Source organism: Megalops cyprinoides, chromosome 8 (assembly GCF_013368585.1).
Source record: "Megalops cyprinoides isolate fMegCyp1 chromosome 8, fMegCyp1.pri, whole genome shotgun sequence".
Taxonomy (NCBI): domain Eukaryota; kingdom Metazoa; phylum Chordata; class Actinopteri; order Elopiformes; family Megalopidae; genus Megalops; species Megalops cyprinoides.
In genome coordinates this window covers 36,416,594-36,523,535 of record NC_050590.1, presented here as the reverse complement: position 1 = coordinate 36,523,535, position 106,942 = coordinate 36,416,594, and the positions used below count along the sequence as shown (strand labels likewise).

General features: G+C 40.7%; 2 protein-coding genes across 4 annotated transcripts; one reads left to right on the top strand and one right to left on the bottom strand.

Annotated features, from left to right (window-relative positions):
* Positions 1-903: 903 nt before the first annotated feature.
* Positions 904-55,175, bottom strand: LOC118781743 (high affinity cAMP-specific and IBMX-insensitive 3',5'-cyclic phosphodiesterase 8A-like). Of its 2 annotated transcripts, none has more exons than XM_036534769.1 (22): positions 53,970-55,175; positions 24,571-24,627; positions 22,208-22,398; positions 21,892-21,948; positions 21,674-21,728; positions 21,278-21,366; positions 20,629-20,707; positions 19,400-19,540; positions 18,363-18,451; positions 18,186-18,237; positions 18,059-18,101; positions 16,453-16,530; positions 16,164-16,234; positions 12,447-12,611; positions 10,488-10,536; positions 9,007-9,142; positions 5,849-6,047; positions 4,082-4,299; positions 3,009-3,141; positions 2,227-2,391; positions 1,997-2,126; positions 904-1,691 (listed from the first exon to the last, which is right to left on the bottom strand). In XM_036534769.1, exons 1-22 carry the CDS (start codon positions 54,129-54,131, stop codon positions 1,585-1,587), a joined length of 2,466 nt encoding a protein of 821 aa, XP_036390662.1. In that variant the 5' UTR covers positions 54,132-55,175; the 3' UTR covers positions 904-1,584. The 2 variants fall into 2 exon arrangements, with proteins under 2 accessions (XP_036390662.1, XP_036390663.1); XM_036534770.1 differs by lacking the exon at positions 53,970-55,175 and adding an exon at positions 30,492-30,526.
* A 21,731-nt stretch (positions 55,176-76,906) lies between these two features.
* On the top strand, positions 76,907-90,175 carry LOC118782042 (very long-chain acyl-CoA synthetase-like). 2 transcript variants are annotated; one of them, XM_036535259.1, is made up of 10 exons: positions 76,907-77,509; positions 78,211-78,420; positions 84,562-84,720; positions 85,031-85,155; positions 86,325-86,519; positions 86,631-86,721; positions 87,259-87,457; positions 87,599-87,696; positions 87,961-88,091; positions 89,433-90,175. In XM_036535259.1, exons 1-10 carry the CDS (start codon positions 77,035-77,037, stop codon positions 89,607-89,609), a joined length of 1,860 nt encoding a protein of 619 aa, XP_036391152.1. In that variant the 5' UTR covers positions 76,907-77,034; the 3' UTR covers positions 89,610-90,175. The 2 variants fall into 2 exon arrangements, with proteins under 2 accessions (XP_036391152.1, XP_036391153.1); XM_036535260.1 differs by lacking the exon at positions 84,562-84,720.
* Positions 90,176-106,942: the final 16,767 nt, after the last annotated feature.

Here is a 106,942-nt window from a genome sequence, read left to right as displayed (position 1 = left end):
CAGTCTTAACGAGGAACGCTCTTTCACACACCAGCATCTTCAATCAGAAACCAATGGTGGATAATGCATTTTCCCTGGGTATTCTAGGTTCTCGAACAAATGGCCATCATAATCTGCTCTTGATGAAAAGGACAAAGCACACTATACAGGAGAAGATTGACATTAGACAGTGATGGACACCTTTGCCTCTTGTGCCCCCAGAAAGCTGGTTCAATATGGTTCAGTATATATGGACAGTGAAATGCCCTTTCAACACCCTCACAAAATTCCACATTAGAGCTGTTTGTTTTCATCCCTCCAGTGTAAAATACATTGTCTACAAAAATAGCAAGATTTGTCTGAAAATTTTCGACTAGATTAAAAAAAACTCAGACATTCTTTGCAGTTACACAGTGGGGTGTATTATATAAATACTGTATAAAATAAGGCAGTCTTTCAGTAGGTCAAACCAGATACAAAATTTCTGGGAGGAACAACAAAACCTTCAAAGATTTGTTTCTGTTTCAAACAATCATTTGTTTCTGAAAGCCGTGTGCTTTACAGCATGACTCATCAGCCAGTCATAACCAAGAAAACACACTCTCACATCCATACAATCAACAACTGCACAGCTTATTCGCCAAAACAAAGCACCCAAGTTTGCAAATTGTTATGACATACATTTTCATTGTTCTTTACAGTGCAATATAAAAGTGTAATTCTAATTGGTATTTGCATTACGAAAATAAAAATGCCTTTACATTAATGAAATGTATGCTAAAGGGTATGACTCACATACATTCAGCTTTGGCTTTTTTGTGTTTTGTATGCAATTACTTATTCATTTTTATAGAATTGTTTAAAACTGAAAGAAAATAAACATACCAAAATATGTCTATTTGCAAATGCTTATGAGATTGATGAGTGATTTTCTGCACCTTTCCCCTGCCTTTTCCATGTATAACAGCCCACTCCACCATTTGAATGTGGAACAACAAATCTCAAAAATCCCTGGTTTATCAGATGTATGCTAATGGAGGTGGGTAAAACAAAACAAAGCAAAAAAAAAAAAAACAGTACAAAATGAAGAGAAGAATGTAGGAGGAGTGTGCGAGCAAGAGAAGCTGAAGCTCCCCCTTTTACAGTAAGTGTGAACTCTAGAGGGACACCCAGTGGTGTCTCACTGCACCGCACCACTCCACATACCCCAAGGCAGGGCATTCTCTCAGAGGGTAGCAGAACCACCTCACAATTTCAGTTTTTTTCTTTGTCCTGCAATCTGACAGGGACCTGAAACTGGCGTAAAGGTAGCAGAGTGAAATAGTTTTTTCTGACATGCTTTTTGCAGACAGAGTCTGTACCCACATCAAATGTGACCCGTAGGACCATCCCAGCAAAGCAGGTACCTGTCTATTCAGATTCTTGTATTTTCATTACACTTATGTTTATAAAGCTAGTGCCTTATGTTAATCTCTCTCTCTCTCTCTCTCTCTCTCTCTCTCTCTCTCTTTCTTTCTCATGAGTTATGGAATCTGCAAATAGAGTGACACTCCATTGGGGAACCAAGATGACTGCTCTGCAAATGGGCAATGCATCCTTGGACAATTACTCCACGGGTGGCCGCAGGCCACATAACTTCTGCTCATCCATGCTTTTCCAGTACTTGAAGTTATTGTTCAGGTGCTGCATGAGGTTTGGGAGATCTGCAAACACTGCAAGAGAGCCATGGCACACAAATACTTGTATCATGCAGAAATGACTATGGCATGGCATATGGAAGCACTATGAATCTAGGTGATGACTAAAGAAAAACTAACTAGTATGTAGCAAAGCAAATTACACCGGCTTTTAAAAGAGGCACTGCATGCAATGTGTATTAGTTGATTGAGTTTGCTTTTGGACAACTGGCTGCGTTACTTGAAGACTTACCATAACATGTTAACACAGTCACTTTCAAACATGAATATGGCATTGTGAGTGTGGTGCAGGCGCAGGCTGTAGATCTGAAGCCACTTACCATCCCAGGCATCAAACATGTCCGTGATGAAGTAGTCAATGAAGGATATCTGTGACCTGGGAATGCTGCAGGTAATCCTGTCAAAGACAGGCATCACCACAGGCAGGCCCTGTTTCTTCTCCTCATCGGTCTGTGCCACCAAGAGTGGAGACACAACCAGATTGGCCTACTCAATGTCCACAGTTTCATTAACAAACCATGTATATCTACAATCCGATGCATGCATTTACCTGCGCAAAATACTCCTCTGAGATGCGTCCGGCCCACTCAATGCACACCTCCAGCGGCCTGCATGGGTTCGAGATATCCGCACACTTGATTAACATGCGCTTGATGAGGATGCGATTCTCCAGAGATGTCAAAATGCTTTTGGTGGCATCTTCCTCTCCGTTGCCCTGAAATCAGCATCAAAAAAACCATGAAATTCCATATCACTGTCAGAACACCAGGTGCATCTTCACTGCACTCATGCAATATCAAAAAACAAGCGGGGCTAAAATATATCTATAAACTTGACAATGAAGCAAATTTTGCAAACTGGCTGCACCAGGTGCTTTATCATACAAAATGGGTAAACCAAAGCTTCACCTCAGCACAAAAGCCAAATTAAAATCTATGTTTCTGAGTTGCAGTTAGTGCTCTGTGTCAGTGGAGGGAAACTGGGGAAACTAGTTCTGAGGGCAGGTTTTCCTTTAAAACCACCCTGTGATGCATTCCACACTAAGCTGGGAAAGCTGCTGCCAGCTTGTAAAATTCCCACTCTACATGGCCTTCTGTGAGGCCCAGTGAGTCCCAGCACTTGTCAGCCAGGAGTCCCTCCTCTACACCAAAATCAACATTCTCACATTTCACTGAACATGCAAAATCCATGCCCACAACTAACAAGTCACTTCACCGAATGAAGAGCAATGTCATTCAACATCATCGTGCCGGAGAAGGTCTGCATCTTGCTGGAGCTTCAGTGTCTTCCCCCTCATGTTTCCCTCCACCTTAAATTTAAAGTCCATCTCACCCCTTTCTCCTCCAAAGCAGCCAGGGGCTTGTTGATGCTGTTCACAAACTTGTTGACGTGCTCGAAGTGCTTGGTCATCTCGGTTGCCAGGACCATATCAATTATGGCCTGCCGCAAGGAGCGGTACTCATTTCTGGTCACAAAGGAGAGAGGTAGAAACAGGAAATGCAATACAATTCCCAGACGTCTTTGGGTTTGGCTCACTGCTCTGATGCCGTGGGGTTGGTGGGTGAAAGGCAGCACAGACATGTGCACAGATGGCTCTCTGACATAAAAACCTCAAATCTCATTGGGGTCTATGCAGTCATGACAGATGCCAACAGCATTAAATTTGTTCATTTTTAATGCACTAAGTACATCTTGTTCCTATTCTTGTAGATTCTGAATCTGAAATTCTTTTACCATTTCCTGAGATAATTTCTTCACTAGTACTGCCAGCAACTGAAATCTATATCAAGTTCAGAATTGTGAATAGAGTAAGTACGTTATACTGAAATGACTGAAATATTGATGGTAAGAACTGTGTGTATTCTTGCCTGCTAATTAACAGTGATTAATGAAGCAATAAAGCTCAGTAATGGGCTTTCAAATGAAGGACAGGTCCAAAAAGTGCATTTTCCCACTAATGACTAATTTTTCCCATCCACTGACTTTTCATTTTTGCAAAACTTTTTTTTTTACAGAAAGCGACATTCCTCTCATTCCAACAAATCCTATTCTTTGTGTGTGGGTGAATATGTGTAGACTTCACCTGAAGCTATGGGATACCATAGCCCCATAGAAGAGATTTATGTAGTTGGGATAAATGCAATTTGGCCATCTCTCAGGGAGCTTATTTCAATTAGCAAGCATGCTAAAAGCACAGCTGTTTCATCCCCTTCAAGGTACAGTTTCTACCATCCATAGGGTGATCAGTGATCAGTTAGGACAAGCAATTACCCAATGGAGCAATCAGTAAAGGTACACAAAAGTACTCAGATGCTTGAAGGTCTTTACATAAACTGAACTCTCTCTGTCTGCGTCCAAATGGAGGAGCTGTGGCCTCACCCCACCTGGGTCCCTGGGGACCTCACCTCTCCATGTTCTTGAAGATGTTGCATTTGTCGTCACGGGTAGTGATTTGGAAGGCCAGAGCGACATGGTGGCTCTCCAGCACAGCAGTGTCATTGTAGAGGACGGCCAGCTCACTGCCCGCATTGCACAGATAGGAGTTTGTGCGGCCTGGGTGGTCAACATCGTGCACCGCGGCAGCAATAAGCGCAGCTACCTCATCGATGGGGTCCAGGCTTTGCTGCGGACAGATGCGATATAGATGACAGTCAGAAGCTCAGTCTACATTTACTTGTGCGTGCGGGTACCCCCTCCTCCCCCCTCCCAACTCCCACTGCCAGCCACCAGACAAACCTCTTGAAAATAAGCCTAGTGAAAATTAGCTAACTTTTTATTAACTTACAATAACCACATTCAAGTCATACAATCCATTACCAGCCACATCACCAATGTAATAAGGTAACTATCCAGTCAGGCAAGTGAGAACAGAATATAACAGGCAAGTGAGAACAGAATATAACTGTTTTATATTGGTTTATAAAATAGAATTGGTTTCACCTTTAAAACATAGGGGAGTTGTTGCTGTAAACAGTTGCTTTAAACACAGCTCAACAGAAAGAGCCTTGTTATTGTTTATGTTAAGTTACTGTATCCGTATCACTTAAAAGCACAATATGTACCTTGCTGAGCTTGCATATTACAATAAAAATAATGGGGTGGTAATAGTTTTGACCAAACTAGCAGAAATTTCAGTCTACTGGCCAGAGTGGCTAGCGTCCATGCAGACATCTGATTTTCACAATACAAATGGGGGAAATGTAGTCGGTCAGTTTGGCAAAATGTGGTTTAATGATTAATACAATTAAACAATGTCACGGACATACATGTAGAGTCTGACTAAATCTGTCAGAATGATAAAACTAATCTGAGTCTTCCACAGGGTCCCCCCAAATCCACGGCCATGGGACAACATTCCTGGTTGTCCCCTCAGCATGCTTCTGCCTCAAATTAACGGATACTTCAACACTTCTCCTCAATGTAAGACCTACTGGCATATGTTACACACACTTGCATTCTTACAAATGTGTGCACATGCACAGGCAGACACACCCTGAGGCACATGCACACCTTCTGGCCATGACTGCTGCCTGTGAATCAAACATCACAAAAAAGATCATAGCACAAATTCTTCGCTCAAGAGAGCCTAAAACAAACGACCATAAAGGATAACAGCATGATCTGGGTTACCCAAGCTAAGAGCCACAGTTTACTTAGCAGTCAGTCTAGCAGTATATAACAAAGCCAAGAAAACTGCAAATCAATATCAATGGTTCAACAATCACTTCATAAACAGTGGTTTAACATAAACACTAACTCAGCAGTAACAGACTTGAGGAGATTTAAATCTCATGAAAAAACAAAAACATTTTATTACAAAGGTATCTTGTCCAGCTCATACTGAGGGTGCCTGACATTTGCAAACATTCCTTTTTGTCTGCTCTGGCTCTCTAATTCAATCCAGGTGTTTTTGCCAACTATACAGCTAAGCATGTCTCTTTAAGTGAACTCTAACAGGCTATAGCCAAAGCATTATAACAGCAGTCACTTCAAAACCACATGAAAGGACACTGGTAACACACCATAACTGATGTGACAGCTGACTGTAAAAATTCTACGTAAGATTGAGCTGTCATGCGAGAGCATCAGGAGGTCAGGGCCAAGCAGAGGGTGGTGGAGCTCATTAGTATGGGGGGGGGGGGGGGGGGGGTGAGCATGGTGGTGGCTCGCACCTTTACCCTCTCCTTGCAGAGGAAGTAGGCGGTGGCCTGTAACACATCAGCAGCATGGCTGGAGTTGTGGTAAGCGTTGCTGGCATGGTAATTGGCTTCGATCACTTGTAGCCATGCCCTCAATGTGGCTTCGGGGCAGTTGAGGAATTCACCCACTCCAAAGCGTGAAAAGATTTTCAGACCCAAATACACCAGCGGCCTGAGAAAGAGAGAAATAATGGCACATAACCTTTACTGTGCAACTTTAAAATGTCACACTTACACTTACAGAACACAAATTATTATAACTGCAAACATAATATTATAACTACTACTACTAATAATATTATTTATTATGTAATATATACAGTGGATATAAAAAGTCTACACACCCTTATGAAATTGCAGGTTTTTGAAATGTAAAGACAGAAATAATGTAAATGTCAGACTTTTTCCATCTGTGATGTGATCTTCCAAGCACCTTTTGCATTTATTACAGCAGCAAGTCTTTGTGAATAAGTCTCTATTAACTTTGCACATCTAGACTTTGGAATTTGGGCCATTCCAAGACTTTAATTTTCCTTTTCTAAAGCTATGCCTTGGTCAACTTGGATGTATGCTTTGGGTCATTGTCATGTTGGAATGTGAAATTCCTCTTCATCTTCAGCTTTCTGACAGAGGCCAGCAGGTTTTGTGCCAAAATATCTTGATATTTGGAGCTATTCATTATCCCATCTACCTTGACAAGATTCCCTGACCCAGCTGAAGAGAAGCAGCCCCAAAGCATGATGCTACCACCACCATGCTTCAAAGTTGATATGATGTTCCTTGGATGCTGAGCTTTATTGGCTTTGCGCCAAACATATCTTTTATGATTTATGTCAAAACATTCAGCCTTTGTCTCGTCAGAGCATCACACATTTTCCCACATGGTTTGGTTTGACTGAATGAATCTTTTGGCATAATTTAGACAGGTCTGGATGTTCCTTTTTGTAAGAGAGGGTTTCCGTCTTGCCACCCTACCCCATAGCCCAGCCATGTGCAGAAAACGAGAGATGGTGGTCACATGCAAGGAGTGACCGGTACCTGCCAGAAGTTCCTGTAGCTCCTTCAGTGTTGCTGTTGGCCTCTTGGAAGCCTCCCTGATAAGTTTTCTCCTCGTCCTCTCATCAACTTTGGAGGGTCGTCCTGATCTCTGCAATGTCTCTGTGGTGCCACATTTTCTCCACTTATTGATGATAGTTTTTTTACACCCAGTGCCTTCGATATTTTTTTATATCCCTCTCCTGATTGGTACTTTTCAACAATTAGCTCTCACAGTTTCTTTGGCAATTTTTTACGGACCATGGCTCTCCCAGTAGGATGCAACCCCAAACATTCAAGCAAATCCTACAGCAACAGCTGACTTTAATCTGGGTTTAATCAGAATCACTTTCATTGATGGCAGGTGTATGCTATTTACCTACAGGCATGATTTTGACTGTGATTGGTTAACTCTGAACACAGCTAGAGCCCCCATTTGGAAAGGGTGTGCAGACTAAGGCAATCAGGGTGTTGTAGTTTTTTCATTTAAAATGTTCCTAATAATTAACTATTTGTTTTTTCTCTGGATTTTTGTTTGTTGGATGATCACATTACAGATGGAAAAAGTCTGACATTTACATTGTTGTTATTTTCTGTTTTTACTTTTCAAAAACCTGCAATTTCATAAGGGTGTGTTGATGTTTTACATCCACTGTAACTATAATACTACATATATGCAATAATATGAACAATATAAGATCACTATAACACTATAAGATGAGAACAGGCCACTGATCCTTGCTGTTTTGCTCTATATACTAGAGGCCGACCGATAAATCGGCGTGCCGATATTATTGGCCGATATAAGCTAATTGCAGATAAATCGGTATTGGCATTTATAACGGCCGATAAATGACAATTAAAAAAGAAACGGAGAGACGGAAGATGGATCCTTCAACCATGTTATGAGTGTTGTCATTGCGTAGTCTGTCCAGCAGAGGGCACACTTCAACTCCACTGTTGGCAACACACGTGTTTGGAACGCCACAAATCACAACAATCAGCTAACAAGCAGAGTCGAGCAGGGTAGCCCACGATGGAGATCTTCTGTGTTCATGGTAAATTGATCATTGTCACATGAAATACATTACTTAAATAATAATAAATATCCCCCATCACTTCGTGTCAGCCATGCCTGGTTTTGTTGCAGTAACGTGAAAGCCGGTACCGTCAGTCAAACATCAAAATTACGTTTAACGTTACGGTGGTTGAGTGGTGTAGGCTAAGCTGTTGACAGACTTGATTGTAGGTTTATTTATGAAACAGTGTAGCAGTACTAGCAAGTAAACAAACAACGGTCCTATCATTTCTTCCATGTCACTTCTAAAAATTCTCTGGCAACATCGCTTACAGCAGCTTATAACGCTGTCCATTGCTAAATGAGGTTACCCACAAAGCTAGCTAATGCCATGTTTATCAGTGGAAGACCGCTAACATTAGTGAGTGGTTAAACTATAACTTTTAACTTTTTCTGCCTAAATGAAGCAATGGTAACTATATCTGCGTCTCACATGTCTGTAGTTACAGTCGGTGCATTGGAAATGAAACCCTTTCATGCATACGGTCACAGCGGTGTGATTAGCCGTTTAGCGCGTATGCTAAAACTGGTGTACACACTCTAAAACTCATGTACACACACTGTCTCAATCTCACACAAACTCATGATCACACATACTCACATTCATGCTGAATGCTCACCCTAACACACATAAACATGCTCGGAGGTTGTGGCAAAGGCCTAAGAGCCGAATGTCACATAATAACTCAAACACTGCCCTTATACAGCACAGCACATAGCAAACACTGCACAGCACATAAACCCTGCACATAACAAACACTGCACTTCAATTGAACTGCACTGCACATGATAAAGACTGCACTTAAGAGCATGTTTGACACTTGAGCTTCAGTCACAGGTCCACTCTAACACATTGACAGCACTAGATCTACTTTCACATACTCTCTACTACACTCATCACACTAGACAACCTTCCCTGATTTAACATGAGTTACATCATCATGGATGGTTAAGTGTCACTAAGTATCCAGGGCCTGTTCCTGAGTTGGGTTAACGGTAGCCTCTGCCCAGTCCTCACCTTTTAAAGGTGGCGGCCTCCAAGCTGAAGATGTCAAAATCCCAGGACTCTTCATTCTCCATGATCTGGGCTACCTGTGGGGGGATATCGCTGAGCGATAGTGGCGTGATCAGGTAGTTGGGAATATGATGGGGGTCTGAGAACACAGACAAAGCACAGAGGAAGTCAGTACTCATCACAGGCAACACACAGACACAGAGAGGATTGAACACAGGCAATCTACAGACATGGTGAGATCTGAACAAAGGCAAAGCAAAAATACAGTGAAATTTGAACATAGGTAAACTGCAAACATAGTGATATCTAAACACAGTGAACACAGAAACAGTGAGAGCTGAACAGGGCACACTGTAGCATCTGGACAGCATTTAAAAACAGCATCAAAGAAACCAGCTGTGCATATATTTAATGCATTTCACCTTGTTTAACCATTAAAATTGCTTTCATATCATTTCAAAGAATTTACTTTCAAGTACTGAATTCATATGTGACCGTGTAGATATCTGAATAGTATTGAAAAGGGACATGCAAGTAATGAATTAAAAACAACAAAATACATATCCCTTCTAAACAGGAGCCTTTCTTTTTTAAATTCTGGAATCAACACCCACACACACACACACACACACACACACACACACACACACACACACACACACACTCTGTTACGTCCTAGGACGTATTAGTGTGTGTCTCTCTCTCTCTCCTCCTCTTGCTCCCCGTCCAGGTTACGGCGCGATCGTCGGAGCATGGTGATTGGCTGGAAGACAGGCAGGGAGATTTGAAAAGCGGCCTCTGGGCAGGACCGGGACCTCACTCTCCCTTTTCCTCCCTTTTGCTTTCTTTTCGGTAGGTTAGCTAGCTTCCCTATTCCCCAGTTAGTTGTGTTTTTGGTCATTATTTTGGCCTGGCTCACCCCTGAAGTATTTTTCGTTCAAGAACAAAAAAAAAAAAGATTAAAAAGGCTGACGTGAAGTACGCAGAGTGTGCGTGTGTTGTTCCGGTAGCAGGTGTTGGAGGATGTCGAGTTTATGTTCACCCCACCCTAGACGAGGTCGTAACACACACACACACACACACAAATAATTCAGTACTGTACTGGAATTAGCTCATGGGCCAATTGCATTTTCTACTCAGATTGTAAGCACTGGCTTCCAGGTGCCTGGTGCTATAAATAATATTGCTCTTGATTCATATCTGGAACATATTATCAATGAGTTTGTGCAACAGAGCGTTACGTTCCACTCTCTCCATAACCCCTCAGTACTGCAGGCTCAACTACCCAGTCCAAATTGGCAGAAGGGCAGCACTTCGACAGACATCAGAGGCACAAATAATGTCAGAGGTCAAAGTGGCAATTTCTGACACGGACCTCTCTCCATGGTGTACACTTCAATGCACACACACATAGATACACACAAACACACCTGGCCTTTCTTCAAAATTTAAAAACAACAAAAAACGTTTTTCTGGGTCCTTACGTTTTGTGGCAAACATGTTCTCATATCCAGATAACCTCCTCATGCCGTCCTGCGAGGAGAGGGAGAGTGATTGTGTGAATGTGATGTTGGCAGATTAAGGACTATGCTGCGTCACATGCAAACCCACGGTCATTTTTACATCATTTGTTTGCTCATTGGACAGACACCCTAACCCAGGGTAATTTCTAGCACTTTACATGCTTCATCATATCTTTTAATATAGCTGTCGCAGTGGAAACATTCAGATGAAATACTTTCCACTACAGTCTGACTGCAGTGTCCCATTTGGGAATCAAACCTGCAAACCCTCTTGTTCAAAGCCCCATTCTTTAACCTCTGTCACATTTGACAATGTCAGAGATATGACTTAAATAAAATTTGTTATCAGACATTCAACATCTAAAACAGATAACACTGGGACAATGCATACATTATACCTCTCTTGAAAGCATCAGCTTTTGCAATGCTGTTATCTTTACGAGGCCCCACTGTAAACATTTGGGATATTGAAAACGGTCACAACATTTCCGTGTCTGCTTGTTTAAATAGTAAAGTACGCACACTGCCAAAAATGCCTATATTTTATGTCCATATGCCTTCCTCCCTTGCACTCATATATGTACCTTAAAACTCAGACTCGTGCAACCACCTGCAAACTCCTGTGCATGTGCCCACAAACAAACACACACACAAACTGAGACCCCCAACTAATGTCCTGACATTGCCTATGTGTTGGTGTGTGGAAGAGGAAGCAAAACTGTGTTCATCTTTGAAACTGAAGACATTAAAACTATCACTTCAGTTCTTCTTAAACACAGTAAAACCAGACAATTAAAGAACCATAACAAAACACTCCACATGCTACTTATGACACACACTATAAACACACACATACAGAAGGAATCTGTCATTCCTACTCCAGTCTCTTTGCAAGTACTCCTCCTCAGTATTCCTGTAAACGACTTATCCTCAGTGTTCCTGCGTATGATGTCATGCTTACTGACAAGTCAAGTACAGAGCCATGTGTTTCCATGCTGCTGGGATTGAAGGAAAGAGGTTCATCTGAGTGTTAGGCTCTTCCTCCCTCAGTGCACAGGAGGACAATTAAACACTTCCTCCAGGATGGCGGACAAGCTGCCAACGGAGCACAGAGCACAGACTATCAGATTGAACCCTCTAACACACATACACACGCATGTGCACATGCACTCACAAACACATCCATACACACACACATATAAATGCATGCATGCACACACATTTAGACACACACTCATAATACACAAACATACAAACTCACACTCACAGATACTCACACATACACACTCACACATACTCATACACACCATGTCTCCACATGTTTCTGTGAGGGAAATGGTAGGCAAAGGCCAAGAGAAGAAGTGCTGCAGGGTCCTGAAATCCCACAGAAACAAGTTCCAAAATCTGCACTGAACTCACCTTTCATAGGAAGTAGCCTCTGGGCCCCACATGGGTAGTATCCCCCTCCCCCACACAGCAGGAATGATGCTGTGAGTCCCACAGCCTGGGACCACAGACCCATCATGTTCACAAAAGGAATAAGCTACCCCCACAGAGTTCCATGTGGGGAGACCAAAGGGGGAAAATGTTAATGGGCTCACCTCTGTCTGCCTGGTCACCACTTATTCCATCTACAGGTATATTCAACTCTGTGTGGCTCACCTTCATTCTGTCTGCCTTAGTTAAACATGAAAGTGTTAATAGTATGTTGTCTCATTGTGGATATGCATAAAGTTACATGGCTTAAGACAGGATACTCTAACTGATGTAGTAACGTGGACAGCAACAAGAACCTGCTGTTGAACCCTCCTAAATATGAGAATGCAATGCTGACAATGTTTAGTAAACAGAAGATCCATGGTTTTGCTTCCCTGGGAACACACACACACACACACACACACATACAGAGCACGGGCTCACCATCATCAGTCCCCCCACCAGGTCGTTGGTGTGGGGGTCTTCCTCCTTGGTGGCCAGCTGCGGGGAGTATAGCTCGGTAGTGCGCAGGATCTCCAGCACGCGGTCCAAAGCCTCCGACACCGGCATGGGGCTGTTCTCCTGCGCAGTGTTAATGATGTTTATCACCTGGGGGAGAAGTCAAAGGTAAGAGATCAGGGGTGAGGAAGCTGCCTTCAGTGGGAGACACTGAAACAGACAGGTCTGAGTACTACTTAAGTAAAAGAAGTGGAAAGAAGTGAAAGTAGTTTATAATGTAATATGCAAATATAAGGCAGAAGTATGCTGCCTAACCTTTCCCCTTGTTTGTACATGTTGCACTACAGATGATGTGCATGCATTATTCCTCTTCCATTTCAACAACATTCTAAACATGCTATGAGACAGAGCGCATTTAGGCCATGCCCATGCCATGGGGGAAAACAATGCTGCACTTTCCATCGATTTGAATTGCATAGTTTTCTTTATTGTCTTAAAACTAAAATCACAACCATGCCAAAAAGCCGTTGCATGGTGGGTGACACAGCAAATAAGACAATGAACCCTGATTTAAGCTTTTACAAGATTCCAAGATGCAAAACGGAGCCAAAAAGACATCATAGTTGGCTTAAAGCTATTAACAGACAGGAGGGCTCCCTAGCCATGGGGATCTTATGGGATCTCAACACTGTTCACCTCTGTGTGTGCATCAAAAAAAGTTAATTACTTCTCTATCTGAGAATATGTTGTTAAAAATTTGTATATGATTGATTCCAATTCTCCAGATATATTAGTTTAGCTAGTTAGTTAGCTAGCTATCTACATTTACATTTATTCATTTAGCAGACGCTTTTATCCAAAGCGACTTACATAGGTTACAGCTCTGTACAATGTTATCCATTTATACAGCTGGATATATTTACTGAGGCAATCATGGGTTAAGTACCTTGCCCAAGGGTACAGCAGCAGTGTCCCAGCGGGGATCGAACCTGCAACCTTTCAGTTACGAGTCCTGCTCCTTAACCACTATGCCACACTGCCGCCCACTCTAGCTCTATCTAGCTACGGTAGCTTGCTCTAGGTTAGCTAGCTAGCTAGCTACCAAAGCACTCAATCTATGGTCGAGCTTCCTGTTTACAGGTACTAAATGGCTTATCATCACCCGTTAGTCACTTTTAATAAAGCCTTCTAGGAAGTGCATGTGGAGAATAACATTGTAATCAGGGTTTGACATTAACATTTAGCTACCAGCCACTGTGGCTAGTTGATTTTCAAAGTTAACATTAGTCGCCAGCCATCATTTTCACCAGTCAAAGTTTTTATATCTCAAGTGTAACTGCAATTTATATTTTAAACAGTGCCATTAATATGTAATACTAGGCCTACAGTTAGACTTGAGCATTTGATCTTACATGACAATATGGCAAGTTCATACGACATTGATTGAGATTGATACAGAACAACAAGGGTAATGGTAATAGTAGTGCTAATAATACATAGCCTAATAGCAGGCTATATAGACTTGAGCATTTTGATCACAACGTTAGCTAACGTTAGCTATCTATATGACAGTATTGACTAGCTTAGCCTACCTGGTGATTCAAGTTTCAAGTTTCAAAGTTTTATTGTCATATGCACAGTAAAGTTTCCTGTACAATGAAATTCTTCCTTTGCCTTCCACTTATGAGTGCCGTTAGGAGTAGAACACAAGAAAACACAAGAATTTAAGAAAGGAAATATATAAAAAAGGTCAGAGAGTGTAAGGAAAAAATAAATAAATAAATAAACGATATATACATTAAATGTGCAAAAAAGAGGACATCAGTGCAGTGTAGGATGTGCAATGTTGATGCAATGCCAGTTCCATTCCATTGCACAGTTGGTTGCAGTGTGGGTGTGTACGTGTGAATGTATGCATGGGCTAGGCCGGGGAGGTGTGTATTTGTGTATTTGACCCATTCAAGAGTCTGATGGCTGTTGGATAGAAGCTGTTCCTGAGTCTGGATGTTCTGCATTTCACACTTCTGTACCTCTTGCCAGAGGGTAGAAGTGTGAACAGTTCGCACTGGGGTGGGTGTAGTCCCTGACAATGGAGCAGGCTCTTTTGTGGACTCTATGATGATAGATGTCCTGCAGAGAGGGTAGCTGTGTCCTAACAATCCTTTCAGCAGTTTTTACCACTCTCTGCAGACGCTTACGGTCCATTTCAGTGGTACTCCCATACCACACCGTGATGCAGCTGGTCAAGATGCTTTCAATGATGCAGCTGTAGAAGTTGCTGAGGATCTGTGGTGACATGCCAAATTTCCTCACCCTCCTCAGGAAATACAGCCACTGTTGTGCCTTTTTGACCAGTTGGGTGGTGTTAAGTGTCCAAATGAGGTCATCACATATGTAGACGCCCAGTAATTTGAAACTGCTCACCCTTTCCACCTCAAGCCTATGGATGATCAGTGGCTGATGAGTTTTCTCCTTTCTCATGTCCACGATCATTTCCCTGGTCTTGTCTGTGTTGAGGGTGAGATTGTTCTCCTCACACCATGTCACCAGATTTGCCACCTCATCCCTGTATGCTGTCTCGTCACCGCCAGTAATGAGTCCGATGACAGTGGTGTCTTCAGCAAATTTCAGGATGGTGTTGTCCTTGTGATAGGCGACACAGTCGTGTGTAAACAGTGTGTAGAGCATGGGGCTGAGGACGCATCCTTGTGGGGTGCCGGTGTTCATCACGATGCTACGACATGTTGTATTTCCTATTCTGACAGCCTGTGGCCTGCCAGTGAGGAAATCTAACATCCAGTCACAGAGTGTGGGGCTGAGACCAAGGTGCAGAAGTTTGCTGGTGAGCTTGTAGGGTATGACTGTATTAAAAGCAGAGCTTTAGTCAATGAAGAGCATCCTGACATAGGCATCTTTGTTTTCCAGATGGGAAAGTGCTATGTGAATGGCTGCAGAGATGGTGTCCGAGGTAGATCTGTTAGAGCGGTAGGCGTACTGCAGGGGGTCCAGTGTTCCAGGTATGCTGCTCTGGATGTGGGCCAGAACCATTCTCTCGAAACACTTTGTGATGATTGGAGTGAGTGCAACTGGCCTGTAGTCATTCAGGCAAGACACTGGGCTCCTCTTGGGAACTGGGATGATGGTGGTGGTTTTGAAACACGTGGGGACAGTGGCTTGTGAGAGGGACAGGTTGAAGATGGAGGCCAGAACATCAGCCAGCTCTGTGGCACATGCTTTGAGAGCCCTCCCAGGTATGTTATCTGGGCCTGCTGCCTTGCGGGGTTTATGGTTATGGTACAAGTCAAAATAAGAGACGGCTGGCCATGCTGTGGGGTCACTTTTCCACACTGATTTTGGGATAGAAAAGGGACAATCAGACTTGGTTTCTCTATATATCTGGCCCTTTCTTTGGGCAGAAGGGTGTTGAAATAGGCTCGTGTTGACATTTTATGTTAAAGCTGTTTCAAGACACGGTATCCCGCAATTTCCCATTCACTCCCTTTCAACTTCGCGGAATATTTTCCCCCACAGGGGGCATGGTTTTCCCTCCAATGACATGTTGCACTCTGTCTCTATTGCTGTTGCCAGCAAGTCCCCATCTGATTGGCTAAGGTATCAACTGTCCTCCACTTGCTCATGTGATGTCCTCAAGCGTGTGTGAATGAATGCACTGGTCATGTGAAAAATTCCAAATGAACCTGCCTTGGTTATGGGAGCTTCTATGGTCATGGAGTGGATCCTGGCCATGGAGGAATGTCTCTTCTGTGAGCTTCCTGTAGACAGACAAAAAAGAAAAAATTCCACTCTTCTCTAGGTAAAGTTTAGTCTGTCTTAACACGATTGGGAAAGTACATGTCCAACTATGAATGAACAGCTGGCCACAAATGTAGCTGACAGAACACCCTTTAAGAGTTTCAGCAGGGGTTTGAGAGCCATCGAAAAGCAGTCAGGCATTCCCATGATGCTCTTTGGGGTTGGCAGTACCACTCACCATCGCTGCCACGGGATGTGGTGGACCGGACGTCAAATGAGCCTTTCCTGCGGTCTCTGTGCTTGCTGACAGGGACATCTGCAGATAGAGGCTGAGGAAGTAAACCTTATGGCACAGGTAGTACTGGAGATGGCAGTGTCAGGAGGCTAACTACAGCATCCACACACTCTCACACATTTCTATCAGATGCAGGATGGGGTTCTCCTGTATTTTAATTATCATTTTGAGACAAACACTATGGAAATAACAGTGCACATACAGGTAACTGCCAAAATAAAGGAAACACTTGAGTAAATGAGGGATACAAAGTACATGGAAAGCAGGTGCTTCCACACAGGTGTGGTTCCTGAGTTAATCAAGCAATTAACATCCCATCATGCTTTGGGTAATGTAGATATCATCAACTAGGGGTAAATGTGGTCAAAAGTGTGTACTCTTCAACCGTGATGTATGTGCATTCTTTCAAGATGCAAGGCAAAACAGACCAGCAACTCTGAATCACTTGACTGCAAATATCAACCTAGAATGTGAGCAGACAGTCTCATCAACAACGGTCTAGAACTTCACAGAGAGGGATACTGTGATTGGGTTGCAGTTCATAAACTCCTTATTACAGTTAAAAATGCATGTAATGCAAGTAAGGTGATTCAAACAACACAGGTAGTGGTCTATTGAGCAGTGGAAAAACGTTATATGATCAAATGAGCCATCCTTCACCCTGTTTTCAACAAACAGATGAGTGCATGTGTGGTGCACACCGAAAGAAACCTACAGGCCCGAGTCCTTGTTTCCCACGGTGAAGGGTTCTGGTGGCTCTGTTATGGTGTGGGGCACATTCTCCTGGCATGGTGCGGATCCACTCAACTTCTCAGAGGGCATAGTAAACACCAACAAACACAAAGCCATTCTGAGGGATCACCCTCATCCTCATCCTACATTTTTATCCTGATGGGGTGGTCTCTGAATGGATGGATAAGCATGAAAATGATGTAAACTATTTGCTGTGGCCATCCCAGATACCAAATCTCATCCTAACTGAACACTTAGGGGACATTCTGGAGAGGTGAGTGGTACATTTTCTACCACCGTCAACAAAACAACATATGAGGGAATTTCTCATTGAAGAATGGTGTCAGATCCCTCCAACAGAGTTCCACAAACTTGTAGAAGGTGCTCAGGTGCACTGAATCTGTTCTGGAGGCTCATGGTGGCATAACACAATATTAAAATGCTTTATGTTGGCATTTCCTTCATTTTGGCAGCATGTTCCTGTATGTGCTCTCATTGTCAAGTTTAAATGTATAACGAGACATTATAACTACAAGAATATCAGTAGTTATAAAACTGCAGACCGCATATTACCAGGAAGGATGTGTGTGTTTGCTTTTTATAGATGTAATCATGAACGAAGCACAGAATAAAATCTCACTTTCCACATATTACACCAAGCACTTCCTGAAAATCTGCAAAGATCCTTTCAAGGTAGTCCAACCCCAGTGTGGGAGCTGTGAAGCACATGGTGGCCAACCAAAGATCAGCCTGTGTGCACTATGCTACTAGATGAGGTAAGCTATCCGCTCTATTAGCTGACCTGTGGATGTCATACCTGTCTGAGATTCTGCTTGCACGCGTTCAGTGAACTTGTCAGTCTAGGATGAGGAAAAGAATATCTTGTCATATTTAAGATGTCCAACTGGCCAACAAACACACAAGAGATTAAAATATTCTCTTACCTTGTTATTGTCATCTAAAGGCCTGTTAACAGACACATAGTGTCTGACTTTTCTGAAAAATAAACAGGTGAAAAGTTAAGCTGTTTTTAAAGTGAATTGAATATCACACCATTCCAAAGCAGACCTTGCAGTCTCATGCTCTATCTGATGAAATCACACATTCCTATGGCTGCTCACCCTCCTTGTCCTATCACAGGAGTTATCTTCACATTCTGCTGTACGCTGTCCCCATTCTTCTTTTTGGTATAGTAAAGCCCTTGCCATTCCTTGAATGAAAGGTTAGACAAGGCAGGAGAAAAGGAAAAACATTAATATCACAGCATTTGACAACACCAGGCAACATAGAGCATATCCACTGTAATCATCATCGTTGATACAATCAAACAATTGTGAGAGGCTAGGTTGTGCTAAATTATTGCAACAAAAGTGAGCCTCTAATTCCCTGTCCAGCTCTGGTACACATCCTATGAGCTTTGTGTTCTCTGAAGTAACCACACACCATGACACCAGTCCTGTCTTATTTGTCCACCTGCATTGTCTCAATAAGCACTTCTCCAGGGAGGTCCGAAAGCCTTCCTTATGCCCCCAATTGTCCCCACATGCCCAGTAACTGACACACCCAGTGAGACAACATGAGCAACATCTCTGCTTAAAGCAAGGGATGCAGACTCCTGTGGGGTTGGTGCATATTAAGACTATTCATCCTGCCAATTGCCTTAGCTTAATTAGTCCAACTGGTTAATTAGCTACATCCATGGATTTTCTGAAACATACTGTTATGAAGTCTTTTAAAATAGGGTGAACAAAGAGTTTTCAATTACAATGTGTCTTTTATCCACACAAGATAAGGAAAATAGTGATACCAAAGAAATGACTGAGCCAACAGAGGAAAAAATACCAAAGGCTTAACCCAGTGCTCAAACCGGCCCTCAAAAGAACAGAGTATGATGCCACTGCCTTAAAAAGAGTTAGGATGGCTAAAAAGCTTTGTTTACTCTGCCCTGTGTAGGGCAGAGTAAACAAAGAAACTCAAATGAATCACAGACCAAACTCCCAACCCAACTCCGACTGTGTGAAGAAGTCAAACTTGGACTATAGCAGCTGGTTGGGAACCACCTCAGAGGCAAATTCATGTTGCAATTACACCTACCGTTTGAAACATTTCTGAGTGCTGTGGCCAACCACTCTGAATGCTTGCTGACCCAAATGCTCACCTGTCCTTTCTGCATACAGGCATTGATGGTCTCCAGAAGTTCAGGGTTGTTCTTCTCACTTCTCAACACTTCCACTGCTCCTTTCCCTATCAGCTCCCCGTGTTGGTATCCCATAATCATCTCGTACGTGGGGTTTACATACTGGTCAGGGGAGAGTAGGAATTAATCCGAGGGCTTTGCCATAGAAATGGTCTTAACAAGTAGGAGAGCCCTCTTTTTTACATCACTGGTTTAAGTCCCAAAGGGAACACAAATACAGTTGACTCTCCCACATCATGGGGGTTAGGGGCCCAGCCCCCCCGCGATGTAGAAAAACTGCTTAAAATTATGTGTATATATATATATATATATATATATATATATATATATATATATATATATATATATATGTATATTTATAGTATTAAATGATAAAATACATTATTACACATATATTTCATGCATTTATGACTTACTAAACTTTTTTACGTTTTCTTTGCTTTTTGTCTGTTACACAAATCGTCTGAAGTGCTACATGGTTTCCCGCACAAGGCATCAAAGCTCCCAAAAAAATCCCATTTAATTGTTTGTTGCCAACCCGTGAAAAATCGAAGCCACAATGTGGAAAGCCGTGATGTGGGAGGGTCAACTGTAGTCCTTTTAAATGAAATGGAAAAGAGTTAAAAGAACATGCTAATACACTTTAAGCACCATGATTATGCCTGACAAAAGGAGCTTTTCATCCAAAAAGAAAACAGATACGATCATTGACACATGACCTCAATCCAAGTCTTTAAAAATAAGAGAAAAAAATCTTACTACCCTTTAAGAGACAAGTAGTATTGGATCATAATGCATTGTTGAAAACCATATAGTACAAATGCCCCTACTTCTTAAAAAGAACATTTTTAAACAATAAACAATAAAAGGATGGTAGCCAATTAGTAAACCAGTACTTAAGGGTCACTTTGGTGGTTGGTATACCACTCCCTTCCGCAAGTAAGTAAATTCACAAAGCAATTAAACTTTAACTCCAGACATTATTTCCAAAACCTGACACCAATTCTGAAAATATGCAGGATATTGTAATTATTTCTACAGTGTAAAATTGGAAGTTTTGTGCCTACAGTAGCATACTTGGTTCCTTGAAATAAAGTGTGGCCAAACAATGTAAGGTTCTTGTTTCAACAGAGTTTGTTTAATCAATGAAATGGCTCACTGCATGAAAGAAAAATCCTACCATGGCATACCTGGATCACATGGTCCTTGCCTGAGATCTCAATGGCTTCTTGACTTTGTTCCAGTGCAGTGAAAATAGCATTGCAGGCTCTAAGGTGTTAAAAAAGGGATTATCTGATCATTAGCTTACCTTACAAATATCATTTCACTCATGCATCTAACTGCGTCTCAAATTTAAATCTGTATTCGTACTTAGTACTTGAATGGTAGTGGAAAGGTTAAGATGAACCCAGTCCACAAGCCATTCTTACAGAGCTCATTCATAAATACTACCCATCTAAAGTGGCAAAACACATTCAGCAGAAGTCTGCTGTTCACAGCATCTCTGAAGCTGTCAGCAAAAAAACTTTTATTACTCTTTATTTACAGTGTGCTTACCCGAGACTATTAAAAAGAGTACACAGATTAAGGCTATCTGACCGGTGTCTTTCAATTGACGCGTACAAAACAACACAGACATACATTGCAGCACCTTGAAATTCCTGTATCGCACTCTTCCTCAAAATCACCACACAGGGTTTTTCATGAGGGGTGGAGGTAGGAAACCAAACAGTGCTGCAGTTGTGTTTTGCACATGGTACGCCACTGTAACCTGTCCGATAAGAGGTGAGGAGGGCGTGTTTTTGGAGGATGATGAACTTTTCTCCTGGCTTGGCTCACCTCAGTTTGAACTGTGCCTGCACCTCTGCATACTCCAGCTGTAGCAGCTCATTGTAGCAGCTTATCATATTAACGTTTTCCACGTATCTCTGATCGAGTGGGGAAAAAAGGAAGTAAAATACACTGACCGACAATGTCAAGGTGGTTTTCATCACAGCAATGTGAGGGTGAAGCCTTAAATACCTCAACCTTCTCAATTAATATGAAAATCTGCATTTGATATTTGAAATACTTTGAAATACTTAAATGGTTTGATGCCATGATTTATCCCCCATATACCCAGCACCAGTAGTTCTGAAACTTCACCCCATGTGTGCTTCTATGTGGCAGCTGGCATTGCTCATAGTACTAACTCAGCCCACCACGACACACCCACCCACCCCTCTCAACACTCACTCTGTTGAATCCAGCAGAGATCAATGGCATCACAGACACTTCCTCCCGATCAGACCTTAAAACACACAGCACAGATCAGACATACAGTCACAAGTGATACATTACTCCTGCTTAACACTGCATGTCTCTCCACATTACATTGATTTTAGGCTCATTATTGATATTACTAACACAGGACCTGTTGTGGTGACGGATTGGTATGAAAACAAGGTTCATACCTTTTTACCACGGCAACAATCACAGTGTTTTCTGATGATCTTGCTGCCCTAATTGACCTGAACACAAAAAGAGGGAGGGGTTTAGTGAGCCCACAAGTGGAGGGGATGGCACACTGTCCAACTAGTTACAATGTCCAATTAGTTCCAGTTAATCCCCTGTGCAGTGCTGTCCACTGCTCTGAACTGCATGCTAAAAGAGCACAGAGTGCAGGGTCCATCTTTATGCAGTTACGCAAACACCTGATCAGGTAATGCCAGGAGCACTGTCTAGCACTACAGAGTTAGACATAAACGCCTAATCAGGTAATCCACATACCGACAGACTGCTTCTGCATCAAAGTGTCTAGAGTGCCTGTGGTCAATGATGACGATATCATGGTGGTTTTTGAGGAAGCACTCCAGTGCAGATTCAGGTGTTCGGGCAATGGTACACCTGAAGTTGGCCTTTTCACAGGCCCACCTGAAACCACTGCTCTGGCTGTCATCTTTGGCAAAAACTAACAGCACCTGGGAGATGGACGACAACAAACCAAACAGAGAAAGGGATTTACGAGCAGGAAAACAGACAATAACAAGAGACACTACTGCAGCATTCATATGGTCGAACCGCATACCTGAGGTAAACCACAGAGTAATGAGTAAAGTAAAGATTTACAAATCCTTCCAGGTTTATGGTTTTCATGCCTGTGATGGCATTCCAAATGGTGAGATGCATTTTAAATGTCACTCCTAAATATTTCTGCACAATTTCACAAGATGTTACGACTGGCCAATCGGGCCACCCACCATCACAGACCACAGTGTTTCAGTCAAATCTGTCGTCTACATGCACACTCCTTCAAACACTGGCTGTGATTGACAAACATGGCCATCCACTGCTCTCCCCGGGTCAGAAAGGTTGTGGATGCAAGGTGTGAGGGGACGGAGTCAAGTCAGCCATTCCGAGCATGGGACCTGCCAAACTACCTCTCTGCAGCTCCCTGACTCATGCAGCCTAATGCCTAATGTTTGGGAACATGGCCAGAATTCTGAGGGCCACAAACAGATTCATGAGTCATTCAGAAATAAACAGACATTATAGTGACATGGTTGGCAGCACTAGGGACACTTTCAGAGATGGACGGTTTGTTCAGTGGCAGCTCGGGATTGCAAGAGCCCTGGGATTCACTCCTTGGCACAGAGCAAAGGAGCTTCTCACAGCTGATCTGCAAACCATGCCTCTTAACACGTGGTGGTGCATTACCAGAGGACAGACAGCTGTCATTCAATTCATGAGATGACCTAGAAATTGCAGACAGAGAACTGAACTGGATTATGTCCAACTGTCATTAGATGACCCACTCTATAAATACCTATATCAGGATTCTGTTTCCAAAAATGTATGGTAAAGGGAACAGTTTATCCTTGCAGACAAACAAACACACAGCATGAATTCCTACTGCTGTGAACAATTAATTGCAGCATACTATATTAGCATACTACATGTATGCTACATATATGCTATTAACTACACCTGTTAATAAGTAAAAACATTATCAACTGTATGTGGGTCTCCAGCCAACCTAATCTGTTCTTAAAGTTCACTTGCCATGCTCACTGTAACTGTGGGAAACAAAGGCATACTGCACATGTGTAAAGGACTATTCATCCCCTAAAAATACGTCTGTTGCAAATTTGGTCTCTCTTCAAGGTGCACCACTATCTGTCCCCATGCTAGGCCTACTTTCGCACCTGTTAACTGTCCCTTACTAAGAACTCCCACAGTACCCATTAAAGCTCCCGCTGAGGTCCAAAAGCTGGGTGAGCTATACAGGCTCCCAAAAAAAGGTTCTTTTCCTTTACACATACATCTCACCTGCCAACCACATGCCCCAAGATAGAGGAGCAGGGCAAGTATTTGAGAAATGGGACATAATGAGCCATTGAGCAGCTGTGACCAATGGCCTCCTGATGACACCACCGGTCCCTGGGCCCTCTATGTGCCTCTCAAATAACGTGCCAGTCCTCATGGCATGCCAATGTTTGGAGGTCAGTTGCCAGGGCGATGCCAGCATAGGGTTTGCACAATGCAGCCATTCATAACATATACGTAAATCTGTTTTTAAAAAGATGATTGTTTGCTGGTGTCTTCAAATTCTCAGGGTGACAATTCTGATGGTGAATTAAGCAGCTGCAAAGGTATTGCTAACATGCAACAAATCCTAGCATGGTTGTGAGATACTCCTCTTAGTTTTTCCAAATCATAACAGTGAAAAAAGTTATCAAAACCTGGAGCTTCAACGATTCTAAACAGTTTTGCTCAGTGTTTGCTCAGTTTTGATATTGATATTATCTTGAAACAGAATGCAACAACAGGGCACAAGAACTAATGATGGTTAAGCCCAAAACACCACCTTCAATGTGAGTTCCTGCAGAATTCCAAATCCCAAGCCTGATATCTACTTGCTTTTCCCATTCTTAATGATAATTCACTCATTAGCTTACAGAATATTTTTTTCTACAATAACATTGTGTGCTGCTGATTTTCTTTATTGTCCTTTTATGTAGTTATCTGGTCATTACACATGTACAGAAACACAGTTGTGTGAAACAGCATTGATCGCCTGTTTCCCTAATAAACTTGTAAACTAAAAATTCATAAACTGCCCACTTCTGATCCAAGTAGAATGCATACTTTACCTGAAGAGGATCTTTGTACAGCTTCATTGCTCCAAACTGCACCTCTGTAACTGTGGCCTGCAAAAAATGATCAAGGCAGGAGACATTAAAAACATTAATGTATGAATCAATGATCGATTGCGATCATCAACCTTGTATTTTACTAATCAACAATGAGAGCAATCAAGGCACTTTGTCACTTTCTAACTCAAACATAAACATAACATGCTTATGTTAGGGTTAGGGTGAGTTATGTTCAACATAAGCATGAACATATAGATGTACCAGCTTTATACTGTCCTATAACATCTACTATGCACCACTGGATGGACAAAACTTTTTTTTGAACAATGCCTTTATTGACTTTTTTTTTAAATTTTTGAAAACATGCCTCCATCCCTTCTAGGGTTTACCACTACATTGATGCTTCCAAGTATCCTGTCCTGAGTTTTCCTCCTGTAGAAGCCCTCCCATATCTCTACATTTTATAAAATCATTAAATGGTTTCCAGATTCCCTCATAAACAACCATTTTGTTTTTCAAGGTATATGTTATCATTTCCATTGACATACATTGCGCCATATTTTTGATCCAAGCACCAATTGCAGGTGGAACAGTCTTCTTCCAGTTAGAAGCTATCATTCATTTTGCCTGTGATACACCAAAATCAATAAATTTTTATTTGTTGGTTCTCAAATTAAGATCTGTTGGATACAAGTGTAGCAATATCATCTTGGAGTCTAGCGGAATATTCACAGACAAAATGATCATGATTTTATTGATCACTTCCCTCCAGAATTTCTTAATTTTGTCACACTCCCAAATACAATGTATGAATGTTCCTTGAACCTCATTACATTTAAAACAAGTGTCAGGTATATTACTGTTATGTTTATTCAATTTGACAGGGGTTACATAAGTCTGCATCAGCCAATTATATTGAAGTAGCTTTAAATTAGTTTTGGCTGTTTGTGTCTGAGCCTCCTCACAGGTTATATTCCAATTGTTATTTGAAATGTCCTCTTTTAAATCCGCCCTCCATGCATCAAATTTGGATACTGAGGTCTTATTAGAACCAGATACAAGCCAGTTGTATATTAATGAAAGCAAAAAATTACTATTGCAATTCTTGGTAATAATTTCTTCTAAGGATGAAAGTGCAGGAATTACCAATGACTGGTTTTGGATAGAAGAGATAAAACTCCTCGGTTGCAGGTATTTAAAGAAATGCTTCCTTGGTATGTTATATATTAGAGAGATTTCCTCAAAAGTCATTAGGACCTCTTCTTTATAAAGGTCAGATATTCTTCTTTGCACATAGCTGGAATCCAGCATCCAGCTTGCCTGGTTTAAATGAAACATTGCCCCAAATTGGACTAAACTGTGACAACGAGTTAGATATATTCATATATTTCTTTATCTCATACCAAACATTAACCATATTAAGCACTATAGGGTGGGCAGTATGTGTTCTTAGATATTTTAGCTTGGCTGAATACAGATACAAATGTAATGGTAGATGAACGGAGCATGACTCTATATCCATCTATGATGGACTACCTTCAATGGAAAAATAGAAAATAGTTCTCAACTGTGCTGCCAAATAGTGCCAGTGAAGATTTGGACACTTCAACCCCCCTGTATCAAATGGAAGATATAATAGAGACTGGAGAACTCTAGGACACTTCTTATTCCATATAAATTTTGTAATGAGTGATGCAATTCTCACAAACATTTCTTCAGGTGGTGCCAAAGGGATGTTTTGAAATAAATATTATGAACTTAAGTAGTATGTTCATCTTTAATATGTTTATTCTCCCATTCAGAGAAATAGGCAAAGGCATCCATCTTTCTATACATTTAAATGCTGAATCCATTAGAAGTTCATAATCTATTGATGCTATATTTTCTAACTGAGGTATTATTTTGATGCCCAAATAAGTAAAATTGGTTGAGAGCTTAAAAGTAGATTTATGTTGGTCAGGATCTTGTCTCTCATTTTCGTTGAGCAACATAAGTGATGATTTCGAAGCATTTATTTTTTATCCAGAGATTTTACCAAACAGGCCGATCAGATCTAACAGTGCAGGTATGAAGGTACATCATCCATGAAGAGACCTATTCTGTGATCTCTGTTACCAATTTTAATCCCCTGTATTTGCCTGTTAGCTCTAATTGCTATTGCTAATGGTTCTATAGCTAGAATAAACAGAAGCGGTGCCAAAGGTGAACCTTGAGGACAGATGGACATAACTTAAGATGTAAAAGATGAATGCAAATGGTACATCTATTAATATGCTACAAAGCAATTGATGACAAAGTAAAAAAGCACATGTTCAGTCTGATAATACTTTAGTCTCCTTTTTCTTCTAATGTGACATTTTACAGGGGTCAGTATCCATGGCAACCCCACCCTTACTCTAGAATTCTTCCTAGAAGTAAACAAACAGTGCATGATAGAATGTCAGGGAGCATTTAAATTACCTGTGAGAATAGCAGGCATTTTTTAAATTAGATGACATTCAAGATGTACAGATTGCCAGTTACATTAAGCTCACCTGTTGAAAAGTACACATGGTGCTTTAACAGAAAGCTAGGGTACAAGATAGACAGGGCACACAGGTGGCCAAGAGAACTAAAATGCAAAGATATGTAAAGATAACCACACCATAATCACATAAGTGGTGGCCATCTTTTTTCTTTCCATTGTACCTGCCTCAGGAACATGTGTCAAGTGGTAGGATTAGTGCCCCAGAATAGGAGTTGAGGTTCGAAAGTTTGAGTCCCAGGTGGGAGCTGAGGTACTTTACTTAAGAAATCATTTACCAAGTCTGAATCTGCTAGAATGAATGAGCTGTCCAGTGCTGTACCTTGTGAGGCTTCTGTCAGGATATAGGCCATCTGCTAAACAGACACTGCAAAAAGAGTGTGCACCTTTACCAACACCTTTACTGCGGGATATCAAAATGGCAAGCAGAGTATCATAAGAAGTTAGGCAGGAGGCACAGAGAAGTTCAGGGAGTCTCAGGGACTTCTCTGGAGTTAGTAAGGTGGCCTTGTATATTACATGTATATGTAATCACACTCTCTTTCTATATCTTTATCTTTGTCAAGCTTCCTCTCAGCAGAGATACCACATGCTTTACTCAGTACAGGATCATTTTAGCTGCCACATATAAATTATATGTAGCACCCTTTCTTCTGTCACTCAGGTTAGGCAAACTGCCAGTTGAGATTGCTATACTCGCCTGTAATATCAGACAAAGACACAATTCTCCCAGGCCATGAGCGCCTGGAGCCATCATTTTGTCAACATAAGAAAAATTGGGTGGAAGGTGGGGGGAAACTCAAGGAATACAGGGACTTCTCTGTTCTCTGTGGAGTCAGTTAGGCAGCTGAGTGCTCTGTGTCTGTCTCCATATGCATATGTTTTAATAAACTTTTGGTTGCAGACTGAAGTTCTGCAGCTGGGTTCATAACTATGCTCACTCCTTGAAGCTCCTGGGGTGGCGTTTCTCCCTGTCACACAAATACCTGTAACAGGGTTTCCGTTATCTGATAATTACTATTTTTTGCCTGGTAAAATTTATTAAAAAATGATAAATTAAAAACTTGCCGGTCAAAATGTCTGGTAATAATGCTCATACAAAATGTAGGCTAGCTATAATGAAGGCTATCCCTAAACAGGACATTTGTGTTTTGATAGCGGAACGTGCTTATGAGTTCAGCGAGCTGTACCCCGACTGGGCTACCCTGGCTAAAATTGCCTGTGTTCTGCCCACGTCAAGCATGCCCACAGAGAGGGGCTTCTCTCTGCAGAATGGAATTAAGATGGCACTGCAAAGTCATCTGGAGGAGGAGAGAGTGATGTGGCTTATGCACATTGCAAGTTGCAAAGACACATTGGACACGTTTGATTTCAAGGTGGCAGCAGAGGACTTTGCCAGAATGAAAAAAAGGAGAAAATAAAATGTTACCTGGTAGCCTAGAGGCTACACTTGAGGTCATGTAGGCCTAATCTGTTTTTTAAACAGGCTACAGATGTTACAGGTTACAGATGTTTCATAATAGCCTACATTTTAGTGGCTAATGTTGAGGTTTTGCTCAATCGTTACTGTTCATTTCGCTTAATTTTTGAGGTTGTTGTCATTCTTTCGTCAACCTAGGTGTACATTATGTTTGCGTTTTGTAAGACAGACTGTTATTGAAACGTGACCGGTAAGTTTCAAATTTGTCCGGTAAAATAAATTCTTTCCAGACACCAGACTGGCAAGAAAAAATTCTAGCGGAAACCCTGACCTGTAATTGTCATAAATAAAACACACACACAGAGGAAGTGAAAGAGACTAGCATGCAAGTGATTTTGCTATGTATGTATCTGAGCTCCCTTCACCCAGTGACCATGACCTGGGCTGGCCACACCCCAACCAACGAACTTACACTGGGTTCAAAACATACATTAAGGGATATGAGGACATTTGGACAATTTCTAATTAGAAATTAGAAAGTTTAGTTCCACCCAAAACTTTGGGCAGTGCCAGTGCTTGTCAGGCTGGAGGGGCCAATGAACCACCACTAGAACTCCCACTCAGCACACAGGGAACCAATGAATCATCTCCGAACCTCACAATCAGAATACAGTGACCCACTGCACCACTAAACCTCCAAATCAAAAGAAAGGGATCGTAATCAGACATGCTAAACAATAAGTTTCATAATTTCAGACAATGCAAAGCAGCATTCTGATCACTTAACTCCAGCTGTCTGTCAGATGGTGACACTGCCAGACGAACTAGACCGTGAGGTTCAACTCCACACACCTACAGCACCGCAACCTTTGACCCCACATCCTCTCTGCTGGGTGCGTCCTCACTACAGAGTCCTGCATACGAACTTGATGAGAAGCTTTCCAAAGTGAAAAACAGGAAACGTGATGACATTGTTCAGTGAGCAGACGTCAGCAGAGCCAGATACTAAGGGTAAACAGCTTCCTAGCAGCAGGCGAGGTTCAGGAGCGCTTGGAATCATGGGATAAGCGGATGTCGTGCATAAGAATGACTTCTGGCGTAGAAGACTATTTTCAACAGGGTTCAAAAAAACAATCACATAAGCAATTCTTTAGATGTGTTGCAATTTTCTGAATGTGTTCAAATTAGATTATATTCCATTACTTGAATTGTCAGTGACACCAATGTATGGATTGACAAAAAAATATGTTGTGAATTAGTTTCAACAATCACTCTGATGTTCAGTACCGACAAAAGCGGAATTGACATTAAGTACAGTTGGTTTAAGATGTTGTACAGTTATTTTGAACACAGCAGACCAATCTGAATGGGACTGGTCAAATTCAGCAATGCATCTTCGCATCTATGGATACTTTCATAAGTCTAAAATCATACCAGTTTTCAACATTCTTAAATTCTGTATCATATTTCTTCTGTTTGACTACCAGAGTAAGAGTTCTTGCTAGCTTTGGGTACAACACATCTTATTCAATCTTGTATTCAATATAACTTATTTTCACCAGTCTTTAAATGAAAACCATAGCATCTCCAGATGTTCAGATTTCTGCTAGCTGCACCTGCTTGTTTGTGTAAAAAGTATTTACATAGTAAAGCCTATGTGAATTCTAGTATATGTACTTAAACCCATGAATTGCTTTCATAATTTACACAATGATACAGTCGGTGTTCCTGTCTATGCACAAGTGATTCCTAGCAAACTCCCTTGGAGTTAAAATTGTAAAAAGTTAAATTATAAGTGTTAAAATTCACAGGTGCACCTTTGAAGGTTTCTGTCACACCAAGACACTCTCATTGATCTGAAAACATTATCACCTCTGAAACATCTGTTATCTGTGACTGGAAATTGTTCTGCACAAATTAAAACTGCTAAAAAAATGTTACATACTCTCAATCAGGCAATACCTCTTCACTCACCTTGCATTGGGTTCTGAGGCCTTGCATGGTAGAAATGTTGCCATGACAACAGAGCAGTGAGGACAACCAGGAATGGCACGAGGACGTGGAAGGGGCAGGATAGGATGGTGGGGGGTGACAAGCAGTCACACTGTGGGATGTTGGAGAGGCCCAGCTTGACAATGTAATGGTGTGTTTCCTGTCACCTTTCCATCTGATATAGCTTGAAGATCCAACCATGGGAATCTCCACCCCCCGTAAACAAAAACTAGGCTAGAACATTACAATACATTACATTATTGGCATTTAGGCGATGCAGAGCAACTTACATCAGTTACAGGTTTTTTTTTTACAAAAACCTGTAGTTTTTACAGGTGGTTATTTTTACTGAGGCAATTGTAGGTTAAGTACCTTGCCCGAGGGTATAACAGCAGTGCCGCCATGGGGAATCTAACCAGCAACGTTTCAGTTACGAGTCCTGCTCCTTAACCACTGTGCTACACTGCTACTCCAAATAAGATGGAAAATCAAACTATAGTAATATAATATAAATATAATATACAGGGTCAAAATCTACCAGCCTGCAAATTTTCTCTTTGGTGGGCTAAAGTGTAGTGGCCTACTACACTGGTCAGAGAACTTGTAAGATTGCCCAAAAACATGCCCCTTTTAGTATGGTTCCTATGTTTTTTTGTTTTAAACTGTGGGCTAAATCAATGGCAGGACTCCTCTGTCACCTTCCAGTTCTGAAATCTCTTTTGGTCATCTCCCTACAGTCTCTTGTTTTGTCTGATCACAAGCTACTTATGAAATCTAGGTAGCTAGCTAGACTCTTTTAGCTAATAATATACAACGTTGTCAATGTGTAAAATGTAGCTTGATTTGCTCTGTAACATTTTGCCTCTGATTAATTAAATAACCAACTGGAAAAAACACTTGAAATTAGAGACAGCTTTAGTAAATTTTAGATTGCAAGCTTTGCAGGACAATTTGGTTTACTAAACTGATAACCACAAAGAAAAATTAATGTGACTTGTTGAATCAGAATTGATAACAGAATAACTTAATGGTTGTAGATTGGTTCAGCTTCAGTCTTATCAGGATGTCTACTGCTAGTGTGACTGGTATACACCTTTAGGCTGTAGACAGTAATATAGTGTGAGACCCCAGGGGTGGGGTTTTTCCACCTGAGCGATCACAAGCAAAACACCCATTGTGGCCTCAGACAGCACACCGGTCTAATATAAGGCAGCAGACATTGGGCCATGTTTAAGGCTGTGCAAATCAATACTTCCCCAGGAAGCCTATTTCTGTGCCGATATCAGCTCCCGGATAATAGGCTCTCCCGCCCCGACAGCCAAGGCCGCCTGCTGAGGCCTCCACTCCACTGATGTAGCTCTGAACCCCATTATTTCATAATCAATGATTCCCAGACTTCTCTACTGGGTCTGGGTCATTATCTGCATCTGGCCTTAGAGGGATCACATGTGCAACATTGAGGTTGGTACTATCATGTACCTTCATTTTCAGTAAAAACAATGTAACAGCAGAATGATGCTATTCAACAATTACATTGTTATGGTTAACCACTTTACACAGGCTTATAGCCAGAAGGTTGTGGGTATCCCTTAGCAATCTAAAATCAGATTGATTTATATGAATAATTGGTCAATTGGTAATTTCCCAGGGATTAACTACTGTGTAGTAAATGTTCTCTGATGTATGCATGAGAAACAATGAAAATTGAATCTCATGAGGAGATCCAATATGCTGCACTGATTTGCCTCAAACAATGTGGGTAATATTAATAGTGTCTTAATGTGCATTAATACAGCGTGACTAAGGAGCACAGACCATAAGGATCACTCTTTAGAATATATACACTGCAATCAAACACACTTCTGGACCCCCTATTACACACAGAAAACGTTTGTGGCAGCCATTTTAACTGGTCCGAGTTATGACATGAAGCGACAGTTTTTACAAAAAAGTGGAGATCAAAAGAAAGGCACAGACCTCTTGCAAGTGAAGCACTCTCTTTTCTCCTTACCTTCAAGGTATTTTTTGTCTTTATCCAGATTACAGGCCAAGCTGTCCTAATGCCAATCTGTACTGTACAAATGGGCCAAAAAGCGAGAGAGAGAGAGAGAGAGAGAGACAGAGACAAAAAGAGACAGCTACAACTGGTCCTATTCAACCTCTTCAATCTCGTACTAAAAGCTGGATATTTCCAAGATCTTGAATTAAGGCTAATACAACAATGCGGGCTACTAACACCAACAACTTTGACTCCAAAAACTACTGAGGCATCTGTGTGAACAGTAACCTGGGGAGAGTTCTGCAGTATTATTAACATCCTCATCAAACACAATGTCTGGAATAAGAGTCAGAATGACCTCCCAAACCACCGTACATCTGACCCACCCTAACCCTAACTCTAACCCTAATTTGCCTGCTTTGTGGACTTGATTTTATTAGATTCATTAGATTTGATTCAATTTGGCATGTAGGTCTATTTCTAAAAAATCAAATTCAAAATGGCATAGAGGGTATAAGTATACAACATCATTAAATTAATATACTCAGAAAATAAATGCAGTGTAAAAACTGGAAATAAAATAATAAACTGCTTTCTTCACACAAAGGTGTGAAATATAACAAAGTTGCAGCTTCAGTCTAACAGTACTCAACATCTACATCAATGTTACGGTTTTGGAGCAGTTTGAATTAATTTCGTGTAATTAATTACAAAAATTACACAAATTTTGTGAAGTGTCATTGAACCAGTTGCTCTTTACAGCAGTGAGTTGTGGAATCCCATCACAAAAAAGGATTGCACAAGTTGGGATAAATACCCCACTGAAACGATAAATGTAGAATTCTGCAAAAACATTTTGAAATTACAAATAAAATGCACACAGGGCAAAATTAGGCATGTGTCCATTGGTTATCAAATATACCAAAAAGAACACAAAAATTCTGGTCCCACCTAAAACAGAGATCTAAACTCACTCCAAAATAAAGCCCTGCAATAAAGATTGCTAGATCCAGAAATGGCTCCTCTAAACTTGCTGGTTCTGAAACTCACTGAGAAGACCAACACCACAATCAGGCGGCTTCAGGACAGCCATGCAATACCAGTTCCCACTAGAACAAACCAAATTATATAACACCTTATCTGACACTCTTATCTGGAACATTGAGAAAGACACACTAAAGTATGACACAAAGTGGAAAGCTATAAGACCCTAAAAAGAGAATACACCCTGGCAGAATATGCAGCCATGGTCAAAAATACAAAGCAGAGGTAGAGTCTGACCAAACACTGACCACTGAAAAGGGCCAACACAGATAAACTTGGCAAGCCAGGGAATACAGGCTCTGTCATCACTGCAATAGAACAGCGAATGAGACAGAGATCAACTCCCTTCTAAACTGAACTTAATGTTCCCATTCAAGTGAAATATTCATAATCATCTGTCCTCCCACGTTTGAAACAACTGACTGACACTGACAAAATATCAATCATATTAGGAGAGGGGCCTACAGGCCCACCAGCATTTTGGTTTGCAGCCACATGCCATAGCCTTAGAGCTGGTGAGTGTCATATGTTGCTGCACCAATAGTGAATTTTGTAGTGTATATATTAATCATAATAATCAATTAATAAATAATTAATCAATTTATAATTTATTGTTTGGAGGTAATATGTAAGGTTCACTGTTGTTTACCAATTTAGCCTGTGTGTATGTGTATGTGCGTGTTTTCTGTTAATTCTATATGGTTGTACTTGATTTGCTTTACTGTTTGTGTTGTTGCTGTGGCAATACGACATTTGTCTGTCCTGCCAATAATGTATGATAAAATGCCTTTGAATTCAAGTGACAGGAGGAGGAGGAGGAGAGGGATTAATCTGCTCAGAGAAGCTGCAAAATCGCTATTGTGGAGAAAGCCTTCCACTAATAGGCAAGCCACTGATACAGGGACCACCCTCATAGGTTTCTCGGTAACGTTGCCAAACAAAGACATACTGTGTTGAGGGTCAAGGCTTAACTGCCTCTTCCAAATCTGCAGAAGCACAAGACAAGTCTGTGTACATGCACACACACACACAAACAGAGTGAACACCATGCTGCTATAACCAGAACCATGATGTCACTCCATTAAGACATATTACAGTGACTGACTGCTCTGAAGATGGTCTGGAGATGGTCGTTGACTTCAGGAGAGAGCACACCCAGCATCATCCTCTGATCATCAATGGTGCAGCTGTGGAGAGGGTGAGCAGCACCGAGTTTCTGGGTGTGCACATAACAGAGGACCTCTCCTGGTCAAACAACACCACATCACTGGCCAAGAAAGCACAGCAACGCCTCTACTTCCTCCGCACACTGAGGAGAGCCAGAGCCCCAGTTCCCATCATGTGCTCCTTCGACCGTGGCACCATTGAGAGCATCCTTACCAGCTGCATCACTGTGTGGTTTGGAAGCTGCACCACCGCCAACAGGAGAACCCTGCAGCGTATAGTGGATGCAGCAGAAAAGATCTCTGGTGCCTCACTCCCCTCCCTCCTGGACATCTACAACACACGCCTAGCCCGTAAAGCACAGAGCATTGCTGGTGACCCCACTCACCCATCGCACACGCTCTTCAGTCCCCTCCCATCTGGGAGGAGATTCAGCAGCCTCCAGGCCCGTACCTCAAGGTTGAGGGACAGCTTCATCCACCAGGCTGTTAGGAAGTTGAACTCTCTTCCCTCCCTCAGCCATCTGCTCCAACACAGAACTGAACTTTGACACCCCCCCCCATACTGAAGCCTGGACTATTCTCCACCCATTCCTACTCCCAACATTAATCACACACAAACTCACACAGATCTGCACAGTCACTTTACTTATATAACAGTCTACATCAGCTGCTACAATCTGTTGCACTATGAACTACTCTGCACTTTCTTACACCATCCTGTGGAATTTATATTTATATTTTTTATATTTTTAAACCTACTATGTGCCTTGATGCCCTTGTTGTAAATATTTGTAGCTTGTTTCTGTCACAAATGTCACACATTTTTATTTATGTCTGTGTTATTGAGCCATTTGTGTTTATTGTATATCTGTGAAAATTCTTGTTCTTGTCTCTCAGTGTCACTGTGTTACGTCTAACTGTTGTATTGTTACCATGGGCCTGAGAGAAACGCAATTTCAATCCTCTGTATGACCTGTGCATATCGGAGAATTGACAATAAAGTTGACTTTGACTGTGACTTGACTTTGAACTGGAACAGGCTGACTCTGTAAGCCCCCATACAAACACACAAGCATATACATACATACACACAGATACACCAAGGTATCACATAGACCTGTGTGAAGTTGGCACCCCAAGTATTTAAAAAGTTCGAAATGGTATTACTGTTCGTTTGTGCTACGTTTGTGCCGGTTTGTGCCGTAAAAATTTTCGTTTGTGCTGCTATGGATTTTTAGATATAAACATTATATTTTTAGGCGATGACGTCACTCAGCACCCCAACCTCCTCCGAATTGCTCCAAAATTGTCTCGTTCGTTTCTGCCGCCTTGTGCCGTAAATTTTTTTGTTTGTGCTGCTATGGAGTTGTAGATATAAACATTATATTTTTGGGTGATGAGGTCACCCAGCACCCCAACCTTCTCCGAATTGCTCCTAAATGGTCACGTTAGTTTCTGCTACGTTTGTGCCATGATAATTTTCGTTCGTGCGGTCATGCTTTGGATAAACACTGCACGTCATGGCAAAAATTCTGTGACAACTTCCAGAACGCTGCTTTCTCCATAACGAAGAAAGTGGCTTCTACTGTGCAACGTTTTGCTGGTTGGTGCCCTGAAAAAAACTTTGGCATTACATTATTTCCTGATATGCCTACACAAAGCGCTTCAATGCCAAGAGCAATAACATTACATGGATCCCAGTAAACTTACATTGCAGCGCTATTTGGAAATATCCAACACTTAAAAATGACAAGCACTTGTTTAAGCCAGCTAATTACTTACAAGGCCTGAGTTGCATTTGCTAATTAGCTGGCTAACGTTAGTTACATAGTAGCCGTCAAGGTAATTAACGTTGTGTCATTAACGTTAGGTAAAAATAATACATTAACGCAGGCAATAAAAGACACAAAAATAAATGCGCTTTACATATAACTTAAAGGTGTCTGTCACCAAGGTAGTCAGTAGCTCAGATTTGACGCGAATAACGCAGCTCGTGCAGCAATAGAACCTGGACAAAGTTGTAGGCCTAATCGGCTCAGGGGGGAGCTAATTATGTTGTAAAACGTAAGGGTAGGTGTGTAATGATTCACAAATTGTCCAAAACAGATAGCTAACTAACTAACTATACGTTTGTATGTTTTGTTTACGCTGCTATGTTTTCATTTTTTTAAAGACAGGCTAAACATTATATTTTATGGACTGTGATGTCACCAGCACCCCGACGTTTGTGCCATAGGCTAAACATTTGTTCGTGCTGCTATGTTTTTTTTTTAGATGGATATAACGTGATCATTGCTAACGCCATTCAAACTTTATTGGAAACAATCCAAAATAGCCTCTGTGGGTTGGGTTGGATTCAGATATTAACTGTAGGCTAAGCTGATATCATTAAATGTGACATTGCCCCAGCCTTTCCCTTTTAGACGGTGATCACGGCACTACAGTTAAAGAAGGACCACACGAAATCCAAACCTCCTTCCCCGAAAGAGAAGTTCCAAGTGCAGATGCAAGCTACGTCATTCAATAACGTTAATTACCTTGACGGCTACTATGTAACTAACGTTAACCAGCTAATTAACAAATGCAACTCAGGCCTTGTAAGTAATTAGCTGGCTTAAAAAATAGCTACAAGTGCTCATTTTTAAGTGTTGGATATTTCCAAATAGCGCTGCAATGTAAGTTTACTGGGATCCCATGTAATGTTATTGCTCTTGGCATTGAAGCGCTCTGTGTAGGCCTATCAGGAACTAACGTAATGCCAAAGTTTTTTTTTCAGGGCATCAACCAGCAAAACGTTGCACAGTAGAAGCCACTTTCTTCGTTATGGAGAAAGCAGCGTTCTGGAAGTGTTTATCCAAAGCATGACCGCACGAACGAAAATTATCATGGCACAAACCAGCACAAACGTAGCACAAACGAACGAGACAATTTTGGAGCAATTCGGAGAAGGTTGGGGTGCTGGGTGACGTCATCGCCTAAAATATGTTTATATCTAAAAAACCATAGCAGCACAAACGAAAACTTTTACGCCACAAACCGGCACAAACGAACAGTAATACCATTTCGAACTTTTTAAATACTTGGGGTGCCAACTTCACGCAGGTCAGACATAGGGCTGTGACAATAACCGCATCACCGCAATACCACGGTCATGAGACGCCTACCGCGGAGTTGAGCGCAGGGCGTTTTTTTCCAGTTGAAAAAGTTCAACTTCTCAGAAAAACGCCCTACGTCAAGCCCTTTTTTGACAGCTGACCAATCACCAGCGGAGTAGTGACACCTGTCGTTTCCCATAACAACCACCAAAGATTGAGAAGGTAGCGGTGGAGAAGTTAATTGTGCTAGTTTCTGAGTACAGTGAACTGTACAACATGACAGTTAAATTGTATCATAACATTCATCATAAACATGCCGTTTGGAGTCAAATTGGACGGATCCTAGGAGTTTCTGGTGTTTGTGCTTACTGCTTGTCGTTAGCAAAACTAGCCTGTTAGCTAACGTTAGCTCTGCAACAATGTATAGCCAGCTAGATCGCTAACAATGTACATGCTACTGTTATGGCAACAAAAGACGCTCTCAGCTGCTTTTTGGATGGCGTTTTTTTTTACTTGGAAAAAAAAGCTCTGGCCAGCGTTTTTCATCAAAAAAGACGCTACGTGTGAACACAGCCTAAGATCACACTGTTGTGATTAGCCGTTTAGCGCGTATGCTAAAACCAGTGCGATTAGAAAGCTAGAATTCTTCCAATCTAGTTAATTTTAGCTTTGAGGAAACAGTGATTTAACATTAAGAATATAGCAAATGAGGCGGTGAAAACTACGAGAAGCTTAATAACGCTGATGAATACATAATGAACCATAACAGGCGCGCTACATAGGGTTAGCCAGGTAAATGGCACATAATGAGATTTGATGTGGAATACACCTGATGTGGTTAACGAATTGACTGAATAGTTGCACACTTGTTCTAATAGGCACGAGCATTTAAAAAAACTTTAAACAAGAAGCATGTTTTTGATAGTACTGAATGTTCGTATTGTTCTGATAATTGTACTTACAACATAAAACGTTTATCAAACTTATATCTCTTCGAAATGGCTGGTTTACCTATTCAAGATAATATAAGGTGATGCGGAAATGGCAGTAAAAATGGTCAGGAACGTTCATTTATGCACAAATCTGCTCTTCTCACGATTTATAGATAAGGCATATTGTGAATTGGGTCGCGATGGTTTGTCATTTTTAAAAACTGGGTCCCCAGAAAGAAAGTGTGGGAAACACTGCTCTAAAACACACACACTCATGGCTGCCTGCAGAGGGAGAAATACGCCGCACTATGCTCTCTACCTGTAAACAAACAATGAAAGCTCGAGTTCCGCAACGTTCTAGAGCGATTTTCAGACACGAGATCTATGGCCAAGATATCAGGTGCTTAACCTGAAACACTTATTTAATTCCGAATCAGTCCAAAGTATACACGAGTTGGCAATATATTACAGTAGTGATGTTTCTGCTTCCGATTTTCCTGATGAATACTGCTCCTTTTGCGAAATGTGAAAAAGTCTGGAAATGGATGAGCTTCCTGCTGGCCAGGTTTTAGCCTTTCTTACAGCCAATGACATGAATCGAGCGTTCCCAAATCTGGCTACCCTTTACAAAATAGATCTCACAATTCCTGTGAGTAGCGCACAGGCAGAACGTTCCTTCAGTCGCCTTAAACTGTTAAAAACTTACTTGCCTGCCACCATGGGCGAGAAGCGCCTGTCACAACTTGCATTAGGCTTTTTATCAAAAGAGAGTTAGCTACAAACATCAATTTGGATAAACAAGTTTGCAGGAATGAATGAAATGTCACAAGGTGAATCTGACAGGTTGATGTAGCTACAAGTACTATGTTGAAAAATAAATCTGTTCTTGTCTTTTTTTTTCTTTTCTTTACCGTACAGTTCAGTTATTTTCGCGTGGCTCATGATGATTATGGTTATGGCCTGCGTGTGCTGTAGCATATGAGTTTGTTATGTTTGCAGTAAATAAAGAAAACATACACGCACTAACAGATGGACATAATAAGCTAATAAAAATGTTGATTTCATGTATTTCACTGACTTTGAATTAGTGGATCATTGATTTCATTTCCCACCAAACAAATTGTCCTGCCTAAACTACAACTTAATTAGGACAGTTGCGGTCTAGAAATAGCAAACTTTAGTGTGCAAACATGTTTTCCTTGGTAACTATAGACTATCAGGGACAGAAAGTTGTGTGCGTAAAAAGAACACCCACTGTTCCACTGATTCTGATCATTTGCACCCATTGGCAGGAAAGGCAAGCTCCACCCCTGAGCATCATACTGCTATTAGTGAGGTGCAGAGACATGGTGAGGATCTGAATGGCCCTTATGGACACAGAGGAAATGCCTATAGGTTTGCCTATACATACACACACTCCCTGGCAACTGAGTGGTGGCTGTCCACTATTTTGTGGGCTTGCCCCCATTTCCAAAGGGCTACATGCCTTCTGCCTTCTGAAACAAACATCCCTTTACAATGTTCTCCCTATGTTGAATTTATGCTCTGTACCACAGCGGGGCTCAGTGTGGCTCCTCTCCTTATTTTTTCAAATATTTAGTGTTTACTTTGTGCTTCTCCCTCTGAACCCCACAAGAAGCACAACACAGAAAACACTACAGAACCTGAGAAAGAGCAGGACAGAACATGCTATGGAAGACAAGGAACATGGCAGTGAGGATTTCACTGAATCAAACAAAGAATGCAACACAGAACAGGCTAAAAAACAAGACAAACAAAATGAAAAAACATGTAACAAAACAAAGAAAACAGCATGAAACATAACATGGCCTTCAGCCACACAGTGCAAATAAACATGGATCTCCCCTACCACTTATGTCCAAAGCACCAGACTCAAGTGTCAATAAATAAGGGTTGGGGTGTGTTCAATCCAAAAAACACTTAATTTTATCAGACAAAAGCGTGCCACACACAAGTTCCTCAATTGCAGTGGCGGCCGAACTGATGACATGCAAGAGCAATTAGACCAACTCAGTCGCATGCTATGTAAGCAGGCCACGCCCACAGCCCTCATCTCCACTTAGCATCAAATAAGGAATACGATGCAGTCCATCTTTCCAGACAGATAGCACACATTACATCTGTGTCTCCAGATCTCAGAGCCTGTAACTTCACACTTTTGAATGTGGATTTGTTTCTGTCCTTATTCCATTTATATTATTCATATTATTTTATACAATTATTGTATTATTACAGATATTACTTTTCCACATCTTCCTTATTTCTTCTTGTTATTCCTATTTCTTATCTACGCATCAACTGTGATTCACCCCCACTGTTACATGGTGAATTTGGCTAAATGAAGTTTCAAAAGCAAAATTATTTTTTAATGCCGTTTTCTCGAGATGGTTCATTTGATCACACCTGATCACTGAAGTGCACTTGCCTGTGACATTGCAGCCGGGCTAGTCTTCTCCTTAAGTGACGAGGACTGGTCTGAATGTCATCTCTAACACACTGATTCTCAATCCTGCTCCTGGGCCCCCCTGCTCTGCACGTTTTCCATCTTTCCCTGCTCTACCTACCTGACTGAACTCATCAGTGGCACTTTTGACTAGCTGAGCACACCTGATTTAATCACTCATTTCAATCAGGTGTGTTTGGAGTAAGGATAGATAGAAGATATGTAGGACAGGGGGACTCCAGGAATAGGATTGAGAAAAACTGCAAAGACATAATGCAATTTCTGCCTGTGTTAGACCTTGACTGAAGTACAGTCTGATGCGTTCATCGATAATGGGTACATTTTCATCTTAAATCAGTTGCTACACTTGTCAAGATGCCATCTATGCAATCTGGCATGGCACTCCTGATCTGTGATAAACATTATAAGCAGAGGTGGACATCCCGGCTTCAGAAAGTAAAAGTCCTGCCACGTATTTGTTCCACCCATGCACTACACCATCTGAATTTAATTAGCACAACTCTTCATCCAGGTAGAGGAGCTAATTAGTGAAATCACCTTGTTTAGTGAATAGCTAGAACAAATACATGGTAGGACTTCTACTTTCTGAAGCCGGGATGTCCACCTCTGCTTATAACTAATAAGAGGAAACGACGTTTTGTTTTCTCGTGATAACGAAATAATTAACTCGTGATCGCGAGATAACGGCACTAAGAAATAATTGCAAGCACGGCCGTTCTCGGATTCCGTAGATTAAAATCCCTTTTAACTCAAAAGAGGGATTATGACTTTAGTATAGATTAGGATGTTTTCACAATGGTACAGTGCTCTGTCCCTGACAACCCCCCCAAAAAAGAGAGCCAGATGCGTCCACGGTTCACCGAACGTTTCCGCAGCATCGCGTTAAAAGTACCAGAAAAAAACAGCATGAGGCGCGTAAACGAACAAACGACATCACCGGAGGGTCTTACTGAGACACGTGAGCGCTCCTGTGATTCACTTCTGATACAAATTCCTAACAGCTTCTAACACAACACAAGGGTGCTTACAAAAGTGAACACTCACGGCGTCTTCTGTGGAGTCCCACTGTGAACAACACAGATTCATCCAATAAGAAACTATCACATGTCATCCCATGATTCCAAACTTATAAACCTGGAGGGGAAAAAAGCACCAGGCTCTGAATACGGCCTTCTTTCTAATAGCTATTTAAAAAACAATGGGAAGGCCTGTTTCTCAAAGTACGCTCACCTAAACTGACACTCGCCCTTTGAACTAACTTCATTTTACAGCCTAAAAAAATACTTAAATATTTTACAGTAGCGAACAACATAGGATTTGCTACACAGTAAAGTAAAACTGTACAGCAATATCACAATCTAGATGTCAAAACTGGCTGAGTCTATTACTGTCTGTCGCAGGTCTGGTCAAACGGCACTTATTTGACTAAGAATACGTCACAGCCAAGTCTCTTCTCTGTGTGACAAAACTGGTCCGGCGGGGTTACATACCGATACCTATCTGCATCTCCGCCGGTCCCATGCGTTTTGCCTTGAGTTTTTACATAACAGACAGGTAAAGAAAATGTTCGTGAAGTCTGTTTCTCTGTGTGTTCCTTCGTCTAGCGCATTGTTGGGAGGGGTGTACATTGCGGAACATTACAAAAAACATAACTTGACTATGGCCGTTTAAATGCGCAATAAATCCTAACATGCAGAGCTTTTATGTGTGTGGTCAATCATTCTTTTTTCTAGTTATTTTAACAAATGTCAACGGTGACCATTTACAATGTTTATGGTGTGATGTGCAAACATCAAATGCTGCCGTTAAGGAGACAATGTGTCTTCCCAATCGATTAATTCGATTTTAGATCGGGATTCATGGGTCGCACATGCAATTTGACTCTCCTTATAGCCTGTTCGGAACCGAAGGGCTTCGGGACGCTCAGTCCAGCACACAGCCACGTAGTCTGCTCTTTCGGCTCGCTGCCTGGGGCACAGACGCGATCGACCCAGAATTTCATCGGGATTAACTTCGAAGAGGAAATGCAGCCGCTACCGTGGTCGCGTTATCAAGAAGGGGGGAACACGTGTGTGGCGACTTCCTCGAAATCCTCAAGTTTAGAGAACAGGCTGTTTAAACACAGTGTACCCAGTTCACCAAAAAGAGTAAGACAAGTCTTGTGTCTTCCAAGAAAGCAGGCCCATCTGGGGCACCATGCTGCACCATAAATTTCACTGCTTCGCTGGCAGTTATTCATAAATCCATATTGCCTTAATATGAGGGGGTTTTAGTTCATTGTTTCTTTAGCCACACTGCTTCACTGTGTCTTCAACAGAAGCCTTTATTGGACTATGGTGAGGGGATGGGGGTTGTGGGTTTGGGTTGCTATTTGTAACGTGGCCAGTGAAACCCCTGGTAACCACGGCCGGCCCCATCTGAAACTGGAGGCATTATGAGTGGCTGTGAAGCTAATATAGACAGCAGCAGTGGGATTGGCGCCAGATCATTAACTCAAGAAAATCTGTCTCCTACCACCATGATCCACATCCACACCAAATTATCTGACCACAGCAGGTGCCCTGTGGTTATATAATGACCCAATACAATAGTTCAGCTGAAGGGGGGTTAGGAGCAGTCTGCTGGTCATGGCAGCGTCAGGAAGAACTGCAGAACTGAACAGACAGTTGCGCCTTTAATACCTTTGGCTTACTTAAAGGGGTTAGATAGCATGCTGGACTAATTACAAAAACAGGGAACAGACATACTAGTCATATCACCTCTCAAGTGATATAAATACCAAACTGTGACCCCCAATTCTTTCACGGTCAGTTAAGTGACAGTTCAGTGTTGAGATGCTGAGGAGTCAAACATCCTACATTTCCTCTGCATCCCAATTCTTCAGTGGAAAAGCTGGGTCACAGCTCCTGCCCATCATGTTTCCTGTAAATTAAACCACTGTTGGGACATTAATTCTATGTTAATTCTATGTTAAAATAATAAAACAATGTAAAATAATAAAATAGTATTAAAAAGACTTTGCCATAATTAAATAAGAACAAATTCCTTTTAAGACAAATGAATTGAGATGCAGGCTGTGGGCTCTAAATATAGCCTGCATTCAAAAACTAGAGGTCATACAGGTGTATGTTGGCAAGACAGTTGTAAAACAAGAAATCATGGCAGCTTTTAAAGAATCTATTCACTAAAAATGGATATCCACTTCTCACGTCTGATTAGCTATGGTTGTGATTTGTGTTTTTGTATGAATCCTTAATTTATGATACCAACAATAACAAATATGTTTAGGTTTGTAAATGATAATGTCAAATGAAAAAGAGGGGTAAAAATCAGTAAAAATCCTTTATGGGAGATATCATACTCAGGGGCTTTCAGTCTTCCAGTTCCCTCACTGCAGTCACATGATACATTTTCTCCAGGACAAACAGTTGAGTGTCAGACACACTTAGGCTCATAAGAACAGAATTCATTCTGAAGACTGTCACACACAACTAATCATACTGAGGTGATGGAGAATATGCCTGGCAAGGCATTCTTGGCCCATCAGTGCCACAGTATGAAATACCTCCTGTTTTCTTACAATCAATAGGCTGGGGAAAAAATAATTGACAAAAACCTTTAAGGATGTACATTCTATATGCTTCTGTGCACTTCTGTGCACTGATGAAAAGAGATATTACTGTGAAAATGTACAACTAACCATCCTCCAGAGTCATTCCTGCCAACAGCAGCCCACACTGTTGCTGAAAACGCTGGCAGCATGCATCTCTAAGATAATAGCAGAGGACACCTCAGTGACATTTGCTGGAAAGACAAGTGGACAGCGACGCAGGTCAAACTCATAGCCATGTGAATCCCTCCCCCCAGCCCCCTAACCCCCTTACCCCCTAAACAGTGAGTGCTTGAAACATTGAGAGCTATGATGCCCGAAACACCGTATCTTCATCGGGGTAAGTGGCTTTAGCTCAAGCCCATTGCTTCAGCCAGGAGAGTTACAGCGGCTGACAGACATGAGAGGAAAACCACAGAGGGAGGGAAGCAGGAAGCCCAAGATAAGAAGGGAAAGGAGAGAAAGAAAAGAGAGGGTCAGAGAAAGAGAGGAACAAAAGAAAGGAGAATGAAAGAATAAAATGGAGAGGTACATGAAGACAAAGAAAATGGAAAAGACAGAAAAAGAAAAAGAACAGAGACAAACAAATAGAGGAAAAATAAAAAAAGAGCCAGGGAGAGAAAGGCAAACGAGCTGAAGAAGGGTGGCCTCAACTCTCCTATACCTTGGAGAAAAGTGACTGCTAAGCGTCTGTTCTTCTCAGGCATAAATTATCTCAGCTTCAGCCACACAACCCCAGCCATCAAGCTGCATAGCCATTGAAAAGGGAAGGTAAGGAGGGGCCTGTCAAAAAGGGCCCACAGCCAGCATTCTTTCCCACCCAGGGTTCCTCCTCACTGGGGAAGCTATGCTGCAGTTTACCCCTGAGGGCAAAAAACAACTCTGGGAGCTTCGGATAAAGCACAGAGATGAATGACAACATCAGACAGAAGCATGTTGTATTCATTTGTTCATACTGGACCAATTCCACATCTGGCTTCATCAGACCCAACTGAACAGGAACTGCTCAATGGCTGCCACTATGCTGACCTGTGCACCCTCTATAGGAAATAATATTTCTTTATAGGTATTTGTGAAGAGGCTGGCTAACACCTCCCATCTAAAACAGTCAAGAGAAGTTAAATTCTACACACACAAAAATTAGTTCTTAAGTTAATATTTTTAAAATATGAAGCAAAGGAAAGGAACCGGCCTCACATCACACCACAGCAAACAGACTCAAATTGTGACTTCTGCTCCTCTTCAGCCACAAACCTGTATTTAATAGCTGATTAAACTGGTGAAGCTGATTAACCTATGGCTGGTCCTATCACACAAAATCACAGTCACTGACAATTGTCCTGTAAGCGAAGCCAATGACTGAAATTGGCTTAATTATTGACAAAATTGAAAAGAAGGGTCCAGTAGTGAAGGAGTATCGATGTGTGAAGTATGTGTGTTCATTAGTGAGTGCAGTCAGCAATTATTTGTATCTATGTGTCATCAGTGTGTCAGTGAGCAAGCATTTCTGTGTATTAGTGAGTGTGTGAGCATCAGTGTGTTGAGTGACTGACTACTACTATCTTTACAGCTGCTCCATCCTATCTCAGACTCCCCCTGCCCGCCTCCCCCATCACCAAAAGCAAAGAAAGAGGAGAAACCACCAGAAGCAAAGCTGCTAACTACAGCCTTGTGGCGTGCCCTCCATGTGAGGAAGCCAACAGTACATGGTGTCCCTGCCGCCGCACTCTATCTCTCCCCAAGAGCTCACTACAGCCATGCAGGTCCTCGGACTGCCATCTTATCATGGGCAGAACAGTCCAGATTGTGACGTGTGTACTCCTGACACACTCACACAGTCCTCAAGCACCTCACATTCCTCTAAGGAGACCCATGGGATGCCGACAACTCATGTCCTACCAAAATAACCATCTGTCCCACCAACTGTCAAAACACAGCGAGCACAGACTGATAAGGGCTCACGGACAGAGCTGCATTCACTCATACATTCATGAGAAATTAATTGCCTCAATAAAATGAATACATAATGTTATGTTCTCCAGGTTTTTGCATCTTTCAAGTTAGCTTTGAATACTGATCCAAGCAAATAATAGTGATTTCACAGTCAACCTTTCAATCTCACCCCTGGTATTTAATCACCACACAAATACATACTTTCTCCTGTGGAATGAGACTGAGAGTAACACACAATGGGAGCTCACAATTAAGCCACCTCCAAGAGCATTCTCCCATGTACACAAGCAACATAGCAAGGGCCTGATGGTCACCCCTATGAACCCTGATCCAAAATGCTCTGTCCCCCCAATTTAGATAACTATTTAGCTAACACCAAGAAAGTATTGCTGATTCATAAATATGTAAGTGTAAAAAAAGATTCATGTTACAATGGATAATACATCACCTTGGTAAGGCTAGATAGGGTAGACCAGTGGTTCTCAACCGGTGTGCCGCAACACACTGGTGTGCCGTGGAATTTTGAGGAACCCGATGCGTTTTTATATACTGTAGGTGTGTGTGTGTGTGTGTGTGTGCACTTATACTCTGTGAAAAGACTGATGTTTTATACTGTGCTATTAACCCTTTCGCACGTAACTTATTTTTATGCTATGTAGCGCATGTGTTACATTACATGGTTTGTTACGTTTTCATTAGAATTATTAAGCTTCTCATAGTTTTCAGTTAGCATTTGCTATATTTTTAACGTTAAACCACTGTTTCCTCAAAGCTAACATTAGCTAGAATTTTTCCAATCTAGTGTAATCACACTGGTTTTAGCATACGTGCTAAACGGCTAATCACACCGGTGTAACCGTACGTGTGAAAGGGTTAATGGAGTAATGTTTTGCTTTATTTTATTTATTTCATTTTAGTATGTTGCTGTTCATGATGCCGTACTATGTCTGACAAGTTCTTGCTTCAATGCACTTCAATGCATTTTTAATAAATTATACGATTATACGATTACCTGATTTAACTATCTGTTTGATAATTTGACAGTCTGCTGTAGTGCAATATGGGTCAAATCTCACTAATGATATTATAGTCTATTATAATGTGTGTGACATTCTTCATAATCGATAACCAACTTTAAGTTGGTGTGCTTTTACGTTCTGGTTTGACCTTTGATGTGCCTTGAAAAACCTCTGGGGTAGACTAGCTATATCACATTAGTCCAATTACCAAAGCAGGAAAAAAGCCATGTAAAACCTCTAAAACGTCTCACTTTATTATAATGGGTCACTCATTGCTCTGAATTTAAAGTAAAACATGAGACACATAGTCTCTGTTTGAAATGATCACATCAAATAGAAAGAGAAGCTAGAAGCTAGATAGTTTAGTTCAGGCCCTCCAGTCAATGTCTCGCTTGTCACCTGAGTACAGAAGCAGAATACAGATAAAACCAAATTTTATTTCAGTCTGCTCTGGGGAGACTGGCTCGAGCCAACAAGTTCTTAACTTCTTAACTTCTTAAAACTAGGTACCTCCACTTACACTAAATAAGAAGGACTGTTTCAGGCCTACTTTGTTGTTAGCTTTGTTATTTTAATATCAAATCACTGTCCGGGTTGAAACATCTGCAATTCTTTAACAGATACTACTTTTATGTTCAAGTTTAATGCTGGCAAAAGCCACAAATGATGGGAAATTCATGAAATTACCTATGCATTACACTTGGCTCATGCACTGCTAAGGCTTTTCAGCACACTGATTTGATACAAACTATGATACTTTAGCTACATTGGGTTACTTCACACAACATGTGTTTAGCACTGGGAAGATTACTGAAGGCCTCAGGCCTCAGTAGAATAATGGAAATAACCAAGTACTTAGATGGTTACTGCATGTAGTCAGACATTAGTTGCTATATAAAATTGACCAATTATGCATTATTTAATTGTCAGTAACTGCTTTAACGACTACATAGAAATACACTGGGCCAGGCTTAATCTGATTTCTTGTCTTATATATCTTTTGCCAGCATTAAACTTCAACAAAAAGGTCGTTTTTTGTTAAAGAATTGATCTTGTATGTTGCTGCAAACCTGAAGAGTTAAACCACCTCCTGTGTGTGAAGAAAACACATCTTTTCAGCTGAGTGAAAGTAATATACCTGGTGTCTAAATTTTACACACCTTCATGTTTTGTGACACACTTCTGCTGAACCAGGAATGCAGCCTGCGTCAACTCTCCTCGATACAGGCATGACAGAGAAGTGGAACCAAACAGTAAACAGGACAGCTGAGCAAGGGATAAAAAACAAGCAAACACCATGCAGGGGGTGGGCGGTTTCTTTTCATGTGTGACCTGGGAGAAAACACACGTGAATGGCTGCAACACATGAGGTGGCATCAGTCTCATTCCATATCAAATCACCCAGTTTGAGAAAAATCTCCCAGCACACCCTCTCAGATTCCCCTGAAAAAAAATCACAGGTGCTCCTATACCAAACTTATGGAGAAATCCCAAATATTAGGTCTGTATCTCTAATAGTTTTGAAACTACAGTCCTTTGAAATTTTAATTAACTTTATGCATTTTGCCAAACGAGCCTTTCGGTCCAAGTTCCGACATGCATAGCTGCTTTGATATGGCATGTACAGCTTTGAAACTTTGTGACTACGGCTAACTTTTTATGTAGGATTCAAAAATGTAATCAGATCAGGTGTATCTTATGTACATTTCCTCCTACAGAGCTCTGAAAATGGCCAAAAATTAAAAACATAACGAAACCACACCCCCTCTGAGAGCTTCTCACTCAATTATGCTAGATAAAGCACTCAGTTTTTTTTATGACATATTAGGTCATGTGTATGCAGTAACCATATTTATCACTGTTATAGGAGTGTCAGAATAATTTTTTGAAATGTGCTTGATTATCAAATTTCCTCAAAATTGCCTATTTTCATGTCCTCATTTCACCATGTGGGCAGTTAACCATCATTTTCATACTTTTTTCATGTATTTTTATATATCTGAAGATGATCTGACAAAAATTTGGTGTTGTTGCTGAGCCTCTTTCCGGAGTTATGATTTTTTTTAAAGGATGAGCTGTCAGGGTCATTCCTGTGTTCACAGGGTCCTGTGTTCCCCAGCTCTTTATAGAACATAATGGGAACCTGAGAAAGATGTTCCCCAGCTCTGTATTTGCGTAATATGACATGGATAATGCTTCCAAGGGCCCAAATGGAGGTTCAAGTTAGCGTTAGCTTTAGCATTAGTTCTAGGGTTAGCGTTAGCTTTACAGTTAGCATTAGCATTAATGTCAGATTTAGCCTTGAAATTTGGGTTAGAGTCAGAGTTCAGGTTAGGGTTAAGGGTTACAGTTAGGTATAGGTTTAGGGTTAGCATTAGCATTAGGGTTAGCATTAGCATGTGGGTAAGTGTTAGCATTAGCATTTCGGTTACTGTTAACATTAGCATTTGATGCAAGGTTAGCATTAGCTGGTGCGTTAACAGAATATTGAACAGGGGAACATAGGACCCTGGGAACATAGATGCACTCCCTGAGCGGTCATGCTCTTGTTGCCGTACAAATTCAACCAAAACACAAATATTACATAGTTCACAGTTTCAGAATTGCCACATAGACTTATTTCAATAAGAGGAACATGCTACCCCTTCATAAAAAAAAATTAAAAATAGTGAAAATAATTTTTTCAAGTTAGGCAATTTGATTGATTGTCAAAAACATGTCAAAGCATTATCACCAGTAACGGACAAATACTCACAGCAAGAGCTTTTTCTTTTCGGAACATAAACAATCATTGTAAACAGCATTCAGTCTCACAGTGACAGTAGTCAATACTTTCATAGTGACAAGTCAGCATTTCACCAAATAGCTTTTAATATTGCTGAAATGCCGACTTGTCACTATGAAAGTATTGACTACTGTCACTGTCACTAAGTACATAAGATATACCTGGTCTGATTACATTTTTGAATCCTACAGAAGTTAGCCCTAGTCACAAAGTTTCAGAGCTGTACATACCATATCAAAGGAGCTATGAATGTCGGAAAAAAACACACAAAATAGATTTCTGAAGACTTTCTCCTTTGAGCCCGGTTGCTTTTCCAGCTTTTTCACATGGCTAGTTCAGGGCAGAAAGCATTGTTAATGCCGGACTCATGCACTTAACAACTGTTACGAAGCAAGCCAACACTTCTCACCAAAAATGAACAAAAAAGAAGCAACTCCTTCTTCAACTCCCTCTGCAGCCACACACCTGTATTCAAGGCCTGCTAATTAGGGTGGGTGTGGCTTATTAACCAATAGCTGTCCAAGACAATGACACATGAAACAACTAACCCGTTTGGAATGACAGTGATGAAACAAGATGTGCCTATTGATGGATCTGAGTGGGATGGAAGACAAAGAGGGCCCTTAAACATTTAACAATTTCACAATTCACAAACAATTACACCGTTTTGGAAGACAGGTGAAGGTTGAACTTCACATCATTATTTCATGCAGCCCTGTGGCTGCTTTTTCTCCATTTCAGCTGTTACCAACTTTTCTTTTATTATTATAGTTTCTTTTAAGGTTAGCTTAAATTTATCACAAGACCTTTGACCTTTGTGTGCCAAGAGGAGACCAAGGAGAAGTTATGTGAATGTTGTTTATTTTAAAAAAAATCTTTAAAAAATCCTCAGGATCTTATACATGATACCATTCCCCAAGCAACTATAAGGTGTTGCAGGAGGCTGTCTCTGTCTACATATAGCATGGTTTGAAGACATGTTTTTTTAAACTAACTCTTACTAATCTCTGCTCTATAAATGTGTAACTGCTTTCTTTTCATTGTTTCTGCATGTAATGTGATGCACTCTATTGCTATAAACACTACATTCAATAAACTCTAATTTTTCAACTATTAAAAAAATACCGTTTCTGATTGTGCAGAACTAAGCCTACCCATTACTGGGTATTTAAATAAGGTCTTTCTCTGTCCAAACATATAACCACAAAACAGCATTTGAGAAAGACATTCAACCCACACAATGAATTACAAGCCTACCTCTACCACAGTCGTATTGGGCTAAGTTGGTCATATTGGGCAAGCGCCCGAAAACTGCCCGCAACTGAACAGAAACAATGAGTAGACTGCAAACAAGAACTTCACAAGTGTACAATGCAGCAAATATGTATAACTTAAGTAACAAAATCTTTCCCTTTGTCACCATTGTTTAAAACTGTACAGACTGACGTAGAATCTTAAGCCAGGTCTTGATATGAATGTTTATACATTTTCACACAATACTTTTTGTGTGTAAAATATTTTTATATGACATTTTCTGAAGATATTTCTAAATAAGGACTTGCAACTCACTGAAGCAGACATCAACTCCTCAGATGGACAATATTACCATTAAAGGCAGAATATATTGAATGTAAAGTTATTGATCTATCAAAAAGCTGTAAACTGTTCAATAAACACAGAAATTAAGTGCATTACGTTGCCCATATTTAACGCTTCAAATACTCACAGTCAGCAATTACACAGCCAAAAATGTATTGAATAAGACCTGTGTGAAAAGGGTATTTGGCCACCAATAAAACACACAAATGCCACTGTCTGATTATCTCAACCAATAAGCTTCACCCAATTAAGTGATCTTCTCTGCTCTTAAGAGATTAGGGTGTTATGTACCCTTAAACACAGACAGATATGTGGATGTGTACTTGACTTAAAGTACAAGTTAAATGCAGTCCTTCTCACAACATAGGTACTGATGCATTGTGGCTTGGGCTGGAATCTGTGCAGCAGTATGCTGAGGTGGTAAGGAGCAGGGTTCACTGCCTAAAGGCAGTCCTTTCAATTCCCACAATAGGACACTGTTGTTGTACCTCTTGGCAAGGTACTCAACCTGAATCACCTCATCAAATATCCAGATGTGTAACTGGAAAACATGTCAACACTGTATACTATGGAAGTCTCTCTGGATATTAGCATCTGCTAAGCAAATGTAAAAATATGTATATTATTATTATTATCATTATTATTATTATTATACAGAGTTTATTGCAAATTGTATCTGTTCCATTAATTTATTCACAAAGATTAAGGACACACATTAGGGACAAAAAACTACGCTGAATCTTATAATTTTTATTTTTTGGGTCTTGCCATCTGAGGTCACTGGTGGAAAAGCCTAGAAGTACTGGTCAAAACAACTGCAAGAATATAACATGGTTCCAGAGACTGAGGCCTTCAAGCCATGTATGATTACTTTTCTCTCTGTAAACCTGATGCTCATTTTAACATTTTACTTAAAACTTGTACCAGTAACGTTTTTTTAAACATCAAATATGCTCCATTAATCCCAAACATAATTTACTGTAGTGTTGATGTCACTTTTGTTACAATTTCCAACAATTTTAGGAATAAAGTGCGCCTTTCGCTTCCTAACCGTCAAATCGATGATCTTGTCATTCAACAACATGGAGCCTGGAGCCCAAACTCATCTCCCTGTATGAAGTTAGGTGACCCCCCAAAAACAAAAGTCAGCAAACCGTTTGACTAAAAATGACAAAGGGATCTGGTCACTAGTGCACACACAACGTGTCTACTTCAGCATATCATCCTTATAGGGCAGTATTTCCCACGACACACTGAGAAAGTAGAAAGGTTGTCTCTGAGGACACATTGACCCCATAATAGTTCCTGAGCTAAGTGAAACATAACTGGACCAATTTCATGACTTGTGGATTCTGAAGAATGGCTGAGTAAAGCCATGAGTGAGGAGAGTGAGGAGGAGAGTGAACACATTCCCAACATGGGTTATGAAACGGGTACAAATTGAGATACAATAAACTTGTCTCACAGAAATTATGACAGATATGCCCACCTTAACTTCATGATCAAATTTGATTCATTTAATCGATTAAATATATTCTGTTAAATTTTCTGACATGAGCAAAAATACTGTGCTTCCACTGTCATTTGCTGATGCTGGTTTCCAAACCAGCACCACCAAATCTCAAACCCTTCTGTAATGCATGTAGTAACGATTCATCCAAGTTAAGACTGGTGAGGGGTAACACATAGAGAGATGGATGTTGCATACACATGCATGCATATAGAGAGTAAGTGAACCGTTTCTCTTGAATGGGACACAGATGAAGTCCTCACCTTGTTACTGGAAGGTTTGACGGGTAATCCTGGGGCTGGGTTTGCTTGCTGCTGGGACTGTTGAGTGGTGTTGATCTGTTGGAGCGAGTGAGAATCCTCTGAGTCTTTTCCTCTGTGATAGACCACCCTATCAGAGATGTTGATACTCGAGGCACAGCCCATGCTTCAACGCCACTTTCGCTTGCTTCTTTTCTCAAGTGCTTCGACCTATCACTTATACCAGTTTTATACTCTTGAACCCCTAAACTTTATACTTATTAATTTTGCTGAGTTTTAAGGGGAAACGTTCTCTTTCTCCCAACTCACTCTCAGAAACAATGAATAATATATTGTCCTCCCTCTACCCCCAGGCCAGGATTTCCTTTGCCTCTCACATGAAGTGAATTATATTTATGTTTTGCAAAAGCGCGCTTCTCTTGCAAACGCATGAAATCAGAAATACTTGTGAAGCGGTTTAATTTCATACGCGATTTATCCCTTCTACTCAATCCCTCATCAATCTACTAGCCCATCACCTCTGAGCTCTGCTTCCTTTTATTCTCACTTTTATCCTTCCAAATACAAATCACGCCTCCTCAGTTTGAGCGCATGGTTTTATCCATTATTAGTCCAAACCTCTTGTTTGTTCTCCCAGAGGCACATCCGATGTCATTTCCTACCTATGGGGCACCGACCTGTTCTCAATACAGTTTGATCCACTTCACATCCATGCATCATCAACAGGCTAAAATATTCTCATAGCATAGTCAATGTAGTATTCCTCCGCCGCTTTCATTTTAAGGCTCCCTCCATACAGCAAAATGTGTTTTAGTCCAACCAAGCATTCCAACAAGCGCCACCCGCCCCCTCGCAAAAATACAATTACAGAAAACAGACTCCGCTGTGTAAGACCTGCATCCAACGCCCTACCATTCTTTCAGTGACAAAGAGTGACAATCAGAAAAGCGTTTAAAATGGATTAGTGTCTCAAAGGCCCACGATTTTTGTTTCTTAAAAGGGATGAAAAAAGGCTGTCAATTTATCCGCGGCACCTCCTCTGGATAATGAAATCGTACAAAATTATACACGACTCCCCACTCTTAAGTTCACGGTTGCAAAACGGAAAGGCTTCTGTTCATTATTTATAAAGGTAAAGGCAAAAATGAGCCACATAACGTTGTCTTCTGTTAGTCTTTCTCTGCCTTTCCAGCGTTTGCCTTTCCAATTCTTCAGTACTGCTTGACAGCCGCAGATCCAATAAGAGTACCCGCAAGGATTGACCTCCAGCCTTTACTGACGTCAACGCAAACGAGTTCCAGTCTACCAATCATGGCGGGGGTGCACACAGCGGGGCAGAACCCACTTTCGGAGGGAACATTTAAAATGCGCTGTCGTATTACGAGGCCATGATATACGCGTGCTTACTGCAGGCAATGTGGGCAAACGCAGGAAAGTGAATGATCTAATATAGTGATAGTTATGTTTTTAAGTTCACATGTATGACACCTTATAGTCCCTGATAAATTGTAATGGTTTACTCATACCAATAAAAGCCTTACCCAACAGCGCAGATTGTCTGTAGTTTGTGTGCTATCGCGAAAGCTAGCCCACGGCATGATGGAAAAATGGTCATTTGAATAATTAAGTGGCAAGTGTAACGGGTGGGTTCTTACTGCGTTGTGTATTAGATATTAATGGGAGTCAGCGAGCGAGCGAGGTAGTTTCGAACCGAAGTTCTCACTGCTCGCGGCCGACCGGTTAAAGCCAGCGTCGTTACCAGTTGAGCTAAAGGCAACTTGCAGTTAGCCCGTCGGCAACAACGCTGCTTAACCAGGTCTCGGGTGAGTGATGTAGCCGCTGCAACCGCTCAGCTACCTGCTACCCGCTACCTACGCAGGACTCACACGAGCTATTACTTCAGCTCTGCTACACAACTAATCCCAAAGCTTTCTCTTAAATGTTTCACATTATAGCTTTCTTGTGTTACAAAATTCAAATTACAAAACGGAGCTAAATTTAGTTAAATCGATTTAAATTAGCCTACTGAGAATAAACTTGTAGGTTAGGTTAAGTGCAATGAACCATAACGTTTAGAAAACAGACCTCACAAAAGCTGTGATGTGTCATGAGCATTTAACGTAATTTAAATCGATAAATGCCATCCTTGTTAATTAACCTCACGTTTTAGCAAACTACAGACATTCTGCGGTGTTTCGCTAGCATATTGATTTACTCTGTTTACGCGATTGGTGTCGATTATTCTGTGAATTATTTGTTTTATTGTTAATCAAGGAGGATGTAGGGGAACGGGTTGAAAGTAATGATAAATTTAAAGGTAGTGTTTCTGCTTCCCCTGTTTCCAGCTCGCCAGCCGCCACTGGTGTTACAAATTGTTTATGTCACAAATTGTTGTGTGCCATGGTGTTTTGCCCTGTTAAAGAGACTAAGTTGTGGGTAATTAATTGTTGTGTTATAAAGTTATAACCGTTAGTAACAAGGGTACGCACAATTAATGGGGGTCCCCCCTCAATACGCTCCGTAGTGCTTCTAGCGGCGAACAATATAATATAATTTGCTGCCTATTGAAGCGTTACAGTTGTTGTTTCAGCTATGCTACGGTATGGCGGTATATGAAAAATTCATACCGTACGGGAAATTAAAACCGGTATACTGGATAAACCAGTACGTTCATTGCAGTTGTTATGATTGTTATGATTTATTTCATACTCATTTGCATGTTATTTTGCTGTGAGATGATGATAATCAATAATACTTATATTATCAGTATCATTGCTGTTAGTATATAAGTGATGGCCTCTGCATGAGTATAATGATGAGTTGCACATTGGCGGGATTTTTCACAGGGGACCCCAACACAGCTTCCTTATGTGAACAGCTGTCATGGAAGATCTCTGAAGGCACACCATTACATTTTCTGACCCAGTCCTTTGCATGACTAAAGAGCATCCTGTTCAGAGGACCCAGTCCAGCAAATGATTTCAGTCATGGATCAGGTGTCAACAACAGTCTTCTGGACAAAAATGTGATATTCCCAGATTTTATTCAGTGAATTCCATTCACCAAAAGTCTTTTGCGCTTGGATATCAGAGAGTGGTGACATAAAAAGCATAGATGAAAGCATTAGCTTGAGGGAAAAGCATAAAGAATGGAAAATAGCCTAACTATGAAATAAGGCAAATCACTCCATGGAGGAAGAAAAGACAATCACAGAATCCAGCGGCATCTGGTCAGAGTGCAATCGCATAGAAACACAGTGTACCGACATAACAAAAAACAAATAGCACCCAATAACAGATTAAACATCAGGAGATAGTCTCCTGAGGTTTCAATGTCTTTCTAGTCAACTGATCAAATTACTTTCTGGTATTTTAAACCTTGAGGTGGGCCTTCAGAATTTAAACCAAAACAATATATTGTCTGGATATTTCTCCTTGAGAACAGACAGCATGTGGAGCTGTCTGACCCAAATGAGTCAGATAGCCTTCAGAACTAATCATGACAAGAGCTGGTCATATCACCTCTCAGGTCACCACAATCCCAACTTGTGACCCCTAACTCTTTCATGCAACTCTCACTGATGTCACCTGAGCAGCTTACAGGTGCCTGGAGGATGCTAAAGAGCAATGCACCAGGGGACCCCAGCTGATGTAACCTGCCCTGTCCCAGCAGAACAGAGGCAGTTGTGTTCCCTCACTGCAGCCCAAGCGAGAGCTTAGGATGGTTTGAGCTCTATGGCTCTTCTATTCTTCCTCACTATAGATTACACTGTCAAGCAGGATATAGGCAGATCATTGAACGCTTCTTATTAAACAGACCTAGATGCTCCACTGACAATGAAGCCATGCAGCTTGAGAAGTAAAGGATTAATGTGAGTGCCTGGGAAAGGAAGAGAGAAATTCTGTCAGCTGTCAGCAAGCCATTAATCATAAATGCATTTACATCATCCATTCCATAAGCCCACTCTGTGTTTGCTGCAGGCTTCTGTAAGAACCCTGGTTAGCAATGAACAAAATACATGACAGTTCCCTTGAACCTTTCATCAAATTTCACACACACACCATGTTAGAATTTGCTGGGTTCTTCTCATTGTAACTGTGGAGTCTTGATGTGTGGTCACACCAGGTCGATGACAAGAGGATTCAAAGCCTTGGCCTCTCTCCCTTCCAGGACATTGTGAAACTTTGTGAATTTCTGACTCACTACAAATCAACTGTCATTATTGTTGACATTACCTTTCCTTGAGATGTCCCCATTCTGTGATATAAGTAACTTATGTCCGCAGTTGCAAACTGAAATACAACAGTAGCTTTAAATTTTGGTGTAAGTTAAATAAAGTGCTTCTTGAAATACCATGTCAGACAGCAAAATCAATTCAACTCTAATGAGCCAAACCCTACAGCATAAAGGGACTTAAAGACAGGTAGAACTAGAAGGACAATACACTAAAAACAGGAAGTCTAAATCTAAAACCAAGTCAGCTCTGAGAGGTGAGAGTGATGGCTTTAGGGAAAGCCATGCAGACTGTATGACGGATATCCAGTTTAACACTACAGGATTCACATGTGACTGAGACCAAAGGGGAAAGATGCTAGGGAACATCTTATATGAGGATATTATCCTCTGCAGACACAGAATGTGTCATCTAATTCCAACTGCACATCAATACCAGCTTGCACACCCATTAGTATTTTAACAAGAGTGCCCAATGGCTTGCATATACATTCACTCACATTCATAAAGCACTCAATACCACTAAAAGCAAAGGTCACAGTCCATGGAACATATCAAAGGACTACATCATACTCTAAGATGCATTATGACATTGTAACAACCCATGAATGTGAATAAATGTAAAGGCTATCAAACAGCCGTAAGAAATTCAATCAAGGGTGAGGTAGTCATTGTGCGGTCTTCTGGAAAAAAGGCATTATATGTTGTGACATGACATGAGACCCACTGAATGTTGTATAAAGTTCAAAAGACCATGAATCCTCCCTCCCTGACTCTCAAATGGTTGAACTGCATCCAAGGTTCTCTTTCACAATGAGCTATTTTCTGTGGGTAACATACTCCAATTAGCTTTAGACACCAATTGTTAACATTGCGTGCTCTCAGCATGCATGTGCTGTCTCTGATTTATGTCATGCATGTTAATACATTATGTCCGGTACGGCTTCATGTAATATTGACATTTTTGTGAAATTAAGCATCAACACAATCAAAATGTGTTCCTTTCACTTGTACAGGATGATTGGTTGATTATAAGGTACCTTGTGAACTCCACAAACTTGTGAAAGTAATTTCATTTGCAGGCTTCATCTTGCAAAATACTTACAGGGTACAGCTTACCCTGAAACACTTAAATAAACACATATTTGAGTAATTCATTTAAAAAACAGTGTTTCCACAAAGAAGCCTTCTATACAACTTTGGAATCTTGTTTTTTTTCTTTAAAATAGTTATTTCTACAAAGACCAACCATAAAAACGAGGCATAAATGCTCGTCTTTAATCACAGCATTAGGCATACTTTCCAACCAATCTAGGACACAGGCACTATGTCGCAAATGCAGCCCATTTGCAATACGTCTACACATTCGTTTTCTGCACAAGGACGTTAATAACTTGCGCCTCACTATCGCATTCACTGCGTTCTTAACAGCGCGCGAGAGTCTTAATTTTAGCTGTAAAAAATACCAACTGGAGGAAGCTTTTACCTTTTTCAGATACTGTGATTCTCTCCATCACACGTCTCTGTCTACTGACATTTTTTGTAACAAAGCACTATTCTTTCCGGCCTTCAATGGTCACAGCAAGCAGGACATCCAGAAGCTATAAACAATCCCAACAAATACAACAAAACTGTCATTTTGTTGCTCTGGGGATTGAAACATTTCATGACACTGGAATAGATTGTTAAAATGATGGACATGAAACTATAAGGAAATGGACGCGTTACACGACAGCTCCCCCTAGTGTCAGAGTCATTTGTACGGCGAACAACCAGACCGAGTGAAATCTCCACTATCTGCAACCAAAAATATGTCTGTAAATATGCTGGAATATAATGCATCACAGAAATTTCCAAATGTGCTTATGCATGCTATTATGACATAATTATGACTGGTAAGAGATACAAATCTTAGATGTAATGTATACCTTAAATGAGAGGTACGTAACATCAATCTACTTACTATGATTAATAAGAAATATTACGGTAAATAATAATTCTACCCCTAGACGGCAGTAAAACCTAATTATTTAGTTTGCAGCTGACTAGTTTAACGCAAAGGGAATTCGTGCAACATATCAGAAAAAGAAAAGTGAGGTATAAATCTCAATAGTAAAAACATTTGTAAACCAGGCTAATGTCAGAAAGGGGGAACGGAGGGTTGTTGTTGTTCACTCAGGTGCTACAGATCTGAAATCATTCAGTCCTTCGTAAAGCCAGGGGGTAGCAGATAGCAGAGCTGTTTCAGCAGTGACGTCACTCCCTGAGACTTAGGGTGCTTTCACACTGCGCTTTTGGTGCGGACCCGAGTCCACTTGAGCCGTTAATTCGGTTCGTTTTGTTGATGTGAAAGCTGTTGTCGGACTCGGGTGCGCACCGGGGACCGTACCCGAGTCCTCCAGAAAACGGGGGTCTGGGGTACGATTCACCTGAACTCCAGTACGGTTCCAGGGTATGCGTGTATGCTCTGCAAGCAAAGCTGCAAATTCATTTCGCATTGCCGCCTGTCTCCGCAAAAACCTCCTTATCCGAGCAGCTCGCATCACTCTCAGACAGCAGGACGCATTTATGGCATAGTGAAAATGCCGAACACGATTATTTTGGTGCTGACACCACATTAACAAAAAGATGAATAAGAAAACAAATACAATATAGAGTGGCTTTTCATTTGCCTCCCTTTTGCGTCGTTGCCTAGCAACATTGGTAAATAAAAGCTGCACGTTCCTTAGGTGTTGATGTAAACGGACCAGGGTTTGCAACCACAAAATGTAATGGGAAAGGAGACCAGCGGGGGCAGGGGGAGGGGGAAATAATCGCACTCGAGTTCGGACCAGCAAAACAGACCAAGTGTGAAAACAGCCCTAGTTAGCTACCGTTATTGCCGATTGAGTTCCTTTAGCTCAACTGGTAGAAACTTTGGACATTAGAATTTAGCTGTGCGATGGGAACGGGGTTCAGATCTCACTTGCGGAGGTGCCAACCTCTTTCACGTTCATTACACAGGTGTCAGTCTGCAAAAAAATGACTGCCTACAAACTGGACAGCAGGGTTACCAGCCCCCATCCCTGCGCTATTTGGACGGCACTAGGCAGATGACTACAGGAAATCAAACCCAGTCTTGCGAATGGACAATATCCCTCCCTGTAATGGGATAGCACCTGTAGCAACCCCGCAATGGAAAAGCACCAAGACCTCATCTAGAATGGTGGACGTATCTTTTGTTGGGTATGGGGTGCTTTTAAAACATTATGTCCACACTGTGGTTCAGGAACTATGCCTATTGCCCCTTTTCTACCAAGGCAGTTCAAGGGCCTGTTCGGAGCCGGTGCCTAATCTCGAACCAGTTCTTTGCGTTTCTACAGCCAATGAACCAGCTCTCGGCCAGGAAAACCGGTTCGAGAGCGGCACCAAAACTTTGCTGATCTAGAACCAAGAACCACTCATGTCAGGGGTTGGGGGGCGGGATTATCGTGGCCAACAAGACCAACTAAAACTTTGTGACTGCCATTTAAAATAAATAAATAAATAAATAAACAGAGCTAGTGTAGCTTTTAGTCTGCCTAAAAAGAAGAAGAAGAAAAAACTGTTTTATTTTTCAAATGTTTCGCCTTGTTGCCAGCGAGCTATGTATTTCTTAGCTGTTTAGCGAGCTAGCCTACTAATTTCTCACTGATGGCTAGCTAGCTAGCTGTTGGTCAGCTAACTTTACCCAAGCAAGCATAGCTACTAATTTCTCTAGTTATGCTTCCCTGGGTAATGTTAACTGACCAACAGCTAGCTAGCCAGCTACCGTAACCCTGGTAACAGTAGCTAACGTTAGTATGCTACTTTCTAACATTGCCATTGACTCACCTACCAACGTCACTTAACATTTGGCTTCATAAAAGACTAACATTGTATAAAGTGTAGTGGACACGTTTGGTTTTTTAAAAAGCACTGTTTTCTTGTTTTTGTTTTGTTCCCGCTAGCGAAAGTGGAGATGTATACAGTGACATAATGATGTGACTCTGTGGTGGCTCTCTAGCCCGTGGAAAAGAAAACCGGTTCTTAGAAGGTTCGCAAGATGAACCAACTCCGAACCAGCATTAGCACCTAGTTTGCATTGGTGGAAAAGGGGTATATGTGAATGAATCCTCAACTGCCCGTTACAACTCTCCTTCACCGCGTTCAGCTGACACACTAGTGGTGTGCAGTTCGGGAACGAATCGTTCTTTTTGAACGCCTCTTTTTAGTGAGTCGTTCGTACCAGTGGTGTAGTGTACATGATACCATATACCCACTAAGAAAGCTCCAGGATTTCTTAGCCTGATAAATCATAATCTCATACAGATTAACATTAGCTAGTATATATTACTCCAACAGCAGGGGATGTGCGATATTCGTATTACGTTATATTTGCTGCCATGTCTAGTGTGTGCCTGAAGTTAGCTGGTGAGCAATGATTTTCAATTTTAACCGCGAAACCTAGCTGTCTAGCTAACTTAATTTGCTAGCTAGCCAACAAGTAGCTAAGTCAACACAGTAGCAGTATCGCGCAACTTCCTCTTTCGGGATACCAAACATCACCATAGGAAAACATAGCTAGATAGATTAATAATCAGATGACGGTGCTCAGAGATGAAAAGCTTTGGCATGCCTGGTTAACATCAGTCTTGCACGTGATATTGATACGGTTGGATGAAAGGAACTTTGTTTTAGTGGAAGTATAACTACTCAGATATATGCTGTATGCTGGTAAATGCAAAAGTAGGCTACTTAATTTCAAGGTGTAGTTAAGTTAAAGTAGCTAGTAAGTAGCCTATGATTGTTACCCACTGTGTTTGATATAGCTATGATTTTTTATTGTTAGGGGCATTCAATGCACAAGCCTTTGAACTGTGAATGTTAGTGGTCAGGCGGTTAAATGCAGACTTTAAAGGTGCATCCGCGATTCTAATCCAATACACTTTTTTTCAAATTCAGCGAATTTCTCCTCATGGTCCTCTATGTACGGTCAAAAAAACTCAGGTGTTCCTACACAGTTCTGGCTCTGTAAATGGGAAACCAAGTAGCTCGACGGGCCATACACTGTTCCAGCCAATCAACATTGTTGTTGCCCAGTGTTAGCAATTTGATGATGATCAACATCAATGGGCCCCCTGTAAGTTTTTTATTTATTTATTTATTTTTATTTTTTTTGAGCCAAAAACGTACGTTACAACACGAAGCCACCGCTCTGCCATGGATGCAAGGAGGCAAAGCAAAGTGAAGATTCCAAAGTACAAACGCATCTGGAAAGCTTTGTAGTCTGGAATCTCCCCCTTACCCCACCCCCACGGACACTTGAAACATGTAATGTTGCTTGAAATAAATAGACCATTCACCATTCACAATGTGGATACACCATTCCAGTATCTCATAAGACCTAGCCAGTAGATCATGCGGCAGTGTAGCATAGTGGTTAAGGAGCAGGACTCGTAACCAAAAGGTTGCCGGTTCAATCCCCGCTGGGACACTGCTGCTGTATCCTTGGGCAAGGTACTTAACCCACAATTGCCTCAGTAAATATCCAGCTGTATAAATGGATAACATTGTAAAGAACTGTAACCTATGTACGTCGCTTTGGATAAAAGCGTCTGCTAAATGAATAAATGTAAAATCATTTCTTTGGCAGTTCGGAAACAAGGAAGTAAGAGGCTGAAAGGCACGCAGGCTGACAAAATAGAAACTTTTGTGGCTAATAAATGCGATGTATTGGTTTATACCTAATTAAAATTTTTTATAGTAGCCTACGTTTTTTTCAACAATTAAACGATAGCACTGATGGTGTCTGTAGCCTATCACTGTTTTGAGAAAAATATTTTGAGAAAACGTATGCCGGCCTTACACCTAACCACTTTCAAGCGATTTCACAGTCGCAGACAAATTTCCAAAGTCGGAATAAAATCTTGAAAGTTTTGCTATAGAGTCGCGGCGCGCTCCCGTGATCTCGATCGTTTGGTGTAAAGTGGTAATCGGAGCAGTTTTAAGTCAGTCTTTCTCCCGTCTTGCCGTTAGGATAAAATCAACCATGTTTAATATTATCGTAAGTTTTTTAGTCTTGGCTGACGCAAATAGTGACGTGGACACTGTCAACAACCAATAGGTGAGCTCTCTCAGCACCAAACAAGCAACAGCAACAGCAAACCGTATTGTATTTCAAGTTTCAACTAATGTATCTGGTAAAGTAGCCTACACTGTAATATAGCCTGTGGGTTAAGTTGGTTAATACTGTACAATACTAAACATACACATTAATACACTGTAGTGTACCATTACACGCCTGGCACCGCAATCGCTTTATTTCAATGAGACGAGATACACGTGTTGCGTGCGGGATGCGTTGCCTTCGCTACCGCTACGTCCTGTTCTGCGATCGGGATTTTTAAACTTTATTTTAACCTTTTATGGGACTACAGACGTATATGCGAACGTTGTCCGAATGGACGTTAAGCGGCGCATGGCTGTAGTGACCCTGCAAGATCCCCAGTCTTTGCAAAATTGTCTGAGTCTTTAGATGTGAGAGGGTGTCAGGCTTTTTAGTCTTTTTAAAGTCTTTTCAGAGTCTTATCAAAGTCTTCTAGTGTATGGGAGGTTTGGTTCAGTTAAATAATAGTATAAATACATGAGCAATATCAAATAAAACATTATGTTTGTATGTAATCACAAACAATAAAATCAATTGTATTGACATGCACTTCTTTTAATATTCCAGAATTAAACACTATACATATCTTAAATATACGTGTTGTTGTGTTTTTCAAACTTAATTGGCGAACAGATGTAACGGGCTCAGAAGGACACAAAACACCTTTGATGTAGACTGTAGTCTTTATTCCGTAGCTGTAGCACAGACAAGATATGTGACGGCCTTAATGACAGACAGGTTTGTTTAAATAACGGACCCAATTCATTTCAATCACTGGATAGGCTTTAATTCAATTCGGTAAAAAGTTCTTGCAAAACAATGAAATCAGAACAAAATGAGTTTATTACCTGAATAATCAAACAATACAAAATAAAACAGCTTGAATAAAATAATGGACATAAAATTGAATACAATATATAAATACTAATTTAGTATTAACTAAATGTAGAAACAAAAATAAGCACAATGATAGGCCTATTTTAAATACATATTTATAACTTGAATAGGCCTAAATATATGTGTGTAGGCCTATGTGAATTTACATGAATTTAAATATAAAGGGAACATTAGCAAAGAAGAAATAAATTGCTTTACTGAAATTATGCAAAGTCTGAGTAATTATTTTATTAACATTAGATTTGTACACAGCCTTTTGTATTCAACGTAAAGCTTTAGCGAGTGATGTAAGCTGAAGAAAGGAGTGAGGAAAAGTACCGGTCCCGGAAGTGCAAAAGAATCAAAACTCGAAAACCCAAAAAACCTGGTTCAGTTTCTCGAACTGTTCGAAAGAATCGGTTCACTAAAATGAATCGAACTGCCCACCACTATGACACACACAATCCGTTCGTCGCCTCCGACTCGAAGAAACGCCCATGGAAACTGTCGAATTTAGAAACTCAAAACCCACTGCATTAATTGCCAGCAACGTCTGATCTGATTTCGGCAGCGCCCTCTGCTGCTCAGCCTTCGTGCTTCCACCATTACTAACTGTGACTATCTATCTGTTTAGCAACGTGAATATTATTCTGTATACATATGTCAGTATCAATATGCGACCTGCAGATAAACACAGCGCGGTTCAGCTCAGTGGAATAGCGCTCTTGAACAAGATCCTTAAACCAAAATGTTTTGCTGAATACCCAGCTGTATAATTGATTAATACTTAAAAGTTAAACATATGTAATTCATACTATGAAAATCATAACATATCCCTCCATCAGGGTCTTGACGCTGTTATTCATCGCAAAAAGGATGTATTTGACCACACATGCGTCGCTGGAAGGGCAAAACAACAAACCCTCGCCAAATTCTCATTTTATCACTGAAAGAAGCCAGTGCTGCTCATAGTACTCAAGCTTACAGTACCTTTATTTCTGAGTTGTGAAGCAATTCAACAACGTGGCATTCAGATGACCCCATTACCCCATCTCTAAGCCCTGAGAGGAAAGGCAGTCAATTAAGATAATTAAGATCATTCTGGAACTTGTCCTGCTAGCCTGAACTTGCATGAGCCAAACAGGGAGAACCAAGGCCAATTTGTTTTTGCCTCATTGCAGTATGTATGTTCCAGTACATTATCTGTATGTGCTGTAAAAACAGTGTCAGCCTTTAACTGCATGACACAAAAATATTACAGGATGAGTACAGGGTTATTAACATTTCAATTGCAACAATAAATAATAAAATGAAAACATGAATACAAATGAAACAACTCTCTTTTGTACTCCAAATCTGCACACTGTGTTTGAATGGGCTAACTTTTATGATTAGCATTTTTTATTTTTCTTTTATAGACAATACAGAATAATATGCGCTTCAAAATCAGCCCCCCCCCCCCCCCCCAACCCACCCTTAACCTCCAACCTGTCAACACTGCAGTCATGGCCCCAGTTATCAATATACAGAAAATTTAAGAGGTCAAAGTGAAAGATAATAATAGAATGATTGTAAAATAAGAAAAGTACAATGTGCCTCTCCAAATGGTCTCTAACCCAAGCCCTCCAGAAAGGTCAAGTATTTCCCCCATTTTTTCATGTACACATCCGATCTTCCAGATATTTTACATGCCATTCTCTCATATGCTGCCACTTTCCTCAATTCAGTGGCCCACTCTTGAAATGATTGTGCTCCCTCAGTCCTCCACACTCTGAGAATCATCTGTCTGCCAACCATTAAACTAGTTTTGACCCAATTTTTAACATGTTTGTCTCCTTCAGTAAAGGCAGCCCCATCTCCTAAAACATATAGCTTAGGGCATAACGAAATTTGGGTATCCAAGATTTCACATATATAATTATGAATCCTTCTCCAGAATTCTTGAATTTTATCACAAAACCATAGGGCATGAGCTGTAGCGGAGCGAGCAGGAGGGCAGAGGGTGCGGCTGCCCCAGGCCCACGGTTCTTCCAGTTACAAAGGGGCCCACCTTGGGCCCAATCTGCCTGACTGAACATGCATTTTTGTTGTTTGGTTGAATATTTTGATTATGTTTGTTTGTGTCGCTTGCTTGCGGCAAAAAATAAAAAGTCAGACAGAGAGCGTAATGCTTTCAACCGACCCCTAGCTAAGTTTCTCGCCGCAATATTTATTTTGAATCAGCAGAGACACAATAAAGTTACAGAAAACTTTATTCGTTGTCGAGTATCCTTATGTAAGTGTACAAACAGAAAAATGACGCTTTCTGTTTGAGTCCCAAAGTATAGGAAGTAGGCGATCACCGGCTGCCTTGTTTTATTGCCATCACTGCTGACGGAGCCGCGGTATTTAAAAATGGTCTCACGCAAATGAGGTGTGCTGAAATAGTGTAATCTGCATGTAATCTGCATTTCTCTCCTTTCCGCCCTTCTGTCTCCGTAAATTTCCCCTTGGATCTGTCTTGCATTTCCATACAGACCATAGTAGGCTGTATAAGGGCCCACTACAGGTCCACCCCCACTACAGGTGTACCCCCCCCCCCCCCCCGCCCCCCGCAATGAGCCATTGGCTCCGCCCCTGGGCATGACCTAGGTGTCCTTCCTGTGACTCATAACACCAGCAATCTGGTGTGTCAACAATCTAGAGGGAATCCAATAAAAATGGTGTATGTTGAATAGAATAAGGTGTGCTCTTGCATCCCTTGACATAGGGAATTGTAATGTTTTGCCAGATTTTCTCCCACTCTTCATCTTCCAATGGCAAACCAAGATTTTTTTCCCATGTGCTCTTAAGAGCTTAAGAGCCACTAGTGCTCCACCACCAGAACTCTCAATCTCAATGGAATAATATACTGACGCTTCCTGACCCTTTCCATAGGCTGTGAACACCTTACATGGAATGTGTGTACCATCTGGGGGTTGTATGCTAGAACCAAAGGTCCTACCAAGTAAATGACGCAATTGCAAATACCTAAAGAATTGTGTTCTGAGAGTCCCATATTTCTGTGAAAAATGATTTCAGTGTGCCATTCTCATAAAGGTCACCCAATGTAACTACTGTATGCCCTTGTCCATCCAGTTCCTCCACAAAAAGGGGGACTTGTTGATACATAACTTTGGGTTCAACCATACTTGATAAAATATTTAGGTAAGGATTCAAGTTAAACAAATGGGAAACTTTTGCCCATATTGAGAATAAGTGGGAAATTATTGGATGTCCTCTAACCAATTTGACAGACAGACTTTGTAAAGGTGAGATTGGAGCCACAACAGTTCCATACTGTACCAGGTAGGGGCCGTCTCAGGTGGGAGTGACCAATGGGTCAGGTGTCTTAGATTGAAGGCATAGTAGTAAAACAACAATTTAGGTAGTCCCAAACCTCCTCTATCCACTGGTCTTTGTAACTTGCCCAGGTGTAGCCGGGGGCACTTAGCATTCCAAATAAAAGTCTGTTATTCTATCAAACTGTTTGAAATGTGAAAGGGGGACTTCTAATGGGAGAGACTGTAGTAAGTAATTAAATTTAGGAATACAGTTCATTTTTATAACATTAACCTTCCCAACCATAGACAAATTAAGAGAAGCCCACCTATCAACATCACAAGAAATGTTTTGCATTAATGGGTCAAAATTAACTCTGACTAAGTCTCTCATCTGAGGTGGATACCCAGATACCTAATGCCTTGCTTGGGCCATTGAAATGCCCCAGGTTGGAAGGCTTTAGATGGACAATAAGCTGTTAAGGGGAGAGCCTCTGATTTGGACCAATTCACCTTGTACCCTGAAAACTTTGACAAGGAGTTAATAGTCTTGAGGAGACATGGTATTGATCTACTCAGTTCAGAGACAAATAACAATATATCATCAGCATAGAGCATGAGTTTATGCACAGTTCCTCCTGCTAAAACACCAGGGAAATCATTTTCTTTTCTTATGGCAGCAGCTAAAGTCTCCAGAGCCAGACAGAAAAACAGTGGAGAGTGTGGGGAACCTTGATGGGTTCCCCTACCAAGTTTAAAGTAATCTGATATTATCGCATTGGTTTGAACTGCAGCTACTGGTTGTTTATACAATAGCTGAATCCACTTTATAAACTTCCTCCCAAACCCATAAATGTCCAAAATTTTAAATAGATAGCCCAATTCCACCATATCAAACGTCTTTTCAGCATCAAGTGAGATAGCAGCCATAGGTGTCTAGGCATCAGCCACTGATAACATGATATTAATGAAATGTCTAATATTATCTGAGGAGCCCCAAGCATGAATAAATCCCACCTGATCAGTGTTTATTAGAGATGTGATTACCCTGTTTAATCTGTTTGACAGGATTTTAGAGAGCATTTTAACATCTACTTGGATAGAAGAAATTGGACAATAACTTTTAGAATCACAAGGATTTTTATCTTTTTTAAGAATAAGACTGATCAAGGCCTGTGACAATGTTGGGGGCAATACACCTCTCTCCAATGCCTCTGTATACATATTTAACAAAAGTGGAGCCAGCTCCATATCATTGCATCTAAAAAACTCTGGCTGAATAGAGAAAATTCTAACTTCTGGGACAAAATAGTGTTATTACCATATTTTAACTGAGATAGCTCTCTCAGACCATTATCTGAGATATGGTGCTTCAACATTTTTAATTTTAATTTCCAAGTGTAGGAGTTCCTCTACTTTGAGCTTCTTAATATATGATGCATGTTGAATAATTCACTCCCTAAGAACAGCCTTAAGGGCCTCCCATGCCACTCTTGCAGGGGATACAGAGGACCAGTTGGTCTCTACATACTCATTGATTTCTGTCTTTACCGTCTTCCTAAATATGAGATCCTGTAAAAGGGATGAATTAAAGCGCCATCTATATGATTTTCTTCTCTCACTATAATCTTAAACACACCCAGGCATGATCTGATACCACAATGTTCCCAATGGAACATCAAGTAGCAAAGGGAAGGAGCAAATTAGATATGAGGATGAATGGGCTTATTTTAACAATAACAATATTAAGCACAAGAAGCACAGAAATTTTTGTTAATGGGCGGACATGGGTTGTCCTCACCTACCATGTTCACTTCTTAAACTGAATTTTAAAACCATTAAGTAAAAACACATTGCTTTAGGTAATCAATTGTTCATCTTGTCAGGTCAAATTCGGGTAACTCAGGAGAGGGTGGCTGCTTATTCACATGTCATAAATACTTTTTGAATCATAGAAATCACAATTTGACATGACAGTCCTGGAGCACAAGCTTCATTAGCCAACAGTTTGTAAACTGGCACTACTTGTTATGGGCATATATATCATTGTTGCACTTCACTGTGTAACACTGTGCACTGTGCGACGAGCACTACTGTGTGACATATTGACACGGTTTGTATTGTTGCTAATGTAATGCAGTAAGGTGCCTCAACTGCTTTTTGGTAGGGCCAGATTTAAAGAATGGTGTAGATTGGCCAAAAGTTTTCCATTTCTAATCGATAAAAATCATATAGATATGAGCTGTAAGTATATGTGTACATGCAAAGCAGACCCATTCATAAAACATGTACAGCTGATGTTCATCATGTTTATAACAACTGTGGACTTTAAAAAAAATCAATAAAAGAATACTGGGAAAACAAATATACTCATCCCACAGTTAAGAAGCTAAACTAACAGTAAGGGTATATATTTAGAGATGAAAGCACACATGCATATTAATAACTTTGATTAAAGCTTCTCTCATACAAGAGAAAAATTGAAATGTATGCTTACTCATCAAACCTGTGTCCTGCACATACAACCATAACATTATGCTGGAGCTCCAAGTAGGCAGAATTCTATACATATATATATTTTTTTTAATTTTTCAATGATCAAACACATACATTTTCTTTGTAATTAATTGAACAGCATCATCTGGTTGACTTATGACATCATGACAGCTCTGGACTGGAAATCTGTCTGGAAACTTTGTGGAAAAAAGATCCCACTATCATCTACATGGTAGCACTTTAATTTTATGATTTCTGTTCAAGCAGAGGTATTAAAAATGAATATAATCCCCAGATTATCTTTTGTTACCTCTGCTATTCCCCTCCAAATTCTACAGCATTCATTCAAGGAAATTACTTTACTCTTTGGCTTATTTTGTAGAGACCAATGGAAACCAATAATAGATTATAAGAAACTGTGCACACCACGATGTAAAACTGGTTTGGATGTTCCTCTATTATGTACGGTATTATGTAATATTCCCCTCTCTTTGGGCCACAGAGGTATAGCTATCAAAGGCAGGTGAGAGTGATTACAAGGGACAACATTTTAGAACACTACACACCTGTTTCTTTGGCATCATTATGGTGTTGTCCTAGGCCCCTTCAAATTTAGATACTCCATCAATGAAATTGTCCTACAGTCCAGCTAAAATACTACACAGAATGCTTGCCCCTTTACATGGTTTGATGAGGACAAATGTTCAGTGGACTCCTTGGACCTCTTAGACATGGATAGAGTAGCTACCTTTCTCAACAACTTTGATTTTGGATTCTATGGATCCTGGGATTCTTTTTTGACTCCACTGGACTCGAAACAGCTTTTTTGCACCTTTTCCAGTTAAAACAAAACAAAAACAAAAGACAGGCAATTTTTGTATCTGTTGTGAAAGATGTATAACATGAAATTATTGCACTGAGCCCTCACAGTTTTTTAAGTTTGTTTGTGATTTTTATGGAAAATAAATTAAAAAGTTGAACAAAATATGTTTTCTAACCTATGTACCAGGCACAAAACAAGAACAAGTACCAACAGATACCACATAATTTTCTAGATACATTAGTAACAACATTAATGTTAACAGGTAATTACTTGTTGATGACTTTCTTAAAATAGTTAGCAGTAAGTTCTGTAAGGAAAAGCACTAGATGGGCCCCAATGATTTGAATACAGACACACAGGCACTGTAATGGTGCATTTCCACCAAGCAGTACAGTACAGTTCGGTTCGTTACGTAACGGTTTGGTATGGTAAACCCTGGTACGGTTTGTGTCTCCACTGCCAACCGTACCCCACTTAATAGGCGGGGCGTATGCTGGATGGCGATTGCTGCGTCAGCTAGGTAAGTAGCGTGACATCATAAAAGCGCGCGAAGAACGCAACACAGAGACGGTTGATGAACTTTTGTGTTTGTATTAGGGCTGTCAACGTTAACGCGTTAACGCTCGTTCGCGATTAATCTGGAAACTTTAACGTGTTAATGTTTTTGTTTAATGTTTTAACACAAATTAATCATATTATCAAGTTTGACCAGAACTTCCTTCCGTAATTCCAGCGCGGATATTTACCTGGCTGAATTACTGAAAGGCGTGGCAAACGCAGATGTGCTGAACAGCAAATTTCGTTTTAACCCTTTTGCATGTAACTTATTTGTTATGGTATGTAGCGCGTGTGTTACCTTATATGGTTCGTTATGTTTTCATTTGCGTTATTAAGTTTCTAATAGATTTCAGTTTTTAGAGTTAAATCACTGTTTGCTCAAAGCCAAAATTAGCTAGAATTTCTCCAATCTAGTGTTCTAATCACACCAGTTTTAGCATATGTGCTAAACGGCTAATCACACCAGTGTGATCATACGCGTGAAAGGGTGAAAAAACGAAACATCTGCGTTTGCCATGCCTTTCAGTAATTCAGTTGTGGTCAAACTTGATAACATGATTAATTTGCATTAAAACATTAACGCATTAAAGTTTCCAGATTAATCACGTACGAGCGTTAACGCGTTAACGTTGACAGCCCTAGTTTGTATTCACATTGTCGCACAGAAGTGACGACTCTCCCCAACAGAAGGGTACCAAAAACCAGTACGGTACGGTAAGCTTATTTTGGTACGGTTCGCAACTTTTGATGATGGAAACACACATAATTGCGTACCGTACTGTACCGAACTGTACTGTACTGCTTGGTGGAAACGCACCATAAGTGGATTATGCATACAAGGGGGTAACAGCAATGGGCTTTCAAGACGGCACCACCAAGGTGAGATGGAAGTGATTGAGTTAGCATATGGAAGGATCAGCTTCCTTCACACCTAGGACTGAGACATCCTGTGAGTCCTGTCTTAGGCCCAGACCAACTCCAGGAAATCACCTCATTTGAATGCAAATTCATGTTCACACCTTCACACATAGGTTCTTTGATGGTGTGACGGAGTGCCATCACTACGGTTGAGTATGTGCTCTGACTGCTATACCAGCGAGCTTGGCTCTTTGGCGTTGTGGTCAAAGCTGCAGTTTGGTACCCTGTAGACCAGCATTTGAGGCCGGGTGGGGTGACTGCTCTCGCCCTTCGCTACAGATGGGGAGGGTCTTACAGTTCAAACTGTCAGTACCTACTTCCTTGGAAAATGCCTGATAAATAGCCTACTGAAAACATAAGTAGTAGCCTCTGATTCTCCCTTTATTGTCACATTATTCAGCTTTTTGTCCATCTGATGTATAGGTACTGACTATGAATCAATGAAATTTTAACTGTACCAATATTTAGTAAATATTCCATCATTTCTAAGAGAAAATATAGTGTGATCACTCATGTAAATTACAGCTTTTTGGACAACAGATTGAATGTATTTAATAAACAGTGCACCCAGCCCTGGTATGTCCCTGGTGTTATTTTGCATATGTCTAAATTCTTTGCTGTTTAGTAGCTATTTATGCATCAACAAAGCTTTAACAGTATTGCCACTTGGATGCTGTTAATGGTGAGGTTCCAGCTGGTATGCTAAAACTATTTATCTAAAAGTACAGTTCTTCAGACATCAATGGATGTTGGGTGGTAGATTTTAATATTACAATTGTAATATAGTATGGTTATTAAAATAAACAAAATATAATTAAATCCTTATTTAACTTTAAAACATTTGAATTAGTGATTATGGGAGCCAAGCACAATTAGGACATGGGTTCCAAATAATGTGACCAGGGGTCACAATATTTGGTCACTATAAACTGGCCTACATAGTTAAACAATACAGTTTAATGGAACTAATAAGATCTGAAAAATGTAGATTTGAAAGTTTTTTGAAAGGCAAGATCTTGACTCGTTTCTCTGAGTAGAGATACAGCCATGCATCGCTTAACGTCCGCAATACGCTCTGTGAAATAGGAAGTTATGTGATTTGGACGTTGTGCGAACACCATGCTATATACAGTATACGGTAGGCCTATACTATGTACTGTACCATTATAAGCCTGGCATGAGACATGAGATACATGTGTTGCGTGCGGAAAGCTTTGCCTTCACTACATCCGGTTACGTCCGCTACGTCCCGTTCTGCGATCGGGATTTTTAAACTTTATTATAACCTTATGGGACTATGGACGTTTTTGCGAACGGACATTGACCGAATGGACGTTAAGCGGCGCATGACTGTAATGTGAATGAGTTCTGAAGAGGAGATTCCCTAAAGAACAAATTAGTGAAGCAGCTTTCTGCTTCCCATGCAGAGTGTTTGGCAAAAACATCAGACATGATGGTTTGGTCAGTCGTGGCTGCAAGAATTGGAAGAAAGCTCTAGTTATCTTTGGCAAGCATGAGATGGCACAAACACATAAGGACAGTGTTGTTGCCTGGAAAAGCTACCAGGCAACTAGCAGACAGGGAAACATTGCACAGTTGATAACATCTGCAAATGCAAGTGAAATAGCGGAGAGAAGGGAGTATCTCAGGCGAATTGTTGCAGTCACTTCTATGTTAGGGAGACAAGGACTACCTTTTCGTGGCAATGATGAAGGTGAAGACAGCACAAACAGAGGTAATTTTCTGGCATGCATGGAGCTTTTGAAGGAGTTCGATCCTTTTCTTCAAAAACATAATCCTCCATCAAATGCTACCTATTAGACCTGGCAGAAGATTTTATCTGCAAACAAGCTGTATGTGACACACTGAAGGGCAAACACACAGACGAATTTGCCACAGAGCTGTACGAGAGAACCAAGGCCCTGTGCCACACCCACAGTATCCCAGATGGTATTCTTTGATTCCACCTACCAAGTAATTTTTTTTGTGTGTGTTTTTTTGCTGTTTTTTAATACTGTAATACTACTTCCTGTATATGTATATGGTTGTATTCCAATAAATAACTCCGCGAAAGTATGATGTATACACACGATTTTTTGGGGTTCTGGTAAGTGTTGCATGCTGTATATGGTGATACAGTCAGGTATATCAGACTTTTATGGGCTCGGAGAAAATCGCCATGTTACTTTCGTCATGTCTTACTTTCGTACCGGCTCTCCCCTACATATTTCAGATAATAAGTCATGTTTGAGGTAGACAAATGATAGGCGAATCTTTGCATGCAGAGTTTGCATGTCACCTTCTTGGGATCGTCCTTTACACACTTGAAATGATCCCACACTTTGGATGATTTCCTGCCCAACATAGTCAAAGTTTTTAACGACAAGGCGCAGCTCCCGAATGTAGTTTGAGGGGTTTTTTTCTGCAACTAACCGACCAAAGAAAACTTGGTCGACTAAGACTCTTTTCATCGACTAACGTTTAGTCGACTATTAGGGGGAAGCCCTAGTTTTTCACACTGTTATCCATTTATACAGCTGGATATTTACTGAGGCAATTGTGGGTTAAGTACCTTGCCCAAGGGTATAGTGAATGTTGGATGTATGGGATTGTTATTTAGAGTGGTTAAAAAAAACTCCAAAAGGTTGCTGTCTTGTGTCTGAGGCCACTTATACAAGCCTGCTGTTCTTGAAACCCCATGTCTATACTGTGTATTCTGTCTCAAACTATCACATATAGCACGTGCACATTTCTTTTTACCTTTTTTGGAATGAGGTGGTGTATAAGGTCTTCAAATATAACCCTTCACCCCAGGTGAAATCTGGATGGTTGACTTCACTATCAACACTAAATTCCAAAGTCTGCGGATTCATATAAGTTTCATGGAGCTTCAGCTACCTTGTTGAACTGACTAGTAAGATCCCCATGACTCCTACATGGAGCGGGTTTGGCTTGACGTGACAGACCCCAAACATCCTTTCCACAGTAACCTTAACAGTAAAAAAAAAAAAAAAACACCGTTAAATTCCATCGTGGTTAATTATGTCGGTTACATCACCCCTGTGGCTGCCACTTATTTTTTCTTGGTTGTATTTTCTGTCTTGTCGTTTATTGAATCCATTTATTAGCCTTGCACGCTATCGCACGCCAAAGTCGTGGGATGCCCACGACTCCAGTGTAACTGCATATTGCAATTATTGCAGTTATTACGGTTGAGTAGTTTGACCTTGGTTTGGAATGCGTACTAAATTGGTTTTCAAAAAGTTTTAGTTTGACATTCACATTAAAAAAATATATAAATAAAATTATATCCTGTTATCAAATACATGCACGTACAATACATGTTTTCCGTTTTGTAAATGCGACGTTTCTAAGAAGTACTTGAATGGGGGAAGAGAAGTATTTACTGAGGCATCCCAATCTGTTCCTACTTTCAGCAACATTTGAGGTCCGTTGAGGACACTCTGGAATTCAGGCAGAAAGAAAGATACTTACAGGCGCAGTGAATACAGGGCTCAACGCTCCGCCCTCATGTAAAAAACAACTCTTCTTTCGGCTGATTTTAGGAACCCGCTGTACTTAGTAAAAGAGTTGCGCACGCGATACTTTCGTGGAAATGCCGCGCGCTTCGTGTTTTTGATTTTTATGTGGCATTAGCAATACAAATAACTATAAGAAAAAATATTTACTTGAATCGATATGTACATTTTGTCTGCATTTTTAGCCGGCGTGGCGATTTTGCCACTGGTTCTACACGTACTATGCCCTTACTTTTGGGAAGACTTCTTCTACCTGATAAATATGGTATGGATATTGTTCAGGTTCGCAAGGCGCAGGAAGAGGAAACCACTGTTTTTCGTTTTGGACAGATTCCTTGAGCAGGCCGCGAAGTATCCCACTAGACCTTTCATCGTGTTTGAAGAAAAGTCATTCACTTATCAGGATACGGACAAAAGGAGCAACCAAATTGCTCGAGCTTTACAGAAGCACATCGGTTTTAAAGAGGGGGACACCGTGGCACTCTATATGGAAAACAAACCATCTTTTATTTTTACCTGGCTAGCGTTGGCCAAACTGGGTTGCCCAGTGGCCTTACTTAATTACAATATCAGGTCCAAATCATTGCTGCACTGCTTCAGTTGTTGCGGGGCAACATTGCTCATAGCAGCTGCAGGTAGGTCGCTTAACCGCCGCGTTTCACGAGGGCATTTGAAACCCCTGAAAACAAGGTTTTCGGAAAAATTGTTTATAATAATCATTGTTTTACAATGATTCTGATAAATATTAGTGTTATCCATTGGCATCCAGCGCCCCTAAAGGAAGGCAATGTGTTTAGACGTTTTTTTCCCCGAAAAGTGGTATCTCGCTTCCTGCTGTTTCTCACCTTACCATCCCAGAACCGGATTGATGTCAAGCTCTGCACTTATTGGTGTGATTGTGTTCTAAAGATTAACATTGTCCTATTGTTTTCAGCATGAAATGGAAAAGATACGACAGCTTGTTCGAGTAAACAACTTTCAATAGGTCTCTTCCATACGTGTACGTTCATGTCTAAGGAGGCGTACGTGCCAAATATTTTTAAATGGAATGTTTTGTTTTGGCTCATTCATTAGCAATGAATGTACCACTATAGGTGTCTCCTGTGTATCTTGTGACGTCTTTGAGAGTTTTTTAAAACATTTCCCAAAGAAGAAGTAAAAAGGACGTTTGTCCATTAACCTATTGTAAAATGTGTAAAACTCAGTGGAGTTAGACTTCATCTGCAACTAGACACGTATATAACTGCGTTGTGAACACGCGCAGATGGGAAGAATGAATGAAGGCCTTTCAACGTTATGTTTTTCTCTGATCTGTCTACACTGTTCTCTTCCTCAGAGTTGAAGGATGCAGTGGAGGACGTGTTGCCTTCTCTGCGAACACAAGGTGTGTCTGTGTTCATCATGGCGAAGCAGTGTAACTCCCCCGGCATGGAGAGCCTCACAGACAAAGCTGCGGAGGCCTCGGATGAACCTCTGTCTGCATCCTTGAGAGAACATGTGACCTTCAGAAGTCCCGCCGTGTACATCTACACATCTGGGACGACAGGTGCAGTAACATTAAGATAAGATATCCTTTATTTGTCCCACTGTGGGGCAATTGGCAGTGTTACAGCAGCATAAAGTAGAAAAAGAACAAGAAATAATAAAAATAAGTAATCAAACAACATAATAGTAAATAAATAAAAACAGACAGTACACAGTTAAACAGACATTAAACAGTACTATTGCACATGACTGTATAGACATTAAACAGAATATTGCACATGAGTGAATTCCAACTTTGATGTGTGTGGTCCTCTGGGAGCAGTGTCGATTGTCAAGTCTGATTGTAAAGTTTGACAGCAGCAGGAAGGAAGGACCTGCGGTATCTCTTCTTCCCACACCACGGGTGAAGCAGCCTGTCACTGAAGGAGCTGCCCAGTGCTGTCAGAATATCCTGCAAGGGGTGGGACTTGTTCTCCAACAGGGAGGATAGCTTAGCCATCATTCTCCTTTTCCCACCACCTCCACTGGGTCAAGGGGCATCCCAGGACAGAGCTGGCCTTCTTAACCAGTCTGTTAAGTCTCTTCCTGTCAGCAGTCGAAATGCTGCTGCCCCAGAAAACCACTCCATAGAAAATGGCTGATGCCACTACAGAGTCTAAAAAGGTGTGCTCCCTGCACTCTGAAAGACCTGAGTCTCCTCAGCAGGTAGAGTCTGCTCTATCCTTTCTTATATAGTGCATTTGTATTGTCAGTCCAGTCTAGCTTATTATTCAGGTGAACTTTCAGGTACTTGTAAGATTTTTATGTAGTTTACACAAATTAAGAACAAATATCAGTTCATGATTTGTATGGTGTTGTACACATTGGCTTTAGAAATATTTTTACGTTGTTACCCTTATTACCCTATTACGAAGTGGTTTATACAAGTGTTTTGTTAGGACTGGCGATCATTTTTGTCATGCACAAGAAAACTTAACGAAAAATACAATGCGTCAGTGTATGACAGACTGACTTATTTAACGTCTCCTGGATATGAGGAATCACTGGGAACAGACCAACATGGCGGAACATGCGAAGTGACTAGCACAGCGCAACACAGCTCTCAAACGCTTCCCATGAATAATTGATTTAAATACAGATTAAAACCCCATACAGTACGAAATTTAAAAGCACCCTGGCTAACGAAATTGAGAATCTTGAGTCGTTTATTGACAAATACTATTTCGCCAAACCAGATCACAAGAGATCTAGAGAAGAATTGTCAAGTGCAAGCGAAGCAGAAATAGAGATGACTACTGCGTTAACAAAACAGATCGCGCAGTGCTGGAAGCCATGCACGAACAAATAAAACAACTGAAGAAACTAGATCTCTTGCAAGAAATTATCAAAGATATAGCCGAACTTAAATCGGCAGTTGACTTCACAAATAAGTTAACGGAAAACTTAAAGGACGAAAACGTAATCCTTAAAACAACGTTGAGTAATTTAAAAACAAAACAAGGCGGAGAAGCTCTCTCAAGAAAATAAGCAAATGAAAGTCAAAATACTCGACCTGAAATGCCAAAGTATGAGAAATAACATTGTGATCATGGGAATGAAGGAGAAAGACGCTGAAAATTACACCGTGACGGAAAACCTTGTGAAGCAATTTATGAACAAAGAACTTAATTGTGGACAAATTATACATCAATAATTAGCTGTACAGGGACTCAAAAGTTACACCATGGTTGTACTTAGTAGACATATTTTTTATTTTTTTATTTATATTTTTCTCAAGATGTGAATCTATACTATAGCTTTCCGACAAGCCCATCACTTAGTTTCTAGTGGTCTAGTTTATTAATCCAGTCGGAAGAGAAATTAGTGTGTTGTGTTGAGGATTTATGGGGTCGTGTTGAGAGACTGTTGCTTTTCTTCGGTTGTTGCTGTTTTGCTTTGTTATGTTTTTGTTGTTTTGTTTCTTGCTTTATTTTTCAGTTTTTCTCTCTGCAATGAGAAAGGGGGCTGGGCTTCGGCAATGTTGTAGGAAGGGTGGGTTGCGTGGATTGAGGAGGAATGCACATTTCTGGCTGATGGAGGGCAGTGGAGGGACAACTTTTTGCATCTTAAGGCAGCATCTTACTTCTTTCATCTTCTTCACAATGTATACATTCCAAGATTTGCTCATGATATAAAAACATTACAAATTTTAACTTAGCCTTAAAATAATGGGAAGTGAGGAAGTTATTATTGCAAGCTATAATTGTAATGGCCTAGGAGATAAAAAGACAACAAGTATTTACCTGGTGGAAAGATAAAGAATATTATTTGTTTGCAAGAAACACACTCGGTACCTTCAGATGAAACTGTTTCGAAGGAGGAATGGAGTGGTCCAATATTGTTTTCCCATGGTTTAAAAAATCTCAAGGGGAGTCATGATCTTGTTTAAAAATAATTTCAAAATGACTTCTCAGACTTCAGAAATAGATTCTCAAGGAAGATGGATCATTTTAAACACAACTATTGAAGATAAGAAAGTCTGATTGATTAACTTATATGGCCCAAATAACAAACATCTTTGAGCTAATTTATAATAACATAAGGGCTGCAAATTTACAAATGATTATTATATAATGGTTGGAGATTATAACACAGTTCAAAATACTCAAATGGATCATGAAGGAAATAACTCAGTCAATTACCACCCACATGCTTCTACAGAAATTACATCTATAATGGACACAATGGATCTGATAGACATTTGGAGATTAAAAAACCCAAAATCACAAAGATATACATGGAGAAGACAAAACCAGGCAAGTTGTATAGATTATTTCCTTATTTCATTTTCCTTGATATCCAAAGTAAAAAAGGTTTTAATTGAAGACAAAATAAGATCTGATCATCAACTTGTATCACTCCATTTAAAAATGACTGAATATCCCCGGGGTCGAGGGTATTGGAAATTCAACCAAAAATTACTAGAGGACCAGATATTTGTAGAAAGAACAAAAGAATGTATAACAGTCTTTTTCTTACATAACGTAGGATCAGAAGACCCTCTTACTGTTTGGGACAAATTTAAATGCGCTTTTAGAGGACTCTCAATCAACTTTGCCTCACAAAGACAGAAACAGTTTAGGTTAGACAAAGAAAATATTAAAAAAGAGATTGAAATGCTTACATCACTTGTGGACAGCTCAAAATCAACTCAGGATGTGTTTGACAAATTGGACCAGAAACAAAGAGAATTTGAACAACTAATATATGACAGGTCAAGTATTATATATTACAAAAATAAAGCAAAATGGATGGAGAAGGGGGAAAAAATGCAATAAATTCTATTTAAACCTTCAACAGAGAAATAATGCAAAGAAAAATGTACAAAAAATAGATAAGAATGATTCTAAAATTCTCAATCTACCAGTTGATATTTTGAATGAAGTAGAGAGATATTTTACAGAGATGTTTTCATTTAAGTCCTCACCTGTACAATTAAATGAAGTCAGTTGTAAATTATTTTTTTCCCCATACTCATGTTAAAATATCTGATGAACAGAGAGAATCATGTGAAGGCCTAATTACAGAAAATGAACTTTACCAATCTATTATGTCCTTTCAGCAGGGGAAAACACCTGGCATTGATGGTGTTCCAATTGAAGTGTACCAAACATTTTATGAACAAATCAAAAAACCCCTCCTTACATGTTTTAATTTTTCATATAAAAGGTATGCTCACAGGTACTCAGCAAGAAAGTGTAATCTCTCTGTTGTTAAAGCAAGAGCCTAGTGGCCAATACAAAGATCCAGTCTACTTGAAAAACTGGAGGCCCCTTACACTTAAGTGCTATGATCCCAAAATATTAGCCAAATGCATAGCTTTTCGTGTTAAACATGTCTTACCTGATATCATACTCTGCGACCAGTCCGGTTTTATGCAAGGACGAAATATTGCAAGTAACATAAGACAGTTTGAGAAAGCTTTTGATAAAATAAGATGGGACTTTATATATAAATGATTGGAATTCTTTAATTTTGGAGATTCTTTAATAAAAAATATTGTATAATGACTCTACTAGTAAAGTTATAAATAACGGATATCTATCAAAACCTATCATACTCTCACAGGGGGTAAAACAAGGTTGCCCTTTATCCCCATATCCCCATATTTATTCATCATGGCAATTGAAATTCTTGCTGTAAAAATAAGATCAAATAATAACATCAAAGGTTTGGAATTGCAAGAACAAAAATTTCAATGTATGCTGATGACACAAGTTTCTTGCTGAGCCCTGACAATAATTGCCTACAAAACCTTATAAAAGACCTAGATGACTTTGCAAACCTGCAAATCTGGATTAAAGCCAAACTATGATAAGTGTCACATACTGAGGCTCGGACCACTGAAAAATACAGATTTCTCCCTACCATGTGATTTACCAATCAAATGGACAGATGGGTCGGTTAATATACTTGGCATTCACATCCCGGAGAACATGAATGAAATATCAACACTTAATTTTAATAATAAACTCAGTAAAATCACAAAGATTTTGCAGCCCTAGAAAGGAAAACATTGACTATTTATGGCAAAACAACTTTAATTAATTCATTAATTGTATCCCAGTTTACCTATTTATTCATGGCATTACCAACTCCTGAAGAATCATTTTTTCAAAATATACGAACAGAAGATGTTCCAATTTATATGGAACGACAAACAAGATAAAATTAAATGGACATATCTCTATAATGATTACATATCTGGTGGTTTAAAATTACTAAATTTAAAAGCCTTGAATCTCTCACTTAAAGCCTCCCTTATTCCTAAATTCTATTTCAACTCACAATGGTTTTCCAGTAAAATACTTAAGAGTGTTCACAACAAATCATATGGCTGAACTTCAATATTATAATGGATGGAACAATGATTTTTTGGAAACAAATGTTTGACAAAGACGTAATTTTTATAAAGGATATGGTTGATGAAGAAGGTAAACTCATATCATATAAACAACTAATTTGTATTTACAGAACTGTTTGCACTCAATCAACTTGTCGGATCTTTACCACAAACATGGAAAAGGAGAATTAGAAATGGCCCTGGATGCCAGTTAGTCTGTAGGCCACATATGAAAATGGCAACTTGGCTAAAATTAAGATTAATAAAGATATGTACAAATTTTACTTAAGAACAAAGAACTTAGTTTGCCAAGGTTCAAGAATGATTATCAATGCATGATGTTTGTCTTCAGTTAAACTTGTTGACAGTGTTACTGGGTGATATGTCAACACTCTCACGCAATACACAACATAATTATATTGCTGGGAAAAGTATTCATTTTTGGGCTGACATCAGTGGAGACTCTAAGAATTGAGAGATTCAAGAATTTGTCAGCTATTACTGTAGAACTGAGTGTCTTATGGCACATGAAACAGGAGGTTTAGCTTATACCAAAAGATGGGATAAAGTTAGGGAGGCTGAAGTATGGAATGGGTAATATATTTAAACAAAGAAAATAAATGAATAATTAAATATATTGTATAATAAGGGAGAAGACAGTACAAGATGTTGTCCTCCTCTGAGAAGGATGGGGGTAAATTTAAAAAGAAAGGAAAGAAAGTGAACCGTTTAAATTAGAGTCCACTTTCTACAGTCTTTATACAGTGCTGCCGAACTTCTGTTGGTGTATTTTCCGTTTTGGGGTGGGTGGGTGGGGGGGGTGGCTATTTCTTTGAAACTGTTTTTGAAGACTGTTCTCTGTTGTTTTGTATAAAATCCAATAAATAATAAAAAACATATCTGGGGAAGCTGTTCCCTGTTCTGATGTTTATCTTTGTGAAAGACCTGAGACCAAACATTAAAAAAAAGTCTTCTTTTGGACACATAAATATGTAATCCTTTCCTCACATATTTGCAGGGGATTAACTCAATCACCTTTTATAATGAGTTTGAGAATAACTTCCCAGTTTTACCATGCTGTAGTCTCACTTGTTTTTTATTTTTTAGTCTCTTTGGAAATAGGGCACTGTGACGTTCTCTGTGGCACTGGTTAGAGCAAATAGAAGTTGATTTATTTATGGAATGCAATTCCAATCAGACAGATGCAAAAGGGCTCTTTTTTGCAATCAATTACAGTGTGTTCTGTACAGCCTCCAGTCACCTGATGTACATGTAATAGCTGACGGTCTGCTCTCTTTTCCTGATTGGGCATTGGTGAAGGCCTACCCAAAGCTGCCGTGATTAGTCAAGACCGCCTCCTGGCTGCCATGGCAGCACTGGCATCCAATGGGGTCATTTCAGGTGACGTGATCTACCTAAACCTGCCCCTGTACCATGCTGCTGGCTTTGTCATTGCCTTCATAGGCTCCATTGAAACGGGTAAATGTCTTTTTTGTCCTCTTCCTGCCTTTTGGTGCTGAAATGTTGCACACAGATGTGACTTAGAAATGAATAGTCATTTTCTTTAACCATTTGAAAAGGAGCCTTTAAAAAGTACAGCAAACCTATTTGTAATCAAAAATGTTTCAGCACTTTTTGGTTTTTTAGCTGTGTTTTTTTTTGTTCTTGTTTATTTGTTTTTTTTTTTTTTTTGGTAAGAAATTTTCATTTTTCTGTCATGTAAAAAAATGTGAAAAATGTAAAGAATGAAGAAACTGCTCCCTTGATTGTCTTTGTTTTTCAACATCAGGCTCAACCATAGTTTTACGGCAAAGATTCTCAGCCTCCCAGTTCTGGGAAGACTGCAGGAAACACAACGTGACCGTGATCCAGTACATAGGAGAGGTCCTTCGCTACCTCTGCAACACACCAAAGGCAAGCCTCTTCATTTAACATGAGGGTGTCCAGCCTCAAGAGAGACCGCAAATACCTTTAAACCCAACATTATCAGAATGTGGAAGTCTTCATCCATCTAAGTCCAGCCCCAAACCTGACCTGTTTGTTATAGATCTTGAAAAAACATTCACACTGGATTTTCAGACTTATGCAGAAGCCTACATGATGAAAGACTGCTTTAGCTACCTCTGAGGTGAACCGGTTAAGAAAGTGAAAAGTTGTGGGTCATACACGCAGTACCATGCAAATCTAGACAGGCTGCATTTTCACACTCAGAAACGTCTTGAGCGCCTGTTCCCAAAGGATGTTATCTTCACATATTTGCTCAGTGTTTCCCAGACGGGTTATTGGTCTCTTTTCAAGCCTGGCTTTAATTACTGCTGGTGTTTCTCTGTATTTGTTGATTATGCTTCAGGTACCACACTGTGACAATCGAGTGATGCCAGCTACTTCACTCAGTGTTTGTCCTTCATTAGGCAGTAAATTCTATAGTTATCTTTTAAAATTTAATTGTAGACAAGGGAAACCTGAGAAAACAGAAAACATACTTTTTAAAATCTTATTTCATTCATTTAATAGAAGAAGGCACCAGCTAGCCATATTGTCACTGTGAAAAGTAATTTCCCCCTTAGTTTTGAAACAAAGAAATCAACAAAATTTTAGTTGATGATTAGATTCAGGTGACTGAACACAGTCAGGATTGATTACAACCAGCCCTGTTGAGTTTAAGGGAAACCATGGCTTTTGCAGATCTGGTGATCAGGCTGACTTCACAGAAATATATTTGTATTGGCATTTGCACTCTATTCAGCTAACATTAGATATCATGGCTGTTCCATTATTAGGTGTTTAGGGCTCAAAGTCTCTCAGCCATTTGCCCCTGCATCCACACTTAGGAGGGTCCAAATCATAATTAATCATGCTAATAGTCTTGAAGCCAGACTACAATTGATATATGTCTATATGTCCAAATGCTGAAATGTTCTGAAGTGACCTGTCTGGAGTGGAATTTTTAATGTGGAATGTTTAATAATCAGTTATATTTTCCATGTAAATACAATCATCCTTGTTATCACATTTGATATTGGCAGATAACTTTCCTTTTGTAAGGAAGATGCATTATGCTGTTTATATTCTTTTCCAAACAGAAAGACAATGACCAGGAGCACAGTGTGAGGCTCGCCATTGGCAATGGTGTCCGAGCAGACGTCTGGAGAGAGTTCCTGAATCGATTCGGCAATATTCAAGTCCGAGAATTTTATGCTGCCACGGAGGGAAATGTAGGCTTTGTAAACTACACCGGAAAGATTGGTGCAGTGGGAAGGGCAAACTTTTTTCACAGGGTAGGCATGACTATGGTGGACATTGATGGCTGCTGAAATGGAAATTGTGAGTGATCCTCTAGGGAAGCAGTCTGGTACTGAATATGACCTGTTCTTTCTGGTGTGCTGCAGAAGCTGTTCCCCTATGCCCTGATTAAGTATGACGCAGAGAGAGAGGAACCCATGAGAGACTCCAGAGGACTGTGTATTGAAGCTTCTAAAGGTATGTGCATTCACTTTTTCCTTTATTTGTCTACTTTTAACACTTTTTCTGCTGTATGCAACCCTGGTTGAAATCACCAATAGTGTATATAAGGCTAATCTCACTGTGACAGCCTCTGCAGTCGTGCAGAGGCACAGACAAATGCAATCCTCCGATTTACTCACACTCAGTCCAGAGCTCTTTTTGACCTACAAGTCACATAATGCACCACAGTGAAGTAGGTGCAAATTAGAGGATTGGAGATACTCCACTCTCAAGGTCCTCTCAAGAGTGCCAGAGAGCAGTGAGACAAGGAAACACTTCCAATAGACCCAACCCTATCTCTGGTAGAATGAAGCCAATTTTTTAGGCCACTGTGGGGTCTCGGTCATTGTTGGCTGGAACAAGTTGACCGCTTTGCTTTAAATTGAAGATTAATGCAACAGTTTCAGTTAAGGACAGTTCATACATGTTCTTTAATGCCTCAAGAAGAAGATAAATACATATAAATATACTGAACATTTCTTGTTTACTTATTCTTATTACTTATTTTTTAAGGGGAGACAGGACTTTTGGTATCGAGAATCACCAAAATCGCTCCATTTGTTGGGTATGCCAGAAATGACCAGCAGACGGAGAAGAAGAGGCTCCGGGACGTCTTTCAGAAAGGAGACCTGTACTTCAACAGTGGGGACCTGCTGAGGATCGATCAGGACAATTTCATCTACTTTCAGGATCGTGTTGGAGACACTTTCAGGTACCTGCCCCCTAGATCACCAGGGTCAGTTGCATCTTCTTAGTCATTATAAGGACCAGGAGCATAATCTGGTCAATCCAACACTGCTGCCATCTGCAAACAAATGTCACCTGCTGTCAGCAGCTGTGGTCTGTCCTGCAGGTGGAAAGGAGAGAATGTGGCCACCACTGAAGTTGCAGATGTGCTCACTATGATGGACCACATCCAAGAAGCAAACGTGTATGGAGTTAAAGTCGAGGGTGAGCAGTCTGTACCTGAAGCACTTTTTCTCTGATTTCTTAAAGCACATAGTCATTTCAGGGTGATATAAATTTCAGGATTACCTCAATGGAAAAGCAATGCAAAGACGCTTCTTCAAAGATATTAATATTTAATCAAACTATGGAGGTTTTAAGGCTTAAAATTAAAAATGAATTTAATCTGACAATATGTGTTTTGTCCTTTCTGTTGTAAGTTTTGTCTGACTTCTTTTTTAACTAACTTTTTTCTGATGCTTTCCCAAGGCCATGAGGGGAGGACAGGAATGGCTGCCATCACTTTGAAGGCAGGAGCAGAGTTTGATCCCAGCTGCACTTTCAGCCACGTCGCCAGCTACCTTCCTGCTTACGCCCGGCCACGCTTCATAAGGATCCAGGTAACACTGGTTATGCTCTGTGTCAGGCGTGGACTGGCCATCGGGAAGTTTGGGAATTTTCCCAGTGGCTGGTCTTGTGAGGGCCGGTGTCACGTACAATTCTTCCCAGCGATGGGAAGAATTAAACATGACACCGGCATTATATAGCCTATATACAGATTCAATAGGTCAGTTTAGCAGCAGCGACACAGCTGGTGCAATCTGTAATAGCAGGTAGCAGTTGCCATCACAACTGAACGTATCTAGCACTCATTACAAGTATCTAGCACTCGTTGCCGAAACATGGATAAAAAGAGAAAACCCGTGGCCGGCGGTGCAGAGAAGGTGCTCCAAAAAAGAAAAAGGCTTTGCTGGCTGACGCCGCAAAGTGTGCTAAGATGGTACTATATCCAACATAAAAGAGGAGTGAGCAGGGAGCAGGTGCTTTGTCATGCTTACATGCTATGTGCTGTGAACTAGCTAAATGAACTAACTAAAGAACAAAATGTTTTTGTTAACCTTGGGGTGTCAATGCTAGAGTCCCGCTACAGGTTTGTCCATTTACAAGGTTTAACTAGTCAGACTCAGTGCACAAACGTTTAGAGACGTTTACGCTAAATTTTTCTAAAGTGTTTAAAAAATGGTCATCAACTTCGACTGTAAATGGGTAAAATAAACGTTACCAAACAAACAAAAACCATTGTGAATATAATATGCTTTGTGTGATATTTTGTAAATATAGTGTGCTTTGTGTGAATATGTAGTGTGATTCACTATATTCACACTGTGTGAATATAGTGTGCTCCTGTGGAGTCTGCTGGTTCTAATTTAGTTATGTGTTTTTTGCAATATTTTAAATAATTCTGATAATAAAAGCAGGCTATTAAGTCAAATTAGGTGTCAGGTGATCATTCATTAAATTAATTCAGCTTTGAATTTTTGCTTTCTGTACACACAAACATGGGGAGGAAAAACTTGGAAAATTAGTTTAATCGTTTTACATATTAGCCTAACACAAACAATACAAATTAACAGATTGTGTTTTTTTGTTTTACTTAATGATTCATTGATCAACAAACATGTTGTGTCAGTTCAGATTTGGTGTATCAAATTGGGGCTGCTTGACAGCAAATTCCCCGGGCTGCTTTTTGTTGCCAGTCCGCCCCTGCTCTGTGTGCTGAGGAGATTTGACTCATTTGTTTTACCTAATCTGTCATTTTATAACCGACTAGCTTTCTTTCCAGAGGCCATGATCTCTAAAATGTCAGGATAAACATGTAAACGGTGACTGCACTTCCAGAAGACTGGGAGGATATTATGTTTCAGTACACACTAAATCAGTTATTGCATTTTTAATTTCAGGAATGTTTGGAGATTACAGGGACGTTTAAACAGAAGAAAGTGAAGCTGGTGGAAGAGGGTTTCAGTCCAGCTTCAGTCTCTGATCCACTCTACTACATGGATGAGAAAGGAAAGAGCTACATACCAATGACACAGGAGATTTACAATGCTATAGTGTCAAGGAACATTAAGTTGTAAAATAATGTAGCATAGTTCTTTTCCCTGTACCTTATTCTTGGTGACCTATGGTTTGTGTTGATAAGGAATACATATTACATTTTTGTTAATGAGGTTGCAAACCATTTTTAGAATGATTAACTCATAGCAGTTTATCTCAGGGATGTTAGAAATGTTTGTACTAACCATTATTTATGTCATAAATATAATGTGTTAGGATCTACACTGTATTACTCATTTATCTAATTGCCCAAAATCATGTCAAATTTAATCAGGGCTTGACGACGTCTAGATCACATCCAGTTACCCACAGGAACTGTCCCAGGACAAAGCCTCACCACAATAACAATGCAGATCACACCAAATCATATGCAGGAACTGTGGATCACACCCAGTTGCGCACAAAGGACAAAGGGTCATCAACATGCAATGCTTGTAGCCCACTGTCTCTGCCAGTCTGTCTGAACACAGTCAACAACTGTTGAGATGTGACCTAATCTCACCTAGGTGTTTCTGTGAGTGCTCATCTGAGCCTAGGCAGCCTAGTTTGGGCGCTGTTTGCACACATAACTTTGACTCCTGGGGAATAAACTTTGTCTCTACAAGACCGGTCTCATCTCATTCCTCTGACTGTCCATTCCACAAAGTAGAACCTAACAAATGTTTTGTGAAACTTCACATATTCTTGCAGTGAAATAGTGAGGTGGGAAGGATCACATTGTTTATCATTGTTTGTACTGTAGATAAAGTGAATAAAAGTACCACTGTGTCATAAAGGGACTTCATAAACCAACATTTTTTATGATTTCAAATGTGTGGATAAAAGATTCGAAACTAGAATTTCTTTCTGTTTCACAAAAAATGTTTTGAAAAATAATGGTTAGATTTTTTCACGTGTTCCAGCATGTGTATGTGAAAATACCTAAGGTAAAAAGGGAAAAATGCTTTTAGTCAACTTGTTGCTGTAATTCACTACTGTAACAATACAAATCAAATTATCACTGCATATGTTCCAATTAAAAAAAACGGGGGGGTGGGGGGTGGAGGGGGTGGCGAGAGAGAGAGAGAACGAGAGGCCCTTTTTGCCCTTCGTATGAAAGGGGCTGTTATGGTGCATTTCCACCAAGCACTACAGTAGAGTTCGGTTCGTTACGTAACGGTTTGGTACGGTAAACCCTGGTACGGTTTGTGTCTCCACTGCCAACCGTACCCCACTTAATAGGCGGGGCGTATGCTGGATGGCGATTGCTGCGTCAGCTAGGTAAGTAGCGTGACATCATAAAAGCGCGCGAAGAACGCAACACAGAGACGGTTGATGAGCTAGTAAACAACAATGGAGGATTTCATTTTCCCTCCTGGGTCAACCATGTAATAGGGCTGCACGATATAGCCATCGCGATGTATCGCACAGCTATTCCCGGTATGTGGCGTTAGGTTTTTTCCCCGTATGTTTTCCAGTGGCAGCGGGTGAGCTGGAAACAGGGGAAGCGGAAACATTACCTTTAAATCTATCATTACTTTCAACCTGTTCCCCTTTATCCTCCTTGATTAACAATAAAACAAACAATTATATGCCTTTGAGCTGCTGCAAATCTCCCAGAATGCATAACCTCACGCAATCCATGCATTGTTGCACTGGTCTTATTGCCATTCTACTCGCAGCAGCACCTTAATTCACTACGTGCATTGCTTACGCCTCTGCATGTTGTCCATTTATGCGTGCCGATATTCACTGAAGCAGTTCAGGTTAAATTCCTTGCTATGATCATCGCTACATTGTCTCGAACTAATCCTGAAAAGCCATCGGAAGATATGACCATAGCGTAGCTAGACTGCCAATACATACGGGATAGATTAAACTGTAGCCTGGAATTCATTAAACCAATATGAGTAAACGCTTTTCTTCATTTTCCGACAAGCGTTTACTCAAATTGGTTTAATGAATTCCAGGCTACAGTGTAATCTATCCCGTATGTATTGGCAGTCTAGCTACGCTATGGTCATATCTTCTACGTGCACCAAAAGCTGCTGAAGTGAAATATATTTCACTCAAACCTAACTCGGTGTTGTTCTTATAATGTTTCACTCATACTAGAAAAATAATTTACGGTTGAATTCACTTTTGGAATACTACGGCGTCATCTATCCAATATCGATGGAAAGATTTGGACTGTTATCTGTTAGCAGCATCTGCTCGGTGTTTTGTTCAAAGAGAAGGTACTGTGGCATACTTCTGTTTAGGGAATAACGTCCGCGCCCGTACTATATGAAGTAATCACTGTTAACAACATTTGAAAATCAAGATTTAAAATATAATTAGAACTGAAACAAGCTTGCTGTAAAGGGATCGGTCTGGTTTGAATCAAATGAACAACTGTAGTTGAAAAGTTGCATGTGAAGTGAAATTCGACACCAGAGAATGTGAGTTTTTTTTTTTTTTTTTTTTTTGAGTCAAACATACTGTAGGCTACCTATGGTAGGCCTACTAAAAATTTGAAAAGATTTGCACCAGAGGGAAATATATGTTCAATAGATCAATACATGTTCAACAATGTTCAAAAGATACAGATTAGGAATTCATCCACACAATAGAAATGCAGTCACTCAAATTCGTGGCAGTAGTTGGTAACTGGATTGCGCTTTTGAAAATAATTTCAACAAATTATTTATTTCTTTCTATTCCTGAACTAGGGTGAGTAACATGATGTGTTACAGCACTTATACTAAGACAATTAAAACAGCACAAAACTTTTCTAGGCTACAGCCACATCAGCATAAACTAGGCTACAGTCTCATTGTTTTTCTGGAGTCCCTTTATGGTTCCACAGATGTAAAACCAAGTTGAGGGAGAGGGGTTTAAATCGGCCTGGAAGCCGAAATATTCGCTTCTTTTAAAAAGTAGCAACTGGGAAACAGGTTTTAGTATAAACTGCTTCAATAATCTATTGGCCTGGTGGATCCACGTTACATAGCCTACGCCAGGCTTGATGACATGCGTTGTAAAAGGGCATTGCATAGCATGGTAGGCTATGCCGTGTACCGTCAAACTCATTACAGACATTGTGGTGCAGTCGACGACACTCTAATAACATGCACACATGGCTTTTAGTGTAACGGGTGGTATCTTGGGTTGTGTGTTTAATATGATGTTACGTGGGTCGGCGAGCGAGCAAGTTTCGAACTGAGGTTCTTACTGCTCGCTGCCAACCCCTTAAAGCCAGCGTCGTTGCCAGTTGAGCTAAAGGCAAATTGCCGTTAGCCTGTCGGCGACAACGCTACTTAACCAGGTCTCAGGGGGAGTGACGTAGCCGCTGCAACCACTCGGCTACCTGCTACCCGCTACCTAAGGCTTTACGCAGGACTCACACGAGCTAATCACTTCAGCTCCGCTACACTCACCCCCCTTTGACCTCCTCTGACTCCTCAGCGACCACTGGCGGCCAAGCTGTGCTTTAGCCAGTGATCCGGGTCACGGCACCAATGTAACGGGTGGTATCTTGCGTTGTGTGTTTAATATGATGTTACGTGGGTCGGCGAGCGAGCGAGTTTCGAACTGAGGTTCTTACTGCTCGCTGCCAACCCCTTAAAGCCAGCGTCGTTGCCAGTTGAGCTAAAGGCAAATTGCCGTTAGCCTGTCGGCGACAACGCTACTTAACCAGGTCTCAGGGGGAGTGACGTAGCCGCTGCAACCACTCGGCTACCTGCTACCCGCTACCTAAGGCTTTACGCAGGACTCACACGAGCTAATCACTTCAGCTCCGCTACATTAGCAGCACTAGCTATTTTGCCCCTCGTAGTTTTTCGGCTGGTTTCCTAACTTGGTGGACGATGTCCTATTTAGGAATTGTCCGATTGTCCGATTCATCGGAATCGTATGCCTCCGAGGTTATCGATTCGTTTTATCGGTACCGGCATGTTTTTTCTGACAGTTGCACATAGTTCTTTGCATATGACGTCACAAACCGGCACGCTTTCCAGATGGAGGGCTGGCAACTGGAGGCAGGTTCTGAGGCAAGTTTGGTTGCATATACTTGTAGTCAGTGACGGAACTAGTTTTATACATGGGGTGGCCAAGGCTACTTTAGGGGTTCCATAGACCATGGCAGAAAATTGGTGTGTAACCCTAACCTGGCATCTAAGGAGCATGAATGAATCCTATGGTTGCTGATTAGAGGTAGAAGTGATAATTCACTTAACCTGGAGTTCTTCAGTGTGTCAGATAGTGTGGTCCACTAGGGTTACTTCACTAGAATTCTTTAACATACTATGAATAGCCAGTGTCTCTACCCCAGAACTACAGCTCAATTTCTTTCTCACACTCACACCGAATCCGAATACGGTATTCCGCAAAGCACAAATAGTGAGTTTTAATGAATATTTCGTACAAATATTTTAAAAATTATTTGTTTTCGGAAAGAAAAAATGTCACATAGATGGTGTTCGTCATAACTGTGATCGGCAGTTAGGGTTATTTGTTTTTCAGTTGAATTATATTTAAAGTTCAAGAAAATCCACTGTTAAAAAGACAAGTTTTTTTTACCCTTACGTGCGGACGGTCACATCAGTGTCATTTGCCGTTTAGCGCATATGCTAAAACCGGTGCGATTAGAGCACTAGATTGGAAAAATTGTAGCAAACTTTAGCTTTGAGGAAACAGCGATTTAACGTTAAAATATAGCCTAGCAAATGCTAACTGAAAATTATGAGAAGCTTAATAACGCTAATGAAAACATAAATCAGCGAGAGTTTCTTCTAGTCATTATAATATTAATAATTCATTGATTATATTTTTCCTAAACATGAAATATAGTTAAATGTGCAAGGCGAGACATGGTGAAAAAGGGTTAATAACAATACAATGATTAGGAATTATTTGGTATAGCAAAAAACGGGAGAGTTCGCTCTGTAGGTAAGTTTTAATCCTCAGTTTTGCAATACAAATAAAGACTCGCCCCCTGATTTAGTGAGGTAGGTGCAAACCAGATAGATTTAAAAATAATTTTTATGTTTGTGCCTAAATTAAAACGTGCTTTCACTGGGCGGTATAGTGTGATTAAATAAGACGTGTTTCCCTTAAATCGGGTGCAAGGAACTAATATAATAATTAGAATAAACCCATCCTTCATTTTTGCGCTCTCTGGCTAACACTCCTTGAAATATATAGCCTATTCATCAGTTCTACGGGTCAAGTTGATTCCTGGGAAATCCCCGCAGATAAGTAATAAATATATTTTTCTGTGTTGTAGCAGAGACACTGGAATTATAGTGTGAGTGTGTGTGTGTGTGTGTGTGTGTGTGTGTGTGTGTGTGTGTGTGTGTGGCAGTGTGCACCGTGATGTCTGTCAGCCATCAGGCTGTAAGGACTCAGGCAGGGACTCAGTCGCAGACCAAGAGAGCTTCAGGTTGCAGGCGGGTTTATTAATGACGGCAGGAAAGTAGCGAAACCAAAAGCAGGCAGGGTCGAAAACCGGAAGGCAGTCCGTGGACAAAAACAGGGTCAGTAACAGAAGCAGGCAAACAATCAGGCAAAGGGACAAAAACGGCAGGCAGGAAACGAAGACGAAGGGCAGGCAGAGTCAGGCACGGAGAATACAGAAATCCAAAAAACTGCGGGAACGAAACAGGTACGAAAACGCTGAGACGAACTGGCAAACAAGCCAGGAACAAGCAGGGTAGAAATAGGGCTGGGCTGATGAGGAAATGGGATGCAGGTGAGCAGGCAGGCAGGTGAAGGTAATGGGGCAATCAGGTGGGCGGGGACCAGGCGGGGAGCGGGGCGGGGCTAGAACACAAGGAAAAACAAAAGCACATGGACAGGGAAAAACAAAAACACCACAGCTAGGAGGGCGGAGCCCTGACACAGGCATTGTCCATCAGGCCAACCCTACTTGACATGGATTGAGATATTTGCATAGGCTGGTAGGCTACCTTCTTTTTTCAGACAGTAATATCTTTAGTTTGACAGGCTCAAGAACACATATTAACACTTTAATATCCTAAAATTAGAAGTGTAATAAAAAAAAACAGGATTGTTACGCCTATTTCCACTTGTATTCGAATACAAATACAGATCATTTTGCTGCCTCAACAAATACAGATACAAATACAAATTCTGGGCTATCTGCACATCCCTACTGCACATCACTACTGCCTTCGTATTTACTTAGGAAAGTATGGGGGCGATGGTGATAAATGCTCACTCTGTGAAAGCACCACAGTTATAACTCGTTCGGTGGTTATCTTTAAGCTAAGCGTTACCTAGCTCAGTATTGCTGTGCCAGTGTGCTAATGAGCAGCTAAGTTTGTGTCTGCTACTACTGCTGCAGACTCCCGTCTTCTCACTCGGCCCTGAAACAGTTACCAAGTGGGGTAATGAGCCGTGACCGCCACGTGTAATACTGCTTAACCGTACACAACTCAAGCTAAACACTGAATAAAAATTTAACCTCCCCTTAGTATTAATGGACTTTTAATTTTCTTCTCATGATTTTTTCCCGGACTGATGGTGGTTACTTCAGGCCTGGACTCAAGACTCATTGGACTACCTAAGGTAAGTTATACTCCTAGAATAGAGTGCTACAGTGCTATTGACAAGGCAGTAATGTGGCTGTATGTACAGGACAGTGTGTTCTGAAGTGAACAAAATAGTTGGACAAACTGAACTGAAAGTAATTTCAACAGTTACAGTAAAGGTGAAGTGCAGGTGATGTGGTGGTTAACGCGACTGTTTTAACTTGAGCTTCAACACCAGCTTTTGTTAATGTACTAATAGTTTTGCAAAAATTGTATAGTAAAGCACACACATTAGTAACCCATGCCAGCTTGAACTGCCTTTAAATTGGACAAATCTATTTTAAAAAGCCCATCAAGGCCCTGAAATGTGAACTGACCTTAAAACTGAGCCTCCAACAGAGAACATGTAAAAACAAGGCTTTGACCATTCTTTTTGGAAGGTTATTTTTTGCTAATCTCCTGGTGCCCCTCAACCTTTACAGTTTGTGTTGCATCTTTCCTATACTTAAAGGATAGGTTCAGATTTTTTTCAGATGTACATTGAAAGCATTGTTCACTATAATTGTTTCTCCTGTCCATACTGGCCACAAACAGATCACCCTCTAAATGCATTGCAGTGTAAATGATGGGGGGCAAAATCCACAGTCCAGTTTCTGTGCAAAAATTAATTCCAGAGTTCACCCAAAGCTAATGTGGCGAGTACAAAAAGGGGGGGAGGGAATTAAAAGTATGACCAGGGGGGTACCAACTATGCCACCCTGGGACTGCTACCCAGGGAAATATACACAGGGGTCAACACCAGTACAATCAACCCTAGAAGGACATGCCAGACACACAGGTTCGCTCACTGAGAGAGGACAGAGACGCTGTTTCCAGAAAATACAACACAATTTTATTTGTTTGTGCTACAGTACAAGTTAAAATTTTACTTTATTAAAAGAGTACATTAAAATGCCAATGTGGAGAGGGCCTCGGTCAACCATGGGGAGGCAGACTACAGTAGTGTGTGTCCAGAAGTGAAATACTCACACAAGTGCTTCAAAGAAAAAAAAAACAGGTGTACCTTCTGTGAACTCCAGTGCAACCTATAAGCAAACCATGCAGTGTCCTGGGGGGGTAGGTGCTGAGGTGCCCCCAGGAGGACCTCAGCACCTACTCAAAGGAAAGAAACAAAAACCCAATCAAAAACAGATCCAACATAATACAACTCAAGCAGAAACTCCAAAAAAAAAAAAAAAAACCAATCAGGTCACAGTTCCGTGTTTGCGGGAGTTGCTATATGTCGTTAGGGGGTACACACAAAGTCAGGCCCAGCTAGCCAAAGTAATTATCGTTACCCCTTTTTTTAGGTACTGACAGTTGTGATCACCAGTACCGAAATACTAGTTGCGCCGACGAAAGAGTTGGCTGCTTTTATGGAGGGAGGCAATGAACCGGGGTGGGAAAAGGAGAAACAGCCACCGCAAAACTCTTCAAACCCAGCAGGGAACGAGGATGCCAGCAACCACCTGTTGAGCGCAGTATATTGGTTACCGTGGAAGTAATGGAAGCCTGCCCACAACACCCAATCGACAAACACAATCAAGTCAGGAACCTACCTCAGATCAGGAATATTATGGCACACGGAAACAAAAGGTATGCAGAGGAGCAGTTCAGCTCCGTGCATCTTACCTGGCCTATATATATACCTGCCTTGTGTGGCAAGTTAATTGTTTGCACAGCTAACTTCCGCAGCAGCATGGAAGGGGGCGAGACCGCAAACAAGCACTACAGTGGCTGCAATGGTCATTCCATTCTGCCGGTTACACTAATATTAGACTTTTTCAGTCTGAGTCAGATAAATCAAATGGGTACCTTTCAAATGTAGTCTTTTTAGTACTAAATTACCTCTATTTGCTACTATCCCTCCACCCCAGCTGAGCAACAAAACACTTGATTTTATTAACTCAGACTGCTGAAGTGTCGTTATAACTTTAGCTGAACTTTTAAATTCAGTTTCACACAGAACCGGGACTGTGGATTTTGTCCCCACCTGATTTATATTGAAATTAATTTAGGAAAGACATCTCTTTGCAACCAGTATTGACAGAAGAAACAATTGCATTGACCAATAATGCTTTCAATGTACTATGGGCATGTGTGTATTGCTTTAACACAGACTTGAAAAATGTGAACTTATCCCTTAACATCTATTCAAAGAGGGCTGGCTACATTTGATAAGACGGACTTTTGTGTTTAACTGATTGGCTTCACATTTTCCCCAAATTATTTTGACCTACCAAGATGCTCCTAGTAAAGCCCATCTCTTTGTTTTTTCAGTGTTGCACTGCATGTGGAGATGCAAAAACTGCGGGAGGGCGTTTACAGAAGGTTAGAACTGCTGAGGTAAAATACAAGGTCTGAACTGCTCAAGCACTACAAACTGAATCATAGGCATTACAGACGGGGCCATAAATATCCATGCACTTATTTAAATTGTACATGTAGATTCAAGACCTGGAATGCCTTACTGAGCCATTGGTCAACAAATCACCCTGCCCAATGAACAGTCACCAAAGGCGTATCCATGTTCAAATGCCATATTTGTGGTCATAATCAACTCTCCACAGAAAGGGAATATTTTCAACACATCTTTCAGCATCTTAAAAATAAGGAGACTGTAATATGCATGTTCCAAAACTGTGAATATAAAACCAACATCTATGTGAACTTCAAAAGTCATAAATACAGAAAACACTCTGGCACAGTGAATGTCTTTTAAGCCACGGGATAAATTCTGTTGAAGAAGGGGGTGTGGTTTTCCCTCCAATGATTCTATAGTGTTCTAGACTGTTTTTTTATACAACAAAGAAAAAATCCCAGCAAACCTTGTGTAGTTTTTGAGGGAAAACATATTCTTACCTGGCGGCCGATAAACTGAGCAGTTGAGTTTGTGGAGGTACACGTGCCTGAAAGCGGGGGATGCGGTCACACTCGTTCTTGGGAACGAAACATTCTGCCTGTTGCTCTGGCTGGGTTTGGCAAAGATCGATTGTGCCGCTGCGCTGCTAAATTACGACATGAGGTCCAAATCGCTCCAGCATTTCTTTTCCTGTTGCGGAGCGAACGTTCTTACAGCAGCTACAGGTAGCGCACAGAGGTAGTATTTTTTAAACAGTAAACCTGCATACGTTTTCCAAGAAAACTTGCAGATATTCTGTGGCAATCTGTTTATCTGTGTCTAAATACTGCGGTGAATTGCATAGTCATGTTAAACAGTAAAAACTTTAACAGTAAAATTTCACCCCAGAGTTAAAAGAGGCAGTTGAAGAAGTTCTGCCAGCACTGAGAGATCAGAACACACCCGTCTTCATCCTCGCGGAAGAATGTGGTACAGAGGGCAAGGAAAGTCTTACTTAAAAGATTGATCAGGCCTCTGATTAGCCTCTATTACCGACTCTTGAGGTTTAATGTGGTAGTGGGAACCCCTGCATTATATATCTATACCTCAGGCACTACAGGTAACATAACGTGCTCTGTACCAGGGATTTCTGTTTTGTCATCGACATTACAACGATGGGCGTTGCAAAAGCATCGAAACGTTGAGTAATAGGAGTACAGTGCCATGTTGATTGATTCCAGGCACAACGGGTGAAATTGGGTGATAACGTAGGCTTTGCGCACCCCTGCATCCCTAGGTCTTCCCGAGGTTGCGGTGGTCAGCCAGCAGAGGCTGTGGGTAGTGTCTTTCCTTCAGTCCGTTGCTGGAGTTAACTGCAAAATACGTCAGCCCTCTCCTGTATCACACTTCCTGTGTGTGGTTGGGTTTACTGGTGCATTCGAAAGTTGTACGATTGCAAACATTCCATAATGTGAAACAACATTGGTGGTATTTCATTGAAAAACATAGGTGTTAAGGTAAAAAAGACTTAATACTTTAAATTACAGTTTTAAGTAGTTAAGTATTAAATGTAATTTAAATAAATGTGTGGGAAATTGTGGAATTTTATGATTCAGAAGTTATTAAAAAATAACCCAAAAATATTTGCAAAGATCATTTAGGTTTTTTCCTCTGCTGTCCAGCAAAATTTACTGACACCTCTTGATTTTTTTTAGGTATAACAGTTGTTATATTGGGAAGACTGGGAAGAATGCAAACAGGACAATGTTAAAGTGACATAATACATAGGGGAGACCATGCACTACTTCTGCAACACACCAAAGGTATTTGGTTTATCACTCTGCAATTGGCAACCATCACCACACAAAGACGCGGTCAGCATCAAAGGATCCCGCTTTGCATTGGGAACATAGGTTGATGCTGCAACAGTGTAAAACCTATTGTTTGTTGCCATTTGTTTCATGGTATAAAAGGCCGATCACGGTAACAGTTCTCTGAGTTAAAGCTTCGCAGGCAGAAATGCTGCCGGATTCCATCGCCAAATAAAGCTTTTTCTCCAAGCGCGCTTCTGGTCCGGTTCATTTACTTTTAAAATTAGAACAAAATCCAACAATTGGCGAGCCAGCCAGGAGGAGCTGATACGAGAGAAACTCACGGACACATCTACGAAGTGGAACAATTCAGCAGAAGAATCGTGGAGATTTTTCCGGTTGAACTTTCAAGTCGAAGATCGGCAAGACAAGAGTCTGCGGGTCCGCAAACATCGCAAAGACCTTAACTCGGTAAGAAACGTACCACTCCTCTTGAAGAACCTAGCTATTTTATAAGTAAACAAACCAGTAAATATACGTATATGTAACTGACAGTATTTTGGTTAACACTGTTGATAAGAGCTCTAAAAAGATAGGCCGAGGTACCGAAGTCTAGGCTAGGGAAAGCCTACGTTTATAGTCAGCTCACGTCGTGCTATCGAGCCGGTAAATGTTTTGTTATATTTTCCGATTAGATGAGAGGTTGACGGAGTGTGAACTATAGTAACGTAGTCATCTCACGTCTTGCCGGTTATCAGACTTCTAATCGGAGGTTGATGGAGTGACTAGTGTAAGCAACGGGGTTGCTAACTAAGTTTATAGTCAGCTCACGTCGTGCTATCTAGCCGGTAAATATTTAGTTATATTTTCCGATTAGATCAGAGGTTGACGGAGTTTATACTATAGTAACGTGGTCATCTCACATCGTGCCGGTTATTAGACATAATCGGAGGTTGATGGAGAGACTCGTGTAAGCAACTGCGGGTTGCTGGGCACCTTCCTATGGTTAGGAAAGGTTTTTGGTATAGTCAGCTCACGTCGTGCTATCTAGCCGGTAAATATTTAGTTATATTTTTCGATTAGATCAGAGGTTGACGGAGTTTGTACTATAGTAACGTGGTCATCTCACATCGTGCCGGTTATTAGACATAATCGGAGGTTGATGGAGAGACTCGTGTAAGCAACTGCGGGTTGCTGGGCGCCTTCCTATGATTAGGAAAGGTTTTTGATGTAAGCTCTGGAACAGAATTCAGTACTATATAATTATTCTTCGCTGTGAGAGAGTTGGAGAATTCAGTTTTTAAGTGTGAGAGAATTAAAAACTGGTACTTTTCTTGATTGTGAGAGAGTTAAGAAGTAGTGCATTATACTGGTATTGTAAGTTGTTAATTGAGCTTCGGATAGTCAGCTCACGTCGTGCTATCTAGCCGGTAAATGTTTAGCTATATTTTCCGATTAGATCAGAGGTTGACGGAGTGTGTACTATACAAACGTAGTCATCTCACATCGTGCCGGTTATCAGACTTGAAATCGGAGGTTGATGGAGAGACTATGAGTAAATATATAGTCAGCTCACGTCGTGCTATCTAGTCGTTAAAATATTTAGTTGTGACAGGCTACTGACACGCTTATATTTTTCGATTAGATCAGAGGTTGACGGAGTGTGTACTAGTAATATAGTCATCTCACATCGGTTATCAGACTAATCGGAGGTTGATGGAGAGACTAGTATAAGCAACTGGGTTGCTGGACACCTTCCTATGGTTAGGAAGGCTGTTGGTTAATTATTATATATTATTATTAAGTATAATTATTCTTCGCTGCGCGGGTTGAATAATTAAATTTTTAAGTAAGAGAACTAAAATTGGTACTTTTCTCGATTGTGAGAAAGTTAAGAATTAGTGCATCATACTAGTATTATAAGTTGTTAAGCGAGCGTTGTTTTTCCGACTGTAAGTAATAAGTAAATGTTCTAAGTAACGTTAGAAAAATTGGTTTTGATCGCGAGGTGGCATTCCAATTGTGAAAGATTCGGAAAACGGAGTTATTTTATAACAGTAAAAGCATACTTAAGAATACTTTTCTTAAAAGCTATATGCTTAAAGAATTTGTATTTGTTTTTAAGTCGCTGAAATTGTAAGCACTTTAGCCTTCCAAATTTGGTTTGGAATGACATCTTGTTTCTTTAATACCGTAAAAACTGTAAGCGTAGCCTTCCGACCGAGGTTCGGAAAGAATTAGCATTTTAAACGGTAAAGTGATAAGCCTTCCGACTAAGATCCGGAAAGAGTCAATTTTTCTAACTGGCGAGCCAAAGTTTAATTTTCTGTTTTGTGCAGCTAAGCAGAAAAAAAAAACACGTGATTTCTTTTCTTTAACTAAAGTGTTAAGATAAACGCAGTATATTATTAAGAGGAAATCAATAGTAGACAAAGAAAATAGTCTATATCACGGAATGATTTTGTATTTTTAAAGTATATTCATATCCACTTATCTCAAAGTATTCCTGGTTGTGGGCGTACTCTGTATTTTGAAAAATAGCCTACATTTTTGACTAGGCTGCTCATTCGAAGATAAAAATTGTCTGTAGTCTTTTCCTCGTTAAGACAAAAGTATAATAATTCCAGTTTCCTCTAGCTAACTCTGTTCTGTTCATTTGCATTGAAGTAAAGATAGCTGTGGGTATTCACACTTAGAATAAACAGTCTTAACAGCTCCACTAACACCTGCTCTGTCTGCTTTGTATCTGAGGGAATCTGTTGTCATGGCTGCTGAGTTGCCGTCGGCTGCGCAGATCCGTGTTCATGGGGCTGGGCCATTGAAACCTACGACAGAACGTCACGGAACAGCTCCTCCAAGCACAACCATCAATCAGATGATGGACAGCCTAAATTCATACTTGGAAAAACGGCTTGGATTAAGGAAATGCAATGACGACATCCAACAGAAATACAACATTAAACCCTCCAGGGACAGACTCTGGACCTTGCCGGACATCAAAAAGGCCTGGGGGAAGACACAGCGCATGTTCGCAAGCAGCAGACGAGACGGATGGTCTGTTATTTTGTGCAAGCAAATTCAACAGCATCTGGAAAAGTGTGAGATTGATAGACTGAAACGTGAAATCACTGCAGAAAATGCAAAAGTTAAAGCATTAGCTTCTCTATTACAGGAAGAGAAAAAGGAAAAAGAGAGACTATTAGCTGAAAATCAAAAATGGCTAGACTTAATCTCCAAACAGCTACAACCAAAAGACTGTGATAAAGCAGTAGCCTCTTCCAATACACATGAAGGAGGCGCTAAGAAAAGGAGACCGGAACTGCTCTACCCATTCAAAGAGCTGAGAGCCATTGAGGAACAACAACACCGTCGTTTGCTGGAGAAATTGCCACATGACCATGGTATCAGCTCAGACGGTGAGGAATTGTCCAATGACACACCTGCTGCTGCACCTGTGACAAAGGACAGCAGTGCACAGGTCAAATCTACCTCCACAACAAGCACAAAGGTTAGGCTTGCTCCTGTCGTAATCAAACACCGTAGAACTGAAGTGGAAGTTCAAAGTGAAGAGGAGTTTGAGGAGGATGCCCAGAGACGGACTCGTATTGTGACAAAGAAGGTCAAAAGATACCTCCCATGTAAGACTTACCAACCAACCACACCAGAACAAATTGATAAATGGTCCAAGGAATTAGCAGACGCTGTTGCTAAACAAGCCACAAAGGAGGGGGGAGCACACACAGCGGCACTGAGACCACTGGAAAAAGATAGAGAATCAATCTCTGACATCAAACAGATGCAAAGTGAAGCATCCAGAGAAGAAATATGGACATGGATGGAAAATGGAGCAAAACTGCACCATGACAACATCTGGCGACATGGTACAAGAACAGCGGCCCCTGAATGCCTTCTGCCCTATTTAGCAACACAAATTCACTCGCTGGGTCATGTGGGTGAGGACAAAATGACCCACAGATTCAGTCAAGTGTGGTGGAACACCAAGTTCAGAACGCAAGCCCGACATGTGATAAGAAGCTGCGTCACATGTGAAAAGAACAATCCTGGAACCAGAATTAAGACCCCTGCTGGGGGAACACCAGCCCCACTGGGTCCATTCCGGCACCTTCAGTTGGACTACATAACCCTGCCTAAGTGTGGGAGGTTTCAGGATGTACTTGTAGATAAATTCTCCAGATGAGTGGAAGCATTCCCAACTAAACATGGAACGGCAGCCCACACAGCCAAAACACTGGTGAAGGACATCATTCCTCGATGGGGCCTGCCAGAATGCATAGACTCAGACCAAGGAACACATTTCACAATGTGTCGCATGATAAATACAAGAAATTACATTGTCCTTACAGACCACAAGCTTCAGGTCGAACAGAGAGAATGAATCGTCATCATAGAACATCTGTCCAAGCTCCACCAGGAAGGAATCCCTTGGAAACTGGACTAAACCTTTTGAATTATCACATCATCATCAGTCATCACAGGCCGGCCCATGCCCCGACCCGGAACAATGGATCTGCGCAAAGCCGACGTGCATTTAATTTCTGACAGCCTGATCTGGTACTGCGAAAAACTCTCACACACAAACCTCAGAATGTAGCATTAGAACCCTAGTAGGAGGGTCCGTACCAGGTTCTTTTAGTAACTAATGCAGCAGTTAAGGTGCAGGGAAAAGATAAGTGGTACCATGTAAGCCACTGCAAGTTAGCAAATCCGCCTAGAGATGAGGGATAGAATGGCGGTAGTATTTATCAGAGTCCAGACATGACGGGACTAGAGTTGTCTAGGCTCTAGCTTGTCGTCTGAGGATGAAGAGGTCATCATACCACCACTGATAAATGCTGTAGCGTCCCGCCGAAACTACATAGGGACAGTTTAGGCATTTTTAGGAATAACGATCAATTTTTTAATGATTATGTACTTTGGCAAGATGCGTTCCCGCCTTCTCTCTTGTGTGTCATTGCAGGTGTTCTAGTGAAGAGCAGGGTTCCAAACAGCTGAGAGAGAAGGGTGCCCTGGCTGTCATCTGACACCTGCGCTGGACTGTACCTGACACCTGGCTGACATCTGCTGAAAAACAACGGGACACGGGACACATCTGCATCAACCAAGCCCACAATATCACAGACTGTGTCAGGAGACCTCATTCACCAGCACAATCCAGCAGCATGTGTGGAATGCGATCATCCACCATGCCACCAATGTCATTTCTCTGTACATCTTTCAATGTATCCGTGTATCATCATAAAATGATATTCTTTTATTTTATACTGTAAGCAGAGGTGCCTGTGCTCAGTATTAGACTGTGTACATGATTAATATCAACATGTTACGGTTTCTTTTCTTTTTTTTCCCTCCTTCCGTTCCTATATTTTCTTACAACTGTTTCTTTATTTTTGTGATCATATTTTTTTATGATCAAAGGGGGGAATGTAAGATTATAGTGCTTCTAACTTCTGACCAGATGTGGTTCAGAATCAGAATCAGAGAACTGTTAACCTGATGGCCTTATTATCATAGTTACAAAGGAAGCTCCACACCTTGGTGCCACGCTACAGTTGGAGCCAAGAGCAATTGATTAAGGCAGGCAGCAGCCATCAAGTCTAGCATACAACCGGGAGTGGGCAATTGGCAACCATCACCACACAAAGACGCAGTCAGCATCAAAGGATCCCGCTTTGCATTGGGAACATAGGTTGATGCTGCAACAGTGTAAAACCTATTGTTTGTTGCCATTTGTTTCATGGTATAAAAGGCCGATCACAGTAACAGTTCTCTGAGTTAAAGCTTCGCAGATGCTGCCGGATTCCATCGCCGAATAAAGCTTTTTCTCCAAGCGCGCTTCTGATCCGGTTCGTTTACTTTTAAAATTAGAACAAAATCCAACACCTTTCAGGTGATAAAGTGAAGGAAAGATAAGGGGGCCTGCCAAAAAGGCAAGTTCAGATTCTTCATTGTATTATTTAGTAGTATTCCCCAATTTACCCAACTTTAATAGTAACCAGATGCGAGAGTTGAGAGTTTTTGTGGCTCAGAGCTGCTTCATCATCACAATACAGATAATAGTTAAAAACAATACACACTACATTAGATACCACACATACTCACGATACGCCATAACAGTCCATTAATAGAGGAAATACAAAACTGACACCTGTTGCATGGCTTGCACATGAATGTGTGACACATTAGTTTGACTTTTCCAACAACATTGCACATTGCCCTTGAAATTGCACAAAACTGCAAAAATTTCACCATGACATTAATGTCTGTATCGCACGATTAAACCATGTGCATATATGATCCCTTAATTTCAGTTTACCCCATATTTACACATTTAATCAAAAAAAAATGCACAATTCCACTCACATAAATATTCCATTGCACTATGCCCCATGATTACACCTTAATGTACTTGGATTATTAGTGTTAGTGAACTCATTTGCTGATTAACTATCTTAATTGAATATGAAGTAGTTTCTATCTGTTCTCTCTGCAACTGGGAAATAGAAAATGCCTCTTCAAATACATGTGTCAGCACTCTGGCCTGAACTGCTTGGTTTCTCCCTGTCTGTCTGTGTGGGTGTGTCTTTTGTTTTTGTTTACAGGTCCTTGTGTTTCCTTGTCCCGCCTGCCTC

Excerpts from the sequence above, each read along its gene's own strand:
- LOC118781743 (XM_036534769.1), bottom strand. The coding sequence starts at position 54,131 with ATGGGCTGTGCCTCGAGTATCAACATCTCTGATAGGGTGGTCTATCAC. Across the intron at positions 21,949-22,207 it reads GATGCAGAAGCAGTCTGTCG|GTCAATTAGGGCAGCAAGAT; the intron begins GTATGTGGATTA and ends TTTTGTGTTCAG. Across the intron at positions 2,127-2,226 it reads CAGAGGAGTATTTTGCGCAG|ACCGATGAGGAGAAGAAACA; the intron begins GTAAATGCATGC and ends TTGGTGGCACAG.
- LOC118782042 (XM_036535259.1), top strand. The coding sequence starts at position 77,035 with ATGTACATTTTGTCTGCATTTTTAGCCGGCGTGGCGATTTTGCCACTG. Across the intron at positions 85,156-86,324 it reads ACCTCTGCAACACACCAAAG|AAAGACAATGACCAGGAGCA; the intron begins GCAAGCCTCTTC and ends TTTTCCAAACAG. Across the intron at positions 87,458-87,598 it reads CGTGTTGGAGACACTTTCAG|GTGGAAAGGAGAGAATGTGG; the intron begins GTACCTGCCCCC and ends TCTGTCCTGCAG.